At 44.3% G+C, this 144,179-nt stretch overlaps 2 protein-coding genes and 1 long non-coding RNA gene across 3 annotated transcripts; all 3 read right to left on the bottom strand.

Annotated features, from left to right (window-relative positions):
* Positions 1 to 54,937: 54,937 nt before the first annotated feature.
* Positions 54,938 to 66,674, bottom strand: KLHL38 (kelch like family member 38). The gene is made up of 4 exons (XM_075582237.1): positions 66,467 to 66,674; positions 63,082 to 64,587; positions 62,074 to 62,179; positions 54,938 to 56,366 (listed from the first exon to the last, which is right to left on the bottom strand). Exons 2-4 carry the CDS (start codon positions 64,429 to 64,431, stop codon positions 56,083 to 56,085), a joined length of 1,740 nt encoding a protein of 579 aa, XP_075438352.1. The 5' UTR covers positions 64,432 to 64,587; positions 66,467 to 66,674; the 3' UTR covers positions 54,938 to 56,082.
* An 8,431-nt stretch (positions 66,675 to 75,105) lies between these two features.
* ANXA13 (annexin A13) lies at positions 75,106 to 134,442 on the bottom strand. The gene is made up of 11 exons (XM_075582236.1): positions 134,327 to 134,442; positions 116,956 to 117,031; positions 114,110 to 114,204; positions 110,751 to 110,921; positions 105,561 to 105,594; positions 105,381 to 105,460; positions 102,164 to 102,232; positions 101,423 to 101,524; positions 99,810 to 99,885; positions 84,269 to 84,381; positions 75,106 to 75,476 (listed from the first exon to the last, which is right to left on the bottom strand). The coding sequence occupies exons 1-11, from the start codon at positions 134,339 to 134,341 to the stop codon at positions 75,357 to 75,359; spliced, it is 951 nt and encodes a 316-aa protein (XP_075438351.1). The 5' UTR covers positions 134,342 to 134,442; the 3' UTR covers positions 75,106 to 75,356.
* Positions 134,443 to 137,321: 2,879 nt separating this feature from the next.
* On the bottom strand, positions 137,322 to 139,023 carry LOC142488492 (uncharacterized). The gene is made up of 3 exons (XR_012799438.1): positions 138,864 to 139,023; positions 138,245 to 138,335; positions 137,322 to 137,453 (listed from the first exon to the last, which is right to left on the bottom strand). It is a non-coding gene; the product is annotated as an uncharacterized LOC142488492 (long non-coding RNA).
* Positions 139,024 to 144,179: the final 5,156 nt, after the last annotated feature.

Raw genomic sequence — 144,179 nt, 5'->3', positions numbered from 1 at the left:
GATCTTGTGACAGCAGGGGCAGATTGCCCTGGGCCGGTGCTGCTGTTACCCTCTTTGACAAAGTGCCTGTCGGCACGAAACGCGTCCGAACTCTCTCCTCGAGGTACCTGCAGTTGTCTGAATGGTTTACAGACATCAATAAATACTTTTAAGTGACCCGGCAGCATCAGTTTTCTTTGGCACGTTTATGCATGCAGTGCATGGCTACACTCTCCTTGATGGGAGAAATCCTTCCTTGCTGCTGTTGCAGAGGCCCTCCTCTCTTCCCCTCAACTGGTAAACTGATTGTTGGGGGAGAACGTGGGGCCCCTATAAAGGTCTGTGACCTTCTCCAGCAGCGTCGCCTCCTCCTCCTACAGTGTCGGCCTTCCTCCTCCAGCAGCGCGGCGGTGTCCAATGACGCCACAATGTCACATGGCGATGCGTTGCCATGACAACATGATGTCATATGGTGTCACTTCTTCTCATGGAAACGTCTATCCACCTGATGTCGCGATGCTGGAAGAGGAGGAGGCCCGGGCCGACGAGTGTCCGCAATCCGTCCCTGTATGGCAGTGATCTATTTAATGGGATAAACGGGTTCAATCTTGGTAACTGGTGGCTTTAGAAGAAAATGACGTTTTTATTTACAGCAGGAGAGAACAGCGTGTTTTCCAATGTCTCATATTGTAACCCGGAGTTATATACCCATGGCATGGCGCTAAAGACAGAAAAAGTTCAGATAAAGGAGTTAAAAAGATAAGAGCAGTAAAACCCAACTTTAGATTCAGGTTGCAACATTTACAGTACAAAAGGTACAATCTTTCATAAATAATGACAAAATACTTCAACCATGCTATTTTAACAGCATCAACCACCAAGAGACCTACATACGTATTCAGATTACTTTTTAAATCATTTTGTGCATGAAAATCGCAGTGCTACAATGTAATGCAAATCTTCCCAAAATGTGCATTGTACGTATGAAGGCTTCATTCACATGGCACATCATTTGTTGTTTGAAGTGATTTTTGATGCATCCCTCATGTTGAATACTGTACTTGATTGATAAAATGGAAATGGAAACATGATTATGTGTATTTTTTAATTTATAACTTGTGTTAGCAATTATAACTGAGTGCCACGCTGAAAATAATATATTTAGTTAACCTATATAATGAAACATCTGCTGTGTCGACCTATATTTAGGTGTTATACACAGCAACTTCACTTTGCGCTGACACTGTTAAGAGTCTTTTCAGAGTTTACATCAAGTTGAACTAGGCTGACGGTTTTGACGCACTTTCTCCTTTTATTTTGGTGCACGGAAACACTTTTGAGCGCCTACCATTAACATCTGTATGCATAGCGCAGTTCATGTATGTGCGACCAATAAATAATAATCATTTTTGACACAGATGGTGCAGATAGAAAACTGTCAGGTTAGTACTCAAGCGCAACTCAAGAATGAGAATTCCTGATGATTATGTAACGGTATTCCCCCACCCAATCGCATATATGGCGTATGTAAGGGGAACCTTATGTTACCTGGTGTGGTGCTTTACCTGTTAGGCTCACAGGAGGGCTGAGCTTCCGCCGTGGGGAACCTGGGGCAAGTATAATATGAGTAACCCTGTACTTGGTGCAGCGCCTCCACCTGCGATGGCTCCCACCAGAGGGGGAGTGGTTCCTTGCAGGACAATATATCACTCAACACACAGTATGGATAACAACTAATGCCTTTACTAGATGACCGTACTCATGCATCATAATCAATAAATTAACAGGTGTTCCTCCCTAGAGGAGACACTAACTAATGCATCTCGCAGGACGCTACCTCCACCTGCACCTCCACCGGATGATCCCACCCAGTGTCCAGTACCCCCACACAGTTTCACCCCACCCTCAAGTGAGATAGTTATGTGTGACTGTGCAGCCACTATGTCCCGTGTGAATGTGATATGACTCGTTGGTGCACTTGTTGATTGTTACCTGCCGGGCACTCCGGAGCCCGGGCCTGCCACGGAACTTCACAAAGGATCCTGATGTCTGCTGAACACAGGAACTGCCACCTGGGGCGATCCCACCCGGAGGGCTGCTGCAGCAACAACGAAGGTCTGCGTCCAAACCTCAGGACTGACGCGCAGCGTCTGCTGAGTCCCTAACTGACTCTGAATAGTAAGGGGCAGGGTCCCTAACCTGGGGCCTGTCCATGACACAACTTATACTACTGGGTGGCTCAGGGCTATCTCGGGCCTCGGGGGCTGCTGGCCTAGTGCAGGGAGTCACTGACTCCTGCACCCTACCTCCTTCCCCTGGCTGCTCCTGGCACTGACTGACTAGCGTGGGCTCAGCGCACGAAATGTATCTATTTCTCCTGCAGGGCAATCCTTCAGCCCTATTGGCTACTCGGGGGCACCTGGTGCCTTTCCCCCTTAGCCTCCTGGGAATTGTAGTCCCGTGGAGGCTATTTCTACATTGAGGCCGCGTGCGTGATTCTTCTGCGCATGCGCGACTCCCTATAGGCCACCGCAACTCCCTAGCTGCGCCTGCAACCGTAATGGCGGCCCCCGCTATCCGGGTGCGCCGCCGAGCCTCCTACGGCTCGGATCGCTCCCTGCTCCGGCCCCCACCTTTGGGAACAGCCGGCGGATCCGTCGCTGCCTCCGGCGGCACCCACGACCGTGCTGACCCAAAGGAGGGGTGTCTCTGGGCGCCAGAGGCGACCATGGCTACACTCTTCCCCCTGGTGAAATCCCAACGTCCTTGCTTGGATAGCAGACATAACCATGTACAAACATTATATAATAAAAATGCAGTACATAGAATATACAACATATCACATGAGCTTTGTATGACTTGGTACCCCACATAACGACCACAGTAATACCCGAGGCCAGCTGAGAGATTGCTGTTTGCCGAGACCAAGCGTGGGGTGCCCCTAACTGTTCATGTGGGGGTACCTCACTTTTACATTTGTGAGCCTCCACCGGGAGAATCTCTTGGAGAGCATGCTCGGGGGTAACAGTCACAGGGTCCTTACTACTTCCTCCCCCTGGTGGAAGGAGTAGTACAATGTCTCTTGGCCAGACCTTTACCCGGCCATCCGCGACATGAATGCGGTAGGCCAGGAGGCCTTGACCTTTTCCGCGGTCTACCACATGGTGAATGGAGCGCTCCTTTTTGGGCTTAAAGGAGGCAATTTTCACTGAATCACTCGCAACACAGTCCTTGTCCCTTAGAACTTGAGAGGCTCCCACTGGGAAGCGAGCAAGTAGCAATGTCTGTTTACTCAAAGTCTCTGTTTCATCCTGCAGGGGGAAAAGGGTTGATACCTTACCACTGCGGTGATTCATGGTGGCCAACAGGTCCTCGGGGACGCTGTCAGTTCCCACCTCGGCTGTCTTGTGACCTGTCCCCGGCACTGCTGGGGCAGTCCACTCACTGTCTCGAAACTCGGGAGCGTTGGATCCCAGTCCTGGGACCATGTGGGTTGGAGCGCACGGGCTCACACTCAGGTCAGGAGCCTTCTCCACGGCCGCCTCCATCGGAGCCTGTGGGGAGTAAGGAGGTTCCTCACCACTCTGCTGTCTTCCGATGGGTTCCTGTTCATCTGGAACACTGTCAGGTACCATCTGTGCTTCACGGGACATCACGATGGGGCTGACTTTTCTCCCCGCCTGGACGATAGGCGGTAGGTACTGGTCCACTCGCACCACTGGACAGCTATCTTTTAAGGGGGACACCTCCGTCAGGACGCGATGCCGAGTGGAGCCAATCGCCCTGGTGGCCAGACTTAAGAAGCTACCGTGCTCCGCGGCCACCTGGAAGCTCACACCCGACACCCTTGGGGCAGTCAACTCACCCTTGTCGTCGTTAGGTACTGATCCCCAGCCTAGGACCGATGGCACCATTGTAGTAGGCAGGACTGGCCATTGTAGGGCACACGGGCCCATACCAGGATCCACAACAGATGGGATAAATGTCTCTTTATCTCCAGCTTTTCTTGTGTGGTCCGCCAGCGGGTGCATCACCACAGCTGGTTGTGGGTCGCTGGAATCACTAAGAGAGGATGGGGGTAGCGATACCTTACCCTGCGATTCCGGAATCTGTGGTTCTGGAAGCTGCGGTCCTGAGGGTGGAACCGAGTCTAGAACCGGGGTGCACGGACCCCCGGGAACATCTGCTACAGCACACTGACTCGGGGCAACCACCGCGTGGCAGTTATCCATTTTGGGCAATGTAGCTGGAAACTCTTGTGGTTCTAGAGCTGTGGTTATAGCACGTGGAGCCTCCGAAACTTCCGTGGTTGAGGTAGAGGGGTTAACAGCATCGATTACCTCAGTAGAGAGGTCATTCACCGCTTTCTCTGCTGGTTCTGGCTCTGGAACCGAATCTAGCACCGAGTCTAGAACCGTGACTAGAGTGTTCAAGCCCTCCGAAATTTCTGTGAGAGGGGTGGATTGGTTACCTGTATTAACCCGTCCACTTTTGAAGTCGACCGCTTCCTTCTTGGCAGGTTCCGTAGGCCGCTGCCACACGGGCCTCAGGAACTGTGCTCCGCAGTGAGCACAATCTGGTCCCCAGGTCAGCTGGCCAACTGGGCAGTTACACTTGAGATCGTAGCATTGTACACACGTCTCCCCGCTCACGCTTTGTCATATGGCATCTTAGTGGTAGCTGAGAGAGATCTGAACGCATGACAACAGACATATCTACACTTTGCTGTAAGCACGGACACAAGAGAAAGGGTACAGTCATTCCTTGTAACTGCCAGCATACAGCTGGGGGTGTGGTTTTCTGCATCTTTTACCTTTCTTATGGGGAACAGAAGTAGCTGATTGCTGCTCAATGTGCTCACTCCCCCTGGTGGAATTTAAAGGAGGGGTGGCACACTCTTTCAAAAATGGTTTCTTTGCATATATAAGGGAGTAGCCTTCTGGTGGGGCCTCTGGGGCCTTCAACCTCCGAGGGGCCTTCAACCTCCGAGGGGCCTTTTCCTGGCATATTTCCTGATCTACCACCCATAATATGGTACACCAGTACAAGGTGGGGTCATAATTTTCTCCTATCGCTCGCACTTTGCCTAAGCCCAGAAGTTTCCCTAGGGATTCCTGAAGTACACTCCCCTCCTCAGACCGGGGTACATTCCCTACTGCTACCACATGACTAGGCTGCTCCTGCAGCCTGACGGCCCAGTCATGTACCTCCTGGCTTGTGGGGAGTAACATATTGCTGCTGTCCCCACAGGGTTGGGGCTCTGGTGTTTGCAACAGACCAGGACAGATTTTTGCGGCACCTTTTGGTTCAGGTTGAAGACAAGCAACACGTGCGCTCTCTTGCTTTGGCGGGAGACGCCATTTTACTGGGTCAGTGTAGACTAAGGGGTACCCCTCAGATGGGGCCCCTGGCATAAACAGTGTGGATGGTGCTTCTGACAGGCATATATCCTTAGTGTGGGTTGCCACAAAAAGTATCGTTTTCCATGTGGTCGTGGGATCGTGTTCTTCATCTAAGACACAGGTGTGCGGCCACCGAGGAATTTTACACATATAAATCCTGACCCTGGCAGCGGTTATAGTTGCGGGAAGGCCTCCTACCGCCACCACCTGGCCGGGTTCAATATATTGCCTCAAGGCCCAGGCAAGGACCTCATGTCCGGATTTTACAACCATGATGGACAATTTGACAAAAAAATAGAATAGGGCACCCCAGGTCTGATCTCAGCAGCGCCTCCAAATGTAACGGGTATTCCCCCACCCAATCGCATATATGGCATATGTAAGGGGAACCTAATGTTACCTGGTATGGTGCTTTACCTGTTAGGCTCACAGGTGGGCTGAGCTTCCGCCGTGGGGAACCTGGGGCAAGTATAATATGAGTAACCCTATACTCGTTGCAGCGCCTCCACCTGCGATGGCTCCCACCAGAAGGGGAGTGGTTCCCCGCAGGACAATATATCACTCAACACACAGTATGGATAACAACTAATGCCTTTACTAGATGACCGTACTCATGCATCATAATCAATAAATCAACAGGTGTTCCTCCCTAGAGGAGACACTAACTAATGCGTCTCGCAGGACGCTACCTCCACCTGCACCTCCACCGGATGATCCCACCCAGTGTCCAGTACCCCCACACAGTATCACCCCACCCTCAAGTGAGATAGTTATGTGTGACTGCGCAGCCACTATGTCCCGTGTGAATGTGATATGACTCGTTGGTGCACTTGTTGATTGTTACCTGCCGGGCACTCCGGTGCCCGGGCCTGCCATGGAACTTCACAAAGGATCCTGATGTCTGCTGAACACAGGAACTGCCGTCCGGGGCGATCCCACCCGGAGGGCTGCTGCAGCAACAACGAAGTTCTGCGCCCAAACCTCTGGACTGACGCGCAGCGTCTGCTGAGTCCCTAACTGACTCTGAATAGTAAGGGGCAGGGTCCCTAACCTGGGGCCTGTCCATGACACAACTTATACTACTGGGTGGCTCAGGGCTATTGCGACCCTCGGGGGCTGCTGGCCTAGTGCAGGGAGTGACTGACTCCTGCACCCTACCTCCTTCCCCTGGCTGCTCCTGGCACTGACTGACTAGCGTGGGCTCAGTGCACGAAATGTATCTATTTCTCCTGCAGGGCAATCCTTCAGCCCTATTGGCTACTCGGGGGCACCTGGTGCCTTTCCCCCTTAGCCTCCTGGGAATTGTAGTCCCGTGGAGGCTATTTCTACATTGGGGCCGCGTGCACGATTCTTCTGCGCATGCGCGACTCCCTATAGGCCACCGCAACTCCCTAGCTGCAACCGCGCATGCGCGATCCCGGCATCTGCGCGCAACCATAATGGCGGCCCCTGCTAGCCGGGTGCGCCGCCGAGCCTACTACGGCTCGGATCGCTCCCTTCTCCGGCCCCCACCTTTGGGAGCAGCCGGCGGGTCCGTCGCTGCCTCCGGCGGCACCCGCGACCGCGCTGCCCCAAAGGAGGGGGGTCTCTGGGAGCCGGAGGGCACCGGGGCTACAATTGATAGTCCCCTAGTTTTTTTTATATATTAAAAATATCATATCCTCATAGACGCCTCTTTTCTAATGTAAACAAATCTAATTTAGCTAGCCTCTTCTCATAAATCAGATTACCCATCCCTTTAATTAACTGGGTGGCTCGTCATTGCATTTTCTCTAGCTCCATAATGTCTTTTCTAAGGAGTGGTGCCCACAGTTGTACTCCATATTCAAGGTGTGGTCTTACTAATGCTTTATAAGGGGCATAATTATGTTTACCTCCCTTCCATTCATTGCCCATTTAATGCAAGATACGATCTTGTTTGCCTTTGCAGCTGCTGCATGGCATTGGGCACTATTGCTAAGCCTGCTATCTACAAGCTCTCCTAAATCCTTCTCCATCAAGGATTCTCCTAATTTATCCCCTTTTAATTTGTAAGTTGCCTGTTTATTCTTGTTTCCCGAATGCATAACCTTACATGTATCTGTATTAAACCTTATCTGCCATTTACCTGCTCAAGTTTCCAGTCTATTCAAGTCCTTCTGGAGAGAAATGGCATCCTACTACCTTACACAATTTAGTGTCATCAGGAAAGATGGAGACTTTTCTCTCTATGCTCCAACCTCAAGGTCATTAATAAACTAGTTAAACAGCAGGGGTCCCAGCACCAATCCCTGAGGTACTCCACTCACCACTTTAGCCAAATCTGAAAAAAGTTACATTTAATACAACTCTCTGTTGTCTATCTTTCAACTAGTTTTCAATCCAGGTGCAAATATGTTAACCAATTTCCTTTATTTTGTACAGCAACCTCTTGTGTGAAACCGTATCAAAAGCCTTTGCAAAATCTTAGTAGACCACATCAACTGCATTACCCTGGTCTAAATTCCTCCTTACCTCCTCAAAGAAACTAATAATGTTAGTTTGGCACGACCCAAATCCATAAATCCATGCTGACTATTACTAATAGTTCTGTTTTCCATTAGGTATTCCTGAATATTATCCCGTATTAAACCTTCAAGTAGTTTCCCCTCTATTGAAGTCAGGCTTACAGGTCTGTAATTCCCTGGTTGTGATCTAGCTCCCTTTTTTAAATAGAAACATACAAGCAATGGGGGAGCGTGGGATTAGAAAAACATTTAAGAATAAAAAACAATAAAATTATTGTGGTTACAACAATATTGCTGGGGGTTGGTGAAAATATTAAATACACTTACACGGCCATGTGCAAGCGGACACGGTAATGTGGTTTCTTTAAGCAATTCCAGTTGCTCCCAACAACAAGTAATGGTGGTTTAGAGGGTTTTGAAATAAATATATAAATATATCTGTACTCACACGGCCGTGTGTGAGTCCTTGCAGGAAATTGGTAACTTTGGGGTTAAATTAACCCATCTGCATCTCCCCCCAGTGTAGACTCTTCTTTGTTTGCAACCAACGTGGGGTTCTAACCCCGGTCTTGGGCATCAGATGGGGAATCTCCCCAGTGGTGGTGGTAGGGGGGGGAGTAGGTAGAGAAAGTGAGGCACGTTGTCAGTGGGGTTTAAAACACATTTAATAGTTTTAAAAGCAATTGGTAAAACAAGGCTCACATACATACATAATGGTTGGACCCCTGGCCTCCTCGTGCAGTCCAGGATACAGTTTTAGCAGCCGTTTTTGTCAGTCACGCGTCCGTGATGCAGGAGAAAAAACCTTTTTCTCCTTGTCTGCAATGGCTGCCTGGTTGATCCGGCTACGGGAGCCACGTTGGGTCAAATTCAGCAGGAACTTTAGAGCTACGCGTTTCGCCGAGTCATCGGCTTCCTCAGGCTCATATTCTGACGTGGAGGGGGTCTCTGAGTTTTATAAACCCCCTGTATAATCAAAGTCTAATTGGGGCGGGCTGTGTTTAATAAAGCCCTAATTACAACGTTTTATTAATGAGATTTACATATTTCATGTTCTGTAATCACACTGTCTTGCCTTTTAAAATTGGTTTAAGCTAAAACGTTCTTGTATACTTAAATTAATATCCCTACCTATCAGGTGTTAATAGATGACTGCAGTAAAATACATACTTGTTAATTATTTAATGAGATAATTTTATCAGAGTATTATCAAATCTATTTTTAAACTTTACACACATTTAAACAATTTTATACAAATTCTAATAAAATTAAAATTCACATTAAAATTAAAATTCACATGGTTATATCTTGTTATAAATGGAACGATGTTATTGGTGGTTTCTCTTTTTTGCTTGGGTACCATCAATTCAGAATTCTGAATTTAAATAAAGAAGAATTGATGGTACCCAAGCAAAAAAGAGATACCACCAATAACATCGTTCTATTTATAACAAGATATAACCACGAGGCCCATAATATTAAAAAGATTTTAACGAAACATTGGCACGTGCTGTGCAAAGATACACTATTAAAAGACTATCTGCCAGAAACACCTCGTGTCATCTTCAGAAGGGCGGAGAACATTAAAAATAAATTAGTACCCAGCGTATACAGGAAGGAAACTGAGATTAAAGACAATAACTGGTTACCTAAACCAATGGGGTTTTTTAAATGTTTCGAATGCAAGGCCTGTAAGCATGCGATGACTGATAAAATAGAATTCAGCTCAAATATTACAAATGAGAGGTTCAAGACCAAACAATTCATCGCATGCAAAACAAAATACGTGGTATATATGCTCCAATGCCCATGTGGACTCCAGTATGTGGGCCGGACCATAAGAAGTCTTAGGACCCGCATACTGGAACACCTGGGCAATATAAGAAGGGGAATGACCACCCATAGTGTGCCCCTTCATTTTATCCAGAAACATGGGGGGGACCCCTCAGGACTACTTTATAGGGGATTAGAAGTGTTTATAGGGGATTAGAAGTGGTCCCTGAGAATTGGAGGGGGGGTGATAGATTGAGACGTTTACGGCAGAGGGAGACGTTTTGGATATACCGTTTGAAATCCATGTCCCCCTCAGGCCTCAACGTCGACCTAGATATCGCCGCTTTCAATTGAATAATTAAATTAAATTTTACTGGGCTACTGAGGCATTCATTAAACCATATAGAGTTATGAGGGAGGAACTTTTTATCCCTATCTAGAACCATAAGAAAATTGGATTAGCTGTGGGTTTGACTGTATTTCCCCTCTCCCCTTCTTCTTTTGCAGTTCCATTCATTTACAGTTCCATTCTGTTACAGTTCCCTTTAGTTCCCTAGATTTTCTTTGTCCAGCGTCAGTTCCCCTTTTTAGTTTTAGTTTTTAGTTGTCAGTCTCGTTTTTAGTTTTTTAGTTTATAGCTTTTAGATTCAGAATGATAATAATATCTTGTGCGACTATTATAAAAGTGATTAATTTTCAAAATGGAACATATTGCGTATGATCCATTTATAATTGTTTTTAACCAATGCATAACCCTGATGGGGATGGGTAATTTGCTTTTTATATTAAAGGATTTGGGCACTTTGACAGCCAAAATGTTTTAACTAATTTATATGTGTTTATAAATCTACATGGTAAAAATGTTCAGGTTCAAGGAGCAAGTATAATTTGAACTATTATTACCAGATGACCAATTCTGACATATGATTAGATAGACCCCATTGGAGGTCTTAAAACCAAAATACCTGTGAATTTTAATTTTATTAGAATTTGTATAAAATTGTTTAAATGTGTGTAAAGTTTAAAAATAGATTTGATAATACTCTGATAAAATTATCTCATTAAATAATTAACAAGTATGTATTTTACTGCAGTCATCTATTAACACCTGATAGGTAGGGATATTAATTTAAGTATACAAGAACGTTTTAGCTTAAACCAATTTTAAAAGGCAAGACAGTGTGATTACAGAACATGAAATATGTAAATCTCATTAATAAAACGTTGTAATTAGGGCTTTATTAAACACAGCCCGCCCCAATTAGACTTTGATTATACAGGGGGTTTATAAAACTCAGAGACCCCCTCCACGTCAGAATATGAGCCTGAGGAAGCCGATGACTCGGCGAAACGCGTAGCTCTAAAGTTCCTGCTGAATTTGACCCAACGTGGCTCCCGTAGCCGGATCAACCAGGCAGCCATTGCAGACAAGGAGAAAAAGTTTTTTTTCTCCTGCATCACGGACGCGTGACTGACAAAAACGGCTGCTAAAACTGTATCCTGGACTGCACGAGGAGGCCAGGGGTCCAACCATTATGTATGTATGTGAGCCTTGTTTTACCAATTGCTTTTAAAACTATTAAATGTGTTTTAAACCCCACTGACAACGTGCCTCACTTTCTCTACCTACTCCCCCCCCTACCACCACCACTGGGGAGAGTCCCCATCTGATGCCCAAGACCGGGGTTAGAACCCCACGTTGGTTGCAAACAAAGAAGAGTCTACACTGGGGGGAGATGCAGATGGGTTAATTTAACCCCAAAGTTACCAATTTCCTGCAAGGACTCACACACGGCCGTGTGAGTACAGATATATTTATATATTTATTTCAAAACCCTCTAAACCACCATTACTTGTTGTTGGGAGCGACTGGAATTGCTTAAAGAAACCACATTACCGTGTCCGCTTGCACATGGCCGTGTAAGTGTATTTAATATTTTCACCAACCCCCAGCAATATTGTTGTAACCACAATAATTTTATTGTTTTTTATTCTTAAATGTTTTTCTAATCCCACGCTCCCCCATTGCTTGTATGTTTCTATATCTTTGAAAGGGTTCCAGATTAACCCTTCCCTGGGGTTGAAGCAGAGGGGAACTTCATGCTGGCTCAAAGCATCTGTCATAGAGCCGTGGTCTAACTTACTGCCACACTGTAAGCACACCTCATATATTAAGCTTAAGGTAAGCGCCAGGTTTTTTCCTATTGTCCCTTTTTTAAATATAGGCACCACATCTGCTTTACGCCAATCTTGTGGTACTGAGCCTGGGGAAATGGAGTTCTTGAATATTAAATGTAATGGTTTGGCTATTACTGAACTTAACTCCTTAAGAACTCGTGGATGTATGCCATCGGGGCCAGGTGCCTTATTTACTTTAATTATATCAAGCCGCCTATGAACTTCTTCCGCAGTTAACCAATGTTCGTTAGAATAGAAGTCGTGGCTTCCTCCTGCGGCATCACTATTGCAATTGATTCTTCCCTGGTAAACACAGAGGCAAAGAATGTTTTAATACCTCAGCTTTTTCCTTTTCTCCAATAATCTGCCTGTCCAGCTCATACTGAAAGGGTCCTATATTTTCTTTTCTAATTTTTTTGTTATTAAGGTACTTAAAGAACTTTTAAGGGTTGATCTTACCTTCTATTGGAATCCTTTTTTCATTATCCATTTTTCCTTATTTGATTGCCCTTTTGCATTTTTGTTACATTCCTTATAATTCTGATATGATGCCTCTGTCCCTTCTCTGACTTTTAGAATCTAAACGCTTGCCTCTTCTTTACCATTTCCTCCCCTATCTGTTAATTTAGCCATGTTGGATAAGACTTGTTTCTTTTATATTTATTACCCAAGGCTATACTCTGATAAGTGTGCTTTTCTAACAATGTTTTAAATACAGTTAGGTCCGGAAATTATTGGACACTGATACAAGTTTTGTTATTTCGGCTGTGTACCAAAATAAATTCAAGTTACAGTTAAATAATGAATATGGGCTTAAAGTGCAGTCTATCAGCTTTAATTTGAGGGTATTCACATCCAAATTGGAGGAAGGGTTTAGGAATTACATCACTTTAATATGTAGCCCCCTCTTTTTCAAGGGACCAAAAGTAATTGGACAATTGACTCAAAAGCTGTTTCATGGACAGGTGTGGGCTATTCCTTCGTTATTTCACCATCAATTAAGCAGGTAAAAGGTCTGGAGTCGATTCCAGGTGTGGCATTCGCATTTGGAAGCTGTTGCTGTGAACCCACAACTTGCGGTCAAAGGAGCTCTCAATGCAAGTGAAACAGGGCATCCTTAGGCTGCAAAAAAAAGAAAATCCATCAGAGAGATAGCAGGAACATTAGGAGTGGCCAAATCAACAGTTTGGTACATTCTGAGAAAAAAAGTACACACTGTGGGCTCTGCAATACAAAAAGGCCTGGACGTCCACGGAAGACAACAGTGCTGGATGATTGTAGGATCCTTTCCATTTTAAAGAAAAACCCCTTTACAACATCCAGCCAAGTGAAGAACACTCTCCAGGAGGTAGGCATATCATTATCCAAGTCTACCAGCAAGAGAAGACTTCACGAGAGCAAATACAGAGGGTTCACCAGGTGCAAACCGTTCATAAGCCTCAAGAATAGAAAGGCCAGATAAGACTTTGCCAAACAATATCTAAAAAAGCCAGCCCAGTTTTGGAACAGCATTCTTTGGACTGATCAACCTGTACCAGAATGATGGGAAGAAAAAAGTATGGAGAAAGCTTGGAATGGCTCATGATCCAAAGCTTACCACATCATCTGTAAAACACAGTGGAGGCAGTGTGATGGCATAGGCATGCATTGCTTACAATGGCACTGGGTCACTATTATTTATTGATGATGTGACAGAAGACAGAAGCAGCCGGATGAATTCTGAAGTGTTTAGGGATATATTGTCTGCTCAGATTCAGCCAAATTCAGCGAATTTGATTTGACGGCGCTTCACTTTACAGATGGACAATGACCCAAAACATACTGCGAAAGCAATCCAGGAGTTTTTTAAGGCAAAGAAGTGGAATATTCTGCAATGGCCGAGTCAATCACCTGATCTCAACCCGATCGAGCATGCATTTCACGTGCTGAAGACAAAACTTAAGGAAGAAAGACCCACGAACAAACAACAACTGAAGACAGCTGCAGTAAAGGTCTGGCAAAGCATCACAAAGGATGAAACTCAACGTTTGGTGATGTCCATGCGTTCCAGACTTCAAGCAGTCAATGAGTGCAAAGAATTCTCGACAATGTATTAAAAATGAAAAATGTATTTATGATTGTGTTAATTTGTCCAATTACATTTGAGCCCCTGAAATAAGGGGACTGTGTATGAAAATGGTTGCAATTCCTAAACGTTTCATACGATATTTTTGTTCAACCCCTTGAATTAAAGCTGAAAGTCTGCACTTCTATTACATCTCTGTTGTTTCATTTCAAATCCATTGTGGTGGCGTACAGAGCCAAAATTATGAAAATTGTGTCAGTGTCCAATTATTTCCAGACCTAACTGTACATAATCAATGATTATATGATGAATGATAGCTCCTTATAAAAGTATCAACCGTTTATTAGTAGTGAGGATACTCCTAGATATCACATAGATATTAAACATCTTTTTTTTAATCAAATCTTAAAACAATGTATACAGATGTAGCCAGATTTACTGTTCTCATATCAGAGCAAGGTGCAAGGTCCCACTATTCTGGAAGCCAGAGGGTCACTTGTAAGATGACTTAGCTCAGATAGTGTCAACTCGGCCCTCTTTTCCAAGCACGACAAGGTCTGTTTCTTTTCTTATTTTATTTTGGAGAAAGCAGGGAAAAACAGTCTCTTGTGTAGAGGTGTAGGTCTAAATATCTCTGTGTGTGCTTAGTAGTAAAGGGAGGTGAAAAGATAATATTGCAGTATCATTACAGGGGTTACAGCAAGGTACTCACCAGTCCAGAGGAATGGTGGAAAGGAAGTGCCAATGTATGCTGGGTAGTAAGATAGTCTTGGGACAGACCATCTGTGGGCAGAGCAGAGGGGGAGAAATGAGACTAGCCCATTTGAGAGAAAAGCTGGGGCTGCTATGGCAACTCACAGGAGTGTCTGGGGGAGCTACAACATGTAGCAATAATGTTGCATTTCTAATACAGCAAGCTGCTGGAAGAGAAAAATGGCACTGTATTATCACACAAGCGCTGTGTTTGTGTACAGAGCCAAACACATACAGCTGGCACTAAGAAACTGGCAAGCAGGGCTGCAAGGAAAGGGGGGGGGGGGGGTGAAACAGAAGTGCAGACAGGGGTATTCCTGTTCCATGACACTCCCCGTCTGGTATCTGTAGATACCACTATATAACAAACATAACATAACAATGCAAAGGTCCATATTCCCATAGCAAGGTGATACCGGCCGGTACCACTGGCGTCAAAGTCCTTTGGTCAAACCTTCCAGTAAGGGAAGCCAGGTGGATGCACAGCTCTTGGTTAGCTTGATGCACCACAATGTCTCTCAAAAGACCACGGCACTGGTAATCAGTTTTTCCCTATCACAGTCCGATTTGGGCATTAGGAGAATAGTCTCTGTAATAGATCTTAAAAAGGTTTTAACGACCCCATTCTGGGCCACTCGTACTTCCACTTTGCGAACCCTTTCGTCTTCGCTTGGGATAGTTCTGATTATAATTCCCATGGGCCATTCGTTTCTTGCCACCTGTTTATCTTTCAACAGAACCACATCTCCCACTTGGATATCTGGTTTTACCGTTTGCCATTTATGGCGTTCTTGGAGTTTCACCAGATACTCGCGTCTCCAGCGATCCCAAAATGTGTTGGCCAAGTGCTGCACCTGTCTCCACTGTCGTTTGTACAGTACATATCCTTAGAGTGGAAGCCTTCGACTGGGGTGGGGATGTTCCCTACTTTCTGGGTCAGCAACATTGCTGGTGTCAAAATACTTGGCGATTCTGGATCTGTTGACACTGGGATCAAAGGCCTAGCATTGACTATCGCTGATATTTCGGCCATGAATGTGGTTAACACTTCGTGAGTGAGTCGAGTCAGATCGGTTTTTAGCATTATAGAATCCAAGATACGCCGAACCACTCCGATCATGCGTTCCCATGCTCCGCCCATGTGAGAGGAGTGAGGTGGGTTGAATGTCCACGTGCACTCTTGGTCGCGCAGGTATCTTTGGATACTATTGTCTCTATTATCCTTAGTGTTTATTTGTAATTCCTTACATGCTCCAACAAAATTGGTGCCACAATCGGAGCGTATTTGTTTAACTGGTCCTCTGACTGCAAAGAACCTTCTGAGGGCATTTATGAAGCTTGAAGCATCCATAGATTCTATAACCTCGATGTGTATAGCTCGCGTACTCATGCAGGTGAAGAGTACCGCCCATCGTTTGCTGTTTGCTAGTCCGCCTCTAGTTCTACGTGAGAGGACCATCCAGGGCCCAAATACATCGAGTCCTACATAGGTAAAGGGGGGTTCTGTATTAAGTCTGTCGATAGGTAGATCCGCCATTCTTTGTCTTGGCTTTTGCCTCTCAGCATTCGGCACCTAACACATTTGTGGAGATTACTGGCCACGCACCTTTCATGCCAACGACCCAAATGCCCGCCGCCCTAATAGCGCCTTCGGTGAAGTATCGTCCCTGATGCATGACTTGTTCGTGGTAGTAGCGCACCAACAAAGTAGTGATGTGATGCCGGCCAGGGATGATAAGAGGGTTGCTTTCCTCCCTGCTCAGTTGGGACTTATTGAGGCGTTGTCGATGAAGGGATTCAACTTCCAAAGTGGACTGTTTTTCTTCTTTCCGCGAATGCAATTGATCTCTTCCGCATACGTTTCTCTCTGAACATGACTGAGAACAGTTTCCTTAGCCCTTGTGATTTCCTCTACGGTGCGCAGCTCTTTGCAGATGTGCCAGCCGTGGCAGCCGGTAGTTTTACCATCTGGTGTCTGGCGGAAGGAGGAGGCTATATGCCCGAGATGGGCTACTGCTCGCAGAAGGGCCGTCCACCTTGAGAAGCGTTGGAATCGATGTGATCCGAATGCGTTTTTGTGCGATACATTGGTGAGTACCACGGATACTTGTGGGGGCCTTATCTCCGTATCCTTCTCGGGATCCACGAGTTCAAAGTCGCCAACTGGGGTTGGTGGCGTTTCCGCGGGCTGCGCAAAAAACGTTGGTCCTGTGAGCCACGACGTATTCTGCAGTTGAGATGCGGGTACTGATCTGGTGGCGTGATCTGCGGGATTTTGATCTGTGGGCACGTGGTGCCATTGTTCTGGTTGGGTTGACTTCCTGATTCTTTCTACACGGTTAGCTACGTATACGTAGAATCTCCTCTTCTTGTTGTATATGTATCCCAGTACCACCTTGCTATCTGTGTAGAGGTTGACGGCATCTGGTTTGCTGTCCATCTCGTTCTCGATAAGCTCCACCAGTTCTACTGCTAACACGGCACCACACAGCTCGAGTCTGGGTATAGTATGGTCGGGTTGTGGCGCCAGCTTAGCTTTGCCGAGGATGAACCTGATGTGGCAACTTTCATCCACGTCCGTGGTTTTTAGGTAGGCCACCGCTGCTATAGCTTTGGTGGAGGCATCTGAGAACACGCAAAGCTCTTTGCTGTGTGCGGCGGTGAGAGATATAGGTGAATAGGGGCGTGGGATCTGAAGTTGCTCGAGGGCCTTCAAGGAGTGCTTCCACGTTTCCCACTCTTTCCGTTTTCCTGGAGGTAGTGGGGTGTCCCATTCCTGTTTTTCGAAGGACATTTCTCTGAGAAGAGACTTCCCTTGTATAGTGACAGGAGCCACGAATCCTAGCGGTTCATAGAGACTGTTAACGGTGGACAGTACTCCGCGACGTGTGAAGGGTTTTTCTTCGATGGCTACCTGGAACGTAAAGGTGTCTGTTTTAAGATTCCAGCTTATCCCCAGGCTTCGCTGTATGGGAGGCGTGTCGGTCCCCAGATCCAAATTCTTGAGATCGTTTGCTTGATCATCTGCGTGAAACGCCTTCATCACTGCGGCACTGTTGGAAGCTATTTTGTGCAACCTTAGGTTTGCCTTTGCTAACATCTTTTGTGTCCTCTTGAGTAGATCTATGGCTTCTTCTTCGGTGGGAACTGACTTTAATCCGTCGTCCACATAGAAGTCTCTTTCGACGAAGCTCCTGGCGTCTCTCCCGAACTCTGCTTCTCCGTCTTGGGCCATTCTTCTGAGGCCGTAGGCAGCCACCGCAGGTGATGGGCTGTTCCCGAAAACATGTACTTTCATGCGGTACTCTGTGATTTCGTTATCTATGTTGTCATCTTGGAACCACAGGAATCTTAGGTAATTACGGTTGTCTTCTCGCACAAGGAAGCAGTGGAACATCTGTTGAATGTCTGCGGTTACGGCGATAGGCTCCTTGCGGAAGCGGATCAGCACTCCCAGAAGACTGTTCGTCAGATCCGGCCCGGTGAGGAGAACATCGTTTAGGGAGACTCCCTGATGCTGAGCACTGGAGTCGAATACCACTCGAATTTGGCCAGGTTTCTGGGGGTGGTAGACGCCAAATGACGGGAGGTACCAGCATTCTTCGCCTTTTTTCAGTGGGGGCGCCGACTCTGCATGGCCACTGTGGAAGATTTTTTGCATGAAGGCCACAAAGTGTTCCTTGGTCTCCGGTTTCCTTTGTAGGTTTCGGTGGAGCGAAGCGAGCCTAGACATGGCGTGGTCTCTGTTGTTTGGGAGGCGTCTTCTTGGCGAGCGGAAAGGTAGTGGGGCCACCCAACTGCCTAATTCGTCCTTGAAGAGCTCCTTATCCATTAACCTCAAGAATTCTTTGTCTTCCATTGATGGCGCCTGTTTGTCGTCGTCCTTTGTTGTCTGGAACACTGTACTCCCTAGGTCGTTGGGGTATTTTCCTGCCACAGGCGCATCTCCATAGTTCCTTTTGGTCTCGAGCTTCTCGTGGACCTGGAAGTAGTTCGGACAAGGTTTGAAGTGGGATGTACGACCGTTCTCCAACAAGTTTGTCTGTAGGGCGCCTACGTTGTCGGGTCCTTGTATCCTGCCTATGCATACTTCTCCCACTACCACCCATCCTAGATCGAGCCTTTGAGCGCTTGGGCCGTTGTGGTCCCCGTTTCGATGTTCGCGGATCTTGTGTGCTCTCATGATGTCCCTGCCAAGCAGCAGCATGATCTGGGCGCCTTCATCTAGTGGTGGGATATGATCGGCGATAGCTTTTAGATGGGGATGGTGTCGCGCCATGTCTGGTGTGGGGATCTCGCTCCTATCTTCTGCCATGTGATTGCACTCGATGAGTGTGGGAAGGGGCATGTTCACTTTGCCGTCTATTGAGCATATGGTGTAGCCATTCACTCTTCTCCCTGTAGTCTCCATTCGCCCTGCGCACGTTCTGAGAGTGTAAGGAGAAGCACTGTCTTGTATATTGAACATGTCAAAGAATTCAGACCTGACCAGCGATCGGTTGCTCTGGTCGTCGATGATTGCATACATCCTCTTAGCTCTTTGGGGTTGTCCCTCTGGGTGCCCTGCTACCAGACATATTTTAGAGCAAGATCTACTGTAATTTCCTTCTCCGCATACTTCTGTGCATTTGGACGCTACCGACGTCGTGGGGGGGGGGGGGGGGGTGTCTCCCACTTCTTCCTCCCCGCCCTGCTTTGTCAAAGGGTTAGGGGCTTTGCTAGCTTTGAGTTTCATAGCTTCCGGGTTTAAAGCAGCTATGTGCCTGTCGCTTTCGCACTCTGTGCATTTCATAGCTTCTGTGCAGTCCTTGAATAAATGAGTTGTGGAAGCACAGCATTTGAAACAAGCTCCCCATTCCCTGAGTAGGTTCTTTCGCTCCTCTATGGGTTTCATTCTGAATCCGACGCACTTGTTAAGTGGATGCGGCCTTTTGTGGATAGGGCATTCTTTGTTAAGGTCCCTTGGTTTCTTGTCCCTGTCGGCCGCCTGGCCGGGACTCGCGTGGGTCGTAGGGGCACGTCCGTCCTGTGGACCGAGATGGGTGTTCTGGTGTCCTTGTATCTCGTTGTTGACCTTTCGTTCCTCGGGTGGCTGGCACTGGATGTGGTCTGCGCCCCTAAGATGAAGCTGGGGTCGTTCCTCGTCCTTGCTGCTTCGCGAATGAAGTTCAAGAAAACTGAGAATGGGGGGTAGACGACTTGCTTCTCCCTTTTGTATTTGGAACCTTGTGAAATCCACCTTTCTTGGAGGTTGAAGGGTAGCTTCTCCAGGATGGGTCTCACTCCACGAGCTGAGTCTAGGGCGTTGAGACCTATTAAGGAATGGTCTTTCCTTACGAACTCCAGTTCTTGCAGCAGGTCCCCGAGCTCCCGTAACTTTGAGTAGTCTTTAGTTGTGATCTTGGGGAAGCTTTCGATTCTTTTGAAGAGTGAATCCTCGACTGCTTCGGGGCTGCCGTAGGACTCTTCTAGGCTTTCCCACACTAGGTCGAGACCTACTTGGGGTTGGTGCGCGTTTGCCGCCCGAAGTCTCTTCGCGTGCTCCCTGGATACGTTCCCCAGGAACTTGACTAACAGGCTTAGCTCTTCCCTTGCTGAGAAGTCCAAGCTGTTGATTGCGTCTTTGAACGTGAACTTCCACGTCCGGTAGTTCTCAGGGCGGTCGTCGAAGCTGATGAGTCCTGCGTGCACCAGGTCACGCCGGATCATGTACTTGGCTATGTCTGTCAGACCTGAGGCATCGGCGTGTTTGTCCCGTTCTGAGGTAGTTGCTGGGACGGTCTGTGCGGTCGCCTCTTCCTTGGCGTGGACGCGTGATGGCTGCTGGCCAGTGTGATGGGCTGTTTTCTCCCGCGTGGGTGTACCTGGATTGCGAGCCTGTTGTGGTGCATCCGTGTGCGCGCTGGCGTGTGGATCACTATTGTGGCTGTGGCTATCCCAGGCAGCATGTACCATTGCAGGAACAGCATCTTCTCCTCGTGGGCCTAGCAAGTCTTCGGTGTCTGTGGAGTCACTTCATCCGTATTGAGATGGTGCGCTGGTGTTTACACTGAAGAGGCCCCTTACGTAGTCTTCAGTGCGTTGGATTGGATCCTCTGAGTCTATCCGTTTGTACGGTAGCTCCCCGCCGTCCTGTCTCGCAGCTGCTTGGGCTATGGCGGCGGCGGCTTTCTTCTCTTGATTTAGGGCCTCTAGGTTGACGTCCACCTCTGCTCTTTTCCGTGCAGCGGTGGCAGTGGCTACAACGGCGGGGGCAGTGGCTGTATGCTCCTCCTCTTCTAAGCGGGCCCTTTCTAGTTTCATGGTTGCCTCTTTCTGAGCGTATGCGGCCCTGGCACGTGCGGCCTCTGCGGCGGTTCGCGCCTTGGTAGCGTTTGCGCTGGCGCTAGACACGTGAGATTGCGCTGATCTTGCTGACCTTGATGAGTGTCTGGATGCGCTGGAGCGCTGTGATGCTGTTTCCAGCAAAATGTCTTTTCTCCTACTCTCAGCTTCTGTGATAGTGGTTCGCACGCGGCTGTCTCGTGCCAGGTCAATGTTGCTCTGTAAGTCTCTTTCTTGCAGGCTTTCGCTGGTGTTGGCCCTGGTCAGGTAAGTAACGTATGCCTCTGACAGCTCTTGATAACGCGAGTGATCAGTCCTTAATTGCGTTATTGCCTTCACGAGCTGTTGCGCATAGTTGCCAATACTAGTAACATTGCGTATTCCCAGTGTGGTTGTTTCCCAGGCCAACTCTAATTTAGCGCGGTGCGCTTCAATGTCAATCTCATATTTTTCACGGGCCTTTTGTGTCAGTGTGACTGTCCGTTTGGGCCTTGCGTCTGCCTGCGCCTGTTGCAGTTGCGCAGCGGTCTCTGTGTCTGAGTGATCGCTTTCCTGCGTGATGTCTGGTGAGGCTCTGAGTTCTGCCATGCTGTAGGTGTGTGTAGGCCTTTTGCCAGTGCGTGTGGCGTGCAGTCTTTTACCTTGTCAGCGATGGGCGTCTGTCTCAGATGATGCCGAGCGGTGTCCTGCAGCGTGTAGTATAGGGGTAGCTGTACTCACAGGTGTCCGGTGGCTCTGACCCGTGTCCTGGAGGGTGTCCGGTAGCTTAGCCCTTGATGGCGCTAGCCGTGGGGACGTGCGCAGGGGTAGGTGAGATGGTGGCTCCTCACTATGGGGCTGTGCAGAGGGTGAACTCAGACAGAGAAAAAGGCAGTTAGGTTTTGTGTAAGAAGCACTGTTTGTTGCAAGGCTGCTGTGCAGTGTAGGCTGCTGCTTTTCTGTTAAGGCTGCAGGCTGTGTGCAGTTTGAGCTACTTGGTGCTTCCTCAGCCTGCAGAGACTGCTCTGTTTTATCATGGAGTCTGGAGTAGCAGCTCCTGTAAGTGTCTGTAAGGCACACGATATCTTTTCACTATTCTGGAAGCCAGAGGGTCACGTGTAAGATGACTTAGCTCAGATAGTGTCAACTCGGCCCTCTTTTCCAAGCATGACAAGGTCTGTTTCTTTTCTTACTTTATTTTGGAGAAAGCAGGGAAAAACAGTCTCTTGTGTAGAGGTATAGGTCTAAATATCTCTGTGTGTGCTTAGTAGTAAAGGGAGGTGAAAAGATAATCTTGCAGTATCATTACAGGGGTTACAGCAAGGTACTCACTAGTCCAGAGGAATGGTGGAAAGGAAGTGCCAATGTATGCTGGGTAGTAAGATAGTCTGGGGACAGACCATCTGTGGGCAGAGCAGAGGGGGAGAAAGCAGACTAGCCCATTTGAGAGAAAAGCTGGGGCTGCTATGGCAACTCACAGGAGTGTCTGGGGGAGCTACAACATGTAGCAATAATGTTGCATTTCTAAGGCCGTGTCCATAGATGGACAGGCCGTGCTGAGCGCTGAGCCCCTGCATCCTCAATGAGGGTGCCTTGAGAGGGGGCTCACGCGAGCGTCCGCAGGCGTGCGGAGGAGTTGGAGGTTTCAGCCGAGCGCCAAGCTGTTTTTCAGCGCGCTGTCGGCTGAAACCCTCCAATGAGAGTGGGGCTGTGTCAACGTCACGGCGCCGTGACGTCGGCGCCGTGACGTCGACGTCAGTGCGTCGCGGGCGATTGGCCCAGCGACGTCACTGCCCCGCCTCCCTACAGTCTCCCCCCACCTCCGATCGCGGACGCTGGCTTGCCTGTATGGGCATGAAATCGCCCAGCTTCTGCAGGCGAGCCTCAGCGTCCACTCGCCTCAGCACGGCTCCCCCCCTCTATGGCCCGGGCCTAATACAGCAAGCTGCTGGAAGAGAGGAAATGGCACTGTATTATCACACAAGCGCTGTGTTTGTGTACAGAGCCAAACACATACAGCTGGCACTAAGAAACTGGCAAGCAGGGCTGCAAGGAAAGGGGGGGGTGAAACAGAAGTGCAGACAGGGGTATTCCTGTTCCATGACACCCACCCACGTGACGACATGGTTTATGAAATTACATCCCATAGTTGTGTATATATATATATATTTTTGCAATTTCATTATCCATCTGCCAGATGGCACAGTTAACATCTTTGTTTGTGAAACGTGTCGTGGATATTTAGACAAAAGCAATCTGTTGACAAACTTTATTGCAGCGGCCGCTTGCAAGAGTGCATCTAATACAAATCAAACAATGCTGTCCGACTTACACAAAATGCACTGATGAGATGTGCCAAAACAGCCTATTTTATACACCAAAAAAGGGACGGCATACATAATTTCATATGTAATTATTGGTTACACATTGGCTATATAATTTAGTCGAATAAACATAAAAAAAAAGATTTTGCTGCATGACAATCTCATCTTCCCCCTTCAAGGCTAACAGCTGTATATCTCTTGCCTAAGGCTTCGGCCCCGCTGCCTGCGCTGCACGCGCGCCGGCGAGGCTGGCAGTGCGTGCAGCCGAATTCCCCGGTCTGCAGAGAGCTACAGCGAGAAAGACAGGGGGGTGTGATTGGGGAGTGACGGGGGCGCGGCCATGAAATCACCCGGCAGGTTCGCCCTCATTGGCTGAAACGGCGTGGCCTAGCGCTCTGTCGCTGGTTTCCCTCACAATTTTCTTGCAGACTGGAAAAACTAACCGAGCAGCGCAGCGGCCCCCCCTCGCAGCGGGCCCGGCCCCATTGAGGGGCGGCTCTTGTCCCTGCAGCGCCCGCCACAGTGGGCGCTGCAGTAGCCAGCGGGAACCTGGCCTAACTCTACAAAGAGACAATCAACAGATAAGAACTCGAGGGGCCCAGCTCAGGAAAAAAAACACAGGGTCAGCTATTATAAGGTGACAAAGTTCAGAGAAGGAAAAAACGTATTTCATATGTCTTTACTGCTATCCATAATATATTGTAACACAAAACATGGCTTTTCTCATAGTTATACATATGTTAGTGTAACCCATATCCACCCCCCCCAATCGCAGATAGGGTGCATATGAGTAGAATCTATATGTATTACCGGTGTGGTGCTTTACCTGTTAGGCTCACAGGAGGCCTGAGCCTCCGCCAGTGAGAGCCGGGGGTGTATCCTCTGGAACAATATTTTATGGTGCAGCGCCTCCACCTGCGATGGCTCCCAGCAGAGCGAGAGTTGTTCCTCGCAGGACACATTCAAATGAACACATACACTAGATGTAGAATAGCAACGGTCTTTACTATATGCAGAATATAACATAACACATACAGCAGCAATACACAACAATATATAGGCCATCCTCTGCCACTTGCTGGCAGCTATAACCTTGCCCCTAACTGGGCTATAACCTTCTTAGCCCCTAACTGGGCTATACCCTTACACACCCCTTCCCTACCCCGTGTCCAGAGAGTCCAAGCCCACCCAAGTGTGTGAACAGGCCTGTCACATGTGAGGAGCAAGGTAAAGTTGGTGCACGTGTGGAAGGCTGTAAATACCTGCCCAGGTGCTCCGGCACCTGGGTGTCTTCGCAAAGGGTCTACCGGCGCCGTTTGGTCCAGCGCTGATCTGTACCTCCGCGTGGGATGGGGTCCAGCCGGACGTCCCACCGTAAGGACAGTCTCTGGATCAGCAACACAGCATACAGGAACATGCAGCAAACATTATCACTAATCCCTGCACTAAGGAACTACAGCAGGCACTGTAACTCTGTCCTTGCCTATCACACAGCTGAAGGCACAGGGTCCTTACCTAAGGGGAGTCAGGGCCTCACTAGTGGGGAGTCAGGGCCTCAACTCTAGCCCGGGGTACTTCTGGCCTAGGGCAGAAGCTCGCAGCTCTCTGCCCCCCTTCCTCCCCCCTCTGTCTCCTCAGTCTCACTGACTTCCTCACTGCAGCACACAACAATGTATCTTTCCTCTCAGGGAAAGCTGTAAACCCTATTGGCTCCCTGGTGCCAGGTGGCCTGTCTGCCTCTAAGCATTCTGGGTGCTGTAGTCCTCCATGGCCCTCTTTCCTATTGGGGCCGCGTGAGCGATCTGTAATGGCCACCGCTAGTCTCCGCTGAGCCTGCGCAACTCTGTAATGGCCGCCGCATCGCCCTAATGGCGCATGCACGACTGTAGGCCGTCCCTGCGCTACGGAGCACCTCTGCTGCCACTTCTTTACCAAAATGGCCGCCGCTTTGCTACTGCGCATGCGCGAACCTCCGCGACACAACCAAGATGGTGGCGCCCTGCCTCCAACGCCGCCGGGAGCCCCTGCAGCAGCGATGGTAAGGGGGACCAGAGGGGAACCCTGCTACACTAGTATAATATTAAAATACTATACGTCCACAAACACATACTGTAATGTATGTACTTTCCAGGGAGATGTATACTTACTTGGTGTGCTTTATGTACTGCACATAATGTAAGTGTTACACCATGGAACGCATGTATGTGTGTCACGTCTCATTGCACAGTATCTACACATGCCTGCCAGTACACATTTTGAAAGATTTCCTTTTTGACCTACTTTTTATTCAGTATACACCAAATTACCATCCTATGAGGATCTGCCAACAAGGTCGCCGAGGCAGGACGTCTGCCTCTACCAACATGGCCGCCGAGGCAGGAAGTCAACCTCTTTCTGAGCCGATTGCTTGCACCTGCTTGCTCCCTTTATAAGGCTTCATTCCCCCCTCTCTTCCTTGCCTGTGCAAGGTACTCTGTGGCTGTGTTCCTGACCCTGCTTATTTCTGCCTGCATTTTTACCTTGACCATCCTGCCTCTTTGCAGCCCTGACCTCAGGACTGTGACCACTACCATTCTGCCTCTTTCCAGCCCTGACCTCGGAACAGTGACCACAACCACCCTACCTTCTCCTTCCCTGACCTCGGACCCAGACCCCACGATTCTACTGATTCAGGATTCGGATCCCAGGTATGGGTAGTTCTCTACTCTACACCTCGGCCTACTGGGACTGTCTCCTGGACAGTACAGAGTAATGTACACAATCGTAACATGTTGCACAGGCCATACACAATGGATCCCGCAGAGGTGGAGATGGCGGTGTCCCTCCAGGGCCAAGTCCTGGTAAGTACTCCACCTACCGGGCTACGTTGGATACTACATACTACTGGCTTCCATTGCCTCCACCTTGCAAACCCTCGCTAACCATTTTCTTAGTGCATCCCTGGCTGATCCCTCTTTGGATCCCATCACTCCGGCCTAGCAAGCGACACCCAGTCCGGTGGTTCTAAAGGAACCAACTATTCCCAATCCGGAATATTATGCTGGCTCCCGATCTGACTGCAGGTGGTTCCTGAATCAATGCCAGATCCATTTTGATTTACAACCATCCTCTTTCAGTTCCCATCGCTTTCGGGTTGCATTTATCATATCTCGTCTGGCTGTTGAGCCTTTGGCATGTGTGTATAAGGGATCTGTTCATCACCTAAGATGGCTGCTGCCATGAAGTAATGAGGACCATCTCATGTCCTGGCAAATCCTGCCATCAGTCGCCAACAGGAAGTGACTTCAAGCACACTGAAGCAAGCAAGGCCATCTTACTTCCTGGCAAATCCTGCCCTTACCCCTTGACAGGAAGTTGTCTGGCTCTCATTGTCAGCAGCTGCCTCTGGCCTTTAAATAGCAGGCAGTTGCAACTTGTCTTTGCTCGTGCAAAGTAGTAAAGTACTCTATGACATGATCTTGTTTGTATTGACCCCTGCCTGGACCAGATTACCCCTGCCTTGTTCTTGTTGTTCCTGCTTTGTTCCACTCCATGTGTTGTTCCTATTGTTTCAGTCCGGTTCCTTCATCCTTGTTTGTTCCTGAGTCCGTTCCTGAGTCATGAGTCTTCCCCTTGCCTGTGCCTGCACCTCCCCTGAAACTGGACCTGTCTTCCCCTGTACCCCAGGCTTTAGATCCCAGGCCAAGGTCGGTGTACCTACTCCCTACCTCTGCCCTTTGGGTCCGTATCCTGTTCTGCAGTCAGCAGCGTTACAGTGCGTCACCTTTGTATGAGAGGGGTTCTCACTCATTCATGACTCTGCAGCCTTCATACAGGCTTTTTGAAGGGTATCCGACACTCAAGGTAAGTCAATCACTGCCGAAGCCACCCTTATGCGAATTCAACAAGGGAGTCGCCCGGTAGGCTGCTACGCAGTTGAATTACGGACATTGGCTGTGGAGATTGACTGGAATGAGGGGGGCCTGAAAGCAGCTTTTCGGCAAGGTCTGTCCGAAAGGCTCAAGGATGAACTTACCTGCAGAGACATTCCAGTGGACCTAGAGGGACTGATCGCACTCGGAGAGGTACCAAGAGCGGAGACAGGATCTGCAAATCTTGTCGGTTCTACCAGAACCTCATCCTCCAGATCCCGTTTGGGCCCCAACTACCATTAAGGAGGAGCCCATGGAGTTGGGGGGCATGAGGCTTTCTGAGATATGACCAGGCTGTGTCTCTACTGTGGTGAGAAGGGGCATTTAGCTCGATCCTGTCCCAAGAAGCCGGGAAATGCTAAAGTCTAGAGAAGGAAGGAGGACCTTCTCTGGGCACATCTCATTTCTGTCCTCTTACAGTCTTTAACTGAGATACCTGTGCTGAAGCCGGGATATCCTGAAAACCTGACCAGTTGGGCGGCTTAGGGACTGGAGTAGAGAATCCCTGCTTTATGAGGCTCAAGTTTATCTAGAGGGGATATAATGAGGAAGATGTCAGGTCTATGCCATGTTTTACTATGGTCGATTTCTCATTCCTAGGAACAGCATGACAAGATAAACTCCATGGATTACCATGAAGGAAACGCCTTGTTTATTATTGAATAATATATAATGACATACAATCATGTATTACAAGCAAGATGAAAAATGGGTTGTTACTATATATAACTTGCACTATTAAAAATTATTTGCATAGTGCAGGACAAGTAAATAATAATAAAACTATAAAGACAATAACATAAATGTATGTCAGTACAAAATATGTTCTTGAGGTATAAAACATAACAGCTTACCCAGTAATAAATCACATATGGATATTAATAACCGTTGTCAGGACTAAATCCTTGTCAGGTAGTAATAATAATAGCAATCAGTCTTTTAATTACATTTTTTATATGGTACTGGAAATGTTCACTGTTAGAGATATCTGACAATCATCTGCGGGATTTCATTCCTGTTTTTTTTGTTTTTTTAATGTGTGAATGTATGTATTTTATTAGAAATGCAATATCAGGAGGATACTGATCAGAAAATCACATTATGCTACAGTATCAAGAGGTTGCAAAATACTTAAGCTTCCTATCATTCAGTTTTTATCCCATAGGTCCCTTGGGAAAAAAAAACAATCTTTCACTTATTTAAATAATGTTGGGCCTTATGAATGAACACTGAAGATGCAACGTAAATCAATAGCCGATTTCTGGCCAATCATGATGCAATAGCTTGATGAATACCGCCCTTAGGTGTAGATTCACAAAAGGCTGATAGATAAAAAAAATTGTATTTTTCAGTATTAAATGGCATTTTTGTTTATACACTGAAGTCCTATTGCCAGCGGTAAAGCAGTAGTAACAGGCTTTTACCGCGGCGATATGGCAGCAATATTTTTAGTAAGGTGTATGCAAATGAGTAATTGAAGCCAAATAAGTTATTCATATGCTATTTATCAAACTCTGATATCTGGCGATATTGGGCTACTGCCAAATATTTGTGCTGACATTTGTCACCTACCCCAGGCTGGCTTGAGGCTTATCTTGTCTATGTATAGAATTGCCACTGTCATGGAACAAGAACTACATTTCTGACTCACCCCCTCTCTCCTTTGCAGCTTCTGCCTGTCAGATCTTATTCTCAGCTGCATGGAGTTTGCACACACATACTGTGCCTGTGTAACTTGCAACAATATTGTATTTCTTGCCTCTGGGCATGAAAGCAGTGAGCTGCTACTGCAGCCCCTGTGATACTCACCAGAATGGGCTAGTCTACCCCCCCTCCTGTGTGGCTTAGATAGTCTGTCCCAAGGCTATTCCCCTTACCCACACTGCCCCTCACTTCCTTTTCCACCCTGGAGACAGTGAGTACAAGACCCTTCTCTGTTCATCTCTCATGGTGAGGCCATCTCTTTTTACCGGTTTCTAACTAATAATCACCACTACATACCATCCACAAGTATTTGTATCCTGCTGCTTTTCCCAATAAAGTGGAGGAAATATTACAGGGCTTGGAGTGATTTAAAAGGGAACTGAGTTAATGCTATCGGGAGCCATTCACACACTAAACGTGACCCTGGCTTCAGAAAAGCCACTCTATCCATAGGAAAAATAAAACGAACTAACCAATAATAGTTCAGAACAATAGCTAATATGAGTATTGTAGAGTATATTAATATACTTACCACTTAGTAGCCCAAGTAGCCATATGGTCATCCTGTGACTAGTTGGCCACTTGGGCTACTACAGGGTTAATACTTGCACATATGTATGTTATGCTTCTTGTATTTATTTGGTATCTGAAGGCATTCTGCAAAATGCTAAATGATTGGCTATCACTTGAGTCTATGCGCAAAGTAAAATTTTTCAATCTTGCCTTCAAATACTTTTTGGGCAAGCTACCCACCTATCTGAACAAGCTCCTCACCCCTACCACATGCAGCACTTATCATCTGAGATCTGACTCCAAAAGACTGTGCACGATGCCAATGTTCAACAAAGTATCTGGCACTTCTCCTTCTCTTACCGTGCACCTCACAACTGGAACAATCTACCGGAGACTCTCACAGCCGCCACCAGTCTAAGTTCTTTCAAGACTAAAGCTGTCACATTTTAATCTGGTTTGTAACTTTTATAGACGCCTATAACATATATTATCTTTAACGTTTCATGAAATGTCTTAAAATATAATGTATAAACCTGTTCCTTTAATATAACCATGTATTGTTAATGTAACGGTGCCCAGGACATCCTTGAAAACGAGAGGTTTGTATTACTTTATTACTGCCTGGTAAATCATTTTATAAATGTATATGTTAAACTGGATTTAAAACCCATTATAAGCTAAGATGTTTATGAAGGAAGTGATAAAATGTAGAGATCTTGTGGAAAGGAATTAGCAGTGGAGGTAAAAATACAAAGAAAATATTTGTAGGGATACGCTATAAACTACCAAATATCTGTGAGATTGATGAAGCCAAAATTATTTTGCCAATGGAGAAGGCATCAAAACTAGGTCATGTTTGCATAATGGGTGATTTTAAATGTCCGAACAAAGACTGGGGCAATGAAATTAGCATTACAACAAAAGGAAACAGGGTATTGGGGGCGCTTAAAGACAAATTACACCATCCAAGTTATTGAGGAAGCAACCAGGAGAGGGGCAATAGAAGATTTGTATTGTATTGTATGTCTTTATTTATATAGCGCCATAAATGTACATAGCGCTTCACAGTAGTAATACATGTTGTAATCATATAAATAACAAATAATATAAATAACAGGTCATGGGAATAAGTGCTTCAGACATAAAAGTAACATTAAGGAAGAGGAGTCCCTGCTCCGAGGAGCTTACAATCTAATTGGTAGGTAGGGGAACGTATAGAGACAGTAGTAGGGAAGTGAGGAGAAGAATTGAGTGTGAGATGCGGGATTTGATCGGAAGCTAGGAGAGGGATTTCAGGAGGGGAGACGTGGACAGATTTAGGAATTAGTAGAGTGATTCTGGCAGCAGCGTTTAGGAAAGATTGTAGGGGAGACAGGTGAGAGACAGGAAGGCCGGACAGCATATCAAACAATGTAGAAGGAATAACAAATATTTAAATCTGGGAACATTTGGGTAACAGTGATCTTAACATGTATACAATTAGAATCAGCACTCATAACTATAAATATAACACTATAGTAATATAGGATTCGTGCAGGGCAACCAAAGGGACCCTTCGATCCATTAGAGTTACAGACATAATAAAAAAAATAGGTAACCCACACTCAAATAGAAAAATGATTAAACAGAAGCCAAAAAAAAGGGATAAAGTCAACAATAATTATATTAGCCCATAGTATGTACAGTAACAGAGTGAGATAACACGCATAGGGGCATCAAAATTACAATACAATGTGAAGACTCACATTCAGAGATACAGTATAGTAAAAACAACTTTATTTGTTCCACATAAATAAATAAAAAATAGGAAGCTGGTAAACAACTACGATACACAGAAAAGATAAGGAAAAATCTGAGGTATTAAACAAATTATTTGCCTCCGTATTTACCAGGGAAGAATCAATTGCAATAGTAGTGCCGCAGGAGGAAGCCGCAACCTCTCTATTAACAAACAATTGGTTAACTTCGGAAGAAGTTCATAGGCAGCTAGATAAAATTAAAGTAAATAAGGCACCTGGCCCCAATGGCATACATCCAAGAGTTCTTACGGAGTTAAGTTCAGTAATAGCCAAACCATTACATGTAATTAATATTCAAGGACTCCATTTCCACAGGCTCAATACCACAAGATTGTCGTAAAGCAGATGTGGTGCCTACTGTATATTTAAAATGGGAGCTACATCACAACCGGAAAATTACAGACCTGTAAACAGTGACGTACACGTTTTTACCGCCCGGAGGCTCGGGGGCGGCCTTTCGCCATAGTGTAGTGATGTCGCAACATCAGTTGACGCCGTATTGTCATGGCAACGTGTCATCATGTGGTGTTGTGATATCATTTGATGTCGGGTCGCCATGACGATGAGATACTAATGGAGGGGGCCCGCTCCGGAAAAGGTAAGGCTCGCACACACATTCCCCCCCTCTCCCTCCAAAATTGCAGCCCTCCCAAAATTGTTACTTTAGGCTATAGCCTAAGAGATAATGGGGAAAGTCAGGATTGTGGACCTGTCTGAGATACATGAATGTGCTCACAAGTGATATTTTTATTTGCTGTGTAGCCAGGACTGGTTCTTGACTACCAGTCTGCCCTCACTGGCAGTAAGCCCTGGTAAGAGCAGGCCAGTACTTATCATGGGTTTTACTCACTCCTAGCAGTGCCCTTGAGAGACAGGGGGAGGTGGAACCAGGCCTGGGTTCACCCAGTCCTGGGTCAGACCTGGTAACCTCCTCCTACCTGTACTTAAGGGGAGTGCCGCCCAAATTTAGTGTGTGCCTCTCCCCACTTGAGAGTGGCAGGTCACACATAGGTTGCCTGAATACTGGCCTTCCCTGTTCCTCTTCCCCTCGGGGGAGAGTGAGTGTGCACCTTTCCCCTTATCCTGATAGAGGATCAGGGAAGAGCAAGGACTGCTGCGGGGGCCCTTGACCCGTAGTGCAGGTCCAGGGACCATCTTACAGCTGGAGATATCACCAGAGACTGCATAGGGCAGAGGCTTGCTCTGACTGCATTGAGCTGAACAGAATAAACCGTTCCTGTTTCATATACCTCCTGCCTGGTGTGTGAGGAGAGGGAGTATTTCTATCATAGGAGATCGCCTCCATACATCTGGAGCCTGCGACAGATGGAGGCGCTGCACTGATAAAGAACCATGCTGGGTATGTACCCCAGAAACCTGTTCTGTGTCCCCACAAACATCGGCGGACGACTCAGCCCTCCTGCTTACCAACAGGTAACATGCACCACACATGCTGTAATGGCAGAATCTCCCATCGGGTGGGGGAAACACTGTTACAGCTATTTGCTATGACAAGGTCCAAAGAGCATTGTCCCAATTTTAAATACAGCAAAACACACAAAATCCACGGGGAGCATGGGAAGGAAACAAAAATAAATTTAAGTGCAGCAAAAAATGACAATGTGGAAAAAGCCTTCAATTGACTTGGCTCTAATGAATTGACTACTTACAAGATGTAAGAGTCAAATGGGCAGGGTTGACTCAAACGGTCAGAGGTAAGTGGATGATGCAGTTGTCATCAAAGTGGATCAGGTCCCCAGGATCACGTACCCCAATGTTGAGAGAAAAACTGGCATAGCACAGATCACTCGAGATAAAATAGCTTTATAACAATAAAATATTATACTCACATTCTAGCAATAAAAAACGGGCATATCACACTGCATTAGTGTAGGAAGATTTTAGCCAGCTGGCTCACTGTCCCACAACGTTCCCCCACTCCTCCGCCTCAGCCTCCGGTCAGCTGTTACACTGCTCCGACTGGCGTGTGACGTCACTTCCGGTTTCGCCGCTCGGTGAGGGCTGGATCCTCCTGCAACTCCTCTGCTGTATGCTCCGCTCTGGATTAGACTCCCACTCTACGCGTTTCGAAAGCGATTACTTTCTTCCTCAGGAGCGACGAAACCGGAAGTGACGTCACACGCCAGTCGGAGCAGTGTAGCAGCTGACCGGAGGCTGAGGCGGAGGAGTGGGGGAACGTTGCGGGACGGTGAGCCAGCTGGCTAAAGTCTTCCTACACTAATGCAGTGTGATATGCCCGTTTTTTATTGCTAGAATGTGAGTATAATATTTTATTGTTATAAAGCTATTTTATCTCGAGTGATCCGTGCTATGCCAGTTTTTCTCTCAACATTGGGGTACGTGATCCTGGGGACCTGATCCACTTTGATGACAACTGCATCATCCACTTACCTCTGACCGTTTGAGTCAACCCTGCCTATTTGACTCTTACATCTTGTAAGTAGTCAATTCATTAGAGCCAAGTCAATTGAAGGCTTTTTCCACATTGTCATTTTTTGCTGCACTTAAATTTATTTTTGTTTCCTCCCCATGCTCCCCGTGGATTTTGTGTGTTTTGCTGTTTCTGTGGGGGAAGAGTGAAGACTACCCCTTCCAGTGGGTTCCAGAGCAGGGGGTGAAACTGTATTTACTTAAATTTTATCACATTTTTCACTTATTTCAGTTTTGGATTAGTCACTTATTATCAGTGTCCACTTTTTATTTGTTTGTGCCTGTGTTCACTTTACCACTATCAAATTTTAAATACATTCAGAATGTTTCTGAATTAGGCACATAGCACTATTTTTAAAGTCACTTGAAACACTACTTACCGGTATATGCTGTTGTCCGCTCTTGTGCTATTGAACATATATTTTATGGTGCAATAAATTGATGTAAGGAACCTTTTAAATAGCTGAACGTATTCCCTTTGTTGCAACTCTAATGTTTGTTATTAAAAGGTTTTTAATGTAGTTTCATCATTTGAAACATTTCTTCGTAGTTTTTTCGGTTTGGTCCTGAATGCCTGGCTTTGCAGAAAGCAATAACACAGACGGTATTTAGCTACATCGAATCCATATTGCTTTTATTAGTGGTTTATACCTAAGTCGGCAAAGACTGTTACAGTTCTCGGAATCCAGAAGCAGTTTTGAGAATACTCACATATACAAAAGACATCCAAAGCAGTTCTCTGAACAAGATGACAGTTTAAAAAACATCTCGAGGGGGCTGGGGGGGCGTTTGGGTTGTCAAAAATAGTATGTCTTGAAACACTGCAAACTGCATGGTTAAATCCAAAAAAATTGTTATATTACACCAAGATAATGTACTCGCACAAAGAGTTTTCAACAACATATTCTTGACTCAAAGGAGGTTATTCATTGAAATGTGATAGTGCCAATTGGGGATTAACGATGTTGATGTTTTCTATATTATCCCACTTTAATGTATAAACCCCTACAAAGGATTACAGGGTATCCCATACACGTTATCCTTTCCCAGCCCAAAACCTTTCTCCACTAACTGATGTAAACAATGGACACACTTTTTTTGTTTAATGATTGTGACGGTTCAGGGGATTCCTTCCCCTTCTTTCATTCCTTCTGTCCTTTCCCGTGCCAATCTCCCTGACCTTACCCATTCCTGTCCCGCTCCGTCAACCTCTGACGCTGCCCCTTTGCCTCAGTGCACACTCCGCAAGTCTCGCGCACCCGCGCGGTCCCCGAGCCCCGGTGACAACGCTCCCTGCTCCCAGACCTCCTCAGTGCCCGCAGCCATTCTCTTACCTCCGGTGGTGGTCCCCTCCATCTCTCCGTTTCCCTCCGCTGGTGTGCCCGCGCACTCTCAGTTTACAGAGGGTGCGCGCACACGCTCCTCTTCTAAAGTTTGTCAACCTCTTGACTCCTCCTCCCATGCCCTGCAGGCAATCTCGCTGTCTGACCCCTCTGTCTCCTCCTTCTCTCCTCCTGACCTATCCCTGTTGTCTCCCACTTCTCTCTCTGCTCCTCCTCTCTCTCCCATTGGTGTTCCCTCCTTTATAATCCCTGTCTGTCCTCTCTATCATCGCTCTGCATAGTTCCTGTTATCCCTGTGTGTGCAGTCCTATGCTTTGGTCTCTCTGTGTTACTGCCTGTACCTGCTCCTGTGTTACTTTGGATTTCCCTGGCTTTGACCCATGCTCGTCCTGGACTACCCTCCTCTCTGTAACCCTTGAACCTTGCTACGAACTCTACTTTGCTGACCTCTGGAATCCTTGGACTTGGCTTACGAACTTTGACTACTCTGCTCTCTGTACCCCCTGGTCTTTGGCACATGGACACGACCATTCTTACGTTTAACCCTACAAAGACGTTGCAAGTATTACTAACTATTTTCCAACAGGCCCAGCAATGCCATACCACACTCCGGGCTTGCCCCCACTGCTGTGGGTGTGTGGTAATACCGATCCCACCTCAGTATTGGGGTCTTGCCAGGTCTGCGGGCATACAGGCGTGACAATGATTAAGTAATCATCCCCGAAGAAAAGGGCATTACTGGCCAATAATGCCCTGACTGGAAGAGTTGAAGGCCCGAGGTGAAGTCAAGAGACTTTAACCCAGCCAGGGCATTGTTGGCCAGTAATGCCCTGTTGTGAGGGGATTATTACTATTAAAGGCTAAATGGGGGCTTTTTTCATAAAACAATAGATACTTTTGTATAGAAATATTAATCAGAACTATGCTGATGCACCTGTGTAGGTAAAAGAAGTCAAGTAGCAAATGAGAGGCGAGAGAGGTGGGAGGGGGGGGGGAGAAGAGAGCGAGGTGAGGGGGAGGGGGAGAAGAGAGAGAGGTGAGGGGTGGGGGAGAAGAGAGAGGTGAGGGGGTGATAGAAGACTGAGAGAAATGTGATGGGGAGAAGAGAGAGAGGTGGGGGGGAGAAGAGAGAGAGGTGTGGGGGGGGGGAGAAGAGAGAGAGGTGGGGGGGGGAGAAGAGAGAGAGGTGAGGGGGGAGAAGATGAGAGGGGAGAAGAGAGAGAGAGGTGAGGGGGGAGAAGTTGAGGGGGCAGAGAAAAGAGAGAGAGGTGAGGGGGGCATTGAGAGAGTGGGAGAGAGAGAGGTGGAGGCGGGGAGGAGAGATAGGTGAGAGGGGAGAAGAGAGAGAGGTGAGGGGGTGCGGGAGGAGAGAGGTGAGGGGATCGGAGCGGAGAGAGATGAGGGGGAAGGAGAGAGAGAGGTGGGGGGAAGGGAGAGAGGTGAGGGTGGGGGGAGAAGATAGAGGTGAGGGGGAGAGAGCGAGGGGGAAGAGAGGTGGAGGAGGGGAGAAGAGAGAGAGTTGAGGGTGGGAAGAGGGAAGAGAGAGGTGAGGGGGAAGAGAGAGTTGGGGGAGAGGTGAGAGGAGAAAGGGTTGAGGGGAGGATGTGGGGGTATGGGGGGAGTGGAGGGGGAGAAGAGGGGAGGGGGAGAGGTGGGTGAAGGGGAGATGGGGAAGAGAAGTGGGGGGACAGTGATTTTAACTACAAACTAAATAAAAATTACCTTAGCACAAGCTATACAAGTTGTGGAAGAAATATTACTTTGTTGCAAGTAACAAAGTTACTACTTGGGGCCGCCAGCTTCTGACAGCACTAGCAGCTGTGAGCGAGAGCCTGCATATGCTGCCGTGCTGTGTGATGAGAGGAACCGGGATGCAGCTGGAGTTTGGACCGCGAGAGCTATTTACTGTTAGCAGTTTTACATTTGGCAGTTTTTTTTTATTTCACATTTTTCAGCGTGCTCCCCCTGCATCTCTGAAAGGTGAATTGGCAAGTTGCCAAAAATTCTGGGCATTACTGAATGAATAATGTCCGGAATTTTAACCAATCAGAGAGCAGGGATTTCAACAATGCCCGGAATTTTGCAGCTTTAGCCTATAATTAAGTAATAATCCCTGAAGAACAGGGTATTACTGGCCAATAATGCCCTGTTCTGAGGGGATTATTACTATTATAGGCTAAATGTAGGCTTATTGCATATATAATAGACACTTTTGTATAGTTAAATAGATTTTTTAATTAAAATAAAATGGTAAACACACACACACACACACACACACACACAGCAGCTCACACACAAACTGCTGCCACACACACACACACACACACACACACACACACACACACACACACACACACACACACACACACACACACACACACACACACACACACACACACACACACAAAACAGCACACCACACACAACACAGTGCCTCTACACACACACTGGAGCTCTAGACACACAACACAGCACATCCTCTACACCAGCGTTTCCCAAATGGTGGGTCGCGACCCGGCACCGGGCCACGGCACCAAAATTGCCGGGTCGCAGCGAGGCTGGCCGCGCGGTGTCTCCTCCCAGCCCCCCGTCCCGCTGCTCGAGTTAAAAAAAATAGCAGCGATTCCCCCTGCGGTCCCGCGCGCATGCGCAGGGCAAGCAGGGACCGCTCCCTTCCTCTCCCCCGCTCCCAACGTGGGACGGAGGCGGAAGTACTATCTCCTCTGCGGCCGCTTCCTCCCGCGACCCGCTTCCAGAGCTCACCTCCCGCGGCACCCCCTCCCGAGCCCACCTCCCGTGGCACCCCCTCCCGAGCCCACCTACCGGGGCACCCCCTCCTGAGCCCACCTACCGGGGCACCCCCTCCCGAGCCCACCTCCCGTGGCACCCCCTCCCGAGCCCACCTACCGGGGCACCCCCTCCTGAGCCCACCTACCGGGGCACCCCCTCCGAGCCCACCTCCCGTGCCACCCCCTCCCGAGCCCACCTACCGTGCCCCCAAGCCCACCTCCCGTCCCAGGCAGCAGGGGTTATCGGGGGCAGCAGGGGAAAGCGTCCGGCCTCAAGGTAAGTCACCCCACCCAGTCACTGTCACCCACCCAGTCACTGTCACCCACCCAGTCACTGTCACCCACCCACCCAGTCACTGTCACCCACCCAGTCACTGTCACCCACCCACCCAGTCACTGTCACCCACCCAGTCACTGTCACCCACCCACCCAGTCACTGCCACCCACCCAGTCACTGTCACCCACCCACCCAGTCACTGTCACCCACCCAGTCACTGTCACCCACCCAGTCACTGTCACCCACCCAGTCACTGTCACCCACCCACCCACTGTCACCCACCCACCCACTGTCACCCACCCACCCACCCAGTCACTGTCACCCACCCACCCAGTCATTGTCACCCACCCACACAGTCACTGTCACCCACTCACCCAGTCACTGTCAAGTCACTGTCACCCACCCAGTCACTGTCACCCACCCAGTCACTGTCACCCACCCACCCAGTCACTGTCACCCACCCAGTCACTGTCACCCACCCAGTCACTGTCACCCATCCACACAGTCACTGTCACCCACCCAGTCACTGTCAAGTCACTGTCACCCACCCACACAGTCACTGTCACCCACCCAGTCCCAGTCCCCTCTCCCACCCACCCAGTCCCAGTCCCCTCTCTCACCCACCCAGTCCCTTCTCCCACCCACCCAGTCCCCCCTCTCCCACCCACCCAGTCCCCCCTCCCCCACCCACCCAGTCCCTTCTCCCACCCACCCAGTCCCTTCTCCCACCCACCCAGTCCCCCCTCCCCACCCACCCAGTCCCTTCTCCCACCCACCCAGTCCCCCCTCCCCCCCCAGTCCCCCCTCCCACCCACCCAGTGCTAGTCTCCCCCACCCAGTCCCCAGTCCCCCCTCCCACCCACCCAGTCCCCAGTCCCCCCTCCCACCCACCCAGTCCCCCCGCCCACCTACCGTGCCCCCAAGCCCACCTCCCGTCCCAGGCAGCAGGGGTTATCGGGGGCAGCAGGGGAAAGCGTCCGGCCTCAAGGTAAGTCACCCCACCCAGTCACTGTCACCCACCCAGTCACTGTCACCCACCCAGTCACTGTCACCCACCCACCCAGTCACTGTCACCCACCCAGTCACTGTCACCCACCCACCCAGTCACTGTCACCCACCCAGTCACTGTCACCCACCCACCCAGTCACTGCCACCCACCCAGTCACTGTCACCCACCCACCCACCCAGTCACTGTCACCCACCCAGTCACTGTCACCCACCCAGTCTCTGTCACCCACCCAGTCACTGTCACCCACCCACCCACTGTCACCCACCCACCCACTGTCACCCACCCACCCACCCAGTCACTGTCACCCACCCACCCAGTCATTGTCACCCACCCACACAGTCACTGTCACCCACTCACCCAGTCACTGTCAAGTCACTGTCACCCACCCAGTCACTGTCACCCACCCAGTCACTGTCACCCACCCACCCAGTCACTGTCACCCACCCAGTCACTGTTACCCACCCAGTCACTGTCACCCATCCACACAGTCACTGTCACCCACCCAGTCACTGTCAAGTCACTGTCACCCACCCACACAGTCACTGTCACCCACCCAGTCCCAGTCCCCTCTCCCACCCACCCAGTCCCAGTCCCCTCTCTCACCCACCCAGTCCCTTCTCCCACCCACCCAGTCCCCCCTCTCCCACCCACCCAGTCCCCCCTCCCCCACCCACCCAGTCCCTTCTCCCACCCACCCAGTCCCTTCTCCCACCCACCCAGTCCCCCCTCCCCACCCACCCAGTCCCTTCTCCCACCCACCCAGTCCCCCCTCCCCCCCCAGTCCCCCCCTCCCACCCACCCAGTGCTAGTCTCCCCCACCCAGTCCCCAGTCCCCCCTCCCACCCACCCAGTCCCCAGTCCCCCCTCCCACCCACCCAGTCCCCCCCTCCCACCCAGTCCCCCCTCCCACCCAGTCCCAGTCTCCTCTCCCACCCACCCAGTCCCAGTCCCCTCTCCCACCCACCCAGTCCCCTCTCCCACCCACCCAGTCCCAGTCCCCTCTCCCACCCACCCAGTCCCCTCTCCCACCCACCCAGTCCCCCCTCCCACCGTCCCAGTCCCCCTCCCACCGTCCCAGTCCCCCCTCTCCCCTCCCACCCAGTACCCCCTCCCACCGTCCCAGTCCCCCTCCCACCGTCCCAGTCCCCCCTCTCCCCTCCCACCCAGTCCCCCCTCTCCCCTCCCACCCAGTCCCCCCTCCCACCCACCCAGTCCCCCCTCCCACCCACCCAGTCCCAGTCCCCCCTCCCACCCACCCAGTCCCTGCCCCCCCCCACTTCAGTCACTCACATCCGTCATTGCCTGTAATTCACTGTTTGTGTCTGTGTACGTATAGGGGAGAGCGAGTGTGTGTGTGTGTGTGTGTGTGTATCAGGGGCTGTGTGCGTGTGTATCTGTATCAGTGTCTGTGTGTGTGTATCAGAGTGTGTGTGTATCAGGGGCTGTGTGTGTGTGTGTGTGTGTGTATATATCAGTGTGTTTGTTTGTGTGTGTGTGTATCAGTATCAGTGTGTGTGTGTGTATCAGTGTCTGTGTATCAGTGTCTGTGTATCAGTGTCTGTGTATCAGTGTCTGTGTATCAGTGTCTGTGTGTATCAGTGTCTGTGTGTATCAGTGTGTGTGTCTGTGTCTGTGTGTATCAGTGTCTGTGTCTGTGTGTGTATCAGTGTCTGTGTGTGTGTAGCAGTGTCTGTGTGTGTGTGTGTGTGTGTGTGTAGCAGTGTCTCTGTGTGTGTAGCAGTGTGTGTGTAGCAGTGTCTCTGTGTGGCTGCTTGTGTGTGTGTCAGTGGCTGCGTGTGTGTTTATCAGTGGCTGTGTGTGTATCAGTGTGTGTGTGTCAGTGGCTGCGTGTGTCAGTGGCTGCGTGTGTATCAGTGGCTGCGTGTGTATCAGTGGCTGTGTGTGTGTATCAGTGGCTGTGTGTGTGTGTGTGTGTGTCTGTGCAGGCCCTATAGGCCAGTATAGGCGATAACATTTTTAGTGGGTCACGAAGGAGAAGTTCAAAAATAACCGGGTCACGGAAAAAAAAGTTTGGGAAACCCTGCTCTACACCCACTACACAGCAGCTCTACACACACAGCAGCTCTACACACACACAAACTCTGCTGCTACACACACATGCTACACCCATAAACACTGCTACTGACACACACACACACACACACACACACACACACACACACACACTGGAGCTCTATACACACACACACACACACACACACACACACACACACACACACACACACACACACACACACACACACATACACACACATCAGCTCTACACTCACACAAACTACTGCTACACACACAACAGCACAACACACACACACTGCAGCCACAATCAAAAATGAAGCCACTTACTAAAATTTGCACTCTCCCCCCCAGCTCTACACACAACACAGCACCTCTACACCCCCCTCTCCCCCCCACACACACAACACTGCACACTATAAACAACACACTTACTTCTTTGCAGTCTCTCTATCCCCCCTAATTCAACTGAATCTGCTCAGAAAATCTCAGTCAGCTCGGGAGGGGGAGGAGTCAAACCAATCCCCTGCCATGTCTCAGAGCTTTTACTTAATTCAAACCAATCCCCGTCCTGTCTCAGCTGTTCTGAAAGCTGATTGGCTGGAAATAAACAGATTGAAAACTGCATTTTGCAAGCTGCTGAAATTCAGGGCATTACTGATTGGATAATGCCCGGAATTTTAACCAATCAGAGAGCAGGGTTTTCAATAATGCCCTGAATTTTACTGCTTTAGCCTATAATAAACATTAATACCCACTTAGGAAGTCTTGTCAGGTAATTTTTTTCTAACAGGAGCCCAAAGACACTCAATTGGTCTGAAATTATGCTTCCTATCTGCCAAGTGGTCCCAAACTTGGCCATTTGGCCACCATGAATAGCCAAACCCGGATTAGCCTGGCATCAGTGTATCCAATTAACTAGCACACTTAAATCAAGACCATTTCATGCCTGAAACCAGCCTTCATGTCCCAATTCTGCAATGTCAAATTGAATAAATAATGTCCAAGACCAGCGAGATCATCATCATTTATTTTTTAAGTAAAAACACGCCTCCACTTAAGAGGGCACCGCAATACTTTACAGTCAGTTTAAGAACAAACTAATATTATATACAATTATTTGGTTAGACAGGAAAAGGCAGAAGGATTAAATAAGTCTTAGATCGAGCCCGAAACTGTGGTAAAGTAGATTTACACCTGAGCTCTGGCGATAGAACCTTCCAGACCTCTGAGGCTGTACACAAGAAACCCCACCCAGCATAGGGTGCTGTACCCCGAGAGGACTCATTATGCCATAATAAACCCAAATTCTCCTCTTCAAGATATATCAATTGATATGAAGTTTCCCTCACACCCCCCAAGACTCTTGACAAATTCTGCTGCATCTTATCCATATTTCTCCTAAAAACTACTTCACGGCCTTAGGGTTTATTATATGTCTCCACACTTTCCAGGGATTATCTCTAAACATATTGCCCATACTCCTGTAAATCAGCACCCCCACAATGCCACCCCCCTCTCATTTAATGCAGTAGCATACCTCATCAAACTTATATTGATGCCCTCCGTGTGAATTACCCAAATGTCAGGATACTTCACCATCCTATCCCAGCTGAAATGTTCTGGTAACTCCTGTAGTCAATGCACTTGCCTTCTTAGCAAAGATACCCAAGCTCTGACATCCCAATACCCCACAAGGCCTCTTCTTTTCTCACATTGTCAGGGATTCCTGCTGTATGTGCATTGGGCAATCTTAATTTACTGTGAGGGATCGGGACCTGTGTGCACAACATAAGAACATAACCATAAATGCTTGTAAGTCAGTAAACTTTTGCACAAATCTCCACAAATCAAGCAGCATAGCCATATGAAATTGGTCTGCTTGTTTAATGCCAACTCACCAAATTCACTACAGTTACCGCATAAATAAACCAGCTTTTTTGGGAGTTGGTGATGTGAAGGGAGAACGGAAAACATGGGGGGAGGGGGGAGAGGGGGTTTGAGAGAAATACTGTAGGTGACATGGGAGAGTAGATATGGTGTCAGGGATGTCCCTGGTAGGGATTGGAATTAGATCCTTCTCGCTCTGCCACAGGAACTGCTGTTGAGTCCTGCTTGCTTTCTGCAGAGTTCTATAAAGGATTTTGATTTCCTAATTCCCAGTACCTCAAACTCACCTCACCCAGCCCTATATAAGACCTCTCTTCCTGATGCATGTTTATTTTGTTTTTCCCCAGTACTCAACCTCACTGCCCCTTTGCTCTTTGCCCTTTGCATCCGAGCCATGGAAGCTTTGCACTCTCCGATTTGGGGAGACCAACACTCCTCCATTTTGTCGGAATTCAGATTCCACGACACCGCCCCGCCCAACTTTGCTATATGTATACAGTATGCTTGTATTGTGTCTTGAAGACATACATTAAATATTCCTGTGAACTTTAATTTTGCCTGGAGGGTGTATGTTAGGGCCACATTGGCACCATCAAAACGTTTTTATTACACTATAAAGATAAAGACTTTTGTTTAAAACTTCTGAGGAGCTTACAATCTAAAAGAGTTAAGTTATTTATGTAAATTTTTCTTGCCAGACCACCAATAAACCAAACAGTTCTAAATGCTGACATATTTACAAGTTGGTTATGAACTGCTTGAGTCATTCGGTATATTAATGGCATGCCTATTGTCTGCAGTTTCCTCGATTGCAGCTGCCTTCATACTTCTGCTGGCAACAACATCTACTGGACAGTCTTATCTCGTATCTAATCAGAGAACAAAGTATTTTTACTGTTCGTACAAACACCTGAAAGTAGGCTCTAGACTTACTTGCTGATGGAAGACTTACTGGGTGTGCAAAAAAGCATCCTACTTAGCAAAGGAAATTCATCTCATAGAAAGCAATAAGATACATGTGGTTAACATGGTTTGTACCAGTGGAGCCCCAGTTTTGCAGCCAGAACAATCAAATAAATAAGAGCGCCTGTCTGTTGCGTGTGCTTTTAACTCTACATACATCATTTTGACTGGACAATGCTGTTGCGTATTTTGCTCAATACTGCGGCTAACTCTCTATTGACATCAGTTTAGTTACTTCACATGAAAATATCTGTAGCTTCTAACTTAGCAAGGTTTTATTCTCTACTTTGGCAAGGTAACAGGTGGTTTCAAACAACTTGTTCTTATTGTTTCACCATTTAGGGATGGATCTCAATATTGTCGAGCCTCATTGTAGTGTTAAAATCAAATGTTGACCAATGATGAACTAATGCTAATCAATGATGCCATTTCAGGGTTTTTGGGGGGTTGGAGGGGATTTAAGTAACCCTTCAGTAGCCATGACAACTCATGGATTGCTGTAATAATGTGAGTTTATCTATTTTCACAGGAGTGAAATGTGAACTGTATGTCTTTTATAATTGTATGCATTTTATTTAAAAAAAAAAAAAAAAAAGAAACACAAGAACAGCCGTTTTGAAAGATTTCTCTAAAACGCTGGAGAATTTTTATAGTGTCAATACAAGAAAAACAAAAGCTAATGTTGATCTTTTTGTACCAGTTACATGAAACAATATCTTAACAAAGCTCAGATGATTAGCCTTTTAATGAAACACAAGGTGGGTGACTGCAAACCCCGGTGTCCTGAATGTTACCCCTGTCCATTGTATTGCCACGTATTACTTCTTGTTGCTCTTAGCATTATTACTGCCCTTTTTATTAATTGATAGCCCAAATATTTGTAATGCAGAAAGTATTTCTGAGCTTTTCATCTTATGAGGCTGTCTGATTCTTTAGTACTCTCTTATGACACATCTTCACATGGGATGTTTTTTGTTTAGTCTATGAAATAAAATAGTGATACATTTTTCTAAAGATCGCTCAGTGTTGTCTTTGGGGACCAATTTCGCTACATTACTGGCATAACTCAGATGTTTATTTATTTTTTATTGTTATACTTTTTAACACAGCCACATGAATATATCATTAAATTAAGTATTGTCTCTTTAGTTTGTGGTAACTGATCCAGAACACTTTGTTTTATAACAGTTTTTAAAATATATTCTACTTGGAGGTAATAGGGAGTGAGAAAAATAGGAGTTAGAGGTTCACAAACCAGCCCCCAAAATTGGAGTTTCCAAAACTTACTCTGAGTATGTAATATAGTGGTAAACACATTGGAACACTAATAAAGGATCACTGAGAGATTAGACATCAAATGGGATGAGGACCTTCCGCACTCAAGAGGATTGTAAAGAGACGAAAAGAGAGGCCATCAGATTGGAAATATTGAGATAATCTGAGAGCTGATCTCTACAGTAGTGTTGAGGACTGTGGGCTAGCTTTACTAAAATGGGTTATATCTGGGGAAATAATTTGTAATTTCTGGAATGAGTGTGGCAGGACGGCCTGTAGGCGAGGTTAGACAATTGTCCACACGTGCAGTTTCAGGTTAGACCAAATGTTGAGTGGTTTTATTTCTCCACAACACAAATACAAATTTGGGCACAATGTCCCTTTAAGGCAAAACAAAACTCATAAAAAGAACACCTACTCCCCATAGGGAGAACTTGCTAAACACTCCAAGCCCTACCTATTAGGCTGGCTGGCTTTGTCTAGTTCCCAACCCCTAAACATGCACCACAATAGTCATGGAACAATATCAACATTCCTACTTTGTCTTTGTGTGGGATTCTCTGTCCCTTAGAGAGAGGGTAGGAAATCAATCTGTATAGAAGTTTGCACAGGACAGCTCTGTAGTTATAAAAATAACACCTACTCCCCATAGGGAGAACTTACTAAACACTCCAAGTCCTGGTTTTCTGCCAGAGTGCATTGCGTTATTTTCCCGGCAGGGATTTAAGCATTTTATTCCGGCTAGGTGCAATACTGCAATGCCGTGTAAAAACACATGGTGGCGCTTGCGAGCTGTTCTCTTTGAAGCCGTCCCCTATAATGAATTGTAATACAGTATATATACTGTATATATATATATATACTGTATAACAACTACCCTATAACCCCTAACATACAGTACTGTACACATACAGTACTGTATATGCACATATGTATATGCACATACATAAATGATACTACTGTATGGGTGGCGGGGGCGAGATGTGTTTGCAGCAGAGAGAGATCCGCTGCTCTCTCTCTGCGCAAACATCGGCACATTAAAAATTATTTTAAATACATTTTTATTGATAGTGTAGATGTGCAGGGGGTCTCCGGAGCTGAACCGCACTGGTTTCAGGTCGGGGGACCCCATGCTCCCCGAGATACAGCCCCCTTTATGAGGTGCCGGTATCCCTCTGCTTGGTTTAAAGGTCCCGATCACGTGATCGCGGCCTGTAAACCAAGCAGAGCAGAGGGATACTGGCACCCCCTAAAGGGGCCTGTATCTCGGGGAGCAGGGGGTCCCCAGACCTGAAACCAGTGCGGTTCTGCTCCGGAGACCCTCTACACATGTACAGTATAAATAAAACACATATATAAATAAACACTCGTTCTTTACCTTAGCGGCTATGCGCTATGGTAAAGAAGCAGCATTTCTGTATTTTAATAATATTGTACAGTGAGTAGGGGGTTCCCTGAGCCAGAAATTAATGCTCAGGGACCCCCCCTGCTCCTGCTCAATATTATTAAAAATACAGAAATGCTGCTTCATTACCATAGCAGATAGCCGCTAAGGCAATGAAGGGGTTAACCCACCGTGCCCGCTTTATTGTGGGTAGCGGGGATGGGTGAGGGGGGTATTTGGCCCTTGGTGTGAGTTTAGGACTTGCGGGGGGGTTGCGGGTGCACTTAACCCCTTCACGACCGTAGCAGTTAATACCGCTACAGTCATGAAGGGGTTAAGCCCTCCCACTACCCCCCCGCAAGCCCTAAACAAGCACCGTTGGGGCTAATACCCCATTCACCCACCCCCGCTACCCACAATAAAAAAAAACTCACACACAGCAGCCGCCAAAAAATAAATAAATAAATCTAAATAAATAAATAAATGACAATAAATACATTTGAAATACATTTTTATTGATAGTGTAGATGTGCAGGGGGTCTCCGAAGCTGAACCGCATTGGTTTCAGGTCTGGGGACCCCCTGCTCCCCGAGATACAGCCCCCTTTATGTGGTGCCGGTATCCCTCTGCTTGGTTTTAAGGGCCCGATCACGTGATCGCGGCCTGTAAACCAAGCAGAGCAGAGGGATACCGGCACCCCCTAAAGGGGCCTGTATCTCGGGGAGCAGGGGGTTTCTAAAAACGCTCTAAAAACGACTTAATGGTGCTTAGTGCATGACCCCCTATGTGTTTAGGCATCTACAGTATGACAAATACACACACTTATATTAAGAAACATGCCATGTATGTTGTGTATTGTTGATGATTGTAAATTTTCACTCAAATGATGTTACGGATTTTACATCTTAATGAATAGACTTCATATAACACACATTTTTGATGCACAGAAACATTAAACGCTTGCATTGAGGTCTCATCTAGCATTTGCATTCAAATATTCTTTCTTGCTTACCCTTACTAATCCCTTTTCTTAGTTTAGCTTTTTTCACATAGCACTGGATTGTTTAGTCTCTTGGCTGCAGCCTCTGTTTTTCTGTGCTTAAGGCAACTGAAATAACCAAACTGCACAAACCGTGCCAGCAGCAATCCTCGTATGAAAGCTGTGTGCTGCCCTTCGTGAATCTCATCAGTACGAAGGGAAACGGGCTCTTTCTATCTTATAGGCAAAACATTTCACACCTCATTCAGTTAGTATTCTTGTTATATTTGATTAAAATATAGCCCAAAGGTTGCACAGACATGTCAATCCTCACGAATCTTCTTTGCGTCTCAGTGATTTGGTAGTCTTATTGGCTGTGCAGACTTTCATGGAGTCTCTGTAAAAATTAGTAGTTTGAAATTAAAATACAAATTTTTAGCCTAGAATCCCCGAATTTCACTGATTGGTCATTTATCAGAATCATCTCTGATTACATTATGGAGAAAATTGGCTATATTGTGTATGTACATAGTTAAGCTTTGTCCTATTTTTGGTGTCATTCTGGCTACCTTTAGTCTGTGCTTTTATAGCTGTTCTAACATCACAAAGGGACCGTGCTACCCATACTGTACGTTAGTTATCCGTGTGGTTTGGGATACTATGAATTGAAGAGTTTGTTATATATTATATAGGGAATTTCACTGTTCTAATTGTTCCAGCTTGTTGATTTCTATATTATTCATTTTTCCCTTTACTGTGTATTTTTCTAATCTGCTTATACTGCATGGCGAATTGATGAGCTTGTAGACCCGCTGTGGTTTTTGATGTACTCTTGACACATTATTTAGCTGCGCTTTTGTGTTGGGGGTATTATTTTCATTTATTTATAATCCACTCCCATTGTTTTATCAGATTGCTGTTATCAGATATGGAAGGCTGTAGAGAATAGACTATGCCACATTGAATTATTCTCTATTGTTATTCTGTTGATGGATTTGATAAATTAACCGCTGTCATTAATCTTTTATCTCATGAATATGCATAGGTATGCCTTCAAGCAGCAAAACGTGAAAAATCCTATATGTTTTTTTTTAAATAAATCAGTTCTATAGTATTAGATAATTGTGTCTGCATTTTTTGTACTCCTAATGTCATTTTTTATGATTTATTTAATGTACTGATCATCCTTTGGTAGCCACAGCAACCATTTAGAAAGTCATATCCACTTCCTCTTTTGAAACAGGCTCTGACACACACCTTTTTGAGCTATGCCCTTTGGCAACAATGTATCACAAAGGATCTGTTGCTATGTTCCAAAAAGCAGTCTATTACTCTGAAAGCTGTAACAATAATGTGTTACATGTAGTAATATAATGCTACATATCAGCTGCAGCACTTTACAGACTGCAGCACAAAGTTAGAAGGCGGCCATTTCGTTAGGCACACAAACAGTATTTTTTATTTTCCAACTTACATTTTTGATTGTTTTATCAAACAGAGATATAGAGAAGTAAAACATTAGAGAATGGGTGTAGGGAGGGGGGGTGAATGGATACATAAAAGAAAAAGGGGTAGGGGGGAGCAGCACAGCAGTGGAACAACATTTTGTGATATTTGACATAGCTTTATCCTAGTTTGCGGAGGTTGTCTGGGACGGCTTCTAGATCTATTATGGGACCCATTTCAGCAGGACCTGGATAATCGCAGAAAGTCAGGTTAGGTGTAATTATGGGGTGATACAAGGAAATCACTTGGTTGGTCCCTAGCAGAAGCAAATGACTGATCCTCAGGGACTACAGACACAGGGAGCCCAGGTCCACATGTGGACTACCTGCGTATACAATCCAGGGCTGCCAGACTTTTTGGAAGATATGGCATGTGTCGTTCAGGAAACGAGTTAGTTTTTCCATCGTACACATGAACCATACTTGTTTCTAATGACCTGAATTGGCGGTAGCTTATCTTGTTTCCACAAATTCGCTATGGAGCACCTTGTAGTCTTAATAATATGGGATATTAATTTATTTTCGGCCCCAGTGTGGTCCTGAAGTGGCCTACTCAACAGATATAACCATGGTCTGGTGGAATGTCTGAACCCATAATCTGCCGGATCCAGCTTCCCACCCATCTCCAGAAGTCTTGTACCCGAGGGCAGGACCACCACATATGTAGGAGAGAGGCCACTTTGCCACAACCTTTGGGACACATAGGGGAGTAGCCTAGAGCGTACTTTGCAATGTTTTCGGGGGGGTTGTACCAGCGAGTCATAACGTTGTAGGCGTTCTCTCTGATAGTTGAGCAAATTGAGCTTTAAGCTACTGACTCAAAGATCTCCTCCCAGTCATCTCACTCCAGTTCCTCCCCCAGGTCTCGTTCTCCCATTTCCTCATAAACCCAAGCTTTCCCTGAGATTCTATGGCTGGCAGAGAGAATTGGCCGTACATCTCTGATATCAGCCTCTGGCGGGAGTTCACCCTCAGACAGAGTTTCTCCAATAGTGAGACAGGGTTAGTTGGTAGAACTAACTTTAGTGTAAAAGGCTCTGATATGGAGATATCGGAAGACCTCCCCCGACGGTATTCCTCTATCCTTTAACAAAAAGTCTGCTAATGTTTGGTTGCCGCCAATTTGCAAAGATTTGTTTAGATTGCCCCGTGGAGAAGTCCTTGTTCTCAAAGATAGGGGTCATTAGAGAATTTGGACTGCTAAGCTTATACTTAAACTTAAGCCTGTCCCATAGACTGAGGGAGTATGTGATCGTCGGCAAGATTGGGTGTTTCAAAAGGCCCACTCGGGTGGGCAGCCACAGAATATTTTATATGGGTTTTGGACACTAAAGGTGTGCCTGCAAGGTGACCCATCTCCTAAGTGATGGCTTGGCGTGCCATGCTACCCATTGGCTTGCTCTTGCCGCCCTGTATTATGAGAGAAGGCAAGGGAGCGGTAAGCCGCCAGCTCCGGTGGGCCTTGTTAACAACCTGCAGTTAAGTCTGGGTCTCTTGTTATTCCAAATACATTTTGTGACCAGGGATTGGAGCTTGGGTATGGGGAGAGTCTGTAAAAGATAGAGCAGCCTGGGTAGCAGATTCATCTTCACTGATTGGACTCTACCCATCCAGGATAAGTTACATTTGGTCCATTCCATAAGGTCAGCTTTTAGCACCTTCAATAATTTGGGGTAGTTAGCATGGCGAGTCGTAGCACAAACAGGATTTTGACAGGTTTATAACAGGAGCACCACACGATTGCCAGCTTAGGTAAGAATGTAGAATCATACATTGTCACGTGCTTTAGATAGACAAATAAGAAGAAAATAAAGGGGGAGGGAATGTAGTATTGCTACTTTGTAGTATTGCTACTATTGCTCCAGCTGTTTGTGCACAAATGTTTTCTACTGTAGTAACAAAAAATCAATGAGAGAGCACCACAATACCAACATAAAAGTGAAGCTAAAAAATAAAAATAAATGTGAATTGAGAATAAATGTGAAAGGATATATAAAATTGTATGAGAAAAACAAAACAGAGAGCGCAAGCCCCATAGTGTAACACTGTAACATTTAATATAGGGAAATATGGATGGGGGGATTAAAAACACTCACAATGTGCAAGTTAAAATATAGCAATATGTGATTTATAATCACCACCAAGGCTGGTACAGTCCGCAACAGGTAGAGAGTCCAAGATCAGCTGGAATCAAGTTCCCAAACAGCGCTTTTCCTCCGGTGCCACTTATAAAATTGTATATACAGTGTATTGGGTATCAATATATCAAATATAAGAGTAAATAATAAAATGTGTAACCACACTTATCTCCTCTATTGGAGTGAGAAATAAGGATGATAAATCTCGCAAGGGGAGCAGGAGAGGAGTATGAATGATACAAGCAGTCATAAGGTTACAAGGATGTAACCAACACCAGAAATGGAACCAGGAATTTTCCTGTTGAACAGAGGTTGCACTAAATAGTGAGATAGAGCACTTTATGCACATGAAGCAGTAAATACAGCTCAACCCCCTTATAACGCTATGCCTGGGGTCCAAAGAATCACATTGTGTTATAAGCGGATTGCGTTAGAAATAATGTGCAATTGTATGCATTGTACAATAAAGTATTTAAGACACCAATAATCGTGTTGTAAATATTCATAAATAAGAAAATTGGGAGCCACACATGCATCGCACTATAAGCGGATTCGCGTTGTAACGGATCGTGTTATAGCGGGGTTGAGCTGTAATATCAGAAAACATATACAGTACAATAAAAAAAAAATAACAGAAAGGAGAGTAATCACGGATTAATAAAGCCCATGTATGCACTGCAGTATTGCTTGAAGAATGTACACATCAGGCAGCTTCTTCTTAGATTAACCACATCCACACCATTTCTACAAACCAAAAAAGCAGAAGCGCACGCTCCATAGTGTAAAAAAGTATAACAACATTTAACACATGTATTCTAAGGTTTCGGCGAAAAAGTTTGCGAATGCATTTTGGAAAGTTTTTAATCGTTAATCAAAATCTACTTGCCGTGCAATTTCCGTCTATTTTAATTGTGCAGTGTTCAGTTCTTGACAGGGATTGTTTAACAGCCCTTATTCAACAGGCAGTGATGCCGCCTTCCACGTGCGCGGGAAGACTTCCGTCGCACCTTACAGAGGGCAGTTTGTCGGTGTGACGCATGTGTGAGTCTCCATGATTCAGATCCAATGTTTTTAATATGTAAGCAATACATTTAGAATTGTAATATATTACTCAGAGGGCATTACAGTACTGTGCCTAATATTTAAAATTCATCCAAGTGCAATTTGTTCATACGCCATTTAACAGTGACCAAGTAATTGTGTACCAAAGGTGAACGTCCCACATTGATACTCTGAGACTGATGAATATGGATGTAAGATGCTCATTTGCAGAGTGTGAGAAACTGAATGAACGCGTTTGTTACATTCAAAGTAGATTTAAGGAAACCGAAAAGATTTGTCCTGCATCAAGGATTCCAATTGGCCATTAGTGTCGCCGAGCCCTCGTTTGTGTAATAATGGTTCTCCACCACCAGAGAGTTTATAAGCACATCACGTGTTCCCTGAAATGTATGACATGGGAACAAGGCAATACAAGATTTTTTTTTTAAATTCATTCCACAGGAATAAAAGTTTTAGATTTATAGAATATGTAAGATAGAGTTTTGGAAAAATGAGAAACTTTGTAAGATTACCACATTCTTTCTAAAGAATGACACAATCATGCGGTTTTAAATGTGTGGAGCTTACTGTTAACAAGAAAAAACTATATCAGTACTTGGAAAGGCGGCTGGGAGCAACTAAATCAACTGGTGGACGGGTCACCAGTTCCATTTGGATGACCAGTTTTTCCATTGTTGTGTTTTTTAATGTGATATATATGGTGTGGTGTAGCACAGATCTGGAAGACCTGAGATTGTGGACATAAGACGTTTCTAACGTTCTCTGCTATTGAGTTACCTACTGTACCTATTGGTCACTAGCAACATATTTAATGGTTACACTGTGTTGTGATTCATTTAGTGTCAAATACAAATGACTAATTAAAGTTTTCTCGGAATAGAGTAACTTGTGTTCTCAAACCTTTATACCGTTAGATGCATTTTTAGATGGATCAGGACTATACTGATTCACGAAAAAGGATTGTCTTTGATGCATCTTGCTCAATGACATTTAATGAAGAATATCTATCACAGAAAATTACTGTGATATTAATAGAAATAGCCTTGTTGTCAGATCCTTTGAGGCTCTCTAGAGTGATCCTTGGGCATCTCGGAAAAGTTCACGTAGCGTAAAAGTGAAAAAGCAACATTTAAATGGCCTACTGTATGTGCTCTCTAGAACATTTACACCAACACCAGAGCTGATAATAAAGAGTAATCTAGAAGTACTTTCATTAGCACTAAAAAAAATATGACAGTCTTGGATGGGATACAAAAAGAATCATAATAATAATAATAATAATAAATCAAAATTATAGCAGAGTAATCAGTTTAATCAAAGTGATGACTGAAAATATGAATTCAACAGGAAAATAAATACATTCTGGAAAGTAAGAAAGGATTTCTCAGGGACAGATGTTTAAGGCTGAAAGGATTGTAATACTAAAATCGTTCAAGTAGGAAATGCTGGTAAAAATACGCGGAGGACATGTTGGCATGTGGCAGCGATAAAGACAAGTTAGTGATCTTTATTGGCTAGCTGCAGCTTCGAAATGGAAGACATTGTATCAAACATTGTGGCAAGGAGCCACGCAAATCACAAAGTGACTCAGAATCAGCCACTTATTTCTAAAGCTGCTACACAAGGGGGCCTATTCTCATAGCTCTGAAGTTGTCATTGCTAAACCACATAGTTTGGCATGTTCAGAAGTCGTGGAATGAAATGTGAGAAAAAATCATATTCTCTATTGCAAATTGCATCTTCTAAACGCGTCTATAAAAAGTGACAAACCGCACGGTTTAACAGCCGATCCGCCTGGACTGTACGTGCTTTAGAAGCAGAATGACCTGAGGTGGGGCTAACTCCATCTCCAGTCTGACTTATGGGTTTTGCTCTCTGAGCCAAAACCATATTTCAGGCTCGGGGTGTAACTCACAATACCAATCTCGTCACCCTTGTGGGTGGCGTGAAATAAATGTGTGATTCTAGAAGCGGTTTGCATAACGGAGCTACAGAAAGTGTAATTGTCATTAAAAAATGTGAGTTGGAGCCTTTTTTGACAAACCGATCGCATTGTCAGAGCCGGAGTGAAACCGCTTCTAAAAAAAGCCTTTTAGACATGAATTTAACATGCAAGAAGGGCTCACGGAACTGTAAACAACGCCAATCTGATTAGAAAAGGCTTTTTAGAAAAGGATTGACACACTTCGGAGCTACTAGAATAGGCCCTAAAGACTTTGACAAAGACCTATTCAACTTTACCAACAGGAATCGCCGGGGCTGGCTTGATGGCGGTTTCATCGGTCCAGTCGCACCATGTCCCATGTTTACAGAGACCCCACGGTCTTCCTCACAATATTTAAACTAATTGCCGGGGGAGAGTGCGGGGCCTCTGTAATGGTCTCTTACCTTCTCTCCGGCTTCTCGTCCTGCATCTTCTGATAGAGACGACGCGTCACCATGACACAACGCAGCAGTTCGGCAAATGACGACACGTTGCCATGATAACATGACGCTGTGGGATTCTGGGTAATGATATAATTAAGTGAGTGAGGTCCAGATGGATGATTCCCACTCAGGGATGTTAGGACACTCTATGGGATGACACAACACATGGTCAAGTGTCTCAAAATAAGTTATTGAGTTAAAGAAAAAATAGATGGACAAGAAAGAATAAATCCCTTAAGTTTATTTTTTTTAAACAAGACAAGAATGAAATGATTGTTAAAGTATAAGAAACCAAACAAATGTGAAAACATGAATTAAAATTGTCCCGGCATAAAACATGGATTCAAATGAGCAAGGGTTTCAACTATGGGTGTCACCATACAAAAAAGGTTGAGAAGCACTGGTCTAAAGGTTACCTAATGTAGGTTCCTGTTATTTGTAAAACACAAACTGCACTTTTAGAAATAAGGGTTAATAAAAGTTAGATTGTATCACTGTAACTGCAATTTCAACCAGTAACAAAGTTAGAAAATCTATTGCATCACTCTAGTATAATTATATCCTCTTCTCTCTGATCCATACAAAACATATAAAGTGCACACTGTTGTAAAAAAAACAAACAAAAATCAATGGACCCAAACAGAAGACATCACATCACATTGAAAGTGACCAGAGTTGGTATAAATATGTATTTTTAAAATAAATACATCTGGTATAGTAAAAAAAATGGCAAGGTGCCGAATGCCAAATGAAAACCGCAAAATATTTCTGCAGCTACATGCGAAAACAGCTGAACACATGAATTAAGACACACTATAGTCAGAATAGCATATTCTTGTCAGGTACAGTACAGTGGACACCAGTAATTAACCTTTAACCTGAAACACTTTGCTGCCATACATTGGTTTGCAATGTATTGCTATCCTCTCTGGCAGTGTCAGGGCTAAACATGTACATTTGAAGAATAAAGACAAATACTAAATACTGTACATTCTTCAACCACATCATACGGCTAACGCAACACATTTCTAACAGTACCTTATGCATTTATCTTATTTTATAACATTTCATGCACCCCTTGCTGAGAAAGGGCTGTGTATCATTTAAAGTATACATTTCAGCAAAACATTCTGTAAAGAGCCTTGATACTATGTTGCTTTTCGCACAGTATCTTTTTTATGGCAAAGAATAGGAGCATACAGGATTCCCTTCAAGGTCATGGTTTCAGTCCGCAGAATAGATGTGGAAATGACCTTGCTCTGTGCCTATAGCCTGGTTGGTGCCTTGCAACGGAAGGGCGCCATTTGTATTTTGTATTGATTTACAGTGTATACGGTATCTTCTCCCTGGGGCACTCTCTCTATAGCTACAGCACAGTTGAAGGGATGCACTGCAGGGTGAGACACCCATGGTCAAATAGCCTGTTTGGTAGTTTTCCCTTTGATGTCCAGGTATCTGTGTCAGGATCATAGCAGTCAAAGGAATCGGAATCTTCAATGGTATTGTCTGCCGTCACACAGCGGCCACCTGTCACGTAGAGCTTATTCTGGAGCACCGTGGCCCCGTGATGCATTCTCCTGTCCTTCATGTCAGCACACTTGCTAAATTTGTTTTGTTTCATATCATAAGCAATGATTCTCCTGGTGTATCCTGCAACAAAAAAGGAGCCCTTGAGTGGTTAGGATTATTTGCAGGCACGCACATCTCATGTGCACGGCGAAACATGTTAAATGCCATGTGCAGCATTACTTGATGCTTCAGTTTTTCTCTCTTATCATATGTGTTGGCTTTGCGTTCCACCTTGTGATCTCCTTTAGTTAGATGGACACATGGATTCAAATTAAATAGGTAGGAGAAAAAATAGCAAGATTCAAAGCGTAAGTGTTCAAGGAAACTAAGAAGGGATCTTGTAAAACACTTTAGGGACCGTTGCCATCATAGGATGCGTCTGATAAATGTAGGAAAGATCAAAGTAAGCATAAGGTTTGTTCTTTAAAGTGTAATATGCATCTGTGCTCATTAATCTCCATCACTTGAACGTGTGTTATTTATAATGGCTAGTGCATATACCTCACTGACGGTTAGTGGCCTTAGAGAAGACTGATTATTCAAATATGTAATACTATGTTCATACTGAGTGGAAATCATCTTCTAAAAGTGCTGCTTGGGGCCTTTAATTGTTACGTGGGATCTTCTCATAACACCAGCTCGCGGAAATAGAGACAGGTCCATTTGAAGATTCTAAATGAATGTCAATTGTCACATCTGCCCTATAGAATGTACTGTATATTTATAATAACAAGTTAAAACTAAGCACCTTGCACATAATTTAGCTAAAACCAGAGACATAACATAAAACACAGACAGAGCTCAGTTTTTGTGGTCTGCCTTGGCGTTGGCTCAGGGGCTTACAACAATTTTGGCCAAAAATGTCAAACTAAAAGACCATTTACTTATTAGTTATTCCATATATATTTAGGCACTGTACCGTGTATGAGTCTCACTAGATGTGCTAAAAACTGAGCTCTGTCTGTGTTTTATGTTATGTCTCTGGTTTTAATGCAATTGCCAGCTCAGTAGCACTCTTCTGACACTCATATGCTTATATATATGTTGTGGGTATTTTGGGGGTTTAATTGGAGCTTGTTAGGTGTCCAGTATGTTTTACAATTCTTGTCCAGCTAGTCATAGCTGATTGGAGGTTGGCAACCTCCTACTTAATTTAAGCTCACCCCCTCCCACATTTAAATGGTTATGGGCTCACTCCATAGCATCTTCCACTCAGGGGAACTTGCCTGCTTGCAGTTTGGCTGTGACATCTCTAATACAGAGTGCTTTTCCTGGTAATGTACAGGTTAATAAAAGCTTCAGTCAGACAGAACTTTGGCTTGCAGTTTGGCTGAGACATCTCTAATACAGAGTGCTTTTCCTGGTAATGTACAGGTTAATAAAAGCTTCAGTCAGACAGAACTTTACAGCTAATATTGACAGATTTACTATAAATCATTCTTCCTGTTATTAAACAGGTTATTAAGAATTTATATTAGCGTTAGGGACCCCTGATATGTGGTCTGCCTTGGCGTTGGCTCAGGGGCTTACAACAATTTTGGCCAAAAATGTCAAACTAAAAGACCATTTACTTATTAGTTATTCCATATATATTTAGGCACTGTACCGTGTATGAGTCTCACTAGATGTGCTAAAAACTGAGCTCTGTCTGTGTTTTATGTTATGTCTCTGGTTTTAATGCAATTGCCAGCTCAGTAGCACTCTTCTGACACTCATATGCTTATATATATGTTGTGGGTATTTTGGGGGTTTAATTGGAGCTTGTTAGGTGTCCAGTATGTTTTACATAATTTAGCTATCAATATAATAATCTCATACATACATTCTTCTGTTAATGTCCTGTACATAATCTAGCTGTCAGAAAATTATTTCAGTGAAATATTTTGTTTCTTGTCTACATTCCATGAGTAGGGAGGGTTCATAGAAGCTTCCCTTTTTAAATATAACTTTGTCAATGTATATATTTTAGTAAACTATTTGATGATTTGTTTAACAAACATATTTTTGGATTACCATTGCTCACTACTGTGTTTTTGTCTTTGCTGACAGTATGAACTAGAACAATAGCAATTAAATCTGTATGTTAGGAAGAGATGTGGTGGGTGGTAATTTCCAGATAAATGGCATGTAGTCAGAGATTTAGGGAACTACTAATTCTATACCGCGTTAACGGCCTTAACGGGTTAACTGGGTGGGCTCACTCATGTATTGCACCTCCCCTATATGTCTTGTGACCAGTGGTGTCACTATAGAGAGTATAGAGAGGGTACACATAGCTCCACCCTATGTTCAAGAAGCAGGTTCTTCAGCGTTCTGACTGGGGTCCTTACTGTGAGTCCTGTAAATAGGTTTATGTGTATAGCTAAGTGTATTAATTAGTGTCCTATCACTGTTTGTTGTTTTCAGTTAGGATGCAGCATGCTTTTGGTAAGGAGTTCTTGGCATAGTTACTCCGGAGTATGTTTGACCCGCCCAATCTGAAGGTTCTCTGCGCATTCCTGATCGTATGGGTACGGAGAAAGTATGCAATACATAATAGTGGGTTGCTAACTCAGGAGCCCAATGTGTATGCCTTACTGGCCCACTCGACAAGTGTTGGAGCATTATTAATCCCATGCAAGAGACTGCCAATTTATCCTTTACTATGAGTAACAAGTTTAAGTACCTCCCCAGCGAAGGCGTGAGAGCTACCAGGGGGAAGAAGTCCAGAGTGATATTGTTTGCCTCAAGTTTCTGTCCAGTAACCAGTATGTCGATGTCTGTGAAGCATTACTGACAGTTGTCAAATAAATCATTTTTGCTTTATTAGAGTTCTTGGTGTGGGGCGCCCATCTTGTTCCTATCTTCTTATTCACGTCCAGCCTGCACCTACCCAACACCCTGCAAAGGCCTGAGAGATTGAGCACAGCCACTGTGTAGTTAATCTGATGTGGTCTCCTTTTAGAGCCAGGTATGAAGGGTTACAGACATATTTACTAATCAAGCTAAGCTATTAGCCAGGCACCCTATGGCCCATAAGGCCAATAAGGTACAACAAATAGGCTGTACGTAGCCTTATGGCTTAGCACTGATTAGTTGAGATTTGGGCACATCTCTGACCTTAAGTACTTAGATATACTCATGTTCAGAGCTCAATAAATGTAACATACCTGCACAGGTAAACTCCTGGAGGGTACTACACTGTGAAAGCTATTGCAGGAGAGATCGCATACACAGAAGAACCATGTCGGAAGAGGAGCTGTCAATCACTGTTCTGCTTCCCTAAATCACCCCCAATGTATTGCATAGTGGTATACAAGGCATGGCAAAAAACAACTTGAGGAAGCAAAGCAGTGACTGGCATCTCCGCTTCTGATGCGGCCACTGTGTTTTTAGCACCACTCGTCACTCCTGGATGAGTGGACAAGTGTATTTTTCGAGTCTCTCTTTGGTATTTTGTAAGCGTGGGAACTTTCACTCGTGTTTTGGTTTAGGTTATTTTATTTAATTTTTTTAAATGTGTGTTTTGTGCTTCCAGAACTCTACTTTTGTTTTTGGATTTGTAAGAAAAATAAATTTTTTATCTTTAAATTCAAACTTTTGTGACAATACTTAATGTCTACATACTGTATGTACGTGTGTGTATGTATTATATATATATATATATAAAATAAAAAACGAATAGACGATACCGTTCTGTGACTAACAAAATGCTTTTATTTGTGCGAGCTTTCCAGATACACTGATCTCTTCTACCGGCGATGTTACAATGGATAAAGCAAGAAAGGTTTTTACTTACAAACAGTGAATACTGTAATGTATCTGTGACTAAAACCTAGCCCTCCCCCCTGTGCAGTATGCGATTTATGACTTAAGGTGTTAAATGGTCCCTGAATGTTAGTGATGTAAGAGTATGTGTGTGTATGTGTGTGTGTACTGTATGTGTGTAAATATAAATGTATAAAGTGTGGGTAGGTGTAGAAATGTAAGAGAGTGTTGCATTACTATTAATGAGTGTAGATACTATGTGGTCACTATTGGTACATAGGGATAGAATTACATTGTACATATGTATGTGTAAGAGACAGCTGTGTGTGCATTCATATAGCACAGCATGCATAAACATGGCCTTTAGCACTCATGGAAGAGAGTTCTCTTCTGTCAGGGTAGTGACTCATGAAGACATATGAAGACTTTATAAATGTATAATTACACATATACACACACATACATACAGTACACACACACATACACATACACACACTCTTACATCTCTAACATTCAGGGACCATTTAACACCTTAAGTCATAAATTTCATACTGCACAGGGGGGAGGGATAGGCTTTAGTCACAGATACATTCCAGGATGCACTGTTTTTAAGTAAAACCCTTTCTTGCTTTATTCATTGTAACATCGCCGGAAGAAGAGATCAGTGTATCTCGAAAGCTCGCACAAATAAAAGCATTTCGTTAGCCACAGAACGGTATCGTCTATTCGTTTTTGATTATTAAGCTTGGCTAACATGGTACAGATACCTATATATCTATATCTCCTTCCCTCCAATCCTTATTTCACTGCCTCAAAGTGGACGGAAGGTGGCAATGGGTGTTCAGGAAGATGTATAGTGGCATTAGTGCTGGAAGATTTAACTGTATTCAACATACCCAGCTACTGTGGGGAAGGTACTTGCCAACATGCAAATGAGGCTGGCATGGCAAGTGAGGCCTCAACACCCAAATGTGAAACCCACAATAAAGCGATGGCCCTCATTGGGCTGGATTGCCCATGGGCTTGACAGTGTTGAGGAAGAAGGCATGAAGGCAGAGGGTACTAAGAATCCCCGGAGGTTAAACAAAAGCTGTCTCTCAAACCTAAAGCTGGCTACCTACAACTGCCAGACTCTATCCAGTGAAGCAGCACTGCAAGAACTGGAAGACGAACTTGAAAAGATTAAATGGGATATTGTTGGTCTCAGTGAAGTTAGAAGAAAAGATGAAGGCCTCATTGAGCACAAAAGTGGACACCTATTCTATTACAAAGGTACTGTCTTATAGGGTTGCCATGTGTCCAGAATTGAACCGGACTGTCCTGTATTTGGACATTCTGTCCAGTACAAAATTAGAGGGAATACTGGACATGTATGTCCCCAACAACAAAAGATAATACTATGATACTGTTGCATATGGTATATCTGTAAACCGTGTTATATGTTTTGAGCTTGGATCCAGGTTAGTTGGCCAGCAACATAGAGAGGCTTAGGCTGCGCTTATAGTGCACGCGACGGCGATAAAGCGACGGGGGGACACTGCTACCAGACATCTGGTAGTCACTAATATTTGATTTTTTTCAATGACGGTCTCCCCTTGAGGCCAATCGGGAGCTTCTCCGTGCCTCTGCCCTCCCCTTTTATGACGTCATCCAGCGACATTGCCTAAACTTCCAAATACAACTCGTCGCAATGGCGACGGGTCACGTCATCGGTCACCGTCGACGGCTGTATAAGCGCAGCCTTATGCTGATGTGTAGTCAGTCTCCTGATAGGAGTAGGCCTTTATTTTATGATTTGTTTTTCCTTAAAGGGACGGTAAGCCTGTTGTATTATTGATTTTCCCCTGTAAAATAAACCCTGTATATTGTCCTATAGAGTTTCCGGCCTTGAGTATGGGACACAAGACCCCGGTGGAATCACAATGCGTATTCTGTAACACATTGTGCTGACAGTACATTTTTTTACGTAACTGAATGTACGGCGTAATTATTTGCAACTTTCAATATATACTATGTCAGTTTCTCGATGTACAAAGCTCACCTCCTATTATGATAATCTTGTCTCCAATCACAACTGCTGGCGCACAAACATTTTTCACCATCCTGGTCTCCATTCTGAACCACATGTTTCTGGATACATGGTAAACCTAGTGGACACAAAACAATACATTTTATTGATAGCTACAGTAGAATTTCTTAGATCTTAAATCTACATAACACCAATATTATTTTGTAGCTTTGGAGTATGAATCTGTATTAACAAATATACAATAATGTGTGATTAAAGAGAACCAAACTAGGATGTGTTCAAATTATGTAGAAATATACAATGTAACCATTTAAGATTATTCCATATATGATATATCAGACCTGGCTTAACCTTATAAAAAAAAGAACTTTATCAATTCTTCTTTCATTACAAATTCCATTGCTTATGGTTCAATATCACATGTATCACCAAAACATTCAGAATATTTCACTGGTTGGTCCAAGTCTAAGTGTTGAATGATCTTAATAATAATTGATTGCATTGTCTATATGTTCATATTGAACTGAAAGGAATACTTGTTGGGGGAGTTTTGGGTTGGAGCAGAGGCATTGGCAAACTTTCTGATCTTGCCTGAACGGGAAGACAACCCACTCCAGGAATTTGAAACAGCAATTTTTTCAGGCAAACTGATCACACAGACCGTTATTCAAAGATCTGTTTGCACATATTGTTCTACTGCAATAATGCTCAAGGCACAACGCCCACTTACAAAGGTGAATTGGATGCACAATGAAGTTGAAGCCCCATAACTTACAGTGTGTAACAGCTTTGCTGGCATTATTACAGTATATTTGCTTGGTAATTTTGGGCTTGTCTGCAACTTAGGGCTTGTGGATTTAAGACTGAGAATTTATTTTAGGACTTCAGGCTCAGCTGAGGCCCACACTGTGCTGAACGCAAATATATCAGATTGCTAACTTGCCACATATTTATTGTAATGAGTCAATAACCCTGCTGTGAACAACACTAAGAAGATGTATAGATTTGACCATACTTTACCTGTATGAGCCGGACAGGATTCTGCATAACATCCTGTCCACCAAAAAGGTAGATTCTTTGGTCTTTGGCAGCAACAGCAGGATGAAGGACAGCTACTGGCATGCTTGCCATGGTCTCCCAGATGTTACAGATGCTGTCGAATCTCTCCACTGAACTCAGAATTCCCCGTTTGTCACAAATTCCTCCAATAGAGAATATGTAGTTTTTGTAGGCTATACTTTTATGGGAATAACGGGGGACAAGCATTGGTTCTCCTTTGCGCCACTGATTTAATTTGAAAGACAGAATGTAAACAGTAGAGGTAACTGTATTGATCTTGCTGCCAATGGACATTCCCCCTAAGACGTAAATGTTACCATGTAAACCCACAGCAGAAGACTTGTAAAGACGCAGAGGAAGCTTCGCAAGTTTCAGCCATTGGCTGGTCTTCTCACTGTATAACAAAACATCTCTGGTGGTCTGCTGGTTGTCTTTTCTGCCGCCAACATTGATGAGGAATTCCTGATGGGAGAATCGTCGAGGTACATGCCACATGGGCTTGATATCTGGAGCAATGGCACTGCTGAAAGAAAATGTTAACCTGCGTGCGGATTCCAAAATACTTCTGCAAACAGGGGAGGACCGAATAACAGGATCATTGGCAATAAAGTGGAAGAGGAAAGTTGGGTGAACATATTGAAGCCTGACCTTTTTGAACAACTCCTGCACATAGCACTTACGTCCTTGGATGTCATGTCGGATCCAGGTCATCAGGGTCTCAAACACTTGTTCCTCTTCACCGCACAGGTCATCATCTCCCAGGTACTTGATCAATTCTGGGGCACACAGCTCCTTCAGCTCTTCAGAAATGGATACCTCTGGGAAACACTGCAAGGCCATATCCTTGGCCTTCTGCTTAAGATTTCCACAGCTAAAAATGTCTGAAAGGCGAATCATGCTTAAACAGTTTTGGGGGTTTAGTTGGTCCTGAAGGTACTTGCAACAGGCTTCCAGTAATTTTTCATATTGTAGCATTGATGCTGCTTGAATGAGATATAATACATTCTCCCTTGTGATAAGAATTTCACCAGTGTAAACATAGAGGATAATTTGTTGCACTGAGTCGGAATCAATGCCCATTAAGGCCACTTTCTCTTGACCAGTCTCTCTAAAATTATTACAGAACATTGCTTTGAAGTAAGGGCTACTGGTAGCAAGTACATTTCTGTGACAAGGAAACTCACTATCACCAGTGCAAATAGTGACATCGGTTAGCAACCTAGCTTGTCTTAAGTTGTTCAGTTGCCTAAGTAATTCACATGAGAAACCGTCATCGTGGAAAAGATAGTTCTCAGAAGAGTCACCATCCATTTTGAACCAGTTTGTTGCGTCTGTTGCTTCAATGAGAAGATTTTCCTTGCATTATGCTTAAGGACGTTAGAAGGCCACTGAGATGGGTGATACAGGATAACACAGCATGAGCCACATGATGTGAAACAGGTGGGAGGCCTGGTGTCTCGGGCAAGCCTAGCAAGAAATAGAAACATACAAATATCCAGTCTTTTTTCTGCAGTCATATATGCTTTAAGTCTTGTTATTTACGCATTTGAAATAGTTGTAAAATTACGTTATGAGCATGCATGTACACTAGGGCCCCCGCTTCTGTGCGTTCCGCTTCTCGGCGTTCCGCGAATACGGCGGTTTTATAAATAAATGTTTCCTAACTCAGTGCTTGGTGCATGCACCCCAGTGTTCGTTACCCCTCTCCCCCAGCGTGCTGGGTTGTGTGATGCAGACCAAGCTCTCCACACGCGCACGCTCGTGCCCCCTCCCCCTTTCCTCCTCGGTTCCTGCCCAATCCTTTTTGGGCTCGCCTCCGTTTGCATCCGGAATGCTGCATTCTGGGATGGAGTAGGAGGGATGCGATCTCACAGGTGAATATAGCCTTTTTTTTTTGTGTTCCGCTTTTCGGCGGGGGTCCGGAACCTAACCCGCCGTATGAGTGGGGCCCTACTGTATTAAGCATGTCATGTTTTAACTCAAATTAAAATCCTAACATAAACTCCCTTGATTTCTTGATAGCACCATTTTTAGCCCCGGTATTAAATATAATTCAAGTTGAATTTCACATATCCGACACAGGTTTATTTGTTCAAGAAATGTCAATAGAAAAGGTCCAGTTCAAAAAGTTAAATACAGTACTGGTGCTTTCTATGCAACACCTCTAGCACTTTGGCGTCAAATAATATACTAATGAGAGAAGGCAAGCTACATACACTTACATTTAAATAAGCAGCGGTTATTTTTTCTTTCCAATGCATAATATATTTATTTACATTTAAATATATGTAGCTGTCTTCTTTTCAGATGTGTATGTTTATTATTTAGCGTTAATAAAAGACTGAAACTGGCTGCTAATTGGATGCATAAATCCAGTAAAAACAATATACTCTAAAATGGATGCATCTCATTATCAAACATTCAATAACTCTTCTCTTTACTCCTATTAATTAAAATACGATTCCCTCAATTTCCAAGTATGTCACAATGCAAAGTATTTGAATACTTTTTCTCCAATAAAAGCCGTAATGTTATTTTTTTAAGTCTTAACTACACACAGGGGAACTTGATACACAGATTATTTCAAAGTTGGAGTTTGAAGAGAATGGACAGGCGTTATCAGATGGGCAAACCTCTACTTTAACCATAGCCATCTCTTACTTGGATAGTGGAATGTATGCATTTATTGCGTATACCTTTGTGGTCCATTGTAATACTCCACACTGCTCATCAATACTGGTGAACTATTCTTAATCAACAGTACACTTTCGAAAGGAGAAAGAGCTTTGGGAGGCTGGATGTGAATACTCCTCATCATTAATATAGTAACAGAGAAGATATCCCTATATGATGCACTCGAGAGCATCACATAGGGATATGTTCTCTGTTACTACAGTATATTAGCTATTTTATTCCCTGATAGCACCCCTCCAGTACGTATTAATTACTTATGATGAGCAGGCGTTCTCCTTATTAGTGCATCATACTCTCCATCATCAGTTAATACGCAATATAAATTCAGGGATATTAAAGTGAGTGAGAAAGCGAGACCTTACACACTATAACATGACTAATGCTAAACATTTTTTTCCGAAGTGGCACCACATTATGTGTGTGTGTGTGTGTGTGTGTGTGTGTGTGTGTGTATGTGGCTATCCATCCATGCAATAACACATACAACTGGCATTTAATATGACATTATATCTGGCCAGCTATTCGATTTTCTAAATCTCGAGATCAGCCCCTAAGCAAAGTATCATCACGACCCGCTCCTAACAAAGTATTTATTTATACAAGCTCCCAACAACTCAACTGCCAGTAATATTGCAAGCCAGGGTTTATTTACCTTAACAAATGTGTCCTTTCCAGTCTCCCTTACTGCTGCTTATGATCTGAAGTTGTCCAGAGCTCCTGTCAACTGCATGTTGTAAAAACCATAATACTTTTTTTTTTTGTGTGTGGCGAAAGATGGCTTCAATAAATTCTGATTTCTGGCTTTGTTTATTGTGCAGGCACTTGTACCGCTTTCTGAGCCCTTTCATAATAACTACCAGGAACAACAACACCAGGGCACATTCAGGGGCTAATTTTAGCTGCATGTGTACTTCTTGGAGTTAGCACATGTGACTTGCCTTTGGCAGCAGGGAGGTGAGCAGACGTGCACATCACGGAGAATGCCCTAAGCCTGTTTTTTCCAGCAAGTGTTTACATCGAATAAGACTAAGATGTTGCTTTGCTTGTGAAAGGAATTCCTGCCTTTCCTAGAAGAGACGTATAGAGCTTCTTGTCTTACAGTGACTGGAAAAGAAGCCCGTAAACAGTGCCTAATGTTGATGTAAGATGCGTTAGGCAAGAGCATCCTTATTCTTGCTAGTTATATATCTTGAAGACTTATTCAGTTCCCCCTGCAGAATGACCATGACCCCCCAGTTAGGGTTGCCAGGTGTCCGGCATTGAACTGGACTGTCCAGTAAAAAAATGAGAGGTACTGTAATAGTGGACATGTATGTGTCCAGTATTTTCCTCCCTTGACATAGTGACCTGACGCACCTTTCACCATTGAATCCAGTGTGTTTGGAGTAGGCACCTGGGAACCCTACCCCCAGTGGGAAACGCAACTATTTAAAGAAAGGCCACTTTCTTGGGAGTTAGAATAAACTCAGAAGTTGAAACGGTGCTAGTCTTGGGGGTTTCTTTCTAAGTGAGGTTTGTTGTATACACAGGGCTGCAGACAGATTTCCCAGGGCCCAGGAATAGAGTTACGACTAGGCCCCCCCGTGTCGGTAATCTTGCGAGCCCCCCGATTTCACACCTTGTGAGCACTCTCTATTTCCCCCCCCCCCTCTTCCCATGTATTTCTCTCCCCTCCGTCTCACTTCCTCTCTTGCCCCCTCTCACTCTCCCCCTCCATCAATTACCCCACTCTCACTCAATCCCCCCTACATTGCATGTTTTATCTCCCCTGTCTCACTCTTACTCCCTCTTTTCCTCACTCATCCCCTCACCCCTTCTCTTACACCTCAATTACCCCCCTCCACACTCATTCCCTCCCTCACGTAATCCCCCCCACAAAATACATACCAAAAAACCCCACCCCACAAATATAAAAAATCTTCCCACCTCCCAAATACATACAGTACAAAAAAATCTACCCCCAAATACATATAAAAAAACCCCACAAAAGCTAACAAAACTAACAAAAGCCACCTCGAAATACATATTAAAAACAAAAAACACACCCCAAATACAGATAACCCCCAACCCCCAAATACATATTAAAAAAACAGCCCCCAAATACATGTAGCCAGGTCCCCCGTGCGTACTCACCCCCTCCTTCTGGGATGCGAGCCGCGCGTTATTTATAGTTGCGGCCGGTTGCCAGGTACGCGAGCGGGACGGTTGCCAAGGACGCGATCGGGCCGGTTGCCGAGGCCGCGATCGCGTTGCTGGGGTCTCGGCGGCTCGCGGAGCAGGGCGCCGCCATTGTTAGGGGTGTTGCGCATGCGCAAGGGCTAGGAGCACCGGGAGGAATGCAGGGAGCTCGCGCATGCGCAGTGGAGGCACAGAAAAGCCCGCGAAGCCTTAGCCTATGAGAGGAGGGCTCTGTAAGAGGACTTCAAGTCCCATGAGCCTCTGGAGCGGCCCCATGATGCCAGGGAGCCAATAGGGCTGTAGTAACTGCTTGCAACATAGTGATACATTTGGCGGGCTTAGAGCACACTAGTTAGTTGGTGACTGGAGCAGCTAGGGGAAGGAGGTAGGGTGCAGGGGTCTGTGACTCTCAGCACTAGGCCAGCAATCCCCTAGGCCCCAGATAGCCCTGAGTCATCCTAGCTGAGTCTTGTAGGGACAGGCCCTAGGTTAGGGACCTTGCCCCATTATCTATTGGCTAGTAGTGCACCACGAACATTGATCGGTTGCTGAGAGAGTTGGACTGTTTCCAGAAGGGGATCGCCCCTACTGGATCCTCCAGTAGTGGATCCGGGTATCGTGCCAAAGATCGCCTGGATCCTTTGAGAAGTTGCGGCAGGTCCGAGCACTGGAGTGCTCAGCAGGTAAACCACATCCCCACGTGCACCAACAAGGCCTATCACCAGACATAGTGGCTGCGCAGTCACACACACATATTGGTACATGATTTGGGTGTGCGAGACATTTGGGTTGGGTGTACTGGACACGGGGTGGGATCACTCTGGGGAGGTGTTAGCGTCTGCCATGACGCCTAGAGGTGGTAGCGTCCGCCGTGACGCCTAGAGGTGGTAGCGTCCGCCGTGACGCCTAGAGGTGGTAGCGTCCGCCGTGACGCATAATGTGTGGGCACCCGCCGTGGTGCAAATTAGCGTAAGCGTCCTGCGTGGCGCAGTAAGTGTTTCCTCTAGAGAGGGACACAGGTTATGTAAGACAGTATGTTGTTATATGTTATTTCAAGAGAGAAGTAAAGTCACTAGTTATTATATATCACTGTGTGTGAGTATTGATTGTCCTGCGAGGAACCACTCCCCCTATGGTAGGAGCCATCGCAGGTGGAGGCGCTGCATTGTTGTAAGTTAGTGTAATCGCCCCAGGTTCCCTGTGGCGGAAGCTCAGCCCTCCTGTGAGCCAACAGGTTAAGCACCACACCTGGTAACACTGTATGTCTCTGTACCCCCACACTATATCTGCGATTGGGTGGGGGATATACCCGTTACATTTGGAGGTGCTGCTGAGATCTCGGCCTGGGGTGCCCTGTTTCTTTTTGGTAGTCCAATTCAACCACCATCATGCCCGTGCCGTCAAAGCAAGACGTCCATGAATGGGCCTTGGCGCGCTGCGTGTCCCCAAGGCGCGTGGTTGCAGTGGCGGGAGTACCCACCGACACGGACTGTTACATCGTACGCACCCAAGTGCGGAACTGCCCGGGACTAGCCACTGCCCGGCTGATAGACTTTAAACTAGAGGTCAGTGGCCAAACAACCACCTACCTTATGGCCACCATCAATGACATATGTTCAGAGACTGTCCCGCAGGTATTGAACCTACCTGAACCCTCTACAGAGGACTGTATCATGATCTATCCTGACACCCAGGCCCCTGATGACGCGCCCGCGCCCACTGGACCTAGCGCGAGCCACTGGGCCGCCAGTACTCCTCAATGGACTGGCCCCCTCAAGGTCTCCTTCACCCCGAGCGGTATCGGGGGGAACAGCAGCTGGGCGAACAGCCCACCCCCCTCCCCTACTCCTGATAGATGGTCCGGTGGCGGGCATTCCAACATGCCTAGCGTAGGAGCGGGACATGGCAGTGGCGATTCTTCCTTGAATCTGATCGCCTCCCAGCTAGTAGAAGCTGTCACCATCTCGACCCAAGCCCAGCACTACCGGAAACTAAAAGCTTTCTCTGGGACTCTGCCGACTCCAGCGGGAGAAGAAGGGATCAAGGCCTGGAAGGAACATACGCTCCCCGCCATAGCGGAGTGGTCATGTTCTGAAGCCAGCAAAAGACAAAGGCTGGTCGAGTGCCTCCGAGGCCCCGCTGCCCAGCTGGTACGGACTCACCGACACGTGGAGGGAGAAGTTACTGCCCAGGAACTAGTAGAAATGCTGATCCAGTCCTTTGCCCGAAAAGACGACGAGGATGAACTAATAGCTCAGTTCAAAGCTCTTCGCCAAAGGGAATGACAGGATTTATCGGCCTTCGTTTGCGATCTACAGCTGTCCCTGGGGACTCTTCTGGACAAATTATCATTTCCGCGGCCGAGGCGGATCGATACCGACTCAAACAGTTACTCAAGGGATCGCTACCGGATCACAACATAGCTATAATGATGCGGGCTGCACCGACTGCAGTAATACCCCCAAGTACGGAGAATTAATGGAGTACATCCGAGGACATGAAGTGCAGCGACATTTCCATGAACCAAAGAAACACAAAGCTGCCATCAAGGGTGACCCTGCGGTCCCCGCTGCCCCGAAGGGTAAGAAATCTTCCGCTCCAGAGGAAGAAACGACCCCCAAGCCGCCTGCCAGGGAAAGCCGTGCCCCTGAGAGGTCATCCTACAACTGCGGGAAAAAGGGCCACGTCTCTTACAACTGCCTGGAAAGGGAGGACTCTCCAGAAGAAGAACCCCCCGACAAAAAAAACCCAGCCCGGTCGATGGTATGCCGAGTACAAACTGCCGAGTCGGGTCCGGAAACCCCATCAGAAACCCCAGATGCCCCTGCTGACGCCGGCCCCGGGGACGATGCCCCCGACCGGGAAACGCTAAGCCAAGTAGGCCCCGCAGCTATCGTACGGGTATTACTGGAAGGGATCTATGCGGCGGCATTGCTGGACACGGGATCACAAGTGACAATCATATACCGCCCGTTCTATGACCAGCACCTCAGACACTGCCACCTGAGAGCGGCCAATCATGTGAAAGTACGGGGGTTAAGCAAAGAGGACTACCCAATCGATGGGATTGTAAGGGTTGAAATAGAAATACTGAAGTGAGGGAGTGGATGGCTAAGATCCCTCTCTGAACCCACATGTATGTGCAGAATCTCTCCCCCTTCCCGATGGAATTTGATGCCGACCAGAAGTTAGGGTGCATATATCCAGTCAGCCCGGTAGAAACCACGCCTCAGGTGAAGGCGGCGGTTGCGGAAGAACGGTTAGTTGACCTGAATTTCCACTTCGGGGAGTCGGCGCTGTCCAGCAAGTGGAAAGAACGGCTGACAACCCAGCTGCTCCAATGACGATATGTGTTCTCCACGAGTGAGATGGATGTGGGGTGCAGTCGCAGTGCCCAGCATACCATTCGACTGAGCGATGCCACTCCGTTCCGGGAACGCTCGCGTCGCATTGCCCCGCGTGATGTGGACGATGTGAGGAATGCCCTACAAGACATGGAGACAGCTGGGATTGTGACGGAGTCCCGGGGACCCTGTGCGTCCCCCATAGTAGTGGTGCGGAAAAAGAACGGGTCCGTGCGACTGTGTGTCGACTATCGAACCCTGAACAATCGTACGATATCAGATCAATACAACCTTCCGCGCATTGAAGAGATCCTGAATGGAAGCCAATGGTTTCGCGTGCTCGACCTCCGATCCGGGTACTATCAGGTGCCTATGACTGCGGAAGACCAGGAGAAGACAGCTTTCGTGTTCCCCTTGGGATTCTACCAATTCACACGTATGCCCCAAGGTATATGTGGGGCGCCGGCTACCTTCCAAAGGCTGATGGAGAAAACTATAGGAGACATGAGCCTGCGGGAGTGTCTGGTATACCTGGATGACATCATTGTCTTCGGAAGAACTCTAGAAGAGCACGAAGAGCGGTTACTTAAAGTAATAGACCGTCTGGGGAATGAAGGGCTGAAGTTGTCTCTAGACAAGTGCCGGTTTTGCCATACTTCAGTGACCTACGTGGGACACATCGTGTCCGTCCAAGGGATCGCCACCGACCCTGCCAAGGTAGAAGCAGTCGTGAACTGGCCTCGTCCCGAAAATGTCACGGAGTTGCGATCCTTCCTGGGATTCTGCGGGTACTACCGTCGGTTCGTGGAAGGATACTCTAGCAAGGCAAAACCCCTGAACAATCTGTTGAAGATATACCCCGAGGAAACCGGGAGAAAGACTGTATCTGCTCGCCAACCGTTTGGCGATAAATGGACGTCTGAGTGCGAACAGGCCTTCTCGAAATTGAAGAAATGTCTGACCGAAGCACCGGTGCTAGCGTATGCTGATCCCGAACAACCATATGTTCTGCATGTGGATGCCAGTCTCAATGGACTGGGCGCCGTCCTGCACCAGAAGCACCCCGAGGGCCTTCGGCCTGTCGCCTACATCAGCCGCAGTCTGACCCCCAGTGAACAGAGGTACCCTGTCCACAAGTTGGAGTTTCTGGCTCTCAAGTGGGCTATCACCGAGAAGCTCCACGATTACCTGTACGGTGTTGCCTTCGAGGTAAGGACGGATAACAATCCCCTCACGTACGTCAACACTTCGGCCAAATTGGACGCCGCCAGACACCGCTGGCTAGCCGCCCTAAGCAACTACAGTTTCTCCATGAAGTATAAGCCGGGACCTTTGAATATAGGGGCTGACGCTCTATCCAGAAGACCCGGGCTAAGTGCTATTCCGGACGATGAGGAATGGGAGGAACTTCCAGGGCCCGGAGTACGAGCTATGTGTAGCATGGCCGCCATCGTCCACGACCGAGTGGCTTTTTCAGAATTACGAGTGGCCGATTCATTGGGATGCCGGTCGCAGGCTGTCCCAGCCGCCTACTGCGACCCAAAAGGGATGAACATCACGCATGACAAGGTGTTACGGTGGAAGGATCTAGTAGACTATCAAATACGAGATCCTGTGGTCAGTATCATCCGACAAGCCGTTGCCCGAAGGAATCCAACGCTTCTGAAGCGGGCACCAAATGACTTAGTAGCATTGCTCATGCGAGAATGGGACAAATTCGAAGTAGACAATGGCCTACTATATCGGGTGGTACAATATCACAATCACCCGGATAGGCGACAACTAGTTCTCCCTAAGAATTTACAATACCTGGTGTTGAGGTCCCTACATGATGATCATGGACATCTTGTGATAGAGAAGACCTTTGGGTTGGTCAGAGATCGCTTTTTCTGGCCCAATATGCGAGAGGCCGTTGAACGACACTGTCGCCGTTGTACCAGGTGTATACAGCGCAAGACCCTGCCTACTCGAGCAGCCCCCATGGGCCACCTAAAAAGTTCTGGTCCCATGGACCTGGTGTGTATGGACTTTCTGTGCATTGAGCCGGATAGCCGGGGAATATGCAACGTGTTGGTCATCACGGACCATTACACCCGTTATGCCCAAGCCTTTCCTACGAAAGATCAGAAAGCAATCACCGTTGCAAAAATATTATGGGAAAAGTATTTCATGCACTACGGTCTTCCCAACCGCCTTCATTCCGATCAAGGGCGGGACTTTGAGAGCACATTTGTTTGACTACAGGTAGAGATGGGTGAAATATTTTGACGGATATGGATCTACCTCGGATCGCCCGGTTACTTTTGGTCCACGGATTTCCACAGATCAGTCTCAAATAGGCAGATCCGCCTTTAACTTTTTTTTTTTTTTAGAAAGGAAAGGATATACCAAATAAGTAAACATGGGAAGGATGTTGATCCAGGGATTAATCCGATTGCCAATTCTGGAGTCAGGAAGGAATTTCTTTTCCCCTTATGAGATATCATTGAATGATATGTCACTGGGGTTTTTTGTTTGCCTTCCTCTGGATCAATATACTGTAAGTACCAATATAGGATAAAGTATCTGTCGTCTAAATTTAGCATAGGTTGAACTTCATGGACATATTTCTTTTTTCAACCTCATCTATTATGTAACTATGTAACTTTCTGATACACTATAAAATGTAGCAGGGATCCTCTTTCTTACCTCCTGGGGGAGAGCAGCTCTGTGGTGCAGGAGAGACAGCAGCATTGTGTCAGCCATGTTATGGTTGGCATGGCCCTCCAGACACTAATGTGTAATGCGATGGCCATCTTGGGGTTGGCGTGACTGGAAGGAAGGGGCTGAGAGGGGCAGGATTTCCTCTGCGGGACAGGGGTGACCTGCCCATAGTATCCAGAACTAGGGAAGAGGAAGGTAGTGTCCGGGGAGCCTGCCTAAGTCCCGGACTAGGTCCCAGCCTGCCCCTTGGCCCCATATAGTTTCCCCTCACCACAGAGACATGTGCAAGGCTGGCCCTATGATTAGATAGCTCTCGTTACTTAAGAAGCACAGTAGAGCACAGTGGGGCACATCAGGGTGCAGAAGGAGGCTTCCCAAGCGGCCTGAGTTACAAGCCAACATCCAGCCATAAGTGTGAGGGGCTTGTTGTCGGAGACCCCACGGCGTGGGACCCTGCTGTTGTCCTTGACTTAACTTGGAAGTGTGGCTTGGTTGGACCTTGAACCAGGAAGGTATTGTGCACCAACGAAAGAGGGAGGGTAGCGCTGTCCTCGCACACACATTGGGAGGGGTCACTTGCTGGACACTGTGTTACAGGTGCCTGAGCAAACTAGGTACGATTGGGGCTAGCTACCCCTGGACTATATTGCTGTTATCATTGTTATTACTGTGCATTGTGTGTGATTATTATTATTTGAGGCCTCCTGTGGAGGTAAAGGAGTTATATTATAGGAGTTCACAGTAAAGGAGTTACTTTATTATACCTGGTTGTGTGTTTTATTGGGGTATACCCTAAATGTATACAAGACCTATGAGGAGCCATCCTGTTACACAGGATGTTCATAGGTGGAGGCGCTGCACCATAGAGATACTGTATATAGAACACACAGTTACCCCAGGCTCCCTAAGGCCCAGGCCTTCTGTAAGCCTAACAGGTAGCACCAGTACCGTAATTACCGCTGTTTCAAATGGGGATAGGGGAAAGGGTGTTACTTAAAGGTTCATTTTTTGTTTGTTTGTTTTTTAGAAAAAAAGAATCGAGTAGTTATAATAGTAAATAGACAAGTTTTGCATTTGCTTTGTTAACAAATTTATTCGGGCATTTGTTTTACATCCAAACATACATCAGTGATAGTGTTAATCTCCCTTTATAAAATGCCGACTGTTTTGGATATGTTCAATATTTTAGCTTTAACAATGAATATAAAAAAACTTTGCATTTAACGTATTGGCCATATAGAAGTGTGTGTGTGTTGAAGATCAATATTTAGCTTTAGCTTTGAAAGTAGAAATGCTGGGGGGATACGTTTCTTCTTCTTAGTGCAGCAATGCCATGAGCAGCTTGCAGAAATCTCCAGATGTGTCAGATTTGACGGTATCAGCTAAGGACTTCTTATACAGCTGCTGGTATCTTTCCTTGATTGTCTCAAGGTCAATCTGTTAAGCAAAGAGAAATATATTTTAATAGGAGCTATGGTAAATAAATAAAACATGTTTGTTTCCTGACTTTTACATGACTACATTAATGAAACTGCAATACAAGTGACACGGTTACAGGAACACTACATTATAGTCACTCAGTTATTGCAATAGGAGGAGAGCACCAAATACACATGCACCCACCGGTATTCGACTACATCACGTTCCAAAGCATATTCAATGACTTGGGACCACCAGCACTTCTTCTCTCTTTTGACCTCCTCTATTTACAATATATTTTAAAGGGCACGGCAGTTGTTGCATTGAAGTTCTAAGAATTAGTGCTGAATTGATGAATCCCATTATTGTATTGTAATGAAAGAACATTGTCATCCTCCACTTCTTCCAAGAGTAAGGGAAGCCAATCTTAGGATACTCCTTGTACTGTACAATGTCACTCCGAGTCAGTTTTTCCTACACTGTGCTAGGTCACAAGGCAGAGGCACTATCCTGAAATGCTGGAAGAAGACTCACAGACTTCAAATCTCTAATCTTTTGGAAACTACAAAGGTACACACAATGCTAATCGAAGCTGCCAAGTGCTGGTGGTTTCGATATATTTCACATGCTGGAGCCACACTCAAGGGGCCAACATGATAAAATACTTGATTTTACTTTGGTTTTATCTATTCCAATATTTTAAATGAATTCCATTTATTATGTCATAACAGACTATCATAGACTACGAGTTGAAGCTACAGTAATAAGATGAAACATGATAATGTTAATATACAATACAATTGTATCATTCATATATATATATATATATATATGTATATATATATATATATATGTGTGTGTATATATATATATATATGTGTGTGTATATATATATATATATATATATATATATATATATATATAAAACAGGAGAAAAAGAAGCGCCAGTTCCATATGGTTGAATAATAAATATGTGTACATTTTATTTAATGACCAGAGTAGTCAAAAGGACTAGTAGTGAACTGGTGTGATTAAAAAGCAATAATATGTCTGGTACAAACAGATAGCAGCAATTAGCAAGTGACATATGGAAGGGGATGTGGAGCAAGGAGGCAAAATATCATAGGGAAAAAAGGCCAACAGTGGTGAATGTCAATGACAGTCCATATGGCTGATGATAGCCCAGTAAGGAACAGTAAACACCTACTTGAGAATGTCCCTTCTCAATGGTGATGGGTGTGCTGGTGACAGACCTGTTACATCTGTTGAAGCACGGAATATACCTCCTCAGCGTGCGATCCGGTTAAACTGGTGTTGTTCTGATGCTGAAAAATCAATTTGCTCCACATCCCCTTCCATATGTCACTTGCTAATTGCTGCTATCTGCTTGTACCAGACATATCATTGCTTTTTAATCACACCAGTTCACTACTAGTCCCTTTGACTACTCTGGTCATTTAATAAAATGTACACATATTTATTATTCAGCCATACGGAACTGGCTCTTCTTTTTCTCCTGTTTTCTGTTTACATTTGGTCAGGCTTGACCACACAGAAGCTTCGCCTATTCCGTACAGACTGACCCTATACTATAATCAATGGATGCTCACATTATTCACTTGCTACACTTATTTAATCCTTTTTTCACACTACACATATATAGAATTAATTTGCACATTTTAACACTACCATTCACTCACTAGCGCTACTAATTGTTTCTGTGTTTATATATATGTAGCCCCTGTAAAATTAGTGGGCTACCAATCCTTCTCCTACTGGAGTAAGCCTTGGTAAGGGCAGGCGCCAGTAGTAATCATGGGTTTTCCCCCCACCAAGCCCTGCCTGGAGTGATAGAGGTAGGCCCCTGACTCTGTAGCAGGCCTGAGACAGAGGGGAGGTCCTGCTGACATCATAAGGGGCAGGGCTGTATCTATTTAGTGGGCTGCTCCTGTGTGTGTCTGTGTCAGTCTGGAGGGAGTGGGAGTTGAGTCTGAGAGTTCTGCCTGGGAGGAGGAGAGTCTGTGACAGTCTGTTGCAGAGGAGAGAAAGATGTGATAGTTGTGAGAGTGGAGAGTGATGGAACCAGAAAAGACACTCAGCCATACAGATTAGAGCTGATAGCACTGTAGTGCGTGGACCAATGCCCCTCACCCTGCTGAGGGGGTGAGGGGGGAGATCTACCCTCACCCAGAGAGTATATCCTGGAGGTGGGGGTTGGGGTATTGAAGCCCCTAACCAGCCCATCCTGCTAGGGTACAGCCTGGAGGAGAGGATAGGAGGAAAGGCCTGCAATTATACATTTGGAGTGCACTGCTGTATATGAACTGCTGTGTGCCGCTGTGCATGAAGTGTTGCTGTATCATTGTGCAAGGACAATAAAGAGTGCTGCTATTTTATAAAAGACTGTGTGGAGTTTAAGATCACTCGCCCTGGGACCAGGGCTTCTTCTGGGAGGATCTTAACCTATTCCTATAGGTCTCGCCAGAAGATGGAGGCGCTGCACCACCACTGTTGCTAGAGAAGATGAAGGCATATACCCCAGAGCCTGGCCCTGTTATCCCTCACACCAACGCGGGAGACTCAGGCCCTCCTGTTCCAAGCAGGTATGCACTACCCAATTACATGTAGCCAGCCCTCAATACACCTTAGAGGCACGATCTGTGTCTGGGGGGGGGGGGGGGGGGACATGGGCTACATATATATATATATACATACACATGTAGAGGTATCAGTACCGTGTTAGTTTACATTGTACAGTAGGATGGATAGCTACTTTAAATAACCTGGCGTCTGCTCTCTCTGGGACTCTTGGCGATGCATGCGGAGGTGAAGACAGGAGTCTTTCTTTGGGAAGAATAAGGTAGGCTTTTATTCAGCCGAAGGTTCAGCAGCATAAAATACAGGCTTTTTCTAGGCCAAAGTTCCTCTACCGCAGCATATGTAAGTCCATATACTGTATGTTTATAGACATCTATATAGATAACTGGTGTCCCTATGCTGCAACCACATGCGCCTGTGTGCAGACCAGGGAGAGAGACAAATGCTTCCCTTTCCTGCCTTTTAAACCCTTCCAACAATCAGCTGGGGTTGTTAGTAGTCCTGGCTTCCTCCAGGTAGGGATTAACCATTACCTGGCACACATCCAACAATTCTAACTGTTGTTTCGCCCCTGTTGCAGGGACTTACAACTGTTTTATGAGATTTGAAACCTCCACTGTCCCACATTTATATTAAAAAAAAGGATTCTGATGACTAGAGATGTGCGAACCTGACGAGATTTGCTGGGTTCTGTTTTAATCGAACTTTCCAAAATGTTGGAAAAACCAGCAAAAATGTAGATAAACGTTTTGACGCCCAACGTTTGCACATCCCTAGTGATGAACCACCCAGTGAAAGGGAGTAACATCCCTTCTACAATAATCATGCAGCAATTCTCCCCCTAATGCCCCCCTAATACTGCAAAACACTAATTCACTCAGTTTGATTTAATCTAGCAATGTGGAAGAAAAATATGGACAGATCTATTAGATAATCTGCTTGCTTATACAACACACTTTCCAAATCCCTGCTTCTTGTTAGGAGAGGTGCAGAAGATTTTAACAAGAATGTGAACACGGCTGTCTCCCGTTCCTAAAACATCTGTCTAGTTTTAAAAACGATTGAAGTGATTTCAAGTGCAATATTGCCTGCGTACATCATTTACTTGAATCAGAATAATGCCGATACAAAACAGGCCTATTTACATACATAATGAGAGGTGCTTTCCATGCCCCATATCAGACTTTTTAGTGACAATTCTATAATGCCAGACTAGACGGATAATATAAAGGCCGTAGAAAATACTGGGCAAACCTCACCAGGTGCTCCGCAGGCTTGTACCTGTGATATCTGTAGTATACTCATGGGAAACGGATGGACTTTATTCTATACCAAAAGCATTGCTTTTATCCATCAGGTGATGTCATTATGTGGCGCAGGTGCACAATAATAGATGGTCTATTTATCATATTCTCTAAGCTGCAAACGCGGGGAAACAAACTACACAAGATTTACTAAGGACAAACACTCCCATGGAAAGCTATTTTTTTCCCTCATTGAAACCACTGTGATTTTCTTCTCTGATGAATCTGGTGCATTATTTTTGCACCTGGTTTTTCCCCAGTTTGGCATCGGGAGACTTTGATAAATGACCTCGAAAGGTATGTACAGTAGTTCTGAGAGCAGAGGCAACACAGCTTCGTCAGACGCTGAGCAACAATACAAATCACTCATTCCTAATGTCAGTTGATAAATAATTAACATTATTCATTCATCCATTGACCTTTAGGTGGTAGGAATCACCTTCATCAAGATAACACACAAAATACTCTGATAACGGTATACAAACAATAAATGTAATGTGACAGTATATATATTTCTAGTACTGATAAAGTGAATTGTATTCCCCAAAATGTTGAATGCTGGATACATAATATTTAAGTCAAACTAAGGTGAGCAAAATTAGTTTTTATATTATTTTAATTAACATTTCCCTTTTTAGCGGTCTGGTAAGTACTTGAATAATTTTGGCAGACTTACTATTTCAAAGTTTCTTCCAGTGACAGATTTGTGTCACAGGTTATTTAAACCTCATGAAGTACAGTAAGTGCTGTATCTTAAAGAAGGTGCAAAAAGGGGCCGACATCTTGCCTAATTAAAGTAAACCTTTTTCTATATACTGCAATGACTGCATATCTTCAGGGGTATATTACAAATTGGTCAGCAATGCCTTTTGTTTTACCCAATCCTATAGCCATACTATATCATGAAGTCCTAACTATCAGGTTTTCAGTATATCACTGCTTCAGCACAGGTGGCCCAATCAGTGGCTCGGTGAAAGACTGCAGCACTGATTGAGCCACTTGTTGCTGAAGCTGGGATATCCTTAAAACCTGACCAGTTGGGGGGTTCTTGAGGACAGGAGTTGAGAACCTCTGCAATAAATGAGAACATTTTCCCTTTCCGGAAATGTTAGCCCCATCCCTCACATTAGGGATTGCAACTTGAAAACATGCAGACTCCAGGACACGTACTACTGATTATTGATGACTTCCCCTGTAAAATAACACCTGGCTGCGGCTGACACAGAGGATGTGGGTAGCAGGTAGAGATGGGCCAATTTTGGCGGCGGATTTTGATCTGCAGCGGATCGGCCGGTTCCTTTGGGCTGCGGATTTCAGCAGATCGGTCTCAAAAACCGGATGTGTTATTATTATTACCAATACACCCCACAGATTCCGCAACCCATGGACGGATTTGTATAATCCACTCCGTGGATTCAGCAATCCATTGACTGATTCGTAAGAATCCGCCGACGGATTGTTGAATTCGCGGGTTAGATTCTACAAATCCGTCCACGGGTTGTATACAATGGTGGCTTTTGATGAATCCGCACGGATTACAACCGATCAGATCCGTTTGCAGAATTTACACCGCATAACGGATTTTTGGGGGAAAATGCGATAAAATGTGGGAAACAGATTTGGGCGGATTGGCCCACCTCTAGTAGCAGGCACACAGTGTTCCTGCACTAACCAGTATGCAGCATTTGTTTTACAGCTTGGGTCACCTGCCTTCCTATCTCTGTTCCTTCCTACTGAATTATTCATCTGTACTTCCTTAGTTCACATGGTCACTTACTAAAATCGGTATAAAGCATTGAAACATAAACAGTATCCGAATGATGGACATTTTAAGTTGCTGACCAAGGATAGTCCTTCCGAATTTGGATGGTTTGCAACTCTACTTTCAATGTTAGCTCTACCTTTGGAGCAATGGTTTCTATATCCCCTCCCAGGGTTACCCTGGAACATCTCCTTCAGCTTCAGAAAGGTGTCTAATTCATTAATGCATTGGCACCCTTGTAAAGCGCTAGGTACAGATGTGGGCGTTATATAAAGAAAGATAGTCAGTACACACACATACATACACATTGCTTGGAAATAAAGCGTCGTCAGACAGGCTTATATAGGAGTGTGCATAAGGTGGATTAATCCCCCAAAATGTCAGCTCCTGCTTAATCAGCTGTAACTCAGAAGAAGGGATTCACTAAGTGGGAGGTGTGGGACTGGTCCTAAAATCTCGAGACACTTTCCAAAGTGGGAGAGTTGTCATGTCCTTGTTTACAGAGTCAGTGTCTGTACTCACTGAGCCGCCGCTCCTATGCTTTCACAAGTCATATTGGTAACCTGGAAAGTGTTTTTGTTTTTACTGTCTATTCTAATGTAGACTAAAAAGAAGACTCAACAATACAAATACTGCAAGCAGCTGGACAAATAAACACTGGACATCTTTTTAACTTTCTAACGGCACCCTATGAGGATTAATACAGAGCTGTAATAGTGATAAAAGAACAGATCTTGGCCCATATTCATTGAGCAGTCTTTTGCCCTAAGACACATTTCAGCACTGGAAGACCCCTTACTGCCCACTGACTTGATTGCTTGGTGAATGTGCTACCAGGTCTTTGCACCCCTTTCATTTGCCATCAAGGTTTATATTTAGTATACTAGAGAAACCCCCGCTACAGCTTAATAATTCCACCTCCTTAAGCCTGGCGTATAATTCTCATATGGACATCACCAAGCACAGTGGATATATTTTACACGCTGTACTGAGCTATTTTTTTGTTATCCGGGGTTTCAGTACCCCTATTGGATCCTTTATGCGTTATTTAATTGGTTATTTTAACTCCCTGTATTTTATTGTTTGCTCCTATTAAAATGTATATTTTAATGAATTCATTAATCACCCATTTAGTGATAGAGTGCTATCAAATTGGGGTCCTTGTCCCCTACAGTTGTTAAGGTTTATATTTACTAAGCGATGCTACTGTGTGCCATAAGACAGCTTCTAGAGGCAGAAGACACCTTATAACCTGTTTAGTAAAAATGGGCAAAAATGCCTTCTTTTTAAACAGCAAACATAATTTTTTTGTGTGCCGATTTTATGCAGCGTAATGATTTGGTAAATGATGATTAGCAATAATTATATTGGTTTATTCTGACTTCAGACAGTCAACAGAACCCCAGGGCACTGTATCAAAAGCAGTGATGATCACTCTGTGAATTATAAGCCATGTGAGGCCGGTAACAGAGTTCTATGTGGCAGTGGTTACTTTATAACACAAAACGTTAAAACCTGTCAGTACTGCCCTCTTCCCCGTGTCAAGGGCCCAGGGGCCAGAAAATAAAATAAGGTCAAACTTAAATCTTGTGCTTTCCACAAAAGAACACTTGATCTTGGCTTTTAATATTGGCTCATTGCTTAAGTGTTTCTAAAGTAAAACATCTGTCTAGTAATAGTTTGTGTGGAGTAATATCTCTGGTGCCCTCGTGTGTTCGAAGCAGCAATTCCCTTTAAAAAAAACAAAAAAACCTACTTTAATTGCCCACTGTCCCAATTACCCCACTGTCTTACCCCATTTCAGTCTCCATGCCCCTCTTAGCCCTTGGCATAACTAAGGGCATTTATTGGTACCAGCAAACGAGTAATGAGAAAACTGCACATCACCCCAATATCTTCATTATTAATTAACTTGCCGTAGAGATGTGTTGGCGGCCAAATGGTATTCCCAGGAGAGCAGGAGTAAATATGCGATGTTAGCTTTTAGAAACCTTTGCACATACAATACTGGCGCGTTTTAGGTTTTGCATACTTTGAAAAAGTCACTAAATTGTTACATTTTGAAGAAAATTGAAAAAAACGAAATGGCCAAAGGTCAATGTCCTACAATACTGTAGGATCAAATAATGTTTCCTAATTTTATGAATCTTGCAAAAACAGTATGGTGGTGTAATGATGTTTCCCCCACCCTATGGGAGATTCCCCTGTTACCAGGTGTATGGGGCATGCTACCTGTTGGTTCACAAGAGGCTCAGGTGTCCGCCGATGGTTGTGGGGACTGCAGAACAGGCTTCTGGGGTACATACCTGACATTTACTCCATGGTACTCAGTGCCTCCATCTGCTGTAGGCTCCAGATGTATGAAGGTAATCTCCCACAGTAGAACAGACTCCTCTCCCAGGAAAGATTAAACACCAGGCAGGAGGTATATATAACAGGAACGGTTTTATTCTTCTCTGCTCCCAGCGCAGTCACTTGGCAACTCTGCCCAATGCAGTCACAGCTCTGATCTCAAACTTCAGATGGTCCCTGGACCTTCACTATGGGTCAAGGGCCTCCGCAGCAGTCCTAGCTCTTCCCTGATCCTCTAGTAACACATGGGCTATAGGTAATCACTCACTCCCCCGAAGGGAAGTTAACCGGGGCCTGCCAGTGCACAGCAGCCTGGGTGTGATACCTTGTCTCTCTCAAGGGTAGAGACCAACTAACAATTTGGAGATGCAACCCACTTGAGTACATTAGGGGGAAGGTACCAGGTCTGAACCCAGGATTGGGTAGAACACAGACCTGATCCCACCTCCTCCCCTGTCACTCAAGAGTACTGCCTTGAGTGGGGAAAACCCATGATTGATCCCAACACTGCCTGCTGTTACCAGGACTGATATGTCAGGACAGGGCAGAATAGTAGCCACACCCAGCCATGGCTACAGGGGCTTTCTGAAGACTTTCATGGTATTTTACTGATTACTGTATGTGAAAGTTATATGAAGCCAAAAAATTAAACAAACACAAAACAACCTCTTTTTAGTGGACAAAACCTTTTTGGCCTTCTCACAAAAAAAAAAATGCACAAACATTCATGTACCAAACTATGATAACTTTGCACATCTGTATTCATGATGCCAACTGCGGGATAACGTGTTTACCTCGGCTCTGGTCACAAGTATGCGAATGAGTGTTTCCTCATCTGTCCCACCTCCTTTCATTGCTTTGTACAGCCGCTTAGCGAAGTAGCCTTGACAATCCTTGGTGCATTGTACTGCAGAAAGAAAGATATGCACTGGTTTTAAGATGGTTTGTCAATAGAATAAAAGTATTGGCTTGTTAGAAGCTTGTAGTTCAAAGTTCTAATATTGGTCCTGAATACATGTAGATTTGTTGAAAGCCCTATGCAGAGTTCTTCACAGATTCAAACATATTGGACAGAGCTTTTGTAAATGCTGAAATGTGCAGAATCGTAGCTTCTGACAACTCTGAAAATGGGTGTTGAGCATGAGAGTTACAAAGACTCTTCTTCAGGTTTAACACTTGGCACATCTTAAGACTACCGTACTGTACAGTATATCACGCACACATTTATTTTCCTGAGCATCTAAACCACGGGAGTCTCTTGGAGAAGGTATTGGCAAAATGGTGAACAAATTTGATCGATAGCTGCAGATTACAACGAGACACCCATTTTATTGAAACTGTTACCCCCATGAGATTTTGCACCGGTAGATTATCCAGTTTGAGTTGCTAATGTCTAGAGCGAAGAAGAGATCTTTCCAAGAGGAACTTTTATGCAGTACAAATAGAAGGCTTACCAATGTTTTCATATCCCCCAGCATGCACCTAGGATAATGACATGTTAAGTCTATTTCCATCTCTCTTCTTGGAACATCCAAAATAGTCAAAAGAAACAATAACCATAGTAACTGGATTGACACTTTTTTTTTTGCTTCGGAGCAACATACACTAGTGAAAATACACCATTGTAAAAAAAACCCATCTGTAATGTTCCTTAAACATCTGCTCTAAATTGTGCTGAAATTATTCAGCACGAACAAAAGTAGGGCACACCACAAAATGCAAAAAAATGTATCAACATGTATTAAAGCATTAAATCGCACATCCTAATGTTTCAGAATGCAGAAATGATTCAGTCATTAGTCCTTCCTAAAATAATTGATTTAATAAATCACATAAACTTTTATTTCAACACGAGAAATGTAGCTAGACTCTGTACATACTTTGAACAAGACTTCTTGATGCTTCTTATATTTTGTTGTCATCCCTTTGTTTGACACGTTATATTTCATCTCGTTTTGCCTTCCACATTCTTATGATATCATTATTTCTTTTGTATGCAAATGTTTCACAGGTAATAATGTCTGTGAAGTGAGTACAGGAGCTATAGCTCAGAAAACTGTGCAATAAAACAGCACCAGGATGATTGCTACTTTTAATTTCTTTGTCGGATAAATCTGTTTTGTCCGCGGTTTTACAGGGGCTATTTTCTATTTCATATTTTCTAAAAGGTGCTATCCCATAAGACACCGTAACGGAATTGGCCAGTAGATGTGTTCCCTGCACTGGAAGGTTTCATACGGCAGAGCATCATTTAGCAGAGTAATGTGTGTGGTTATCTTTCTTTTATTGCATGATTTTTTTTAAAACATAGGTTTAAAGTAGGGGGGTCCCCCGTGTCGAACCCCATTCATTTCAGCTCCGGGGACCCCCTGCCGCCCTAGATGCTTACCGGCGAAGGGGGTGCCAGAATCATGGCAAAGTTTAAAGCCCTCGGTCTTGTGGGCCAATAGGAAGCCTCACCGGATGCCATCACGGCTTCCTATTGTCCCGCAGGGCGCGGAAGCTTTGAAAAGCGGCCATTACTTGAACCCAGCTAGCCGAGCCGGAGCGGCTTCCGGCAGCCCCTAAGGAGCTAAGTATCTCCAGAAAATGTATGGGGTTCCACTCCAGAGACCCCCTGCTTCATACCTGTGCTAAAAATAAAAACTGATAAAGAAATAGAACCCTTCCTACGAACAATAAGCATAAGCCATTGATATGCCTCATGTAATGCATAAAATATGAACAACCACATTCATCGGCCTCTGATAAAATATGCACTTTAACAAGTCCTCCCAGGATATTTGTATCGTGTTTATCGAGCAAGAAATCCTTTCGTTTACGTACACACAGTTACAAAACGGAAGTGAATTACGAGCCTATTTTTATTTCCTTGTGTTCTTATTTATTGTGCTCTTATTAGAATTAAATAAACACCTTTCTATGGAGTAACAATATAAGTCATTGCTCCTCCCTTTGGAAAAGGACTTGTCACACACAATCACATCTTTTTCTCCCAGGCGCTCTTCTTTTTTATATAATTTAAAAGGATAAATGAAGGGTTTGGTGTGGGATATGTGGGAAGGAAAGACTAGGCCCGGAGACTAGGCCGGAAATTGTGCAAATGCTGACTCCTCTACCAGAACAATCTGTTTTGGAGAGGAGTTATTCATTACATTTACATTGCATGGCTCACTTGAGTAGTTGGTTTATCACTGTGTGCTGGTTTGATGCTGCAGTATGCCAAGACAATAATGACATAGTAATAATATAGCTCAGTGGCCCTAAAGTATGGGATAAAACAAAGCATTCACCTTAGTCCTGTAACCACATCCTTCCAGACAAGGTTTACCTGAATAAACATTGCATCAGGATGTGACCACAGAGCCTCAGAGTTTATGAGAGCCCTGTCTGTGGAATTTGGATACATAACTCATATCACATGTGGTTGATTAGTATTCACATATTCACTTAGCTGGTCTAAAAGGTGTTTTGTGTACTGTACACTGTATTATCCTCATCACATATTACTGCTGGGACATTTCCAATAGTTTACTGTTTTGACTGTGGTAAATGCCATTTTCCTGACCATACTATATTCTAAAAACTGCTTTGTATGTATGTATTTCTTTATTTATAAGCACCATCCATGTACAGTATGTGAAAAAATATCACATTTTTGTGATCTTAGAGATAACACTACTCGTGTTTCCAGGCACCCCACTTTTGGTAGTAAAAAATCTTTTTGGGCAGTTTCTTGCAAAAAATGACAAATATGACCACTGGGACCCCCAATAAAAAACCCCAGCAAATCAGTGGCTTTACTTTTCTTTTTTACCAGTGTTCCCAGAGTCTTGTCCAGGATCGCTATTTCCTTCTAGTGATGCAAACGGAAGCGATAGTGTTTACTTTCTATATTTTAGATACAGTGCCCTATGTTTTTCTTTTTTCTTCAAGAAGCTTCAAAGTTAGTTCATGTATTAACCTCCAGGTTGCCACCCTTCATACTGTACACTGTACCTCTATAGGGCACGGAGATAGGTTAAGGGGTTAATTTAGTGGAAACCGGAGGGTTCTTGGAAACAGGAGCAACGCGGTTGAGCTCTGTGAGACAAAGTCGATCAATAGCAATGCCCTCTCCAAGCAGCACGGACTGCTGCTTTACCATGCACAGTCTGAAAGAAAGGAGTGTGGTGGGTGCTGGTATAAACTAAGAGACAGAATTAAGGATGCTAGTATAATAGGGTCGTGCTCTGAAGCTGGAAAGTGGTAGGTTCAGGGCAAACACACGGAAGTGCTTCTTCAATGAAAGGTCGAAGGTGGTGGATGGTAATGCAGTAAAATACTTTAAGGCTTCTTGAGAAAAAGTCAATTGTATCTTAAATATAGCAAATAAAAATATCACTTGTGAGCACATTCACATGTCTCAGACAGGTCTGCAATTCTGCTTTCCCCCGTCATCTCTTAGCATGCAATGTATCCACTGCAGCCAGGGATTCTGGGAAATGACGTGCAAATGAGTACGCAGTGTTGGACCAAGTGGTCCTCCTAATTTGCCATCAATGTTTCTAGGATTTGTAAAATAAAACACGTTGACAGAATGAGTGTAGACAATGTTTTACTAAACCTACATATGAACCTGAATGGTAATAAAGGGCATTCAAGGACAAGGAAACTCTGAATATATCAATCTTTAAGTAAATCATCTGAATCCTTTTCTAAGTTGGCTCAGACTTGTCTAAGTTCAAGTGAAATTGGAGAATTTTACCAACAATTCTACTGTATATTCAAACAACACCCAGACCCAAAAATATGGCTATCCAGGAAAAAACATATTTTTGGGTCTGACTGAAAATTAGCTGTTGAACTGCTTGCGAACTTTGAAAACAGGGCACATTTTTTTGCTATGAAAAATAGGCAAATGTTGCATGGTTGGAGAACCTGAGTGAAAAGTTTCCATCTCTAGTTATTAGCAAGGACTTTTCCATTTAGAGTTCACTGGTTATCACCTCACTTAAACCACCCAGTTTAATATGGTCATACTGTACAGTACACTTCTCAGTACCACTTTCATCTCTTCTGAGAATCCCTTTCTACAGTACATGCCCACACTTTATATGCCTTGATGTTTGCCTCTACTGTCCTTTCATGGAGAAAGCTTGTTTGACCTTGCTGACTATTGGCCATATATAGCACTGCTATGCCATAGGACCTCTTCTGACGCTGGAAGACACCTTGCAGCCAATACAGATGTGTCCCGGACCAGCAAGATGTCTTATGGAATATGGACCAATATATCTTGAAGCTTCTTCCCATTCCTATTTGCCAACACCACTTTTCCTTCTTTCATCCAAACTGCCAAGTCTTTGTGTAATATTGTACAACTCTTGCTAAACTTTCACCTGGTGGTGACGCCTTTTGATGCATTGGGGTTTAAATCAGTATTTCACCCTAAAATACCTTTAATATTGACCGCCGATGTCCCAGAGATTTTTGATATGTAGGCATGGTTGCCAATGTCACATGTACTAGTGATATCCTCTTATTCATTGCTGGTCTTGCCAGCAATGTTACAAATTGCCAATGAAGTGGGAGGAGGGGGTCATTTGTATTTCCCAAAAGTGCAGTGACATCGGAAGTCAATATATTCTGAAGCAAGTGATTAGAAGCTGATAAGGTCCAGGGGTGGTGGGTCTTCTCGTTCAGGTACATTGAAAAAGAGATCTTCAAAAGAAGGTATTGCTGCATTAAGAAATCTGAAACTGAATAACTGATTCATGATAATCACTGCAAAACCAAGACCCAGGTCCACAAATCTCCATTAGGTCATTTAACGTGGTGTTGACCTAACCTAACGTCACGTTAACACTATCAATGTATCTTCAAAGAACAATAACATGACTGTAATGCATGCCCTTACCCTCTCCCGCCTGGATTATTGTAACCTACTGCTAAGAGGCCTCCCTGCCTCACAACTGTTTCCTTTGCAAAGCAGAAAGAGGACATGCAGTCCAGCCTCGGTGCAACAGGAGCAATTCACAGTCATAGAACATAACATCCGATAAATCCCATATAGACTGAGCAGTATGTCTTAATCCTGGGAATATAAATCTTTATATAGCTGCTCCAATATATTGAAATGGAGTATTGACTTAAAGTGTAATTAACAACATATGACTCATAAACAAGTGTCCGCCAATCTAACCAGCTTAAATCATAAAGTGGGATTGATAGGGTACTGGGGAGGCACAGACACCAAAAGGTAAAGCGCCCCCTTTTAACCAACCACACTCAGATAAGGCCACAGAGCATATACTGTAGGCAACACTGTCAATAAGTAGCAGGAAACTTCCACAGTACACTCACTGTTAGTAGAAATGGAGGTTCTCTTAGAATAATTTTTCCTTTAGTGCCCTTGAGAATATCAGGGCACCTGTCAGAGGTGGCAATAGAGAAAATATCCTTAACCGCAGAGAAATGTTCTGGATACATTCTCTGGGATCATTGTCTCCGCGAGGGATGAACACTGATTGGGAACTAAAGCATTTTTTGTCTTTTTCTGGTTTTTGATAACATGTATTGATTGTTTATTATTGACTTTGTATCAGATTTTTCTACATGTACTACATTTACTATCTTTGTATGTTTATACGTTACATAGTTCATTGATATTTGGTCATGATAAATCTTAATTAGGTTTTTTTCTATGAAATATCTTATTCTATGTGAACTTATATTTTATAGTATTACTATACTGGTCTCAGGATGCTATATATGGGGTACTTACTCCTATGTCGGTTTTTGTAGAGATATATATATATATATATTATTGTATGATCTATATTCAGGTATTAATTATTTTATTTTTGATTAATGTTTTCCTGTATGGATATAAATCTCTCCATCAATTATTCTTCCCCTTTTCTTTTAACTTTAGATTTCTATTTTTTTAACATATTGTTTGTTGTGTATTCAGTTTGGGCCCTTATCCCTTATTCCCTTCCTTTTGCCTTGGCATATTATATGGGATTATTGTCATCTTTTTGAGGGACTTGATAGGTATCATCATTGCCTTTAGAATTGTATAGGGCTGCCGTTTTGCTGAATATTCATGTGTTAGTCTGTGTGTCATCCTATTGATTGCCGTCCTCCAAGCCAGGTGGCGCTGTGACTTGTACTTGGATTGTCTCCTGTTACTCCGGTTTGCCGGTTAGTCTCGCGAGACTTCCAGTCAGTTCCGCTTACGTCACTTCCGGTCACGGATGGCATCAATCAGGTAAATTGTGTATTTAAGTCAACACTTTTGTATGTGGGGTTATACTCTTTGACAAAGGGCTTAGCCCGAAACGCGTCAGAGTGGGTAGTTGTCCTATGTTTGGGTGTCTCACGCAGGCACTTAATAAATTAGTTTTATTCCATGGTGTGCCGGTTCCTGATTACCATATCCCAGCGCAGTGCTCCACTTTCCTCCCGTGTGAGTGATTTTGTATTACTTCCTTCCATCCTATTTCCCCTCCCTTCACCCATTCAACTTTTAGCAATTTAGGCTATTGTATGACTTACATCTTACTGTTTCTGTTTTTGTTTTTTCTGGCTTGCGCTCGCCTTATTGTGCCTTGAAACTAATATGTGTCAGCCAGATAGGGGTCCCCCGAGATTTTTCGAAATACTTCAAGGGTTCCTCCAAACAAAAAAAGTTGGGAATCAAGGGCCTAGACGCATAGCTTCGGTCACACACTGACAGTCACTCCTACCAATGACTGCCATCTACTGCACTTATTCCCTCACCTGCTGTCTCTGCAAGTCTCCCAACAGTTCACTTAGATTGTAAGCTCTCCGGGGCAGGGATTTGCTTTCCCTGATCTTAGTTGTTGCACTTCTTATACTATAATCCCCTGTACTGTATTGTCTCTCTTGTAAAGGGCAAAGCACAGCTGTGGATGCTATATAAATAAAGATATACATACTGTACATACATAATGTATAATTTTTCCAGTAAAAAGCACAGTGTTAGCTATAAGTAGTGATAATGACATGTAAATTATATGCAAATGAGGCTTTATTATAATATTGCATGTTAAATAATATGTTACTCTTATCCAGGCCCTAAAATAGGGCTTTTGCAGTGTCTGGGGGGCTGTAACGTCACAGTTGGATGTAAATGAAATAACATAGCATTATATCTTTCTCAACTTGTGCTTAAGTCTTATTTCCCTGTCTGGTTCAGAGTAACGTTGACACGTACTTACAGTCACATTATCAGAAGATATCGCGACATTATGCTACAATAACTTGGCATTAAAGCTTAGGCTAATGAGCTGTCATTTAGAACGTGTTTTTGCATATAATTAGCTTGGAAGATAGCATGTTACCTCAGAGAGTACAACATCGGTTCCTGTTTTAGGTCACACTATGAGCCATGATGTAACGGAGCTTTGTGCATCTGAACCAAATGAGATGAACTTTGATACCTGTAGGTCTTATAGACTAGTTCTAGACACAATAGGTCCTTGGAACACCAGCATTTTAAAGCAATGAGCGCATTTTAGAAGCTACAGACTTGCCAAAATTCTTATTTTTTCTGCCTAAAACATTTTAACACTTGATCAAAACACTGGGTTGTCACCACAAAGCACACAAAGCACAGAATAAATAGTACATCAATATGGAATAGGCATATTATGCATATATTAAGGCTGTATAGAATTGAAGTATTCTGACCAAACCCCTGAAAAATGCTAAGAATTTGACCACATCACAAGTTAAACATCTTTTCTTCTTTACATTTTAAGGCCTTTTCTTTTAATCCTTTAAATACATTGAGGAAACAGCAACGCATCATTTAGCAATAATTTACAAAAAGGACATTAGCTTTCCCATCATGGCAGAAGTTGAAAGTATTGAATGATGGAGAACGAGGACCTCCTCCTGCGTTAACTGAAATACCATTTCCCATTTAACTGCAGTACCCCTCATATCACACGTTACCCAATTCTTTCATTCTGACTCCACAAAATGTCAAAATAATTAGAATGACACTTTGTTTTAGAATGATATGAGGCAGAACAAAGGGTATAGAACATGTTTCAATGTGTCAAATGAGATATGCTTTCCCTAACATTAAACAAGTGCTAGTCTTCTCAGCACGTCGTAGAATGGGACCCACAAAAGATCGGTTAGGACTAGAGCAGTAAAGAATAATGGATTAAATGATATTAAAATAGTCAGTTTAAATACATCTACTATATATTTCTGAAAGCACTGTATGTTTGTCTGCATGGCCTGTGTCCCTAGGGCCAATCGCATTGCACCTTTGGCCTGTCATTCAGCCTCAGGCCATGCCCGCCCCCACACACCTCTCATTGGCCTGCTGCCAACACCACTGACACACTGTCCCACCCCTCACTGACTCTCATTGGCCAGCGGCCAACACCACTGACACACTGTCCCAACCATCACTGACTCTCATTGGCCTGCGGCCAACACCACTGCCACACTGTCCCACCCCTCAGTGACCTTTGGGAACGCTTCAAAGCACCTAATCATCACTGCTCTGGGAGATTTGGGAACGCTACACAGCACCTAATCCTCACTGCTCTGGGACCACGCTTCAAAGCAACGAATCCTCACTGCTCTGGGGCCACCTCTCAACCCACAAAACCCTCACCGCCTGCTACCACAGATCAGGTACAGAATCAGAACTATATAAACATTGCTTTCAGCACTCCAACATTACACACGCTCACACAACACCGCACGATCACCTCCACACACCGCACGAATACGCAGCGCATACCGACGGACAATGCCTCTTAAAAACACCCCCCTCGACCACCACCCCCCCCAACCTCATGCACACCACGAACGCACGCCACAGCTCTCCCGTTACCGCAGCCCCTCACACCCCCCACCCCACCCGAACAGCCAACGCACGCTGCTCCTCCGGAGGCCGCAAAAACCACACAACCTCATGCACACCACTAACGCACGCCACAGCTTTCCCGCTACCGCAGCCCCTCACACACCCCCCCCCCCACCCGAACAGCCAACGCACGCTGCTCCTCCGGAGGCCGCAAAAAACCACACAACCTCATGCACACCACTAACGCACGCCACAGCTCTCCCGCTACCGCAGCCCCTTACCCCCCCCCCCCCCCACCTGAATAGCCAATGCACGCTGCTCCTCCGGAGGCCGCAAAAAACCACACAACCTCATGCACACCACTAACGCACGCCACAGCTCACTCGCTACCGCAGCCCCTCACACACCCCCCCCACCCGAACAGCCAACGCACGCTGCTCCTCCGGACGCCGCAAAAACCACACAACCTCATGCACACCACTAACGCAAGCCACAGCTCACTCGCTACTGCAGCCCCTCACACACCCCCCCCACCCGAACAGCCAACGCACGCTGCTCCTCCGGAGGCCGCAAAAACCACAACCTCATGCACACCACGAACGCACGCCACAGCTCTCCCGCTACCGCAGCCCCTCACACCCCCCCCCCACCCGAACAGCCAACGCACGCTGCTCCTCCGCAGCCCCTCACCCCCCCCCACCCGAACAGCCAACGCACGCTGCTCCTCCGCAGCCCCTCACCCCCCCCACCCGAATAGCCAACACCCGCTGCTCCTCCGCAGCCCCTCACCCCCCCCACCCGAATAGCCAACGCACGCTGCTCCTCCGCAGCCCCTCACCCCCCCCACCCGAACAGCCAACGCACGCTGCTCCTCCGCAGCCCCTCACCCCCCCCACCCGAACAGCCAACGCACGCTGCTCCTCCGCAGCCCCTCACCCCCCCCACCCGAATAGCCAACACCCGCTGCTCCTCCGCAGCCCCTCACCCCCCCTCCACCCGAACACCAAACGCACGCTGCTCCTCTGCAGCCCCTCACCCCCCCCCACCCGAACAGCCAACGCACGCTGCTCCTCCGCAGCCCTTCACCCTCCCCCACCCGAACAGCCAATGCACGCAACTCCTCCGGAGGCCGCAAAAACCACACACATACCATTAACCTCTCCCCCCCCTCCCGATACCACTATCATACTTACATAACCACAGGACAACGCACGCAGCTACTCCGGAGCCCACAACACCTACACACACCATGACCCCCCCAAACACCCCCCCTCCCCCAAACCAGTCTTATACTCACATCGACATTAAATACACTACTCTCAACAATGGACATAACCATATTTCAACAAGCCTTTCCAATAATAACATTTTATAAACTAACAACCGTAACAAATAACATACACTTCGCTAAATTGCCCTCATATACAGCTAAACCCCGTTATAACGCGCCTCGTTATACCGCGATTCGGTTATAACACGGTTTTCCCGTGGCTCCCGTTTAAAAAAAAAAAAAAAAAAAAAAAAAAAATTTTTTTTTACATTTTTTTTTGCACACTGCACACACTGCACACACTGCACACACTGCACACACTGCACACACTCACTGCACACACACTGCTCATTTCTCACACTGCCACACTGCACACACACTGCACACTGCACACACACTGCTCATTGCTCACACTGACACACTGCACACACACTGCACACTGCACACACACTGCACACTGCACACACACTGCACACACACTGCACACACACTGCACACTGCACACACACTGCACACTGCACACACACTGCTCATTGCTCACACTGCACACACTGACACACTGCACACACACTGCACACACACTGCACACTGCACACACACTGCTCATTGCTCACACTGACACACTGCACACACACTGCACACTGCACACACACTGCTCATTGCTCACATTGCACACACTGACACACTGCACACACACTGCACACACACTGCACACACACTGCACACTGCACACACACTGCACATTGCTCACACTGACACACTGCACGCACTGCACACACACTGCACACTGCACACACACTGCACACTGCACACACACTGCTCATTGCTCACACTGCACACACTGACACACTGCACACACACTTACAGACACTTACAGACACTCACACACACTCACGCACACTCACGCACACTCACACACACTTACACACACTTACACACACTTAGACACTCACAGACACTCACAGACACTCACACACACTCACACACACTTACAGACACTCACACACACTCACACACACTTACAGACACTCACACACACTTACAGACACTCACAGACACTCACACACACTCACAGACACTCACACACACTCACACACACTCACACACACTCACACACACTCACACACACTTACACACACTTAGACACACTTAGACACATTTAGACACTCCCAGACACTCACAGACACTCACACACACTTACAGACACTCACACACACTCACGCACACCCACGCACACTTACGCACACTTACGCACACTTACGCACACTTACGCACACTTACGCACACTCACACACACTCACACACACTTACACACACTTACACACACTTACACACACTTACACACTCACAGACACTCACACACACTCACACACACTCACACACACTCACACACACTTACAGACACTCACACACACTCACACACACTTACAGACACTCACACACACTCACACACACTCACACACACTTACAGACACTCACAGACACTCACACACACTTACACACACTTACACACACTTACACACACACTCAGACACTTACACACACTCACACCCACATACACACACCCATATACACACACACACTTTCTCTCCCATAAATACATACACACACACACTCTCTCACTCTACACAGACGGGGGGTGGGGTCGGAGCAGAGGAAAGGCCGCGACCAGCACCACCACCCGCTCCCCCCCCTCCTCCCGCGCAGGCAGCGGGAGCACCGGGGACAGCGGTGGGGAGAAGAAACCCCCCGCTACCACCTCCGTGCAGGCAGCGGGATCTGAGGTAAGCGGCGACCTGAGGGACATCTGCACTGACACACTGCACACACACTGCACACTGCACACACACTGCTCATTGCTCACATTGCACACACTGACACACTGCACACACACTGCACACACACTGCACACACACTGCACACTGCACACACACTGCACATTGCTCACACTGACACACTGCATGCACTGCACACACACTGCACACTGCACACACACTGCACACTGCACACACACTGCTCATTGCTCACACTGCACACACTGACACACTGCACACACACTTACAGACACTTACAGACACTCACACACACTCACGCACACTCACGCACACTCACACACACTTACACACACTTACACACACTTAGACACTCACAGACACTCACAGACACTCACACACACTCACACACACTTACAGACACTCACACACACTCACACACACTTACAGACACTCACACACACTTACAGACACTCACAGACACTCACACACACTCACAGACACTCACACACACTCACACACACTCACACACACTCACACACACTCACACACACTTACACACACTTAGACACACTTAGACACATTTAGACACTCCCAGACACTCACAGACACTCACACACACTTACAGACACTCACACACACTCACGCACACCCACGCACACTTACGCACACTTACGCACACTTACGCACACTTACGCACACTTACGCACACTTACGCACACTCACACACACTCACACACACTTACACACACTTACACACACTTACACACACTTACACACTCACAGACACTCACACACACTCACACACACTCACACACACTCACACACACTTACAGACACTCACACACACTCACACACACTTACAGACACTCACACACACTCACACACACTCACACACACTTACAGACACTCACAGACACTCACACACACTTACACACACTTACACACACTTACACACACACTCAGACACTTACACACACTCACACCCACATACACACACCCATATACACACACACACTTTCTCTCCCATAAATACATACACACACACACTCTCTCACTCTACACAGACGGGGGGTGGGGTCGGAGCAGAGGAAAGGCCGCGACCAGCACCACCACCCGCTCCCCCCCCTCCTCCCGCGCAGGCAGCGGGAGCACCGGGGACAGCGGTGGGGAGAAGAAACCCCCCGCTACCACCTCCGTGCAGGCAGCGGGATCTGAGGTAAGCGGCGACCTGAGGGACATCCCCGCTCCCATCTCCAGCCCCGCGGCCTGTCCCTCGGTGACAGGGGGAAGCGGGGACAGGAGGGACATCCCCGCTCCCATCTCCTGCCCCGCGGCCTGTCCCGCGGTGACAGGGGGAAGCGGGGACAGGAGGGACATCCCCGCTCCCATCTCCTGCCCCGCGGCCTGTCCCGCGGTGACAGGGGGAAGCGGGGACAGGAGGGACATCCCCGCTCCCATCTCCTGCCCCGCGGGCTGTCCCGCGGTGACAGGGGGAAGCGGGGAGCGGAGGGACATGCCCGCTCCCATCTCCTGTCCCGCGGGATGAATATGCGCTAAAGCGCGGCGGCCATTTTTTTTTCCGCGACCCCGTTAGTAACGCGGTGGTCTCGGGGTGGACCCCGAGACCCGCATTATAACGGGGTTTAGCTGTACATGTTCTTTCTACTGCTGTTGCTTTACAAACACAATTTTCAATAATATTACATAACATTCACATGACATTACAACTTTCAAATTCAACATTTACACATACTTATTCACACTTCACATCCCGGGCAACGCCGGGTCTCTCAGCTAGTAGAATATAAAGTGGTTCAAAGTACTTAATGTGCAAATACTAGATAGGGAAAAATCAACTAACTTTATTGTAACTTTATTAAAATTATTCAACCCTACTGTACGTCTCGATGCACTGTGCAGGAGTTTATTACTATACATTGGCAAAATATGAAGTGATGTGTTGCAGCATTGGCAAAATACTGCATGGGGTAGTTTATCAGTACCACAAGACTGGCGTAAAGCAGATGTGGTGCCTATATTTAAAAAGGGAGCTACAGTAGATCACAACCGGGGAATTACAGACCTGTAGGCCTGACTTCAATAGTTGGGAAACTACTTAAAGGTTTAATATGGGATAATATTCAGGAATACCCCATGGAAGATAAAATTATTAGTAATAATCAGCATGGATTTATGAAGGATAGATCATGCCAAACTAACCTTATTAATTTATATGAGGTGGTAAGTAGGAATTTATACCAGGGCAATGCAGTTGTTAGACTACAAAATAAAGCAAATTGGACTCAGTAAAAATATTTGCACCAGGATTGAAAACTGGTTGAAGGATAGACAACAGAAAGTTGTCAAAAATTGAACTTTTTCAGGTTGGGTTAAATTTGTGAGCGGAGTACCTCAGGGATCGGTACTGGGACCACTGCTTTTTAACTTGTTTATTAATGACCTTGAGGTTGGGATCGAGAGCAAAGTCTCCATCTTTGCTGATGACACTAAATTGTCTAATGCAGTAAAATCAGAGCAGGGTGTAATTTCTCTCAAGAAGGACTTGGATAGACTGGAAGTGTGGGCAGGTAAATGGCATATGAGGTTTAATACAAATACAATAGATTTGTTCAAAAAAAGTTTTTTTCTCTTTAGAAAGGAAAAGTATATAGGGATATACCAAATAAGTAAACATGGGAAGGATGTTGATCCAGGGAGTAATCTGATTGCCAATTCTTGGAGTCAGGAAGGAATTGATTTTTCCACTTATGAGATATCATTGGATGATATGTCACTGGGGTTTTTTGTTTGCCTTCCTCTGGATCAATATACTGCAAGTACGGATATAGGATAAAGTATCTGTAGTCTAAATTTAGCATAGGTTGAACTTTATGGACACTTTTTTTTCACCCTCATCTATTATGTAACTATGTAATTATCACAGCTGTGAAACATAACTAAAATAGTTTTCTAATTTCATATATTACATCACCCAAGGCTGGTGTTTGAAGTGGAAAAAAAGAATTGTTAAAACTAGTCAAATTGATAAATATCATGAACATAAGTGTATCAAGCAGTTACACTTACGCACTTGATCCCAATGTATCAAAGTACATTGTGTCAAGAGATTGACTCTCTTAAAGTTGTCATAACATATCATTATGAGACCTTACGTAGCTCCTTGCTGTATAGCGTGCAAAATCGCTGATCCAGTGTTACTGCATGGAAAACATTGACTTCAATGAGGCTTTTCGTGCAATAACGCCAGGCCGGCAGTATCACACTTTGTATAATAAGGGCCATCCACCCCTATATAGGATCAATTTCTTTGGTGCTTCGAGGAATTAACCTTGTTCTTTGCAAGATAACAAATGCGCTCAAAAGTGCAGAATACAGACTACCATTTGAATTCAAATTATAAACACACAATGATAACAGTGGGGATTTACCTATTGTCAAATAAGCTTTCTTCACGTTTCCTGATGTTTCACTTTTAATCACAGCCTCGATGTCTTTTCCATGTAGCTAAAGAAGAAATGGGAAACCAAGTCATACGAGGTCCACGCTGTGATCTGTACCATATTATTCATGCATGCTGAAGGGTGCAAAGGACTATCATTTTTTACAAAAAGAAGCAATTACATTTTAGGCATCCTATTTCGTTTTTTATCCAAACCAGTGGTTTTCAACTTGTTTTTGGTTAAGGAACCCTATAATTATATTGTGAAATGCTGCGGAATCCCAATACTCTCCAATAGCGCGTCTGATATCAGATGCATTGTAAGGAACCCCAACTCTCTCCAATAGCACGTCTAAGATCAGATGCATTGTAAGGAACCCCAACCCTCTCTAATACCGCGTCTGAGATCAGATGCATTGTATGGAACCCCAACCCTCTCTAACAGCGTGTCTGAGATCAGATGCATTGTAAGGAACCCCAACCCTCTCTAATAGCACGTCTGAGATCAGATGCATTGTAAGGAACCCCAACCTTCTCTAATAGTGTGTCTGAGATCAGATGCATTGTAAGGAGCCCCAACACTCTCTAATAGCGCGTCTGAGATCAGATGCATTGTAAGGAACCCCAACCCTCTCCAATAGCGCGTCTAAGATCAGATGCATTGTAAGGAACCCCAACCCTCTCTAATACCGCGTCTGAGATCAGATGCATTGTATGGAACCCCAACCCTCTCTAACAGCGTGTCTGAGATCAGATGCATTGTAAGGAACCCCAACCCTCTCTAATAGCACGTCTGAGATCAGATGCATTGTAAGGAACCCCAACCTTCTCTAATAGAGCGTCTGAGATCAGATGCATTGTATGGAACCCCAACCCTCTCTAATAGCGCGACTGAGATCAGATGCATTGTAAGGAACCCCAACCCTCTCTAATAGCGCGTCTGAGATCACATGCATTGTAAGGAACCCCAACCCTTTTTAATAGTGTGTCTGATATCCGATGCATTGTAAATTCTTCTGTATTTGGTACAATTTTGAAATTACCTTAAAATTGCAGGAAGCCCTTTAGGGATGCCCGCGGAACCCCGGGGTTCCTAGGAACCCCTGTTGAAAAACACTGATCTAAACTAATGCATTCTCTCCTTTTCATTCTACACCCTTCTTATATTCCTTCCCCATATGAAACAACAACATGCAAGAAAAGAACATCGTAATGTAACAACGTGAAACGGATACATATTTGGTGTGAATAATTGGTACATGAACCAATTGAAAGATGTGTTCAGAAATCCAGGTTTTTCTGTACGTACCTACTGTTTACAGGACCTGAAACAAACCTAGTGTGGTCCACATTTACTAAGACAGTGGCCCAAACGTACTAAGCGGTGCTATGGCCCAAGTAAAGGGACTTCTCATTCATCAAGGGATAAAACATGAAGAAGATGTAAGAATATCTGCCCAATTGCACCGGTTGATGTTTGATTTGGGTGCTTGTTTGTAGTTTTTTTAATGTGCAGGATGTGTACTGACACCTTTCTTGAGCAACACACTGTGTACAGTAAGGGACCTCCCTATAAATTTCTCCTATTTGTTTGGTACTTACAATTTCATATGCTTTAAATGTGGCTCTTAATTGCATGTAGTTGCGTGATGCCAAGACAACATTGAACTCCAGTTCCTCTGTACCCCATCGACCTTCTCCAGCCTCGAGGAAAGTAATAAACAAAGGGAATGTGGTTATTTCTAAGAAAATTTTTGTTTTTCTCTGCTAGAGTATCCCGGTTTTACTATATATATTAGGTATGCTTCCATATGCATGTACGAAGTATATCTATCTATATGTATATATATATATATATATATATATATATATATATACTGTATATATACTGTATATATACTGTATATATTCATTCATTAACATGATCTAATTAACGACTAGCATTTAAGTTATTGGGAGCTCTCGTTAGAGATTAATAAATATAGATAATACCCATAATTTCTCTCTTTTTCCATGTGTTTCTCACTGTAACCTTCCCCATTATGCCACCACCTCTGCAGTGTGACCATTCCATGTCTCTTCTGCTATTTTATTTCTAATGATGAAGTATGTTTACTCAATGCTACCTACTTTATATTGTGACCCTCTGTGGTTGAACTTCTTGTTTATGGAAACTACTTCCTTCCTGCATCTTATTTATAGTATTCAGGCTGTGGAAGCAATATTCATTATTCTGTTTATAAAGTACACTGAATGGTTTGTTTGGGTAATTTAAAACATGACTCCTATTTTTTGGCATATTAAAGTGGTCGCTGTCTTGCGTAGGTACATTGTTTTACTTACTTCGTACAAGTTTTTGGCATCCTGACCTGCAAGGTTTTCATTGATATTAAGGCCCTCCTCACGGTTAGCCTGGAAAACACATTGTGAAATAAAGTAGTCAGATTGGAAACTAGATGGTTCATAATTAAAACTGCAATAGTGCTGATCGGGGCATTATTGCACAGAAACTCCCGTTGACTGCAGTTTAATGAAAAAAAAAAAACAAACAAAATCAGATAATGGTTTATTGACGATGTACAGATGTATCCAAAATCATTGTCTCAGGAGCCGAGGCTGAAAAAGGCAAAAAGCCGCGTCTCCGGAGACAGTGCTAACCACGACATCACTGCGGAGGGTTCATGCCTCCAGATCTGACCCCCTGCAGCTTTAATCCTCTGGAGCCAAGACAACCGCGGTTGCATTCCCGCATCTTGCCCGGGTTCCGGAGACAATGACTCTGGCTACATCTGTAGAATTAACAGTAAACAATAGGAGAACAGTGAGTGAAGGCAGGACAAAGAAGAACTGTTAAATGTGTCTTCTGAATACTTTGCTCTCGTGCTTCTAGCTTGTGACGTACAGTCGTGTCCTCCTGTTCTCTCCAGGAAAATCTGTTGGCTATCTCACAGAAACGCTGCAACATTTCTGCGATACTTCTGCAGCCAGACTAATGGCCCATTGGATTAACACAGCAGGGGTCCCCGCAGTCCCATTCAAATAACAGGGCCCCCTGCTGTGTTAATCCGATGGGCCATAAATCTGGCTGCAGAAATATTACAGAAATATTGCAGCGTTTCTGTGAGATAGCTACAGATTTTTTTAGGCTAGCCGGAGAGAACAGGAGGACACATCTGTACACATTAGAACAGGGGGTTTCCACCTTTTAAGACCTGTGGAGCCCATCACAAATATTTGATAACTACCTGTAACCCCTTAAAAATGTATTGTGTCTTTGTGGATCCCGAACGAAATGATCCTATATTTTGTACATTAAAATACTATTGTTGTGGTCGTGCTTATATTGTCTAAACAAGTTCCACAGAAACCAATCCATTACATTTTTGCTCACTAAATCCATGTTGTCTAGAAGAAATATACACGTTCGCTGGCTGCAGAGCATGCAGTTCATAATAATGCTAGAGAATAAATTGTAAATTTGGAAGAATAGACATAAGACACAGAGACACAAGATAGACACATACATTTACCCATTCATTGCAATCAGGGATTGCTGTACAATAACCACACCTGTCAAGCCGGTCCAGGTTTTTGAATTGGGATAAAGGATATCAACTTGAACTGGTTAACACTACATTCCATGTTGGAGACATATATTTATAAGATGGGAGCTTTGCAATGCAAAATCGCCCACATCATTTGCATACTGCATGGAGTTGCACAGCAAGAACTAAATTAGCCAGCCTGGTTTAGCTGGACAGTTTCAGATTATATGCACTAGATGGGAAGCATGGATGGAGTGTGAAGAACACGGCGCATACCCGGACTGGAGACATTTTTCTTTGTTGATGTTCGCAAATCAAAGCTAAATCTGCCGAAACGTGTTTGAAAAATAAATAAATTGCAACGCAAAAATGTGATGACATTTGCACAACTGTAGTGCTTTGGAAATTCCAACAGATGGGCAAATTGCATCAGGTCACATAATCCTTTACATACAGTACTGCCATTTTTTGGCAAATTTGGGCAAACGTGTGTGGGAATCTGGCCAAAATGTTGCAAGCACTATGAACTTTTGTGGAAATGTAGCAGAGTACACAAAATTAGGGAGAAAGCTGCTAAAAGCAAATGTTCCACAATATTTGCACAACTGCAACCCTGACCCTCAGTGACAGTGTATATATGGGAGCCAGAGAGGGTAATGAGTTTGCAAACACACATTGTCATAGTGCCCATTGCCATTTATAACTTGTAACTCTGCTAATGCCAGGCACCTGATGCTCTTTAACCTTTCGGCACACATTCACTATCATACACTGGTACACTTACACACACACTGATGCAGTTCAGCACACAGCAGTGATGTTCTGAAACTGTAAGCCCGTGCTTTGTTGCTTATATGTGTGCTACGTCATTGTCGATATACATATTTATTAATTACCATTGCAAACACATAGTATACCAGTATAGAAGCCTGGAAGCCACATCGTAAGCTCTTCGGGGCAGGGATTTCCTTTCCTATTGTCTGATTTTGCTGCACTTATTGTATTATTATAATTCCCTGTACTGTATTCTTTGTGAAGCGCTGAGTACAGTTTTGGCGCTATATAAATAAAGACATACAATACAATACACATCAAGACAACCCTTAACCCCAATTAGGCAGGTCAGAAGGACTTCATTTAAATTGCGTTATGAGTACAATGACTTTTCAGCTTTTTTTGTCTTCAAGTGCAGTTGCAGACCCCTGTTGGAAGTGAATGGGTCCAACTTTTTGGCAAAGATAATACAGCACATGAAGGGCCCAAACCCATGATGTTTGTTAATACAAGGATGCAGTGGTTAGTCTTAACCACAGAAACCAATGGCATTCTGTGATTCAAACCCTAAACATACTGGAAATTGCTGAGTTTGACCCTGCATACTGCGCTGCAATAAAGACACTGAGATTGACAGATATCTTTCCTGTGCGTGTAGAGCTTGCTACTGACACCTGCTGTTCAGACTGTGAACTGCAAAGGCAGCGTTCTTATACGACTGTCTGTATTAACCCTAAACACCTTCTATCTTTTAACAGGTGGATGCATTGCTTGACATATTAAAAAATAATATGATATATATATTTTTTTTTTCTTTTCTTACATAGGACGCCCAGTAGAGTTTGCAATATATTTTGTGGTGTCTGGTGCACATGGAGAGAAAGTGACTTGCCCAAGCTAATAAGAAGCTGACACTGGGATATAGACTTGTTTCATCTGCTTCATAAACATTAACATTAACATGTGACATTAACACTATACTACTCTTCTTCCTATGTCTAATTTAACCCAGGACCTTACATTAAACCTCATTTAATGTCTACTCTGCTCTACAAAGCTCCAACCTTCTATCTTCTGTATTCGGGTGGTGGAAGGGACGTGCAGAATAAAGATGAGGTGACTCCGGAAGATCAAGAGGATTGAACTGAAATATTTGATCAAACGCTGAGCAAGTTCGTCTGCACTCAGCTGGGCAGAATTTGATTATTACTATGGACGAATTTACTCCATTGTCTCAGTACCTGTAGCAAAGAAATAAGTATTTTCCTGAAGGATCCACTTGTTTCACTTTTAATATCTGACTCCAAATCTCTGTCAAACACTAGAAGAAGAAAAGAAACACACAAAGATATGATTATATTTTTAATTGCCAGAGCATGGAATTAAAATGACTTGATTGGTGGAAAGTAAAGGGAACTTACATTTTTTGTATGCTTCTTTTGTAGCTTTTATTTGCTGAAAAAGAAAACAAAAAGATGTTAAATAAGGATTCAAAAATTAGGAATGAATGATATATTCTAGACAACTGTATTTATCTCACACACACACACACACACACACACACCATCACTTTCCTACCACATACCTAGACTCACTTTTATATGTAACTTTCTACCTATTCTCTCCCTAGTAACAACATGGAACAAAGGACAAACACAGCTACCCGCCCTTCTTTGCTATATCCACTATGTTACTCTTCTTCGTTACAGCCTCATCTCTGCTTATCAAGCTCTCATTTTCCTTTTATCTGTCCGATAACTCTTACTATACTGTATATTGCACCTTTACTCCTCTCTTCTCTCCTGTATTCCCATTAACTTTGCTCTTTTCTATATTTATTACTTCCACACCCTCTACCCCTATGACTCCCCAACCCTCCTCACAGGAGACTTTAAGTGTCATATTGATGACAGCTCTGTCTCCTGGGCTTCCCGTTTTTTCTCTCTTACTTCCTCTTATGGCCTTCACTAGTAGACTGCATACTGCACTGTTCCCTTAGTGACTTTTTAGCTCCACTTTTCCACTCCAGATCCATCACCTATTCTCCTTTGCTATCTCCAATTTATTTTCCACTACAACTTCTGTCTCCCCTCACTATTCCTAGGGACTTTTAGTCTATGGATAATTAGGCTCCCAAATCTCAAATTCTCCCAGAGGTCTAAACTCTCCTGACCCTGATAATCTTGTCACCACCTACAACTGTATTCTTCTCAACTGCATAGACTAGCATGCTTGTCTTATTCTACAGCACTCTAGTTGCTCTAACCCTCAACCCTGGCTCAATACTCAGACATGCTTTCTACACCCTGGAACTCACTTCTCCCAGAGTCTATGGAGAAAGTCTTGCACTTTTGTTAGTTTCCTACAATTCATCCGTTTTTTTTACAACTCCAGAATGCAGCAGAGAAAATACCTTGATAAAGTGTGTTCTGCACGAAACACATAGGTGCTTTTATTGTCTGTCCTTTTTGTGAGCTGCACAATAAATTAACTCTACGGGCTGCACGCCCTGGGTATGCTGGATGATCCTGCATGAGCGTACAGGTAACGGGCGTAGTCTCTACTCTCGCCCTCCATCTCTCCTCAAACTTTTGCTGACTATTTCAAAGACAGGGTGGACGTTATCAGAAATACCTTCTGTTCCTTTCTCTACACATAATCCCGCTTCATCTACTCTGGATGTTTTCTCCACAGTAACAGGAGGAATTATCTCAGTTACTTTTCTCCTCTTCCTCTACTAACTGCCAGCTTGGTCTCCTCCGACCTATCATTCCAACTCTGATCCCTGCACTCACATTTTCAACACTTGCTTCTCCACTAGTATCTTTCCTTCCTCCTATAAAAATGCTGTTTTGAGATCCTATCCAACTAACCCATCTATCTATTGCCCTGTCTCTGTCCTGCCTTCTGCCTTTGAACTCCTAGAATGGCTTTTATCTTCTCACATATCTTCTTACCTCTGCTCCTATGACCTCCTAGACCCTTTACCAATCTGATTTTTGCATTGTTCACTCAACTGAAACAACACTCCCCAAAGTAACCAACATCCACATTGCTAAATCCCAAGAACAGTAATCTCTTCTCATTCTACTCAATCTGTCTGCAGCTTTTGATACTGTTGACCACCCACTTCTCCTTCACACTGGTCACTCCCTTGGTGTTCACGACAAAGCCCTCTCCTTGCTTTCTTTCTATCTCTCTCTATCATTGTTCCATTGGTGTATCTATGGCTAATTCCTCTTCTTCCTCTCTTGACCTATCTATTGGTGTATCTCAAGGTTTAGTTCTTGGGCTTCTCTCTTGTGATACCAATGGAACATATATCTGTCATCATCTATCTAGCATCATCTGCTACCTATCAGATTTAGTCAATAGGGCTTAGTATTTAGCCCCGTTTATAAGAATTGTGTGCTATCGCACTGCAGTTTATTTAATCTAGGCCCTCGGCTTGTCTTGTCTAGACTGAAACAAATGAGATACATGCAGTCAATCAAAGTACATGAGCAGCTGTTGATGACCATATTAGAAATACATGTACATTTTTTGCACTTGTGCTTGCAATGTGCATATAATGGGGGATATTCTGTAATATTCTGCACTACGATGCAATATTCTCTATTCAATAGGTCAAATAAAACTTGCCTCAGCTGGTGTAAATATTATTAGAAGGGAGGGTCACTTTAGCGGACTATGCCACAGGAATAATAGTAACTTCAGATGTAGCAAGCTTGATGTTCCTCGACAGTACCATGAAAAACCGAAGCTCGCTGCATCTGCATTCATTTTACTTTAAAGATGCAGTCCCACTTGGTCAATATTATTTGTATTTTCTGGGCTCTGCCATATTGACTTTGTTTTCTCCTTCTCATTCAGATCACACACGTCACTGACATTATACAGTAGGTTTCTGGGTTGCAGAAATATCACTGCAGAAACACGGCGGCCGTTCCTATTGTTTTTAAACCTATGCCCTGCCAGTGCAATGCAAGGGTTACGCAGGGTAAAGTTTAATAACTCTGACTATGGCAACGGTGACGTTTCTACACGTACAAAGTTATTCATCAGTCCTAATCCAGCGCCTAACAAAACAAGTCTTTTCTGGGCTGTAATATTTACCATGTTTCTCCGTTTTTAAGCTATTAAAACAGTATAAAATTATTAAATAAGCACAGATTTTTATTACATTGCAATTCAAACATATATGGCAATAAGGTATTTCACCGTTTAGGGTCCTTTTATCTTGGTGGAAACTGAATTGTTTGATTGCATTCACTTATTAATTGTAAATTTCACATTTTCAGTCATTATAATGATGTATTTTATGTTCACCGGGATAAGCACTAATGTTTATATTTATTGGTTTCCCAGATGCTAACTATTACAAAGTAATATTGTATGGAAATGGTGTTCTGCTGTTTCCTGCTACACTTCTCTTCTGAGCCCGTACCCTTCTCTTCTGAGCCCGTACCCATCTCTTCTGAGCCCGTACCCTTCTCTTCTGAGCCCGTACCCTTCTCTTCTGAGCCCGTACCCTTCTCTTCTGAGCCCGTACCCTTCTCTTCTGAGCCCGTACCCTTCTCTTCTGAGCCCGTACCCTTCTCTTCTGAGCCCGTACCCTTCTCTTCTGAGCCCGTACCCTTCTCTTCTGAGCCTGTACCCTTCTCTTCTGAGCCCGTACCCTTCTCTTCTGAGCCCGTACCCTTCTCTTTTGAGCCCGTACCCTTCTCTACTGAGCCCGTACCCTTCTCTTCTGAGCCTGTACCCTTCTCTTCTGAGCCCGTACCCTTCTCTTCTGAGCCTGTACCCTTCTCTTCTGAGCCCGTACCCTTCTCTACTGAGCCCGTACCCTTCTCTTCTGAGCCTGTACCCTTCTCTTCTGAGCCTGTACCCTTCTCTTCTGAGCCTGTACCCTTCTCTTCTGAGCCTGTACCCTTCTCTTCTGAGCCCGTACCCTTCTCTTCTGAGCCCGTACCCTTCTCTTCTGAGCCTGTACCCTTCTCTTCTGAGCCTGTACCCTTCTCTTCTGAGCCTGTACCCTTCTCTTCTGAGCCCGTACCCTTCTCTACTGAGCCCGTACCCTTCTCTTCTGAGCCTGTACCCTTCTCTTCTGAGCCCGTACCCTTCTCTTCTGAGCCTGTACCCTTCTCTTCTGAGCCCGTACCCTTCTCTACTGAGCCCGTACCCTTCTCTTCTGAGCCTGTACCCTTCTCTTCTGAGCCTGTACCCTTCTCTTCTGAGCCTGTACCCTTCTCTTCTGAGCCTGTACCCTTCTCTTCTGAGCCCGTACCCTTCTCTTCTGAGCCCGTACCCTTCTCTTCTGAGCCTGTACCCTTCTCTTCTGAGCCTGTACCCTTCTCTTCTGAGCCTGTACCCTTCTCTTCTGAACCCGTACCCTTCTCTTCTGAGCCTGTACCCTTCTCTTCTGAGCCTGTACCCTTCTCTTCTGAGCCTGTACCCTTCTCTTCTGAGCCTGTACCCTTCTCTTCTGAGCCTGTACCCTTCTCTTCTGAGCCTGTACCCTTCTCGTCTCTTCATTGTTGTCAGAAATACCCAGTATAGGTATACAGGTTGTTAGAAAAGCAGGTGTGGCTATGGAAAGGACCTGATGAAAGGTCCGCATTGGACCTGAAACGTTATGTCTCTCCCTTGTTCCTAAAATAAATGAAAACCTTTTGAAAAGACTGTAAGTAGAGATTTTTGTTCGAGCGCTAGTAGTAGAGATCCTGCTTTTGCTGTATTTTTCACTGTGGTGAAATATAATCTCCCTGCAAGGTCCCTGTACAGTATTTCACTATTCACTTTACTTGCAGACATGCGAGTATCTTCACTGGTATATACAAGTTTTTAACTGCACTATGTTATATAAGCCTATGCTTGGATATATTAACCCCTTCTGGGTTTATTTCACATAACATTAGTTTGCATTTAGCATAGGTACCTGCTATAGAGATTTACCTTGACGTGGTTAGCAGGCTCGGCATTATTTGATCAAAGGATGTAAACCAAAAGTCTCATTTATCTTATAGATTTTTTACACCATATATATATATATATATATATATATATATGGTGTAAAAAATCTATAAGATAAATATATATATATATATATATAAATATATATATACAGTACACACAATATATATATATACAGCACACACACACACACACACACACACACACACACACACACACACACACACACACACACACACACACACACACACACACACACACACACACACACACACACACACACACACACAAACACACTTTATTGCTATCCCAAAGGGAGAAGCACAGGGATTCACTTCCTGTTTTAAACATTGAATGTTTCCATGGTAAGTAAATGCTCTGGAGGGTAATTACACGTAATCTATTTTGCATTAAAACTGCAGATCCAAGAATCTACAGGCACTGTAAATGGTCAATACTTGTTTTTTTTCTGTTTGTCAATTACTAGTTCACCCAAATGAACAGAAGAGGACCCAGTAAATATAAAAACACATTCATCTTACACAAGACACAAATAAAATCGATGAAATATTTCTACGCAAGCCCGTTACCGTGACACATTGTTTAGTTATGGGATTTGCGTTACATTCACACCGTACCTTGTTGGCTCTTGTGCATAAAATTTGTATCAGAAGTGCCTCGTTGGTTCCAGCCCCCTTCATCGCTTTCCTGAGCTCTCGGGCATCGTATTCACATGGGCGGTCCAGCAGCGCTATGGCCGTCTTCTCAAAGTTTCCACTCAGCTCACTTTTTAGCACGCTATCCAAATCCTGAAAAAACAAAAATATCCTCATGTTCTAAGTTACAGTAGGAAGCACGTGCAGCATGACTAGCAATAGCTTGCACAGAGCCAGCAGCATGGAAATATTAATAGGTTTGTTCTAAAATGATTGTTCAAGTTCTTTTTAGCTGTTTTACTGGAAAGCAAACTTGCATCAACAACAGATTTCCTAATGGGAAGATAGGATTTTATCCCCCCCTTATAAGTGTGATACTGTGTTTATCCTGGTAAAAATCTGGAGCTAACCTTTGAAAACTGTCCTGCATGATACAGACCTCTAGTATAATGCATTACTAGCTATACTGTAGGTGAACAGTGTGAATACTGATTGAGTTCTGATTTTGTATTCCCATTTGCTCATCTTGGTTGGTATGTTAGAGTTACATATGAAGAAAGACCTGCCTAGATCTCCAGCAAGATATAAAACAAATGGTACATCCCATTGACTCCTACTGCAAATAGGAACCGCACCAACAGGAAATACACACCGCACCAGCCGGAGATACACACCGCACCAGCAGGAGATACACAACGCACCAGCCGGAGATACACTCCGCACCAGTCGGAGATACACAACGCACCAGCAGGAAATACACAACGCACCAGCATGAGATACACAACGCTCCAGCAGGAGACACAAAACACACCAGCAGGAGATACACAACGCACCAGCAGGAGATACACAACGCACCAGCAGGAGATACACAATGCACCAGCCGGAGATACACAACGCACCAGCAGGAGATACACAACGCACCAGCAGGAGATACACAACACACCAGCAGGAGATACACAACGCAACAGCAGGAGATACACAATGTACCAGCAGCAGATACACAACACACCAGCAGAAGATACACACTGCACCAGCAGGAGATACACACCGCACCAGCAGGAGATACACAACGCACCAGCAGCAGATACACAACGCACCAGCAGGAGATACAAAACGCACCAGCAGGAGATACATAATGCACCAGCAGGAGATACACACCGCACCAGCAGGAGATACACAACGCACCAGCAGGAGATACACAACGCACCAGCAGGAGATACACACCGCACCAGCAGGAGATACACAACGCACCAGCAGGAGATACACAACGCTTCAGCAGGAGATACACAACACACCAGCAGGAGATACACAATGCTCCAGCAGGAGATTCACAACACACCAGCAGGAGAAACACAACGCACCAGCAGGAGATACACAACGCACCAGCAGGAGATACACAATGTACCAGCATGAGATACACAATGCTCCAGCAGGAGAAACACAACCCACCAGCAGGAGATACACACCGCACCAGCAGGAGATACACAACGCACCAGCAGGTGATACACAACGCTCCAGCAGGAGATACACAACACACCAGCAGGAGATACACAACGCTCCAGCAGGAGATTCACAACACACTAGCAGGAGAAACACAACGCACCAGCAGGAGATACACAACGCACCAGCAGGAGATACACAATGTACCAGCATGAGATACACAAAGCTCCAGCAGGAGAAACACAACCCACCAGCCGGAGATACACAACGCACCAGCAGGAAATACACAACGCACCAGCAGGAGATACACAACGCACCAGCAGGAGATACACAACACACCAGCAGGAGATACACAACGCAACAGCAGGAGATACACAATGTACCAGCAGGAGATACACAACACACCAGCAGAAGATACACACTGCACCAGCAGGAGATACACACCGCACCAGCAGGAGATACACAATGCACCAGCAGCAGATACACAACGCACCAGCAGGAGATACAAAACACACCAGCAGGAGATACACAATGCACCAGCAGGAGATACACACCGCACCAGCAGGAGATACACAACGCACCAGCAGCAGATACACAACGCACCAGCAGGAGATACACACCGCACCAGCAGGAGATACACAATGCACCAGCAGGAGATACACAACGCTCCAGCAGGAGATACACAACACACCATCAGGAGATACACAACGCTCCAGCAGGAGATATACAACACACCAGCAGGAGAAACACAACGCACCAGCAAGAGATACACAACGCACCAGCAGGAGATACACAATGTACCAGCATGAGATACACAACGCTCCAGCAGGAGAAACACAACCCACCAGCATGAGATACACAACGCATCAGCAGGAGATACACAACACACCAGCAGGAGATACACAACACACCAGCAGGAGATACACAATGCTCCAGCAGGAGATACATAACACACCAGCAGGAGAAACACAACGCACCAGCAGGAGATACACAATGTACCAGCATGAGATACACAATGCTCCAGCAGGAGAAACACAACCCATCAGCAGGAGATACACAACGCATCAGCAGGAGATAACAATGCACCAGCAGGAGAAACACAATGCACCATCAGGAGATACACAATGCACCAGCAGGAGAAACACAATGCACCAGCAGGAGATACACAATGCACCAGCAGGAGAAACACAATGCACCAGCAGGAGATACACAACGCACCAGCAGGAGATACACAACACACCAGCAGGAGAAACACAACGCACCAGCAGGAGATACACAACACACCAGCAGTAGATACAAAATGCACCAGCAGGAGATACACAATGCACCAGCAGGTGATACACAACACACCAGCAGGAGATACACACCGCACCAGCAGGAGATACACAACGCACCAGCAGGAGATACACAACGCTCCAGCAGGAGATACACAACACACCAGCAGGAGATACACACCGCACCAGCAGCAGATACACAACGCACCAGGCGGAGAAGCACACCGCACCAGCAGGAGATACACAATGCACCAGCAGGAGATAGACAACACACCAGCAGGAGAAACACAACACACCAGCAGGAGATACACACCAGCAGGAGAAGCACACCGCACCAGCAGGAGATACACAACACACCAGCAGGAGAAACACAATGCACCAGCAGGAGATAGACAACACACAAGCAGGAGAAACACAACACACCAGCAGGAGATACACACCAGCAGGAGAAGCACACCGCACCAGCAGGAGATACACACCAGCAGGAGAAGCAGCCATTCTTTACTTCTGTTATCCATCCAAAAGTATAAAAAGTTAAACATTTGCTATAAAAAAACCTTTTAAGCAAATCTAGCTCAGGTCTCATGCACCACGCCATGAATAAGATTGTACCGCGATGATTAATACCTTGCCATACAAGGTCTTGTATTTTTGCTTCACTTCTTGCCTCTGATCTGAGGTCCGATTCGCTAGGATTTCAATAATCGCCTTTTCATCCGTTCCTGTGAAAATCAAATAGAAACAAAGGGGAACAATTACAATGATATTCCTATCACCCCTGGTCACATTCATGTCTCAGACCGGTCTGCAACCCTGCTTTACCCCATTATCACTTAGCAAACAGTGCTTCCACTGCAGCCAGGGGTTCTGGGTAATGACATGCAAATGAGCACACAGTGTCACCTTTTGCTTCTTATCCATTTTAACAGACATCCCTATAAGCTTATGCCTGCCGCATCACACAGCTTTTCAGCACAGCCTGGGTTAAAGAAGTGCAGAGCCAGTAACCCTGCTCACAGACAGCTGTTTCAGCATTTTGGGTCTCACCAGTGTAAGGCTGGTTATACTGGCTTTGCAATGTGAAGCTGGAATAGGTGGCAACCACACACGATATTCCTGAAAGATGCTTTTTGGTGATTAAATGAATAAGTGCAAGCTGCTTTTCCTAATCATTTAACCATGATTATACAGTATGGCACTTATATTCAGCAAGACATAACAAATACATCATCAGCCTTTTATTAATCCCTTTGTGGCTATTAACTGAGAAACATAGTTATTTCATTATTTTCACACCCAGAATACCACTGCTTCTTTTATTTTCACACCCATATTACCACTACTTCTTTTATTTTCACACCCAGAGCACCACTGCTTCTTTTATTTTCACACCCAGAGCACCACTACTTCTTTTATTTTCACACCCAGAGCACCACTGCTTCTTTTATTGTCACACCCAGAGTAGCACTACTTCTTTTATTTTCACACCCAGAGTACCACTACTTCTTTTATTTTCACACCCAGAGCACCACTGCTTCTTTTATTGTCACACCCAGAGTAGCACTACTTCTTTTATTTTCACACCCAGAGCACCACTACTTCTTTTATTTTCACACCCAGAGCACCACTACTTCTTTTATTTTCACACCCAGAGCACCACTGCTTCTTTTATTGTCACACCCAGAGTAGCACTACTTCTTTTATTTTCACACCCAGAGCACCACTACTTCTTTTATTTTCACACCCAGAGCACCACTACTTCTTTTATTGTCACACCCAGAGTAGCACTACTTCTTTTATTTTCACACCCAGAGCACCACTACTTCTTTTATTTTCACACCCATATTACCACTACTTCTTTTATTTTCACACCAGAGTACCACTACTTCTTTTATTTTCACACCCATATTACCACTACTTCTTTTATTTTCACACCAGAGTACCACTACTTCTTTTATTTTCACACCCATATTACCACTACTTCTTTTATTTTCACACCCAGAGTACCACTGCTTTTTTTTACTTGCAGTTTTCCATTTTGCTTTTAAAGAAGAGGTTGGATTTGTTTGAGGAAGTCTCCTCTCTTCCCATTGGTTCAGTATAAATCCGGCTTAAATACAGTTTGAGAAACACATGTACATTTTTTAAAATCTGGCACAGCATTATCACTTGTTTAAGCCACTGAGACCCCGGGCTGAGGGAGATACTTCAAAAACCTTCGGCGGGCCGGCCGACAGCATTAACGGGGCCAGGACCGAGGACTAATCTGTGTCCCGGGTTGTTGAGTGGGGGGTACCTAGAGCTCCAGTGGTGTGGGGCAGCTCGAGCCCTGAAGAGCACGCCCAACCAGGCCCAGAGGTTTGTTGATGGTAGGCCTGACTTCGGCTCACCTCTGGCCCAACTGCCTGTCTCGGCTGGTGGGGTCCCCCACCCCGAGACCCATGTCCCGGCTCTCCCCCAATGTTGGCGGCCCTGACCTTCAGTTCTTTATCGGTGCACTGTACAATGCGTGCAGACCTCCTCCCTCTCCTCTTCATTCTCGACCCTAAACAATACCGTTTAGAAGTCTGCTTTAAAACAGTGCGTCTGCTTCCATTCAGATGAACAGAGGATGAAGCTCCATTAGCGGTGTGTCCCACTGCTTCTCATTGTAATGGACATTCATGTTGGAGGCTACAACTAATGTGGTTACAATATACTGTGTAGTTCTAGTCATATTCATTCATACCGCAGTACACTTATTCAGGGGCTAGTTGTAATATCCTATTAACTCCTATACCCAGGACATACTTGAAAACGAGAGGTAACTCTCAATGTATTACTTCCTGGTAAAACATTTTATAAATAAATAAATAAATAATATGTTAATAAATATGCTGTCACTAGAAGAGGCCATAAGATGGGGTCTTCAAGCGCTGAAGGTGTCTTATGGCATAGCACAGCTTAGTAAATATGGCCCTATGGATCACTTTGATGTTCATCCAATTAAAAATATCAACACCTTCCTAGAATCCATGTCCAGTGCAAATGTTAGCTTCCAAGGAAAAAGGAATCTGATTTTATTTTGTTTCACAACTATACCAGGTTTTGAACCCATCAGGCCCTAAGAGGCTCTGTGTACCATTTTGGATAGCCTTTTGTTTTTTTGCAATTGGGGTGAATCCTGGCTATTGCTGGCACTCTGCTTCTCTCCAAGAGACAGGGGAATAAGGAGCATACATCAGGACGCAAACAGTTCCACTAATCCTTTTATATCAAAATTTGCTTCATTCTAGCTTTGTATTGATACCCCATGTAACAGTTTTACTTCACGTATGATGTCCAACACATGGTTAGTGAGTGATGTTATTCTCCTGAGTGAGCTTTCCTTGGATTTTTTCTGGGAATAAATATCTTGAAGTTGACATGATTTTACCCCTGCCCCTATGCGTTCCCTCAGCTGATTCTGCACTCTCCATGTTTCCGTTACTCACCCATGCCCTTGCAGGCTTTCTGTAGCTTCTTGGCATCTCTTTCTGCATCAAAATTATGATGAAGATGAATGGTTGGCTGGAAAACACAGAAGAATGAAGTGAATAAATCAAAATGTGTAATGCAGAAAACACAGAAGAATGAAGTGAATAAATCAAAATGTGTAGTGCATGTTGCACTCATGTGTGAGTGGAATGGGGTCCTTATTTTATATAAACCCAATCGGTATTGACTGGAAAGCTTTGTTTGTAACCCAGCTGATATTCCTCACTTGGAGGTTTATTTACTAAACTGTGCACTATCGTGCACAAACTCCCATTGACTTGAATAGGAGTTCCTGTGTTTCAATCTGCACTATTGCAGTGTAATAAATAACCCCTAGATAGGGCCTGATCTGATATCCCTGGACCTTATGATGTCCCCTTGACATCACATTGTTTCTTCCCCCATAGTAGAGCTGATGGGGGTTTAATTTGACCTCTGCAGCACTAATAAAGATGTTTGTAATCCTTGTTAAGGGTGATCATGGAGTGTTTCTCTCTCTCCACTATACTAATAGAAGGACGGACACCATTTTCAACCGCTATGAAAACCACAAAGATGCTATCACACCGGTAACCCTGAATTTGTGAGTTACCTGAGTAAACCCATATTTCTAATCATCACAAGGAGTGTTGCCCCTCATACAGTAACTGCTCAAGGTAGAGGTTATTAAATTGTCACCCTTTGTAAATTGTGGAGGGTAAGCCCAATTATTAAGGTAGTCAAACAGGACGTGCTGTGACTTTGATCCTCACAGTGATGATAAGAGTATGAGACACAATCTTAAGCAAACCGTAAGGCTATAAAACATATCTATGTTTAACCTGCTCACATGTTTAACAAGCTAGTGTATACAGTGCTTTACTTCCTCATTGCTTATCACGTCACCCGCAATATATTACTAGAAATGCAGCAGTGAAACAACAAGAGCCTCTAAACAAATGTTTATCTTAATCCTTACCATAAAAGCAGAGCTAAATGCATCGTCGTAAAAAAGTGTTACACTACTCTTTCCGTTCTTTTTGTAGTTTCTTGCATTTATGTTAGGTCTTGATTTGCAGTTTATTCATATTATTCATGCCCAGTTTAACTAAGCCGCGTTGGGATGTTTGACTTGGTATTAATCGATTTATAGCGTATACTAATTTACATAGTATTGACCAAAGCAATAACATAGTACTAATCATATGTAGTATTATTAAGAAGGGCTTATGTATCAAAGGTGGTAATGTATTAAAGTCTACCAGCTGCAAGACTGGGGCCATCGTTTGCCTTTGATAAATGTTCCCCCGAATCTTCCATTTCAAAAGGGAGGCAAAAAACACCCCCAGTTTTATCCCAGACAAAAACTTTATTTTTCTTGGTAAATCGTGTACTAGTTTTTCAACCACTTTTTGCCCCAGTTTTGAAGGAGGGAGAAGTTGATACATAATTGCACATTCCTTATATTTGCACATTACCCAGAACACCACACATTCTCAACACCAGACAAAAGTACCAGTGGAAGTGCTGTGTGCTGGGCGATAATGGTGAAAGACAGGGTTGCAGACCTGTCTAAGACATGCAAATGAACATCAGTTGCTATATGCTTTACTGTGGAGGGTTTTTGTCACTTTTTTTTACCCACCATAACCTTAATAAGTGTGGTGAATACATACTCTTAGTCTCAAACCAGCATAGTCAGCAACCAACCTCACACTGATGATACCCATCAAGGTTGAAACATGTCTGTGAGTGGGTTTACTGGCTTTGCATCTCACCCCAACCTATGCTTAAAAGCTGTGTTTATAGCAGCATGCATTGGCTTAAGGGCTGCTCGTGTAATATGAGCTTGAGACAAAAGGTGGCACTGTGTGGTCATTTGCATGCCATTTCCCAGAATCCCTTGCTGCAGTGGAAGCGCTGTATGCTGGGCGATAATGGTGAAAGACAGGGTTGCAGACCTGTCTAAGACATGCAAATGAACATACAGTAATATTTACAGTTGATATATATATATATATATATATATATATATATATATATATATATATATATATATATATATATATATATATCAAAACCTCCCAGCTACAAAACTAGGGTCAAAAATAGCATCATATTTATCAAGGAAAAATATCACATTAAGAACTATGGATTTTGTTTCTTTGATAGAGCAAGTCCAACATTTTCGCAAAGCCATATAACCTGAGACAGCGTAATTTTCAATAAGACTACCTAGACTCTGAAGCTATATTATATTGGAAACTCCCAACATGTTCAACATATTTTATTAGCAAAATGGTAAAAGAAGTCGTTAGAATCTCAATAAAGTTGAACATCAGTTATGAAATTATCTTTATCCCAACATTTGAGCATTTACAATATCCAATAATATATATATATATATACATATGTATACATATATATATATATATATTATTTACAGTATATAGACACACACATATGTGTGAAGGGCTGTGTTCATAGAGACATACATATCTCCTTATACAAATCCTTTTCTTCCTTTGCTCATTCATCATGTTGTTAGACTGATAATGTTACAATGACAGCTCCCTGATAAAGCCCAGCATTTCCCATTACAGGCAGACAAGACAAGGTGTGTTATAGATAAAGACGTGGCTCAAAATGTCATGTCGTGCCGGGCTGAAGAAGGTGAGAGGTTGCTAGCGTTAGTCATTCTTAACCTTTCATACTGTGACTGAACAATGTCTTCACAATAAATAATAATAACTTTATTTCATATAGCGCTTTTCTACCAAAGGGACTCAAAACTGCTCACAATTACAGTATAGCGCGTGGTACGCCACACATAGGAATTTTCACAGACACAGTCCCTGCCCAGACGAGCTTACAATCTATGCTTTTGGTGCTTGGGGCACAGGGAGATGAAGCCCAAGGTCACAGGGAGCCGACACTGGGATTGTATCCAGGCTCCCCTGCTTCATACTCTGTGTCATTGTTATCAGAGTCAGTGTTTAGACTCGCTGAGCCGCTCCCTCACATTATTATGTGTGTCCATCGCTCAATCACTTATTGGTATGATTGTTAAAAATCATTTCCTCGTCTTACTTACTTTCTCCAAATAAACATAATGTGAGACTGTTTTACAGCAAGGGCCATCCCAGGGGTACAAGAAAGTCGGAAGATAAAAGAGAAGATAGTGAGGATTTTCCAGAATGAAGAATAAACGGAGTTGACATTGATGGCTGTTTTTGTATATTATATATTCCCCGTCCTTTCTAACCAGTGCATGTGCTCACAGTTGGAAAAGAATAGGGTAAGATTAAAAAAATACTTTGTACTTGGTCAGGAGTGCCTAGAAAACCATCACAGTCAACCAGCACCATCTTTTTGCGATTGTACATAGCTCTGTATGCAGGGCAAATAATCCCTTTCCATTGACATATTAAGCGGAAATAGAGCTGCAATGATACAGAATATGTATCAGACGTTAATGCATTGTTTTTTGTATGGTAAGGTAATGGTGGGATTTAGCATTGTGTTATCAGAGAGTGACTTGGACTATATATCACCGTCTTCTTCCTTCCCACTGCACGGTTTCATGTCACTCTGCATTCAGCAGTCTGCTATATAAGTACCGATGATTGAACATAAACAGACAGACAAGTTCCTCCTTGAATGCACTCAGAAAGGTAAGTCAGAGCGATAAATCTTAGTAGGTCTAGTACCAGTGCGTTATGGCTACCAAACTCACTGGATCTCTTGGTGAGATAGTATTCAACAGCCTGGATGCCCCTCTCATGTATTATAGAAGTATACAGATTCAACATCCAGGCTGATGAGTAACGTGTCGTCCTTGATAGTTACCTCCCTTAATTTATTAAGAGCGTCCTTTGTGTCCCTCAAGTAAGAGGGTAGTGTGACTACGAAGCACCTTGTCGACATATATACTGCTGTTTTCAGTAATATTCGAGATCCCTGATACGATAGGGCGCCCCGGTGGCGCGTCCAGGCTTTTATGCACCTTAGGGAGGGAGTAGAAAGTGGCCATCCTTGGGTTTTTGTTAAGGAGTGCCTTACTTTCTGTGAGGGAAAGAGCTCTATTTTGGACGCCCACGTCCAAAATAAGTTTGAGGTCATGTAGAAACGCATTTGTTGGATCAGTCCTCAGTATCGCGTAACAATCGCGATCGGATAGGAGGCGCAGGTTCTCCTTGACATAATCTATGGTGTTGACTATCACGATGTTGCCCCCTTTGTCTGAGGGTTTGATCAGCATACTTTTTTCTATAGGTGTGCCGGTTTTTTGATATTAGAATTCCTGCCAACAGGACAGGTTTTCAAGTCTGAAGTTACTTTGTGGCGAGACTTTGCAGTTTTCTGTAGCCCACACCTTCTTCAGATCTAGTATCAGCATACTTTTTTCTATAGGTGTGCTGGTTTTTGATAATAGAATTCCTGCCAACAGGACAGGTTCTCAAGTCTGAAGTTACTTTGTGGCGAGACTTTGCAGTTTTCTGTAGCCCACACCTAGGTGGTGTATTGTCCCCACTATCTTCCATACACCTATTTGGGAAGATCTTTTCTTGGTTTGTTTTAAGGGACTGGCCGTGGACTACCTCTACCATTTCCCTCTATACAATATGTTCTTACTATTTGGTGATTAAAAGGTTTTTAATGTTATCAACCATATCGCTCTGACTTACCTTTCTGAGTGCATTCAAGGAGGAACTTGTCTGTCTGTTTATGTTGTTATTATAGTTTATCCTCTATTGCACCAGTTTGTGTGTTATTTGATTTCATATACTATCCTCATTTTGCTGACGCGGGAGCTTCCCCTTCCCCTGTCCCCTTCCCTTCCCCCACCCCCAGATTAGTACCGATGATTGAAACTAGCGCACCAGTGTTTGTGAAAGTTGGCATTAAACTACGACAGAAGCTGTAAACATTGTGATACTATCCTGTAGACCAGGACTGTTAATTCGACAATATATTTGGACGTAGTTGACACAGCAGCATAAACACACTAAACAACCAGGACGCCAACTGATTCAAACGTATTAAAGTTAGTATTCAATTTAAAGGTAAATGTTGGTGTGTTTGGCGCCCTACAATATTCCTGCTGAAGACCCTCTAACAGCTGACGCTGCCCCTGTCTTTGAACAGCAAAATCCTCTCCTCCCTAAATTACCAGTGACATACCAACTGCAGAGGTTTTCATCTGTAACCGTAAGCAGAAGTTATTTTCAAAGTGCTCACACACTGACACTCGCATTCAAAGTGATTTAGTCCTTTTCTGGACTAGTACAAACTGCGGTACTAAACATGTCATTTCTCCTGGAGGTTCCTGTGGTTGGAAGTGCTGTGGGCTTACTCTTCTGCTTATTGTCCTATGTCTTTGGACCTAATTCTGCAATAACAGAAATAGTAAAGCCATTTTTATAGAAATGTCATCTTCCTTCTCTTTTCCAAGACAAATCTCTAGTACAGGGGTGACCAACTCCAGTCCCCAAGGGCCACTAACAGGTCAAGTTCTAAGGATATCCCTGCTTCGGCACAGGTGGCTCAATCAATGACTGAGCCACCTGTGCTGAAGCAGGGATAACCTTAAAACTTGACCTGTTGGTGGCCCTTGAGGACTGGAGTTGACCACCCCTGCTGTAGTAGATATGTGCAATGTAATATGCATGTCTCATTCTTTCCCAGTTGTATGAGGTTAAAAGCTGATGGGGTTTTTGTTGGCCATATATGGCCTTGGGAAGGTGGTGCAACGCCTTTAGCTTTGCGGCTTGGGTTGCGTTAACCTTTGGGTTAATAAAGTAGGTACATGCCCACTAGCCTTGAAGCCAGCGGCTGGCATATGTTAAAATGTGTTCAATGGTTATGGACGTCAAGGACTATGTTAGTTTTAATAGCTAATAGTTTTAAAGCAGAAAATAGCGTGTTAGTCCAGTTGCAATAGTGCAGAATAAATGAGTACTCGTTTATTCTGCAATATATATATATATATATATATATATATATATATATATATATATATAATATATACAGTATATATATATATATATATATATATATATATATATATATATATATATATATATAGTGTGTGTGCAGTGTGTGTGTGCAAAAAATATTTTTATTCGGGGTCCACGCACAAACCGCGTTATAAGCGTATCGCGCTATAACGGGGTTGAGCTGTATATATAATATATCTCATTAGTAGACAGCTTCACAGTATATGCAACAGGTGCCATAGGACCAGCTTAAACCACCATTCAACAGCTGTCGGCTCATAAAATGTAACCTGCCTGTCTGCTCAGCTGAAATGCGGCCACGATCGAGGCTTTGCTTTATCTATTATAGATAATAATATAAATTATTACTGCTAAACAAAAAGGGGCCATAAATGTGCTGGCTAACCAAATGAATCATTAACATTAGTCATACAAAATATGGCATTACTCTAATTACACAAGGAGACCATGTTATGTACTTAACCCAAGAAGTATTATTGAGTTAGATATTCTGTTTTACGTGTCAGATCCATATTCAGATGCAGTGAATGGGGATTAAAGGAAGGAAAGCTCTTTATCGGCTTTGTGGACATTTGATGTCGTTTCTTGGTTGCCCACAGAGAAGACGGTTTGCAAATGATATACCGTCTGTAGGAACAGTCCCATTTAATCATAAAAAAGTTGTATTTTGTATAGACAACTACACGTTGCTTCACCCTACTACTCCTGATCACATCTTTACTTAATTGGGAAATCATTTAGTGTTTTCATTTGGTGACATAGACAAAGTCATTTTCTTTTCTCTTAAACATTTCCGCCATTGGGAATGTGGTAGCCACTGTAAGAAATACTATAGAAGACAATTCACCATTGGCAAAGGGTGGTTTTATAGGAGCATTAAACCAGCCCATAAACAGTGTGTATTTTATGTTCATTGCAAATGAATGTCTTCAGTAGATATGGGTAGATAGGAGAAAGGAAGAGGCACACAAAATGTATTGGAATCAAATGATTTCAAATGTATTAATGCATCAGAGCTAACAATGGTAACGTTTCAGGACAAGCAGTCCCTTCCTCAGACCAAACACCAAACAGTAGATATGGGAACATTTTTTTTGACAGATTACGATGCGCCTCGGATCGACCAGTTCCTTTGGTCCACGGATTTCCGCAAATCAGTCTCAAAAAGGGCGATTCGTGTTTTCCGGATGTTGTTTGTCTCTGACGGTACAGTCCGCAGATTCTGCAATCTGTTGAAGGATTTAACCAATCCACGGATTTTGCAATCCGCGCACGAATTGCAGAATCCACGCACTGGATTGGTAAAATCCAGCAGCGGATTGTATCCAATGGCGGTTTTGGATGAATCCGCACGGATTGAAACGGTAACAATCCATTGACGGAGTTAACACCGCTTCGCCCATCAGGCACTAAAGGGGTTAACATAATACATAAACACCCTACAATAAATAGGCTCATGCAAAACAAGTGGCCAGCTAGTTATGTGCAACCCATGGCTAGCTGTCTACTCATTGCTACAGAGGGGTTAGCACAGGACATACTTAACACTAGAATGCCAATATCGAACCAAGTTCCAGAAAATCAGTGCTACAGAACCTCTGAAGTATATACACACATACAGTATATATATGTGTGTATAAAGTCCCATATGAGTCAAAGAAATAAAGTTATATATTCAAGGGGTTCCAGAATGTTCAGTCCATCTGTTTTGATAGTGATGTGTGATAACAATTTCACTCAAAATTTAGTGGAAAAATAAAATAAGTGTTTTTTTTCTCTCCAAATGGGATTTATGGATATTGGGGACAGATATAGCCTACTCGTTGACAAAGCGCTTGCTAAGCACGAAGCGCGTCAGAGTTTTCTGTTGCCCACCCATCTCTGATGTCACCTGTAACAATAAAATGCTTTTAATTTGCTTAATGTGCTGAGCGCCATTTTTCCTGTTCCGATTGCTGTGCACTGCTGACCCTATCCTGGGATTCACACCAATTAACACTACACTAGCCTTGGCAATGTCTTACTACTCTATATGGTATGCAAGAGTTAACCCTGACCACCTCCTAGACACTTATTACCCTTCACCCTCTCCAACACACCAAAAACGCCCCTTATAAGAATGTCTCACAGCCCTGCTAGCCAAAGCTGACACCTTCATTTCAATGGACCCAATGTTGAAATCCCAAAGTATATTTTAAAACATAATTTTTAATATCAATCCATTAAAAATAGCCCACTAATTAAAGTAACAGAACAAATTGCGCATTCCTAACATAGTGGCACGAACAGTGTCAGCGTGGCAGCTAGATAAGAGTGGTAGGTCTCTTAGATGTATATTGCTGATTAGAGACAAGATATGAAAATGCAGAGAACAAGATACTATACATAAAGCTGTAAAGGAAATGTTGCAATCTGAAAACAGATACAATGATGCAGATCAGTCACAGTTAATATATAGCCACGGGGTTGCACAATGATGATATCTAAGCGAAATGTCACTTCTCACGGGAGACAAGGTCTCCAAATACAGAGCATTCCATACAATGCTGTTATATATTTTCGGTAGGTCCTGGTTATAGGTCGGGGGTGGGTGTCCTCCCTAGACTCCCTCTAATACCGAGTTTTCTTGGTGAGTAGCGCGTGAGAAAAAGTTGGGAATAAAGAAATGATTAGTTCAGATACTGTACAGCACAACTGCATTACTGCAGCAGGGCTGCTGCCGTTATATCTTTTAGGGGTTCATTCTGTGACTTCTTATGCGTTTAAAACACAAATAGCGTGCCATGTGCTACTACCCACGTCCTGAGAGCCACTGCTCTCCACACGCTTAAACACCCTTCTCCATACAGCCCAGACTGCATGCTGGATATCCCCATCTTTGCTCAATAATGATATATCAGAGGAAATATATTTATCACCAGGCTAAACACTTCCAACTTTCTTCTTATTACACCCCAAAGCCATATTTTTGGACCCCCTCCAATCAATACAACTGACTGTCCATGCTGCGATGTAACACTGCCAAATAAAGAAACTGTAGCACCAAAGAGATTAAACCTCAATTAAATTAACTGGTTAAAGTCTTTGACTGAGCCACTGATTAAGCCACCTGTGCTGAAGCAGGGATATCCTGAAAACCTGACCCGTTGGTGGCCCGAGAGGACTGGAGTTGGCCACCTCCGGATTGAACTGTTGAAATGTATTTGAACTCTTTTACTGCCGCTCAATCATGAAAATAAGTAACTAGCTACTGCACAACATAATGTAATGATGTACCTACGTTATCTGTTTAAAGAAGGAACCCACCCTGCCTAACCCACATTTATTTTACAGAATCGCAACCAGAGGGACCTTCAGAGCTGAACATTTTAACGTACTACACAAAGATCTATCTCACTCAATATATCTCGCTGATGCTAGGTGGGACTGAACATGCAATGGGCAGACAGAAAGGAGACGTTCCTTTGGCCCTTTAATCTTTATAACTTTAATCCATATAGAGCTTTTCTACCAATGGAACTAAAAGTGCTTTACAATTACAATACAGGCAGTCCTCGTTTTACAACGCTTCGCTTTACAACGAATGGCTTATCCAACGCTATGCAATGCATACCTATATTCATTTTTACAACGCCAAAACGGCTTATCCAACGCTCTTACGACGCTTTGCAACGTTGTGTATGTGTATATAATATATATCATATAATATTATACTATATAATATATTATATTATTAAATTACATGATATATTATGTTATATTATATATATAATACAGTATATACACTATATAATGTTTGTGTGTGCTGCATATCTTATTGCCTGAGTAAAATATTTGGTGTATTTTAGCATTAAAAATGCCTTCAGGAACGGAACCTTTCATTTAAACAGTGTTCCTATGGGAAAACGTGTTTCGCTTTAAGACGTTTCGCTATCCAACGTCATTTTGAGTAACGCATTGTGTTCGATAACCGAGGACTGCCTGTATAGTGTGCAGCACATAGGAATTGTTACAGACACCGTCCTTGCTCAGATGAGCTTACAATCTATGTTATTGGTGATACACCAGGAGATAAAGTGACTTTCCCCAGGTCCCGACACCGGAATTGAGTCACACTCAGTGTCATTGTTTTGGGAGTCAGTGCCTTTTCCTCCTCCTTCAGCCCTTGTCAATGATCTTGATAATATTATCAGCCTGTGCTCTGAACTTTGCTCATCCTGACGTGCAAAACAATACAGGCGAATTCCGTAACCATTTATCCGCCATGGGATTCTCCGCGGCTGATTGAAACGGATAATGAATGACTAAATAGATATGATGGTTCCCAGCACTCAAAATGAAAAAATAAGTCAAAGACATCAATAGAAAACTAACAGTAATGTATTGAAACAATATATGTATAACATAAGCCAACCCTATTGTAGGCTAGGAGGGAGCTAACATGAAAAAAGAGGGCTAATCAAAAGATCACGAGTCTGGAGAGGGAGGGAGGTGGGGGGAAAACGTGGGGAATAACAACCATAGGGGAAAAAGAAAAAGCAGTAGACAAAAAAGAGAAAAACACGGGTGACGTATAACATACAGTAAGGTAAAGGTGATATAATATAGGGGGTCAACGACAATTTCAGGGACAAAGATTACCCTTCCTCAGGCCCGTTCCCACAAACAAAACAGTCTGTGGTACTTCCCTTTATAATAATATCCCTCCACCTAAACATCCCTCAGAAGATCAGCAAGAAGACAGAAGTCAAATAATAAATGCTGTATACTAAAGTCAACTAACCCTGGTGTAATGTCAACTACTAGGATTAATATCTCTGAGCAAAGCACACAAATATGTGAACCTTACAAAGGAGGTCCCCTAAACAGGCATGTTTTATGTAAAAATGTTTAAGCAAAACAGATATAGCCACGCTCACAGCTTTCGGGTCCTGGGGCAACCTGCGGTTACGAGATTGTGGGGGTCCCAGCGCCGGAGGAGTAACGCTGCAGGGGGTCTGATCCTGAAGCGTGAACCTCCGGCAGCGTGACTTCGGCAGCTGCGGACTTTCACTTATTCGGCTGCGTCTCCGGAGACAGCAAGTCTCACCAAATCTGCAGGTGCACTCATGGAAACTGGCTTCATTGTATATAGGTGCTGCCGCAATCCCACATAGGGCACTACGGGTGATCATATTTACATTTTTATTGTGCCTCAACATTTTTGTGCTGTAAAGTAGCACAAACCTTTATACAATGTACATCGTACAAAGCACTGTATATATATGAAAGTCATTATGGGACGTCACACATATGACGCACAGTTTTCTGTGTGAAATTAAATTTGACCCACTGTTATTATGTTGATTACCTGATTGATACAATTTAAATTAAAGCCAAATGATGTGTATTTTTGTTTTTATAATTAGCGTTCGGAAATATAAATGAATAGTGTAGTCTTATGTTGAATAGCTATAAGATATATCATAGTGGCAATGAAGAATATCAGGTTATAATGCACAATATCTCAGAGTCTCCATAGGATCCAAAGGCAGTGATAACGTATGATAACATATCCCTCCATAAAGAGCAACAGGGAGCAATATCCCCGACTACATCTATAGCATCTTAATTCTGCACTAACAGGCTTTTTAGGATTTATACCAGGTTAAACGTGGCGGAAGATTTGGACGCGTATTCCACTTACAGTATTTTAATGCACAATTTTGTTTAGTATATACAGTGTTAACACCTGTGCGCCGGGTGCATTTCATTTCTGTGCGCTAAAATATTTCACAAAAAAAACATTTTTGACACTTAAGGTGCACATTGAAAAAAAATTAAGGTTGGTACATAGGTGCATAAAAGTGCAATAACTTTTGGGATTTCGGCGTGTCTATTATATGCCAAAAAGGACCTTTGCGAAGTTTAGGACATAGCCACTTATAACGCACACTGTCAACATAGTTAAAAATGCAATAACTCATGTGAATGAATTAGAGCTTTATTGAAGCATCAATGTGCTGTTCTGTAGGGCAGGGGTGCGCAAACTGGGGTCACATGACCCTGCAGCGTAATTTTATGTTGGTTCCTAGATAAGGGGGGGGTATGCGAGCACTGGGGCTCAGCACGCAGGGGGGCAAAGCGTAGAAAGTTTGCGCACCCCTGCTATTCTATTTGACTTCCCTAAACAAATCTAACCATAGCAAAGGTTGCCTGCTTTAATGTTTAGGAAATGATCAATCTATCCGGCTTTGTGTAGCCTGTGCTAGCAAAGCATGTTTCTGCTATAATATGAATCGAACACACAGTACTATAGTCTGGATTTGCAATAAAGTGAAATCTGTGACATTCTGTACTTTCCAACATTGTTAACCTTTCTGTTACAGTTTAATATGTTTAGTAGGTTTTCAAAAAGTTCAGGCGCAAATGCTGCAGCATACAGTATACAGTAGAATCAGGATCACAGGATAAAGTAATGCAATGTTAGTGCTGGAAGAGTCCTAGAGATGTAGTTGATACTACAGGATATATAATATGTATGAGATCAGATTTTAAACATGATTAGCACTCCGTGGGCCTGTTTTAGACTTTAGACAAAGTCTCAAAAATAGCGTTGGCATAATGTAAAGAAGTTTGTGATGCTCCTTTATTATTTTTAGCTAAGACCCTGATTCACAGCTGCATTCAATTTGAACCCCTTCAGTTACATCAGCGTCGCCCCAAAGGTGGACACATGAGCTGCTCCCCTCTGCACAGGACCAGCGTGCTAAGGGTTAACATTTGCTTGTACTTTGTGGAACGTCAACCCCACCCACTGGAATGTTAATGAGCCAAGAGGACACAAATAACTTTGAATTCGCAGCTGCATTCAATATGAACCCTTTCAGTGTACATCTGCGTCGCTCATAAGGCGGACAGCCTTTGGCGCAGCTAAAGGGTATGAGACGTTTGCTGCCATTTGCTGATGTTTGGTGATGTTAAAGCGTCTCTATTTCAATCTGAAACACTGCAGCCCTTTGTCCCCTGCACCCAATTTTCCAACTCTATCTGTCCGTGAAATGTATGTGAATTGACTGTATACCCTCTGTTCTTTTAATGTAACCATGTATTGTTATAACTTTGTGCCCAGGACATACTTGAAAACGAGAGGTAACTTTCAATGTATTACTTCGGGGAAAACATTTTTATAAATAAATAAATAAAAGATTTAGAGTTGGGCGCAACAGAGTCTTAAATAATTAGATTAGCGCCACTGGCTATGCGGAACTTTTAAGTCTGTGCATAATGATTACGTCTGAATAAAGTTTGAGCTCAAGTGCATCAGCGCATGCACTGAAAAACTCGACTTTTGAGGGCTTGACATAAGTCTGCAACATCTGAGCTCTGCAGCCAGTAGTTTGATCATGGGAGGGACAGCTGTTCTAATGTGTATTTTAGTCTCTAGATCATCCAGAATAAGATCCAAAAATGTCCATGATGATGTGATGTGTTAGGTGGTAACTCGGGAGTACTTTATCAACATGCATGCCAAATACAATAACTCTAGCCTATAAATTATTTCCCTTCTTCACCAGGGTCTTAGTCCATTGTCATGAATATCAAGCATTGCCAGTTAGTGCCTGTGCATCAATAGAGCACCAATTGCAACCATGGTTCCAAAAATATGATGTTACAAATGCTGGGTTATACAGTAATACTGTAGTCTTATTAGTGCCTGGCATGTATTGGCACATAATGAAGAAGGCTTCTTAAATTAATAATCGGCTTTAAATTGGACGCTAATATAAGTCAGGAGTGAAAGACCACATTGAGCTCAGTTAAATAAATTAGTTATAGACACGCCTCGGCTGCGCCCATCGAGTCGTTAGGTTAACGAGCCCCATACAAACATCACTTTGCACCTATGTTTGGCCAACTCTAAAGTGGGGTCATATTTTTACGAGGCACAAACCGTTATCAATGAGTTTGCGCTACAACTTTACGGTCTCCAGGCAACTCTAAATCCGCCATTGGTGATAAAGGTAATAAAAACTCCAGCGAAGAGTTCTCAAGGGAGTCAATATGTTGCGTATGTACTGTTGCGGCCGAGCTGAGTTTAACACTCACCCGGCTTGTCCTGCGGCTGCTTTCGGGCTGGCGCCGAACTTGGCCTTGCGCCAGCCGGATCCTCTCTGATTGGTCCTCTCCCCTCTGTCTCTCCCCTCTGCTTCTCCGGGTCCACCGGGCCCCCCACCGCCTTCCCCACATCTCCCTTAACCCGCTCCACCTTCGGGGAGCCCTGGGCACGCGCGCACGCACCCGATGCAGCGTGACCGCGCATCAGTGACACGCGGCACGCTGCGGAAAAAAACAAACAAACCCGATTCTTCATGCGCATTGCGGTGGCGGCCGCATAAGACTCAGCTCGGCTGCCACTGTAAGATGGTGTATACACCATCTTACATGGATACAAGCCATTTTTTATTTTGTCACAATCAATACAGTTTTGTTAGTCATTAGATTTTGATTCAGTTCTACACTAATTATACAATTTTTGTGGCTCACAGTAGTTCTGCTTTTCTATAAAAAATAGCTGGACTCAATTATGACGATGGAATTGAGCCACATTAGCAATGCTGACATTATGTTGTCATGTCAGTCCTGGCTTTCCATTACCTGATGAACCCACACATCTCATTGGCGAAACGCGTTGAGTGAGAGCCGCCCAGAGGAGGAGAGACGAAGTGGCAGAGATTGTCAATCCCAAAGCCGAAACCGGAAGTGACGTGACGCGACGAACCGGATGTGACGTGACGTCTCAGAGAGACACCAGGAAGCAGGGAGCTGACTGCAGAGGCGTCTTACCACTTGATCGCTGAACGGAGGCGGGTGTTGAGCCAGGCACACATCGATTCTCTTTCATCACAATTTGGTGATATATGCATTATTGAACGTTTTTTATTGTAAGTGTGCATTTTTTAGGACCCCTATAAAGTTACATTTTACTGGTCTGCACTATGGATATGTTTCTTTTTACATGCACTATCATCTCGCAGTGATTGGAGAATAACATCATCCCTGAGCCTGAAGTTCTTCCTATTATCCAAAACTGCTCGTTGTTGCCCGTTTATTACTGAAATCCTGTGAGTAGGCTGCACATTGGAGCCAAGAATTCTACAGATTTTTATTCACTGTATTTACTGTCTGCACTTAGATTGTTTTGTTTTATTTCCCTTATATGCTCCCCCTGGATTGCGAATACATTTCCATCACCAAGGCCAGAGCTTTCTGGTTTGTAATTGCAGCTTGGAAAACCAGAACTGAAATTCAATCTACTGATTCCAATAGAGTGAAAACAGCACCCCTGAGACACAATTGCATGAGTGGTTGCCTCGTACCATCATCTACACCGAGTGTGGTCCCTTGACCAGGAGAAAAGGGGATACACTTTCAATAAAGATTAAGGCGCATATTTACTAAGCAGTCTTAGGCCATAATCTCCCAGGCCTGGGAGTCACCTTATGACTCATTGACACGAACAGGTTCTAATGGGTCCTCTAGCACTGGAAGGTCCCGTATTGCAGAAGACTTCTTAGTAAATATGCTTCAGATGCTTTCCAGGTTTAAATGACATAAGATTCACTTCCTTTTGTCAGTAATCACTCCATAGATGTCAAAAGCAATATATACACAGCAGTACTGCCATCCTGCCCCATGTCGGTTCTTTGGGTCAGGGACTGCTGAATACAAAGGACTCCCAAAAATATATTGCGCACCAGGGATTTTTCAATAAAAAAAAAAATAACATTTATACAGGAAGAACTCTTGAAGAACTTTCAAAGAACTGAAGAATACCCAGTTTACAGTACTGTAGGTGGATTGAACTCTTTTATAAAGGGGCTCGTATAACTGCTGCCATCCATCTACACAGCACTGCCTTTTACTTATCCCATTTTATCCGGACAAAATGGTTAGCGATATCATTTATCACCCATGATTGGTATCCTAGGCTTTAACCCTTGTGGTAGTTCGTAACCAATCATCAGTATCTACTGTAGCCCCCCTCACAGGGCTACCTTTAGTGAAGGCTTCCACAGAATCTTTAATAAAGAAGGGATATTGCATTACATGGAGGAAAGGACTCTTAAACCAAGCAAATTAGATATCCGCATTATATTACAGCAATGTTGGGATCATTATTTGCCATTCCTCAATGTCCTTTAAAAGTTAGTATCTCTCCAAGGAAAAGGTACTGCATTTAACTGATCTTTCTACAGTATGTTGCCTTTTTTTTTTCTTGGCTACTTTCATACTCGTCATTATAAATTCTACAGTAGATTTCAATTTGAGAAAAAAATGATATTATTTTATTTTTTTGCACGGACGCTAAAAACACTTTGCGTGGGCAAATATCTACTAGCGTCATTTCCTAAAACTCTTCCATTGTGTTCTCATCGCTGAAGAACTATAAGAAGCAGTTATTGAAAAAAAAAAACCATGTAATACTGTGTACTGCATTTTTCATCAATTGAATCAATTGAACTGAATGACCGCATCTGCAGAGCTGAAAATACTGCATTTCAAACATGAGAGTATTCCAACATAGTATCCAGTCTCTTCTCATCAACTGAAAAGGACATCTGGAATAACTTTTACAACATGCAGAATATTCTGTTGAGAACAAAAAACATTTATGGCGCTTGGACAGTTATTACGTGAGTCAAGTACTCAGTGAAATCAAACCGTCCGGTTGAGTATCCTTTGAAGGTCAGCTCTGCAGTTCTGAAATCCTCGGTAATTACTGCGTGCCATCATATATATAAAGGTATAGGTATAGGTATATATATAAAATAATATTATATATATATATATATAATAAAAAGATCACTTATGAGCACATTCACATGTCTTAGGCAGGTCTACAACCCTGCCTTTCACCATAAAATATGAGGAGGTTTCTTGTTGCCTTTTTCACCCGCCATAACTTAAAACGTCATTCATATATATATATATATATATATATATATATATATATATATATATATATATATATGAGATTGGAGTAAAGAGAAGGTGCCACAATAGTGCATTACTCTCATTCATTAGTACTTGTCATTGCTATTGCAGCTCTAGTAGAAACGAATAACCCTCATAAGAGACCAAATGTGTGACCCCAATATTATTTTATTAAATCTCCGCATAATGTGATCCCACATTTGGTCTCTTATGAGGGTTATTCACCTCTAGAGCTGCAATAGCAATGACAAGTACTGACGAACAGCAGCAATATTTTTCGTTTTTAAATAAAAACATAATGACCTTTTTTTTTTTGTAGCTGCATCTAACAAAAAATGCCCAGAGTACTTACATGAAAGTTGCCCATTGTTACTGATCTTGCCTACCGGGGACCCACTTGTTTGCTGTTCTGCCTGCAGGGAATTGCAACAGTGAAGTTTTATGAGATGAGTCTGGCCAGGATTAATGAATAACTTTTGGCGTCATACTCTTAGCAATACGTCGCTGGGTGGAGGAAGGTACTATACGGTGTATATATAAAAGTGCTGAGCTATTTTTAGATGCACTGATCACTGAACAAACATTTTTACATATAGATTGCCTTTTGCATGTATACTGACCAAATTAACTGTAACTGATTTTTTTTCCCATGCTTGTCACGTAACATTTTTATTGTATGTATAATTAAAAGTCAGCATTTTTCAGTGTTTTATATAGGCAGTACCACCTAGGAACAAATTCCGAGCCATGTTTAGGTCATGATCTCATATAAATGTATCTACAGTATACTGTATTTCCGCTCTACAATAATCAGGGGCATACATTGTCTGTCAGCATCAAGCTATATATTGCAACCTAACTTTGACAGTGTGTACAGGCATACCCCACATTAACATACGCTATGGGTCCAGAGCATGTATGTAAAGCAAAAATGTAATTAAAGTGACGCACTACCTTTTTTCCACTTATCGATGCATGTACTGTACTGCAATCGTCATATACATGCATAACTGATGTAAATAACGCATTTGTGACAGGCTCTATAGTCTCCCCGCTTGCGCACAGCTTCGGTACAGATAGGGAGCCGGTATTGCTGTTCACGACGTGCTGACAGGCGCATGCGCGAGCTGCTGTTTGCCTATTGGGCGATATGTCCTTACTCGCGAGTGTACTTAAAGTGAGTGTCCTTAAACCGGGGTATGCCTGTATACTGTATGCATATTTGCTCTGTTGGTCCCAGACAAGATTCCAGGTTACTCAACTGCACACACACACACACACACACACACACACACACACACACACACACACACACACACACACACACACACACACACACACACACACACACACACACACACACACACACACACACACACACACACAGTGCTTCTGGCTGGTTCCAGGAATGCACAAGGACACCCTTGTTAGAAATAGTTGAGCTAGATCACATAGACTGGGCTTCCAGTATTACCCAGGAGCAGGGGGACACATCTTAGCAGGGCTAAGGAACATTAGATGCTAAGCTTTGGTAACGAGTGATCCAAGGAGAGTTTTAGAGTTTCAAATCATATCACCAGAAGGGGCCCGGTCAGCAACAGGAAACACATCCTTTTTGTTCTCACTTGGTCAAATCATGTAGTTCCATAGTGATCTAGTGTGCTCTGAGTAGTTAACTAGTAGTAAAGTAATCTACTGTATAGTATGCCAGTTTAACAAACATTTGATGATCTAAAGGAAAACAAAAGATGGCGCACAGGACTGCGTAAATCCTTGTGCAAATCCTTAATTGAATACAAAAAATTTAAAAAAGGAATCGCACCCACAATGTAAAAAAAAGCCGCTCATCTGCAGAAGTATCAGGGACAGTACACGGCGTCTTAACAACAGCACGCATGCGCAACCGTACTCTTCCTCGATTTAGCATTCCTTCTCATAGTGTCGTTCTGCCTCCCACTCCGTGAGGACGTCAGCGCTTCATCCAACGCGTTTCATCGCTATGGTGACTATATCAAGGGGAATTTGGGCTCTTCATATAGCCCACCATAACTATGGCAACTAATTCAAATGTTGCCACATCAACTACAACAATTATACAAAAAGATATTAAAGACAATTGTGTAACAGCTCTAAACTTACAATATATATTAAAAAGCAGAGAATCCAAGACATAATTACAAAATTGTAATGAAATCTATATTTTTATTCAAACCATCGGGCATCAAAGTGCTCATTCTATAGATCCAGTAAGTTTCTAACCTGCATAGGGTCCTACATCTGTGCAACCCACAAATATGTGATGGGACATACTCAAGAGCCATAACTTTGAGACCTTAGGATCTCTATGATGACACTTAAAAAAAAATGTTTTAGTTGTTATAATTACTGTGTATTTGTATGGCTGAAAATGTACCCTACAAACCCCACCCTCCCCAAGTCCTATTTGGTTTCTGTACCCACACCACCTACCCACTCCCTTCCCTTTATAATTTTTGTACCCTCATCCCTCTTTTCTGTGGAAAAAGTTAATAAACTATAAAGTAAAAAAAAGAAATGTTTAGAATAAACAAATGGGATAAAACCCCTTTTTCTACATTTTGTTTGTGCTCCATAAATCTTGTTTTGAGAGGGCGTATAGTACATCCTATGTACTGCAATCCACAGTAACAAACAAACACGTAAACTGCTGTACAAATGTCGTGTTACATATGATATCACTCTGACCTGGAAAGATGTTATAATTGGAAAAGGACTTGAAAATATATCAGAGTGTGGCAACACATAGTGCATCTGTTGTCTCCACATTTGTAATTTCTCACTGGTTTGGATGTAAACCACTGGGAAGGATGATCGGGATTACTGGTTCAGTTTAACTTGCCTGGAGCAAAAATGTTCTTAATATTCTTAGCCTTCCCGTAGGTAATCTGCGGGTGTTCAGAGATGTGATGTTTCAAAATGGCATTGCATCTCATTTCAGTGTTTAAATAAAATATTTTTAATCTGACTATTTTATATTTGAACAACATCCTCAGAAGAGAAATTCTAATTATTCTTAAATTTATATTTGTCCAACACTTCAAACTGAAATCTTTGTTTTATCCTTCCTATTCCAAGAGTAAGTATAGTGAAACATTTAATTCCTTATTTCTCAAGAATTTTTATAATTTAACAAATATAATGATGAACTTTCCCAGGAAGGTCCATGTTCATTAAGCGATCATCTCAAAACTGCCATTCAAGTCAATGGCAGTTTAGTCTTCGACATATCGCGGTACAATAGGCCCCTTTAGAGCTGAATGAATAAGACCTCAAATCATCCTGAGCTAATGATCCAGCTTTACCTGTAATCCCCGTGCATTCTGCATTCCTGTGGTAAAACTTGGAGTGGATTAGAATCGCATGATCACAGACGTTTCTGGGGAACCTCAGTTGAATGTGCTGTCTTCTCCTTGTCAGGGAAGATGTAATCTGAATGTGGCCTGCAAACATGGAGAGGACATCTGAACAGCATATTGCATACGGACCATAGTGGTACAAATGGCAGATGATAATAATAATCTTAATTATAAGTAATAATAATAAGTAATAAACATAATGGAATAAATGTATCAATTAGGATGTAATCTTGTATATGTTTTACTGCCACTGCTATAATTTTATGACTATGGCTGTTTATCAAAAAGCTGTAGTATTTTGCTCAGGATTACACTACGGAATGGTGAGCACTAATTTGGCGGAAAGAACATACAGTACAGTTCATCAGGGAAAACCGGCCTATCTGATTATGACACCCGCTGGAACAGTTTTCTTTGAATTCTTGCCATACAAGATTCACCGTTTTCTACAGGTGCTGAAAAAAACGTCACTTTCCTGAAGGCACAACCCCTCCAAATTAATTTACTGCAACAGAAAAAACTATGGGTAACTCTTACTTATTGGGAATTTAAAAAAAAAATTATAATCTGTGCAATTAATTTTAGGCTCACTTGGGCCAATATGGGACGAATATGGGACGCGGTAATTCCACCGCAGACTTTTTGCCGCTGCCATTAAGCCACTGAGGGACACTTCACCGCAGCCTTTTTGCCGCTGGCCGTTTCACCCCAAGGTAGGTAATTAGCTTTATGGTAAGGAGTTTTTAGGGTTAGGGGATCAGGGTGAGGTTTTAGGCCAAGGGGTTTATAGGATAAGGCGATTGGGGTAAGGTTTTTAGGTTAAGGAGTTTTTAGGGTAAGGGGACCAGGGTAAGTTTTTTAGGTTAGGGGCTTACCTTGGAGGCGAAATGAGCGCGGCAAGATGTCCATGCGGTCAGATGAGTGGCTGCTCAACGCCGGCAGCATCCTACAGCGCACTTGGGCTACCTATTCACGTACCCATTGGAAAGACAACAGTCAAAAACACATCCATATGTTGTACACTGATTCCTAAGGCCTGTTTCAGACGTGTGTAGCACACTTTCCCCCACCCCCTGCAAGATGTGTGGCTACAGTGTATGTGTGTGGTGCAATACCTGTGGTGCCCAGGGGATCTGAGCCTCCGCCGCTGGGAACCTGGGGTGCATCTGAGTGATGCTCGGTAGCGCCTCCACCTGTATGAGATTCTACTGTGTGGACTACTCCCGTTACAGGACACATAAAGAATTACACATTGGTATAAGATAACGATTTTACTGCAGATAACCAAAGATAACTCACACCCATATATATACAGTCCCACCAACCACCAGGCCACACACGGCCTTACCCACCAGCCCTCTGTCCCCCACCTGGAACATAGTCCCCAAAGTACTGAGGGCCCTTGGGCCCCCAACCACCCTGGCGTCCACAAGGTAATACCACACCCAATGTGTGGTACAGAGCTGCCCACTAAAGTGTTGTTGGTGCACGTACAGAGTTGGGTACCTGCCGGGTGGTCCCACACCCGGGCGCGCTCTGGAAGATAGAATCCACTAATTCAGCGATGTCAGCGATGAGTCCTCCTTCACGGTGGGTGGGAACCAGCTGGAGGGTCCCACACTGATGATAGTCTCTGATGGCAGCAGGTGTCTGGTCCCAGACTACCTGAGGACAGGATACAGCCGCGTGCTGGCTTTGTCCCTATGCTCTGGTTCTACAGGGGCAGTGTCCCTATCTATGGGCCTGTCCCTGCAGCAAACACAAGCTACAGGGGAGTCAGGGCCTAGATTGGGCCAAATAGGGGATATCTGGCATAGTGCAGGTTCCACAGACATTTGCACATACCCCTTACCCCTTCCTTGTCCCAGCTCCGACTGGTGTGGGTGTCTAAGCTTGCCAAATGTAACCACTAGTTGTCCATGATCCTAGCAGCCCTATTGGCTGTTCGCACCCATGTGTTAGTACTCCCAGATCCTTCTGGGAAATGTAGTTCCCCTGCGGAGCTATTCCTTAATGGCTGCCGGCTATCTGCACTCACTGCGCATGCGTGAACTGTCCAGCGCATGTGCAGCCAACCACAACATGGTGGCGCCCTGCAAAGGGAGCCTCCGGCGATCTGCTCACCACTCCACACCCCCCGCAGTGCCGTCCGCACCTCGCCTTGTTGCACACACTCGACCGGAGGTAAGGAAGCCCAGGGGGAACCCTGCTATACGTGGCAATGAAAATAAGCTCCTTACAGTAAGTGTGTCTGATGGCTCTGTCCTGCACAATTCTAGTAGTTGTATTGGTTTTGAAATAGGGTACAGTAGGTTCATTGTAGGACTGGATAACTTTTAATGAACATAATACAGTGGGTTTCCTAAGGTTTGACTGTACACTATAATATCTTTTAAGACATCAGAAGCTCTTCTTTAGATATATATCAGTAAGTAAAAGAAAACAATACTCATGTTAGGTAATAAGCCAATATATGAAGTGCCAGTATACCACACATGTAAGAGTGCCAGCATGCCATTCCAGGATAGAAACCACGAACACAGAGCAGATGAACATTGCACATTGATAAAGAATAATGTAATATTTATTGCATATTGGAATCATCATCAGGACAAAATACATGTTCAAGATAATAGCCACGATCACATATTCATTTTTATAGCAAGTGGTTATTATTTTGCACTTCTTAGTGTAGCCCCTGTACCCCCACCCTAAGTGAGATTAGGTCTGCTACTCCATATTAGTGGTGGTGCGTACCGTTGAGGCAACCAGAGGGCTGAGTTGCTGCACGGTGGTGTGGGGAGAATCAGGACAGGCTTTCAGGGTGCTACACTCATTGTCAGCGCCTTCAGCCAGTATGGATCCTGTGTTTGCAGGATGGTCCATACTGACACTATGTTCTGGTCCAGTCAGTAACCACAATGGATTATGGTGCAACTAGTTCTTTATTCGGTACAGCAGAAGTCAGACAGGCTGCACAGCCCTCCTTTAGGGACAAGGCCTTGCAGGTCCCATCCAGATTCTTACCCCTGGTAGTGCTCAGGATAACACACACTCCCACTCCACAGGGGGAGGGGAGACAGACTACTCACTTCTGGAAAGTTTCAGTATAAACCCAGAGGATAGGCTTGTAACCCCGCCCCATAACAGGGCAGGTCTGGATACTAACAGGCATATCATGTCCTGCATGTCATCCATCTAGTATCCATCCCCCAGGCTGACACTCTCTGGCTGTTGCTAGGCTCGTCCTTGGATACATCAAATGTATCTAAGGCTGCAATAGCACACAAGGCCTTTCTGAAGGAATTAACCCATCCACTGCCTGCACCTAACAGGACTTACACTGGTAGGGCCCAGGAAAATAAGTAGTTCCCGGAGGCTAGGCTACATTAGCATTAAATTATTGCAAAGCTCTTCACAGGAGAGGCTTCAATATTGTCCCTTTCTATAATCCCACCTCAACTTTAAATACATCTCTGACACATATCATGGAGATAAATGGCCACAGCTTTGAGTTACAAAATTCGGTAACCAAATAATGCCTGATCAGATTGTCCAACCAGAAGGGTCCCTGACCCTTGAAACAACATCAACCACCACTTAAACCCACTAGCCGGCCTATAGGAGTAGCTTTGTGACTGCCAATGCCACTAAAAGGACAGGAACAGGCCCACCGCCCTAGCCTGGGCCTGCCACCACCACCTTCCCCACCATATAAACCCTGAAAATCCATGCGATATACAGCCCAGGTGCAATTTGATCAAGCCCACAACCGTTAGCTGTGACAGACAATATATCCTTCACATCCTACCCAAATAGATCATACCCCACCAAACCCGGGCAGGTGGACTCCCATCATCCTACCGTCACTTGCCTTACCTTATTCACTTATAACCCATAAACCATATCCTCTTGAAGGGACCACGCACTCCAGTCATGTTCCACTTTTCTTAATTGCCCTGGGGGTCTAAACGTCACCTGCATTGTGCCGGGAGATTAGGAGAGTCCTTCTGTACATGACAGTGGTGTCAGTATCAGCTGATTCAGGTGATCCGATGACGGAGGCTTTTGCAGTATCAGAATTATTTTTAACCTGAAAGGTTGAAATAGATGTTCTGATTAAATTATTACATTTCATTTCAGTCAGTCGGTGTGTGTTTGACCTTTGCATTCAATTGTAAACTGGCAATGCATGTGAATCACCCAGCATCCAGGTGCCCATATAGCTTATCCTATAATAAATCAAGGTGTGTACGGTAGTAAATACTGAGATGGTTGTGTCAATGTTCCAAATTGACAAACGGGGTTCATTTGACAGTCCATTTCAGTAATATATCAATAGTATCTTCATTTCAGCAATATTATTTTGTCAGTTGTTTACAGCGCACAGTGAAATTTCTCAGTTTTTGAGGTTTTAGGACATTTTTAGATGCAGACTTGGCACAGGCAGTAGGTTTTTTCTTTCTGAAAGCTGTAACTTATGCATTGCATCACAGTAGGGCTAGTATACTGTAGCAATTTGATTGTTCCACATAACTCTCTGGACACTGGGGTGATATACCAATGACACTTTGGAGTACTGTGACAGGTACGCTAATATTGCTTGCTAATGCAGAATATATTAAAGCAAACAAAAACGAACACAGCACTCTTTAATATTAAAGATCGGAGAAACCTATGTGCAAGTTTTATCATTTTGAAACATTTTGACTAAATTGGGAATATTGATGTATTTGAATATTTGCAGAAATAACCCCCCCCCATAAATCAGGCATTTATTTGCCATGTGAATGAATAAATATGAAGGACTCCAAACAAAGGACTGGGGCTCAAAGAGTGCACAAGACAAACATAAGTATTCTTGTATTTATTCCATGGAGTTTCCCTTTGAGTTGACTATGTGAATATAAAGATGTATGGCTAGGGGAAGGTGGTGGCAGGCCCAGGCTAGGGCGGTGGGCCTGTTGCTGTCCTTTTAGTGGCATTGGCAGTCACAAAGCTACTCCAATAGGCCGGGCGGCTAGTGGGTTTAAGTGGTGGTTGATGTTGTTTCAAGGGTCAGGGACCCTGCTGGTTGGACAATCTGATCAGGCATTATTTGGTTACTGAATTTTGTAACTCAAAGCTGTGGCCAGTTACCTCCATGAGTCATTAAAAAGATAACGCCTGGCTCTTTCTAAATAGAAAAATACAGCAACCAGGAAAACATGGCGTCCAAAATTTCTTCTAAAAACCATATGGTTATGAACTTAGCCAATATAAGAAAATCACAATTGAATAGTCAAGAGCTCACATGCTGCAGTTTGGAGATTGACTGGTAAATGATTCCAACCATCAAAGGGGAAATTCGGTGTGCGATTTCGCTGGTGATAAGGAGGAAGTGCGGTGCACCACCAGGTGAATAGTGAAGAGAGAGGGTGACTTCCATCCAAAAATTATATTTATTCGGTCATGAATAAGACAGAGGTACCGGGAACCACCGACGCGTTTTGCATCAAGGTGTCATTCAAAAACCCCAAACCTGAGCATGTAAATGGCAAGCGTACCCAGAACTGTTGATGGTTTCGGCGCCTTACGCGGGTGTGTTCCAACACAAGAAATGTTACTACGCGCGTCTAACTGCTCAACAAACAAATAAAACTTGAATTAAAAATAACAAACAAGAAATGACAAAATTACAAAAAACGATATAAACATTTTAAAAATAATATCAAATTTTAGGGGCATCTGACACACATTTGTAAATATATAAAGATAATCTAAGCAATATAAACACATTTAATTTCAATATTAATTTGAATAAATTCTATTAAATTCAAATGAAAAAAAGAGAAGAAAATGTTAATCATGTTAATTGTAATGCTGCTGATACTCGCTCTCCCATTGTACTGTTCTGTGGGATATGTTGACGTGTTATAGATCAGAAAAATTGTAATCATAGTACAGTCTCGATTGATGGATTAAGTGATTGACTGACTGATATGGGCTGAAGAAGTGGATCAGTAAGTAAAGGCTGAAATAAAATTCTGGTTTAAATCCTGGCATCAGCTCCTTGTGTCCTTGGGCAAGTCACTGTATCTCCCTGTGCCTCAGGCACCAAAATTAGAATGTAAGCTACATACACTGTCAGCTATATACAAGATACTGTAAGCTCTAGGCATATGGTCTGACTAAAGCATCAGATGTTTAACTTCTAATATTGGGAATGTAGCTCAGATTGAAATGCTAATTTAGGTTTTTGTAAATAAAATATAGACGTTCTTACGTGTGAGTTTTTATCTGTCTCTTCTTCAGGTAAAATATTTGAAATAACTTTTTTCCGTGACAAATTTGACGCTTTATAGAAATATTTCCCTTTGTAATTTGACGGGACTCGTTGTCTCGCTTTAACTCAGATTAACGCAGGCCCAAGCAGAAGAGAAAATAGCTCAGTCAGTAAAGAAGGGGGACAAGAGGTATATAAGTGAAAGGAGAAACACAAGAGGAGGAATAGTAAGACTAAAGTCAGCAGGGATCAGTATTCTTGAAGGAAACAAAGGTATAGAAAGCCACCTTAATAATTACTTTGGTCAGTCTTCACTGTTGAAGGTGACGGAGAGAACGACAGTTGGGTAACAGGAATATAAATGGGATGAGGTGGACACTAGTCCATTACAGAGGAGAAAGTCCTAATAGAACTTTCAAATGGGGCCAGATGAGATACATCCAAGGTTATTAAAATATTTAGGGGCGGTCTAGGACTTATGGTCGCAGCAGTTTTGCCACAAGCAAGTTGCTGCAGCGTTTAGGCGACACCTCACCACAAAGGTA

This window comes from Ascaphus truei, chromosome 2, assembly GCF_040206685.1.
Source record: "Ascaphus truei isolate aAscTru1 chromosome 2, aAscTru1.hap1, whole genome shotgun sequence".
NCBI classification, from domain to species: domain Eukaryota; kingdom Metazoa; phylum Chordata; class Amphibia; order Anura; family Ascaphidae; genus Ascaphus; species Ascaphus truei.
The sequence above is the reverse complement of the archived record's forward strand: the minus strand, read 5'-3'. Positions and strand labels throughout refer to the sequence as shown.

Excerpts from the sequence above, each read along its gene's own strand:
- KLHL38 (XM_075582237.1), bottom strand. The coding sequence starts at position 64,431 with ATGGATGGTGACTCTTCTGAGAACTATCTTTTCCACGATGACGGTTTC. Across the intron at positions 62,180-63,081 it reads ATCCTGTCCGGCTCATACAG|GTTTACCATGTATCCAGAAA; the intron begins GTAAAGTATGGT and ends TGTGTCCACTAG. Across the intron at positions 56,367-62,073 it reads CAAGATTATCATAATAGGAG|GATACACCAGGAGAATCATT; the intron begins GTGAGCTTTGTA and ends TTTTTGTTGCAG.
- ANXA13 (XM_075582236.1), bottom strand. Across the intron at positions 105,461-105,560 it reads AAAAGAAGCATACAAAAAAT|TGTTTGACAGAGATTTGGAG; the intron begins GTAAGTTCCCTT and ends TTCTTCTTCTAG. Across the intron at positions 102,233-105,380 it reads TACTTATTTCTTTGCTACAG|GCTAACCGTGAGGAGGGCCT; the intron begins GTACTGAGACAA and ends TGTGTTTTCCAG.